The sequence below is a fragment of the Primulina tabacum genome, chromosome 7 (assembly GCF_025594145.1).
Source record: "Primulina tabacum isolate GXHZ01 chromosome 7, ASM2559414v2, whole genome shotgun sequence".
Classification (NCBI taxonomy): Eukaryota; Viridiplantae; Streptophyta; class Magnoliopsida; order Lamiales; family Gesneriaceae; genus Primulina; species Primulina tabacum.
In genome coordinates this window covers 34347119-34453093 of record NC_134556.1, presented here as the reverse complement: position 1 = coordinate 34453093, position 105975 = coordinate 34347119, and the positions used below count along the sequence as shown (strand labels likewise).

The following is a 105975-nucleotide window of genomic DNA, read 5'->3' as shown; positions in this document are numbered from 1 at the left end:
TTTAGTGCTATCACATGCATGTTTACATTATATATGATTTATAACAATTTAATGTATACGTTTAATGTGTATGTATATGTGTGTGTGTGTGTATATATATATAAACCCTTCTTCTAACTAAAAATATGTTTTGAACCGTGTCAGTTACATACAATATCTTAGCAAAATGATTTGAATTGCGGAATTTATAATATTTTAGAGTATTTTGTTAGACCATAAAATAATTCTTTCATTTATCAAATTTATCATCGACTTTAATTTTGATATAGTAATTTGTCATCTCTTTCATCTCTCTTTATCTGTTCGTACACATTTATCGACTTACCTTCTCATCTGGATAAAAAATAAAAATAAAAATTAAAATTGACGAGAAAGTTTACATAAATTTTTTCATTTAAAAAACAAAGAGAAAAGTGGGTGGAATTTTGATTTTTGAAGGGAGGTGACATTTGACAAAAACAAAAAACAAAAAACCAAAAAACAAACATCCAAGGGACTCGAATGTCGCATCTTAACCGTCCAAATTATCTCGTCCAATCGACCACGTCATTCAATTTGATTCCAAACGACACGTGTACGGGCACGAATAAGCCACGATGCAACTTGGATCGTCTCTCCTTTCGATTCCCACTTATTATATATGCTTATCATTATCAAGTTAATTTTGACTTTAATCACTACCAATTATATATTCCATTAATTAATCAATTATGGGTCACTTTGTTGCCGACCCTCGGTTCTCTTTCACAACACAATTTAATGCGATTTGTAGATTTTTTAAAATATTACAACAATATGAATATCAAAAACACGAAAAATTCGTAATTTTTGTCATGCATGATTATCTCCTTAAATTGTCTCAATCAAGACGATTATATATGTTCGCCAATAAGACTTGTAAATATTCTTTCAAGGGAGTGTCTAAGATGATGAATCAGAAGTTCGATTTTTCATATAAACACTTTTTTTCAAACAAATTTATCATACATGATTTGTCTATTGTGACTTATTTTGTTAGCGTGGTCTGCAGATTATCACGACGATATGATGATTTATCTAACACACATCAGACAGATTGCGATTGTGAAAATGAAAATTTAAATATTTTGTATTGATTTCTTGGTATGGTGGCATTCAACTTTACACAGAGAGTGGGGTTTGTATGGGTATTTGTATATCTTACACTATAAATATTGGGTTTTGTCACTACGAACACGCCAAACATTTTATTGGGTATTTCAATGTGTTTCTGACTTGTCGATTTATTTATTATATGCAAACGTGGTACTGTATTTTAATTGGAAACGGTTTTCTTATTTTGGTGGGTTCAAATTTAGAATATGTGTTTACAGAAAAAGAGCAAGTCGATCTCACGAATCTTTATCTAAGAGACGGATCAATCATACCGATATTCACAATAAAAAGTAATATTCTTAGCATAAAAAGTTATATTTTTTCATGGACGACACAAATAAGATATCTGTCTCACAAAATACTATCTGTGAGACCGTCTGACATAAGTTTTTATCTTAAAAAAATAGTCATAATAGGTCACAATCGATCCTTTATTTCCATGTAATGAAAACTATTTGACCAATACAATTTGTAAGGAATGTATACTTTTTTACTTTGCTAGGAGCTATAATAATAAGTGATATTGAAAAGATTATGTTATAATATGTCTGATAGAAATAATTATCGCTCTTCAACAATTTCGTTCATCTGAATAATGTTTTTGATATCAATTGTAAATTAATATTCACCATTTTATCAAAAATTATGATATGAACGTCGTGACGACGTTTTAATCACTTTTTTAACGTGGATAATTATTGGTTATCAACAAATAATATCCTGATCTTTGTTTTTTGCACAAAATTTTTAACATAACGGATATAATCATTTTCTGTCATAAGCCGAAGAAGCTGTATGATATCGTACTCTACAAAATGAGAGTGACTCGAGTTCGAGTCTCCACCCCAAATCATTTAAAAACGAGTTATGAATCACTTTCTAGGTACATTAATGAGTAATAATGAAACTTTAAAATGTTTAGCTAATTAAAAATTTATTCAAAATGAAAATACATGAAGAAAGAACATATTTATCCCAAAAAAATGTTACTTTGACTAATAAAAGTTTATACTGATTATTTATTAAAAAATTATTCGATTATTTTCCTAAAATCCAATATTTCCAATTTAAAATTCGAAAACAACGTATTTTCTTTGTTGTACTTTATTATTGTATTAAAAACCCTATTTCATTTTACAAAAAATTCATAGGACAATATTCAATACATCTTATTTAAAACTTATTTACCACCACCTCTCAAAACAAGAGAGAAAAAAAATGCCATAGTATTTCATAGATCAATTTTTGAGACATATATTCTCTTGAATAGGTCTTTTGTGAGTTGATCTCACGAATCTTTATCTGTGAGACGGGTTAAACTTACCGATATTCACAATAAAACGTAATACTCTTAGCATAAAAAATAATATTTTTTTATGAATAACCCAAATAAGATATCCGTCTCACAATAATACGCCCAGTGAGACTATATCACACAAATTTATATATATTATTTTTTATTATAAAATATAACGAATAAAATTTTACTACCGTTGAGTATGTACGAGACCATGTCATGATATGTCATGTCATGTCGAACATGCGATCGCTAGAAGATATCAATAAAGATTATGGGCCCACACGCATCACATGGCCAAGTCGAATAATCTCGTTAAATATTAATCTTGAATCTGATTGGGCCACGTTTCCTTGTTAAGCACCATTTAATTAATATCGAAAATATGTATTATTGGGTGATATTATATTGTAATTTATATATACATAATACTTTGTTGCTATTGGACACAAGTTGCGTGAAAAATATCTAAAGGTTTATTGGATGAGATATTTATTGCTCACACTGCCCGCAATGCTGCCCCCTTCATTCTTGGCCACTGAATTTAGGTTTTAGCTGCTCGTTTAGGACAGATGCATGCTCCGGCAGGTTCTGCCCGTTTCCTTTCTGGAGAAATTGGTGGTTGGCTTTTCAAATATTTTGGTCCAATACGAATTTGTTCATCTTGTTTTTGATACCATATCCGTCCAAATTAAATATATATATATATATATATATATATAATATATTACTAAGTTTTTAAATTTAGTTATTTTTTCTTTGTTTTTCTAAAATACAGGGAGTTTTGAAAAACGTACAACTATTTTCTAATGAATTAAAAAAAGATAAACTAGGAAATTTGTATATAATTTGTTTTTCAGTGATTTTCTTAATATATTTGAAAAACAAACAAAAATATATATTTGATACGAATAAATTACTTATTATGAAACTCGGATGGAAGCCAACTTAATTCGATTATATTTGGGTGTAATTTCTATATCAAGGCAAAAATTTGTGTGACATGTTTCACAGATAAAAATTTGTGAGATCGTCTCACAAGAGGTCTACTCCTATATCAAATGTAGTAGTATTTCACGGTCTTCATACCAAAACAAATTACCGCTTCAATATCAAATAGGTTTGTCCATCTTTGGAAAAACAAATATTACAGACAAATTTTTTACGGGGAGAATATTATTCTACAAATATAATCAAAATTATTAAACAATTTGTTCAAAATACATATAATTTAAATAACTTTTAGTATTATGCAACTACAAATTATGATTTTACCTTATACATGATGTGTAAAATTATCAACTCAATCTACCTATTTTACGTAACAGGGTCGACCTAGTCAATTTCATGTGTAATTTGACATGTAGAAATGTGCCGACCCACAACCCTCCGCAATCCATTATCGGGTGGGGAGGGGCGAGTCGGCTTACCATTTTGGTCAATTGGACGAGTTCAAAAATTATCAACGTATCTTACCTATATTTTATATGGTGGTACGGGTCGGCTTGATGGATATAGTGTTAGATAAATGAATAATGAAGAGTTGTTGAATAGAAAAAGGGAGTGGAGAGTTGTCTCACATTGAGAAAATAGCCAAGTGATGTCTCCCTTATAAACTCCAAGTTTGAATAGGGGTTTGGGCCCCAAGGGGTACCAGAAGTTTTTAGAACGGGAAAAACGCTAATAGGCTGTGTCTCGGTGAAACGCGCGCGCGCTCGTCTCGTCTCGGTGCGGTGCGGTCTTTGACAAGTATTAATCTTTTTGGATCAAATTTATTTGAAGAATAAAATTTTCAGTCGCAAATTGATGTACTTGGGCAGAGGTACGCGCGCAAGGGCGCCACATCAAGGCGCACGCAGCGCTGATTCTGAAAGCATGCGCGTCCCTTGGCTATAGTGGCGTCAGTTTTTCGCCCAACCAGTGTATCCATTGACTAAAATGGTGTCTGTTCGAAGCATCCAGTCTGGAGAAACATGTCTTCTCAACACATCCAATGATCTCTTATAAATAGTCCTCACATTCATCACAATAGGGGTTGGAAAAAATTGCATGTCATCTTGCTGCATTCTTTGCTTCTTTTAATACTTGAGAGCTCTTGCATATTTGTGTTTGCTGATTCGAGATTTGAAGTGCTGCAAACTCTCGACGTGAAGTCGTTGTATCTTGGGGACGATTGCCTGCGACGTATAGTACTATATACGGGCAATCTCGTCTTGCGGAGAAAGGATCCTCCTTGCCTCGACTTGATCTTTTTGTTGCTGCAGTTGGTTCGATATTCAAGTTGCTGCTTTTGTTCGTGAATCAAGACATCCAACATATCCAGGATAATATCCACATATAACATATAGATCATTTTTACACCTCTACATGTATCAAGAATAAAGCTTGCGAGAATATTAAGCATCTTCGTACAGGAACTTGAACCAAGTTTTATCCATGTGTATAAATGTTTCTAATAACTAAAAACTGAAAAACAAAATTAATCTTTTGACTTAGCCAAAATAAGATATAGCAAGCAAGAGCGAAAGCTTAAATAAACACTAGCGATTTTTGGTACTTGATACGTAAATGTATATTAAATTTAACATCAAGTGATATTTTATTTTTTATATATAGTATAATGTGTTGGTGTAGTTTTATCTTTGTCTAACTTTTGTTAGGTCATCTCCAACCACAAAATCTATTTTGGTGCAAATTTTACATTAAAATAGTGTGATTTCTGCATCAAATACAACGTCCATCTCCAATACATTTAATTCAAATCTTATACCAAAATGAATATTCTCGAAATATTCTTTTTATTTTTACATATATTAATTATTATATTTTATTTAATATATTTTTAATTATGAATAATGTTTATATTATATTATTAATAAATTTAAATAATATTTATAGTTTTTAAAATAACTATTTGTAATTAAAAAAATAAAAAATAAAAAAAGCAAATGTATAATAAAAAACAAAAGAAAAAATAAAAAAATGAAAACCTTTTCACCAAATTTGTCGCAGAGGAAGGAGGCAAAATAGCACAGCCTCCATTAAAAGATAAAATACTGCACCAAAATGATAATATTGGAGATGCCCTTATGCCTTCTCTCGTAATAATAAAATATAAATAACATATTATTATATTTCTTGAAATTTTAAATATTTAAAAATAATATGGTATATCACTAATTAGATGCAGTGGTGGAGCTGCACATATATAGATAAATACTCTGGCTTGCCCAAATTTTTTTTTTTAAAAAAAATTTATATGTAAATTTTGTATAATTTTGGATTAACATGATATTAGCTCGAGTATATCAATTTAAAATATTAAAAAATTTTAGAGTTTTAAATTCTAGTCCGGGCAGACCCATATTTCTGACTCTGCCACTAATTAGATGCAATAAATATTTAAGAAAATTAGAAAATAATCCAAATATCAACGATGGTCATCAATACAAGAGGTATTTTAGGAATAACACAAAAAATACATCTAGAATCAAAGGTAATTACTCTAGTGTACTTATATATATATATATACTAGTAACTCTGTACACACGATGCATGTGTGTACAATCTTTTTTATCATTATCGATGGACTAAAGTGAAATTTGACAAATTATGAAAAGACTAAATTGATATTTGAATTGTTGAAATAAAAAAAAATAAAAATAAAAGTGTGTTGAAATTGAAAAAAAATAAAAAAAACAAAAGTTTAATATTAGTATCATATAAGGGTAAAATTGGAATATTGTATGTTGAAATTGCAAAAAACAAAAAACAAAAATGTAATATTAGTATCATATAAGGGTAAAATTGGAAGAAAAAGTTGGTGTCCTCTCTAAGTAGTTATTATCATGTCCTCACACTTAATAATATTGTGTGTGTGTGTGTGTCTATATATATATAATGTGAGAACCCGTAGTAGCCGCTATTATCATGTGCGTACTTGGTAAACATTCGAGCTAACTCAATATCCTGCAAATCACGTTAGTAAGTAAAATACATCGGGAAAGTCATGCGCAATATACTCGTCCGGTAAAATATTGTCATGAAAAATCGAACTACTAACTATGGTCAAACTTTCACATATTCCACCGACTGGGACATCACTTTGAAAGCATATGGTGTATGATGATACCCCCGTAAGAGCCCGGGTCATGGATAACCCGGAATATCAAAAGGATTCCCAAATCCGAGTGAGTATGCATGATGGATTCTTCTGAAGCCGGGCAGGTGTAAGCTCGGGCTCTACTCCCCGAGCAACCAGACGCCCGAGCTCTTATGTAAGCCCCTGGGAGGCATTCTACCCGGGCTACCTCGATATCAGTACCGCACTCGAGTGATCCATAAGATAAGATCTTTTATCGAGAAACGTACCTGACAGAATCCTATTGATGTGATATCATGGAAAAGTAGGGTGGCGTGACAGGAAGTCAACATCAAAGGCTATGAGTGGTAGGTGTACGCGCAAATCGAGGTAATCCTTGATTTTCCTTCCTATAAATAGCAGGTATGTAATTCATTCGAGGGACTTTTGGCTTCCTCTTCTTCTCTAGTTCTGGAGAATGATTCATTCATTCACACCAATCTCACAGCCATCACTTGGCTACATTGGTTTTATTGCTTGAGTACACTGCTGACTTAAGCATCGGAGTGGCCACGCCGGACACCCCTCCGGCGCCTATTCACGTGGTTACCTTTTTGAGTGCAGGAAATCCTCTCCGCCCGGAAAATAAGCTTCTGGTTCAGATATCTACATTGCTCTTGTTTCCTTCATCATTTTGATAGCAGATTCGGTGGAGCACCCGACCCTGCTCACTCATTTAACCAGGATCGCATCATTGGCGCCGTCTGTGGGAAATTGAGCTCAAGACGTAGATATGGTTTCCATTCAAAAATAAGCCCAACTCTGCTTGGAAAACATACAAGTCCGACCCGCTCGGCACTCATATCTTATATGTGGATTTCATATGGGCTCAAAGCTCAGCAGCTATCCCGGATTGGCATGAAGAGCATTTGCTATGCACTCTGTAGTATACAGCTATATTAGTCACCTAATTTAGCTCAACCAGAGAAGTTTCACTCTACCGAAAATGAATTCGGATTCAATATATCCAGGTTAGTGATTTAATTTTTAATAAAACTCATACAGCAGGTAAAACAAATTATCTTAAGCCCGGGAGGTATGAGGCCCCGGCACATTATATTAAGCCCGGGAGGTATGAGGCCCCGGCACATTATCTTAAGCCCGGAAGGTACGAGGCCGCGGCACATTATCTTAAGTCCGGGAGACACGAAGCCCCGCACATTATCTTAAGTCCGGGAGACACGATGCCCCGGCACATTATCTTAAGTCCGGGAGACACGAGGCCCCGGCACATTATCTTAAGTCCGGGAGACACGAGGCCCCGGCACATTATCTAAGCCCAGGGTTCTCAAACCTGGCTCGGGGCTCCGCACCTCGACCATTCTCAAGTCCCGGGACATGCTCCCCGGCCCAAGGCTCCGCACCTTGGTTATTTATAAGTCCAGGTTTCTCAAACCTGGCTCGGGACTCCGCACCTCGACCACTCCCAAGTCCCGGGACATGCTCCCCGGCCCAAGGCTCCGCACCTTGGTTATTTATAAGCCCAGGGTTCTCAAACCTGGCTCGGGGCTCCGCACCTCGACCATTCCCAAGTCCCGGGATATGCTCCCCGGCCCAAGGCTCCGCACCTTGGTTATTCATAAGCCCATGGTTCTCAAATCTGGCTCGGGGCTCCGCACCTCGACCATTCCCAAGTCCCGGGACGCCCAAGGCTCCGCACCTTGGTTATTCATAAGCCCAGGGTTCTCAAACCTGGCTCGGAGCTCCGCACCTCGACCATTCCCAAGTCCCGGGACATGCTCCCCGGCCCAAGGCTCCGCACCTTGGTTATTTATAAGCCCAGGGTTCTCAAACTTGGCTCGGGGCTCCGCACCTCGACCATTCCGAAGTCCGGGAGATATGAGGCCCCGACAATCTATTTTAGAGCCCGAGAGTCATGAGACCCTGACATATTTTGCAAAGACCGGCAGGCACGAGGCCCTAGCATCTTATCTCAAGTCCATAAGACACGAGACTCCGGCATTTCATCCCATTTCTGGGAGACATGAAGCCCCCGATGCTTTTATAGAACAAGATTGATTATCTCTTTGGGAATCCAAGCATGACTGATCGGGACAGCGAGTATGAATCTAGCCCGACTATTTAAGGGATGGGTGATGATACCCCCGTAAGAGCCCGGGTCATCGATAACTCAGAATACCAAAAGGATTCCCAAATCCGAGTGAGTCTGCATGATGGATTCTTCTGAAGCCGGGCAGGTGCAAGCCCGGGCTCTACTCCCCGAGCAACCAGACGCCCGGGCTCTTATGTAAGCCCCTGGGAGGCATTCTACCCGGGCTACCTCGATATCAGTACCACACTCGAGTGATTCAGAAGATAAGATCTTGTCTCGAGAAGCGTACCTGACATAATCCTATTGATGTGATATGATGGAAAAGTAGGGTGGCGTGACAGGAAGTCAACATCAAAGGCTATGAGTGGTAGGTGTACGCGCAAATCGAGGTAATCCTTGATTTTCCTTTCCTATAAATAGCAGGTATGTAATTCATTCGAGGGACTTTTGGCTTCCTCTTCTTCTCTAGTTCTGGAGAATGATTCATTCATTCACACCAATCTCACAGCCATCACTTGGCTACATTGGTTTTATTGCTTGAGTACCCTGCTGACTTAAGCATCGGAGTGGCCACGCCGGACACCCCTCCGGCGCCCATTCACGTGGTTACCTTCTTGAGTGCAGGAAATCCTCTCCGTCCGGGAAAGAAGCTTCTGGTTCAGATATCTACATTGCTCTTGTTTCCTTCATCATTTTGATAGCAGATCCGGTGGAACACCCGACCCTGCTCACTCATTTAACCAGGATCGCATCAGTGTACTTATTTAAAAATATATTTTTTATATAATGCCTACGATAGGCGTGTAAATTAGATGTTATACAACATACTCATACACGATAAAACTGGAAATTGATGATATGTCAATTGAAAATTAAAAGTTCTATTTTATCCCTTTTGGTTTTAGGTTTTAGGTCAATTGACTGGGTTATACATGTAATTTTAGTTCTTTAACCTGACTCAACTCATGAAAAATATTTATTTTTAGCTTAAAATATTATTTTTTTACTGTAAGTTTAAACTAAATCAGTTCGTGTCACATATATATATTATTGATATTCTCACACGAAACCTACTCAAAGTTGATATTTTCTTTTTCTTCTATTTCATTCTTAAGTGGAAGGAAATTTGTAATATGTGAATAATATACGGGTCATTCAGTAAATGGAGTTGGTATAATCTTTCAATTTACGACATAAAAAAAATACATGTATTTCATAAAACAAGAGTGCAAAGACAAGCAGGTGCAAACTGAAAATTGATCGGGGAAAGAATCGAAGAATTAGTAGAGTGACAATATAAATATTTTATTATGACCAAAATGGTTAGTTTTATGGTATTTTCCAGTTATAAATATTGTGACAGCCATATTTATTTTTTTGGAAAGCTTATAGTTGACAAAAAATAAAATTGCAAATCAATTGAATAAACTTAGAATGAAATAGGCACTTGATGCAAACATGACTTTTTGCCTGTCGGTTCATTGTAATTACTACTTAGCTTTCAATGCATACATAAATAATATTAATTTTTCTATAATTTTTTTGATGATATGTAATGCGTTTTAATTTGAATAAAATAAAAGAATCTAAATATATAAATATCTATTATACGTTAAATATTAAATAATTTGTATTATTTGGTTGATGGATTGAAATTAAAGATAAAATAAGGGTCTAAATAGAGAAAATTACGGATAATTAATATGACAGACTTCACCACAGCAACAAATTATTTAATATAGCGAGTTTTACTTAAATATAATATATAAATTTATTAGGGACCACACTGCTACGTGTATTGTAATGTTACGTTACGTGTGTGTAATCTAATACGTTACATGAATGAATATAAGAATATTTTATGGAGATAAATTTATACAAGGATTGGACAATCGATTGATTATATAGCAAATTAGTCATCTAATATTGTGATTAGTAAGATGGTTAATTTTTTTATTTTTATTTTTCCAATGGGATGTCTAATTTGAATTAATTATAGTCGTTGTTATGATCAGTAGCTTATAAATAGTTTAAAAGATATAATTGTTAGTTAATACACAACTATATTTTTCTATATTCATGGCAGTGAGAAGTGCACCTATTTGAATGCTAATAGATCAGGATGTTAGGCTCATGAGTTTGGGGAGGTGTGTGTCTATTTGTTGGTGCTTTATCATATCCTTTAGAGATCAGTCTTGCCTTGTTCCTACTGTCGGTCGTGTCCCCAGCAGAGACAATATTACCCGTTGAGATGTGACGTCACTCTTTTTCGATCTAACTAGCCAACCAGATCAAGCGGCGCAATATCAACAACTTGATGTAATGATAACTTCTCAATAGGCTAATCATCACATTATTACTCTAACTCGTACACGTTTAACTCAACACTCTTAATAAAGATATTTTAAGATAAAAATCCTACGTCCAATCTTGACCAATAGATTCACATCATGAATCTTGAGCAATTAAATTCACATGGACATGTGTGTGCATAAATTTTTATTTTTAACTTATATGAGATTGTCTCATGACTCAATTTTTCCAGAAGATTCTTCTATCTGACTCAAACCATGAAAAAATATTATTTTTTATGTCAAAAATATTATTTTTAATTTAAGATATGAACTAGGTCGACCCGTCAAACAAATATAATTCGTTATATTGTCTCATTGCTGAAAAATTTTAAAAATTTGAGTTGCATCGTTACCACCAAATTTGCTTTTTGGTAAATCGACAAACATTCAAGTTTACAATTGGTATAAAATTCAAGGTCAATAGTTCGATTCTCATGATTGCAAGAAGTTTAATTATTGAGAAGAAGATTGTCGAGGTGCAATAATTTATCTATACATAAACCGACCGAAACCTAACGGTTGAATTGTTATATGATTTAAAATATCTAAGTTGTACTGTTATATCTAGTTATAACTTTTATTGTTATTCCTAGTTCTGACTTTTGATAGACGATAATCGTAATATCGAAAAAAAACAAAATTTTAATTGACAAAATGTTATCATAATTCATAAAGGTACACACAATGTTCTAAAAAGCGTAAAAATATGTAATTAAGTATGAAGTGTTGAGAAAAAGCTTTTCTAAGACCAAAAGCGTGGAAAAAACGATCAACACTTTGGTCGATCATATTAAGTGATAAAAAGCAGGAAAAAACACAATTTTTTTGGGATAAGATTTTAAATTATGTTTTTTTAATATAAATTTTAAATTTATTAATAATAAATATTTAATAATATAAAATTTTAAGCAAAAGAAATCCTATAAGAATCGAAGTAAAATTGTAATGAATTCTTCATTTATTTGTAAATAAAAGACTAAACCTGACCCAACAACGATCGACAAAAACTTGTGATTTTGAAACTAATGTTTTTTGTATAACTTAAACATTTATGCATTTATTCTTAAAATTTATATGTTTACGTTTTATTTAATCTATTAATTGACGTGATATAATCAAAATCATAATAAAACTACAAATATTTTTTCACGCAATCACGTACTAAACCTGCTTAATTTTGTAAAACTTGACGCTTAATCGCGACGTTTCACAACACTTCGCAGTTTTTAGATCTTTGGGTTCACATAAACATTAATCATCAAGTATTTTATATCTCGAGAAGTAAATAGCTTTTAAATATTTATTTGTACATATTGATTAATAAATATGTTTTAAAAAATGATTTATCAAAAATAAAAATATTTGACCAAACGTCGTCGTTTTTCAAACACTCTCCGATCATTGTATCATTTCAAGAATCATCTATCTATCAATTATTAATCAAAATGATTTGAAATCTATTTTTAAAATAATATTTCAACACAAAAACTTCTATGAGATTATAACATTGATCAATTCGTGAGACTGTTCTTCTATCTGACCTGCCTATTGAAAAAATATTGTTTTTACTATACGTATGAATCAAATCATCATGTTTAATAAAATAGATTGTGTATATTCAAATATATTCTAATTGAATTTATTTTTTTACAAATTAAATATGAATAAAACAAATCAAATCAACAAAATAAAATTTGCAGAATAAAATAAAAAGAAAAAGAAAAAAAAGAGAAAAGATAGTTTTTCATGGAATGATGGGCATGGGTCGACATGATGATGGGGTAAAAGGATGCATGCACATCATGAGATGGGTATGCCACATGGCCTCGTTAGGCAAGAGGAAAATATCATCTCCACGTATGCATTTGAGAGAGCACAGCTAAAGATCTCCTCTCTCTCTCTCACCATCCTCTCTCTCTCTATTCTCTCTCCACCTAGCCACCCAAAAAATCTTCATTCTTCCGAATCCAATCTCCTTTTTTGATATTTGTTGTTGCTATTACTCTAATAATTGCTTGATTAACACGGTTAATCTCTCCGTTGAAGCTGATACAAGGTACTGATTTTTTTCTTTGTCGATAATTTGGAAGATTATGGAATTTTTCTACTTAGTAGCCTGAAAAAAGTCTGAATTTAGATTTTTCGTAATTTTCTTCTCAAGGAATTGATGTATATATGTTGATGTTATTTTTGGTCCGATTGTGTTTTTATTTTACTTAACTTTAAATCTGGAATATACTGGAAGAAGAGTTTATTTGAGATGCTTTATTTGTGCCGTTTTTGGTAGGCTGAACATGATTTTTTTTTAAAAGATTGAATAGATGTACTTTTGGGAGTGGTAGATTTAATATCGTGACTTCTTGTTGTCATTACATGTGTGATATGTGGAGCTATCAAAGTTAGTGTTTTTATTGATTCATCGAATACTGGGATATGATCTAATAAAGTTGTTGAATATATCCACAAGTTAGTTCAGTGTTTCTGTTTTAGAGTAAGACTGTGATCTTTTCTGTTATATTTGCAGGGCTGTTGCGATATCTTGGATAATTTCATCTGGAAGTCTACAGGCGATAAATTAGTGTCTGATGTTGTAGTGTTGTGTTTGGATATGTGGACATGCTTGATTATTGTCTTCGGATACTGGATGTTGTAATGCGTCCATCTGTTTGGATATAAAGGCTTATGGCAACTTCAAATGAGAGGTGGATCGACAGCCTGCAGTTTTCCTCCTTGTTTTGGCCTCCACCACAAGATGCAGAACAACGAAAGGTGTGATTTCCCTGTGGATGATATCCTGTGATTGTTGTGTCCAAATATAGGCATTATTCTCCATAACTTACTGTCTCCTTAAGATAGCAGGTGACATTTATAGTTCTACTGGATATATGCGACATAATTGATTTCTTAATTTTCCATTTATTCTCACTTCTCTGTTCTATGTTCTTGGGCTTTAAATAATGCATGCTAGCCTATTGCCAATCTCGAAATCACTAAACTCCATTTGTACTTATTGCAGGCCCAAACTACTGCATATGTTGAGTACTTTGGCCAGTTCACATCAGAACAATTTCCTGATGAAATAGAAGAGGTATTTTCTTTCCCCTATTACTGCGAGTAAGATTTTTTCCAATGGATCAATTGTGCAAGGAATGTTGTTTCTGCGGCACTTAGAACGTTTGCCTTGATGTTTAGTGAACTGTCAAAAATGCATATATCGATACACATATTTCTAACTTGTAACATATGCTGGTTTTGCAGCTTATCCGTAGCCAATATCCATCCAAGGAGAATAGACTCTTTGACGATGTTTTGGGTACTTTCTGTTTCTAGTAGTACAATTGATTGTGACTGTGATTATCCCAATGTATACTTCTTCCAGGCTAGATTGTGCTGCATGATAACTTCTGTGTTTGTTTTCCAGCCACATTCGTTCTTCATCATCCAGAGCATGGTCACGCTGTTATTCTTCCTATTATTTCATGTGTTCTTGATAATACTCTGGAATACGACAGGACTGGTCCCCCATTTGCCTCTTTCATTTCCCTGTTGCATCCCAACAGCGAGGTATTCAGACTCTATCTCTATTTAAAGCTTGTTTTGATTTTCTTCATGTATATCGTACTCGGGGCTAATCTTTTTGGAGCATGTTTCTCCTCTTTTATGTTGTCAGTTCAACACTTCAATCGCATTTGATTTGTCTAAAAGACACTTGACTGAATTGATTGAATCTTTAATTGTAGAACGATTATTCCGAGCAGTGGGCTCTTGCATGTGGGGAGATATTAAGAATTTTGACTCACTACAACAGACCCATTTTGAAGATTGATCGTCAGGAAAATGAAGCTGATAGAAGTAGCAGTGGAAACGATGCTTCAGCTAGTAATAGAGAACATTCTTTGCCTCCCATACATTCGGAGAGAAAACCACTGCGACCATTATCTCCCTGGATAACAGATATATTGCTTGCAGCCCCCCTAGGCATTAGAAGTGATTATTTTCGCTGGTAAGTGGGTGAAAACTTTATACTATCATGAATTGATGTTAGATTATAGCATCCGGAATGTATGTACACACAAAGTTGCTGACATAGTGACGCATATTCATGTTCACATATTAGGATGTTAACTTCCATTTTATGTTTTGAACCACAAGGTTTATGGATTTTAAATTTATTCACTTTGCCCCCAGCAGGCTTTGCCTCGATATGCGACTAGTTATTGCAGCCAATAGCATAATTTTTAAGTCAATGCAATTACCAACACTTCACAATAAACATACCACTTGCATCTTCCGATCTCTGATGCGGGGTTCTTGTATCGACCATGGCTTATCGATAAATATCTAGGTCACAGGTCAGTCACAACTACATAAAATCCCCAGTCACAACTACATAAAATCCCCAGTCACAACTACATAAAATCCCTAATACTCCTTTATCCAAGAGACATATAAGGTTAAATAAGGATTGAGGCTCGACGTGTAAAATGCTACCTTGTATCGATATAAATAAAAGGTGCGTGTTAACAAAACATATTTTGAATTTATGCTCTGATTAGTTACATAAAGTGCAATCAATGAGTTCACATAAGAACATAATGTCATGCGTTCACGCAAAGACATAATGTTATGTAGGTGTATAACATCAAATACAAGTGTTGTATGTTACACAATTGTAACATACATTATTGTATCAAATGACCTACTAGAATGATTGGTATGGTGCAAGGGATCACTCTAAACGACCAACATCAATCAACTACCCAACAACATTCACAAGCTCAAGCTTAAGGAGAGGTCATTTATCAAAGCAGCGCGAGATTTGTTCGCTTTTCAAAACTTCAAAAGTGATGTCAACTTAACTATTCATCATATCTAGTCATACTGCAGCAAACAAACCTCAGTTGTGCTTGCTGAAACTCAAGAAACAACAAACAACTAAAAATCGTAAAGAACCAAACCGTAACTCAATCGAAAACACTTTTTTCTTATGTAAATCTTCAATAAAGTGGTTTTTAAAAAGTTGCACAACTATAACCAAGTGCTTATGAAGCCATAAATAAGTTAACTTCCATATGGAAGTCAACGAATCAAGCAAAAAACTTATGCCACTACCGAGATTTTGCATTGAGGAGCACAAATTTGTATATAGATCGGTGGTATGAGAAGTTTCAAAGCTTACATCTTAGAAACATAATGTCAGGAGTCTATGTAACACATCTTACCAAAATGTAGCTTTTTGAAAAGTTTCTGAACAACATATATAGACATCTATCAAAATGTAGATTTTTGAAAAGTTTCTGAAAAACATCTATAGACACTACCACAGACCCCATTGTCTCTCTGTGGTTGGGTCCGTGCCAGAAGCTCACCAGCCTTTTCCTGAATGCGCACCACCCCGTGCATGGGTCCATGTGCTACAAGACATATACAACTCTCAAATGCTGCCTCAGAGCCATAGCAATTTTGTGTCATAGTCTGTGCGGACTCCCCCTAGGTTTACTGCCTAGCACACGGACATGCACATCTCCATGTGTACTCTAACAATGCGATATGCTAACAACAGAATGGGTCTGTGGGCGGGTCGTGGCCCCAATCATGGCCAAAACAAAGGTATACTGGATACTGATATCTGGGGTCACACAGACGGTCAATGCTTGGCTCTGTGGCACTCCAAAAAATTACTTCTAAAGTTATGAAGTAAGTTATTAAATTAAGAGTTTCAAACATGATTTCAAATAGGGAATTTTGCGATAATGCAAGACACATTATATGTATCCAAGAAGGTCTTTCTGCCTCGTGAGGATTAACAGAAATTGCCAAAAAATACAAACCACTACTAATATAACTTAAGTTCATTTTCGTTGTCAATGGTTTGTTTATATAATTTGCCAATGCCATAGAGTGTTTAGTACAGCAGCACAATGTTTAGTAGCTGTGCCACATCCAGTTCTTGTATACAAATTTGAAGTTAAAACAGTTGGCATCTAAGCCACCTCTTCTTTTCCTAATGACATGTGTGCAGGTGTGGAGGAGTCATGGGAAAATATGCAGCTGGAGAATTGAAACCACCTTCTACAGGTCAGTCAACTTATCTATTCAGCATTATACATCTTACTTATGTGACACACATGTTATGCTCCAGAAAGCATACACAATAAAAATATTTTTGGCATCAAGATTATTCTGTGTACCCATGAGCTTAATGTGCATATGATTTAGTGTCATTGGAATTGAACTATAATCTTATTGGTGGTTTTATTTATGTTTTGAAATTAGAGTATTGTGTTCCCAATTTTTGATAATTTTAACTCCATTGAATATTGGCTATTATATCCATTATATAAGAAAGTGATCCAATCTAAAATATTCAATGTTGTTGATTATTATTATTATTTGTTATTATTTTTATTATTATTGTTATTGTTGTTGTTATTATTATTATTATTATTATTATTATCTTATTAATTAAGTTTATCTAACTTACATTTCAAATCGAAGACATTTATTTTCTTACAGTAGTTAAATGCGACCGCAGTAACGCCTCAAGAATTAATTAGGATCGGATGTCTAAACTGGTTTTAGCACATTCAACATCAATCGTTGGAGGTATCCATGAGAACGTGGGAAGTGATGTAGAAAGTATACTAAAGAAAAGGATAGGGGGACCAAAAACTACTTTTGGTATGAAATTAGCTAAAATGACTTGCGATATTTGAGAATTAAATTTTCTCATTCCACAAACTGTAATTTTGAAGAAAAATCTATATATCTGAATCAGCTATTTTTGAACAACACTTGATTGATGACACGGGCCTCTGGGCGAAATGGGTGGAAACTAAGGAATTTGGGTGAGTGTAACTTTTCATGTGTGGATGTAAAAATATATATATTTATATTTTATTAGGTTAAGATGCCTATTCCTATAATGAAATAAAAAATATATATTTTCCGAGTTCTCCCCTTACATTGAAGTAAAGAATGTTGTGTTTCAAATTTGGACAAATACTATGAATTCAGTCTCAACATATAATATTTTATCAAAACATGTGCCTTAGCAAAGATATGCTAACATCTGTTCCCTCGATTAACTAACTTGTATAACTATTCAATGAACTTTTTCACCAATGATTGCCACCGCTTAACAACAGTGGACTAAATAGGTTAAAAACTACTTAGTCACACTCCTTTCCACTTGATCGCTGATATTGCAGACTAAATATGTTTAAAAAATACTTACACACTACTTTTTTCCACTTGATTGCAAAAAAAAACCTCCTCCACAATGATTCGGTGCTTCATGTTTTTAGAATTTGTTTGCTTCCCATGGTTTGGCTCATTCTATTGCATAAAAATGAGTGATGAAAGGGGCGCCATACAAATACAAAATGATATCAAGATACAAGAGGTGCAATTGTTCTTATTGAGCAACCTGAGTTTGTCGTTTCAAGGTACAAGGGGCACCACACTAATACGAAATGATAATCCAACTAAATAAACCAAAATGTTACAAAACCATGATATATTCTCCATCAAAATATAATTACTCTAGTGGAAGTACGAGATCATATGTGATAATTATGAATAAAACTTGTTGATCTGAGTTGTTTAAATATTAATCACAAACTCCAACGAAGATTTGAGGATAGGTTTATTATCGTAACTAGTCTTTGTGTGTTGATTTCATGACAGTTGTCATTTCAGCAGGTCCTAATTGTATGAAAATCTTTTGATTTCAACGCTGATTAGAATATTAGTGATGGGACGTTGCAACCAAATCTTAGAACTTTTCCCTTAATCTGGAATCTTATATTTTCACTGCTAGAGTTTCCATGAAACAAAGTTATGTGATGTTAATTTTATTTGGTGAGCTTTCTTTCCTCTAAAATCTTTGAGTTTCTATCACAACTTAGAATAATTTTTAGCTTTGCAACGAGGACGACTATCATTTAATTATCATATCTCAGCTTCTCGTGGATCTGGAAAGCATCCTCAACTTATGCCATCAACTCCAAGATGGGCTGTTGCTAATGGTGCTGGAGTTATACTCAGTGTATGCGACGAGGAAGTAGCTCGTTACGAGACTGCTACTCTGACGGCAGCAGCTGTTCCTGCACTCTTACTTCCTCCTCCAACAACACCTATGGATGAGCATCTTGTGGCTGGTCTACCTGCTCTTGAGCCCTATGCACGCCTATTTCATCGGTAGTTTTTTACATGGTTTTACCTAAGCTATAAAATGTTCAATCATTTTGTTGATTTTTTTTCATCTGGCTTAGATATTATGCAATCGCTACTCCAAGTGCCACACAGAGGCTGCTTCTTGGTCTGCTTGAAGCTCCGCCATCCTGGGCTCCAGATGCACTTGATGCTGCTGTACAATTAGTGGAGCTTCTTCGTGCAGCGGAAGATTATGCCTCAGGCATGAGGGTAAGCTATACTCACATGCAAATGATGAAAAATATTATGGTAAAAGAAACAGAATAAATCCTGAAGAAAGAAACACCTTTTAAGTTACCGGTCTCCACAGAGCTTGATGCCCTCATGCATATCATAATACTCTTAAAGTTTCTTTTTTTTCCATTTTGCTGCTGCTACTCTCATTTTCAGTAACTCTTTGTGGAAATTTACTATTTTCTGCCTGACTTTTTCAAAAAAATGGACCTTTATGAATTTATGAAGTCTCCTCATATATTTGGTCGACACAGTTATCTATTTTTAGTGTCAATATTTCAATTATCAATTATACTGCCTTACCTATAGGTATCACAAATGACTTATCATTTAGTAATAGTTTCGTCATATTTAGATTGATATCAAATGTTTAAAAGGTGATCAAGTCTCGTTTAGCTTCAGCTGATGCATTGATTTTCCTGGGGATGCTAGCAAGGCTTGGCATGCGTTTCATGGAAGAAATTTTCTATAATGTGTAAAATCTATTGGACAATTCTGATTTAATTTATCCAAGTCATGACTTCAGTGTCCTTGTTTACATTTAGTGGCAAGACCAGAAAAGCAATGTTTTTCATTGAGTTCACTTTTTTTAATGTGTGGGGTCATTAATACATCTATTTTTTTAATGTGTAAGGTCAAATTAATACATCTATTTTGCCACAGTATCTCAACATCAATCATGTGTAACAATAAGTTTCAACTGTTCATTATACAGTTGTAATAGAGTCTTCACTTTCCTTGGAATCATTTGAATTAAATTTACCTGTCTCTTATGTGGATGCCTGTCATCAAGGACGAGGAAAAGAAATATATCAGCTCTCTTGCTTTGTAATTTTTATTTCTTGCTAATTGATTGGTGAGGTTGCCGAGGGATATTGGCTGTTTGGGATGTGGTGAAAAATGTGAAGATTTGAGTTAATAAACGGTAGACGGTCCTTTCTTGAAACTATTCCATGCACTCCTCACCCGACATTTGAGGACTGGATGTGATTTTGTTTGTCAGGGTGATATTTAATTAATGGACCTTTATAATATTTGTTATTGTGATGTTAAGGAGTCAAATAGAGCATTTTCACTCTCTTGTATTAAAAATAATTACCCCTTAATCCCTTTCCCCTTTATTTTTAAACTATTTATCATGGATATTGTTATTCATATTCTTATCATTTTAGTTTTAAACTTGTAGGTTGATGCAATATGATATCTTGTGATAACGTTAGCAACTGCATTGCATTGACCTTCCTTGCTGTTGTGAATTTATCTGTGCAATCCGTTTTAGTCTTTAGTTGTCTTTGCAGATTTCCTACAGAGACCTGTTCTCATGGTTATTGGTCACTTGTATTTTGAATTCCTGACAATGCTTTACCTCAAATATACTCAAAACACAAGGCTACAAAACATTATACTAATGCAAAACATATTTAGTCAATTAGTTATATTTCTATCTTTTATGTGATGCCTGTATCGAATTCCCTTAGGAAATCCTGATTGCTTGTGTTTATTGATGAAGCTTCCTAGAAACTGGATGCAATTGCATTTCTTGCGTGCAATAGGGATTGCAATGTCTATGAGAGCCGGGATTTCTGCAGATGCTGCAGCTGCTTTGCTTTTTCGTATACTTTCCCAACCGGCTTTACTCTTTCCTCCCTTGAGTCAAGTTGATGGGAAAGAAAAACACAAATCTTTAGGTTGTAACATTTCATCAGATCGAAAGCAGGTATTTCATCTGCACTAGCCTCTGAATACTCTTCTTACTATGACTCATTCCTTTTAACTAGCATCTGCAACTTATTTTCAGCAAAGGGAAGTGCCTGCAGCAGAAGCTACTGTAGAAGCTACCGCCCAAGGGATTGCATCCATGCTTTGCGCACATGGTCCAGAGGTCGAATGGAGAATATGCACAATATGGGAAGCTGCTTATGGTTTGATTCCTTTGAGTTCCTCTGTGGTCGATCTTCCTGAAATCGTTGTTGCAACACCTTTGCAGCCCCCTGTATTATCATGGAACTTATACATTCCTCTTCTTAAAGTCCTCGAGTATCTTCCTCGTGGAAGTCCATCTGAAACCTGTCTGATGAAGATATTTGTTGCTACTGTCGAAGCAATTCTTCAGAGGACATTTCCACCTGAGCACTCCAGAGAACAGATGAGAATAAATCAATATGTTTTTGGATCTGCATCCAAAAACCTTGCTGTGGCTGAGCTCCGGACGATGGTCCACTCACTATTCTTAGATTCATGTGCATCAGTAGAACTTTCCTCTCGCCTTCTTTTTGTTGTGTTAACAGTCTGTGTCAGTCATGAAGCACAGTCCAATGGTAGCAAGCAACCTAAAGGTTCGAATTCTTTTCCTGGAAAAGCAAGTGAAGAGTTACGAGGAGCCAATAGAAACCAGAGAGAATCGGGCAGTAAACAGGGAAAGAAACAAGGGCCTGTTGCAACATTTGATTCTTATGTTATTGCCGCCATTTGTGCGTTATCCTGCGAACTTCAGCTCTTCACTTTCATCTCAAAAGGAGGTAATCACTTGGATTACCTAAATAATGGTAGTGTACATAAGCCTGCAAAAGTGAATGACCCTTCTAATGAGTTACGGAATGGTACCGACTCAGCGGTCTATCATACTTGCCGAATATTAGCAATCCTAGAGGCACTATTTTCTTTGAAGCCTTCTGCTATTGGAGCATCGTGGAGTTACAGTTCAATTGAAATAGTCGCTGCTGCTATGGTCGCAGCACATGTTTCTGATGTGTTCAGACGATCAAAGGCTTGCATGAGAGCTCTTTCCATCTTGATGAGATGCAAGTGGGACAATGAAATTTACACCAGGGCTTCTTCACTTTTCAATCTAATTGATATTCATGGCAAAGCTGTTGCATCCATTGTAGATAAAGCAGAGCCATTGGAAGCACACCTACTCCATGTGCCATTGTCAAAGGAAATGCCTTCATGTTTACCTGGAAATGGTTCTAATACATGTGCCCGTTGTTTTCCCTCAGAATCAGTTCATCCATGTACATTGCCTTGTGAAAATTGTTCGAAGACTTCTCTCAATTGTGTGGAAAATGATTCCATTGAGGCGGAAAAATGTATTATTGGGAAAGGAATGGCAACTTTCCCCACAGATGCTTCAGATTTGGCCAACTTTTTGACAATGGACAGGCATATAGGATTTAACTGCAACGCACAAGTTCTTCTTAGGTCTGTCCTCACAGAAAAACAAGAATTATGTTTTTCTGTTGTTTCATTGCTCTTGCACAAATTGATTGTATCTCCAGAAACCCAACCCAGTGCTGTAAGCACATCTGCGCAGCAAGGATGGAGACAGGTAATATGATAGATTCATTCTTTCACATGTCTTTATGATCTTTTATGCTTTGCAGCATACTAGAGGTTAGAATCATGGCCATCGTGCATATGAGTTGTTCTATAGAGCCGGCGATCATAAATGTGCAGGAACATCCCAAAACGTGTCTACTACAGTCATAATTAAATTGTTTACTAAAAAATTGTGAATATTCTGTAGTGACATCTTTTGGATCATTAAATAGTGTGGAAATAGGTTTGATTGAATTTTGTTGTCCGTACAACTAGTTTTTTTCTAAAAATCCATTGCTCAACTTGATGATCAGTGCAAGAACAGATGAGTGTGGACGGACCTTGTTTTTGTTAGACTTATATGTAGTTCTGTTAAACTTTGAATTAATTGGTTTAAATTTTGCATGCCTCATACTCTCAAGTAGGGGGAGGATTGATTTTGGTCCATGAGGAAGTTTTAGATATTTTTCTCATTACAACTCAGCTAAATGATTTTCCAGTCTTACCCTGTGATTAGATACCATCATGTACGTCGTTAAATGTGTGGTGGTTTGTAAAAAGTTTCCCGTGTTGCCTTGAAGCTGCTAAAACCCTCCTTTTAGTTTATAGTTAAAGCTTTCCTATGAAAAAAATGAATGAGCTGAAATTCCTTATTGTTATTAAATTCGTAGCTAAAATCTTATTATGAAAAAATCAGCAAGATAAACCTCCTGTGTGAATTTGCAGCTAAAACTGTCCTGCCAACAGACTTTTTTTTTGACCGTAAATCGGTCATATCATTGAGGTAAAAAAATATGTGTACAAATACATTGGGAATGCCAATGAGATCTAGAAGAGCATTAAATCCTTTGTACATATCATTTTTACCGTTAAACCAACCATTCATCAGCACTATAGTCATCCACGAACCATGAGCCAGGATCTCATCACGGACCGATAAGATCTTCTTAACAAGATTAGAGTAAGTCTTACGTACCCATATGCCCCATATATTTCTCTCCCGAAGAAAAACTTGATTTATCAATTTGATCCACAAGGAATCTTTCTTTTTGTGAATGTTCCACAATGTTTTGGGAAGTAGAGCATTATTCCACGACCTCATATCCCGTACTCCCATTCCAATATTATCTTTTGATATACAAAATAACTTAGGAATCGGTGGATGGTTACTTGTCCGCAAGAATTTCCTACATAACGAGTAAATTTTATCGATGATACCAAAAGGGATGGGGAGAATCTGAAGCCAAAAACATTCTATCCCTTGAATGGCAGCCCTTATGAGCTCAAGTTTGCCTGTGTAAGACAGCTTTTCTTGGCCATGCTCTATTTCAGAAACTTTTGTGTAAAGGAAGAAAAATCATAATTATTTTAACTTGACATCTTATTTTTCTATCCTCTTAATTTTAGTGAACACGTGATGTCTGCTCATATAATTTATATGCATGTAATTTTCTTGAATATTTTCCCGAATTTGACATTCTTTGGTAACCACATGCTTTGGAAGGCTCTAATCTTTAACAGGTAAACGACCTTATGTTTCCATACAATTATGCAGGTTGTTGATGCGCTTTGCAATGTTGTATTAGCATCCCCTGCTAAAGCTACAGCGGCTGTTGTTCTTCAGGTCAAGATTTTGTTATTCTTTAATTTTACTTTGTAAAATCTTGTACCCTTTGTGAACTTCTATATTTAATTACAAGTTACTTTCCGGTCAAAGACTTTATTAAGCTGTTATGTGAGTCTGAACCACAATTTAATTTCAGGTATTTTGTCCGAAATGTTGTATTTGGTTGGTGTATTAACTTTCATGTATGTGCTTTTTTGTCAGGCGGAGCGAGAATTGAAGCCTTGGATTACAAAAGATGATGACCTTGGCCAAAAGATGTGGAGAATTAATCAGAGAATTGTGAAAGTGATTGTTGAGCTAATGAGAAACCATGAGGCCCCAGAATCATTAGTAATTCTGGCTAGCGCATCAGACGTCCTTCTTCGTGCGACAGATGGTATGCTTGTTGATGGAGAAGCATGCACTTTACCACAGCTGGAGGTAACATTTTCTGATCTTATTAGAGATTTTTAATTTTTCTGTTTTGCTTTTATTGAGGAATCCTTGTTTTTTTAATAAGTATTAACTTGCTTGAACCTCAAAATATGCAAAAGCTGTTGGAAGTTACAGCCCGAGCAGTTCAACCTGTGCTTGAATGGGGAGAATCAGGATCTTCGGTGGTTGATGGCCTCACGAACCTGTTGAAGGTATGAAAATTCTCCAACATCATTGATGTTATTTGTATACAGATGTTTCTGGTAAAGGAATTCCTCTACATATTATTCGCTATAATATTGAATGTAGTTTAAAGACGACCATGCTCAATTTTTTTTAATTTTTTATTTATGACTTTTTTTTAATACTAAAAACACATGTCCATTGAACAATGCTGATTTCATTTTTCCAAGATCGAAATCTGCCTAGGCCCATTCAGCAATCTCTCCTAATACACGCCCGCATGCGTACATACATATTAGAAATTTAATCGCTCATTGTGCTTGAATGCTATTAGTCACCACCCGTAGAATGCCTACTTGGATTGCATCTGATTCTTGAAAATTACATCATATCAACTATTGGTTTTGAAATGCAGTGTCGCCTGCCTGCTACAGTTCGCTGTGTTTCTCATCCTAGTGCTCACGTTCGGGCTCTTAGCACATCAGTTCTTCGTGCTATTCTAAATGCTGGTTCTAGTATTAAACAAATGGATATTAATGGCATCCACAAGGACCATTGTCATCAATACTTAAACACAGGTGACACCAGTTGGCTATCTGATATTGAGAAATGTTTGACGTGGGAAGCACATAGCCGAATCGCAAGTGGCTTGCCTATTCATTTTGTCGATGCTGCTGCCAAAGAACTGGGATGTAATATCACATTCTGAACTCTCCAAACTTATGGTGGCTTTTTCATACACTTTCTGTTCTGTCCCATTCTATTCTATTAGGCCACTTGAGATATGAATACAAAAGGCTACAGAATGCTTCAAAGATGTAGAGGGGGTTCGTAACGTCTCTGGAATCCGAACTCTTCGTTTTGATAACCCTTTGGACCAAATGATGGATGTAAAAAGGTATTGAACTTTGCTAGTCTTTAATTAACAGTAACTCCGCTCCTAACGGATGCTAGTATTCCCCAACTGCACTTTGTGTGATCATTCTAAATGTTAACATGATTTCGATTTGCTTTTTGTATGGTCCTGGACTGCCTAAAACGGAGCAATGTAAATTTTTCAACATTGCATTTGGTTATTTATGGCCATCTGTTCACAATATGTGTTTTGAAAACCATGTCGTGTAATAAATGATCGACTCTTACGGAAATGTCAATCGTTGAAGACGTTCACTTGTTTCTTTAATCAATAAATATAATAAATTGAAAAGCGAATGCAAATAGAACGAGTATATCCAAGAAATGCGAGTATATCAATAATAAATAATATGAACAATCCCACTTTTGATTCGGCAAAGCTAGGGGTGAAGCCATATGTTTTGCGTGGGCCTCTTACCAATCCAACGGCAATGACTACATAAAATCGTGGTGTAGTGATGTTAGTTGGAAAAAATATTGCAGGCAAAGATGGAAACATCACGGAACCAACTTACATCATACAACAACAGAGTTTTCACTCAAGTCCTGATACAACAGAGAGATTAAATAAAACCAATATTTCTCCATACTCGGTGAGATTTTTGGATGAATGCTAAAATTTACTACCTTGTAAAAGATTAAAAGATTGCCCAAATCTTTAGCCTTTCGCCTGAGAACAAACTTGTGTGTCTTCCCTGTTGAAGTTTTAGGCATATCTTGAAAAATTACAGTCTTTGGAGCCATATAACGCGGTAAACGGTCCCGACAGAACTTGATAATGTCACCCGCCGTCGCCTCGTAGCCATCCTTAAGTTTCACAAAGGCACAAGTTGTCCCTCCCCAATATAATGATCATCAGGTATCCCCACAATAGCGGCCTCAAAAACCGATGGATGACTGAAAATAACTGATTCCACTTCCATCGTCCTTATATTCTCTCCTCCGGAGATTATAATATCCTTCGATCGATCCTTAAGCTCGAAATAGCCATCAGGATGCTTCACTCCAAGATCCCCACTCCTAAACCAACCTCCTTTAAAAGCTTCACGAGTCAATCTTTCCGTCTTTCAAGTAACCGTTCATCACTGTGTTCCCTCTAAACATGACCTCTCCCATTGTTTTTCCATCAAGTGGCACACTCATCATTGTATCAGGATTCTTGACATCAAACTCTTCCCTTCCAAGATGCTGCAGCCCTTGTCGAGACTTGATTTTTGCTCGTGTGGGGCCTGGGGGTAACGAGTCCCACTCCGGTTTCCAGGCGCAGATTGTTGCAGGACCATAAGTTTCTGTCAAACCATACGAATGGCGTATTTTGAACTCCAATTCTTCCATCTTAAAGAGTACATGAGGAGGGGATGGCACACCGCCAGTCTTCACAGTCACCTTATCTCGCTCGTTTTCCAGTGAATTCACGATCATGTTCAGCACAATCGGTGCACCTCGCATGTGTGACACATGGTGTGCTGCTATGCTGTCAAATGTTTCCTTTGCAGTGACACTTCGGAGGCAAATAATTGTACCACCTTGAGCCGCCACGGCCCACGTACGTTACCATCCATTCCAGTGAAACATCGGGACGGTCCAAAGATAAATTGGCATATATTTTATCTCATTAAGTAAAGCAGCAGCTAAAGAATTGAGATATGCCCCTCGATGACTATAAACAACGCCTTTTGGATTCGATTTCGTGCCTGAATTGTAGTTCAAAGAGATGGGGTCACACTCTTCATTAGGCCTCACTATTTCAAAATCAAATCTGTTAGCAAGAAAGACTTGTATTCTAACGTTTCAGGCATATGAATCTTGTCATTTGTATGAGAAACTGAGTCGTAGGATTCCTGAATCAAGATTAAACAAGGCGGTTTGATACCTTTCTTTGACAATATTTCTAACGCACCTCGGCATTACAAAGATTGTGTCGCGTGTTAAGTGTACAGAGGACTGCTCCCGGCATTGGAACAACAAAATGTAGCTCACATATTTTTGTTCGTTGTTGATTGAGGTTTTTAGTAATTTGTTTTCGTTAGATCTCATGTGGTTAGTTGTTGGTCCCAGAAAGCTATGAATGAAGGAAGATCTTGATCCAATTATACTTGCAACATGGCCAGTGGAGATGGAGAGATGGGTGGTGAGAGCAGAAGCAAGCCTCGCGCATCTGCCACGAGTTTGCTTCCATTTGAACCTCAAATCTCCATAAACAACAGATAATCTATCTCTGTAGATTGCTGCAAATCTTTCCAAGAAACTTATGGGACTCAGTCGAACATAGTTTGCTGAACATTTCACCATTCCCTTTTCCATCTGATGTTAAAATTATGCTGTTCTTGGATCTTAAAAAAACCTTGTTCAGTTTCGAGATCCGGACTTCTAAAGATTTGGGCTCGAGCTAGACTTGAATATAGTCAAAAAAAGATAATCCACGAACGGTGAACCAAAAGGGTTCGGTCGATGCTACCTAAGGGGGCATTGCCCCCTTCCAGTTATTTTTTGCCACGTGTCAATTGATTTTTTTTTATTTAACAAAAAAACTCAACCACAGTTCACTTTTTCAAAATTTTGCTTCTCTCTCTCAGCCGCGGCCGTGGTTTTTTCATTTCTGAAACAAGCTTCTCTCATTTAATCAAGCAAGCTCTCTCTCCACAAAAAACCTCTCTTTTCCCGTTCCTCTTTTTCAGCACGGAAACAAGCTCCTCTCATTGAATCAGGCAAGATGAGGTTTTTCCTTGCCACTGTACATTTGTTTTTATATAATGGAGATATTCGTGTTTGTTTCAAGAAATTTGGGATTTGTTTCTTGTTATTTTTGTGAAATTGAAGATAACGGCTCGAAAATTTTCATTTCTCCGAAATTGTATGTTAAAGATATAAGGTAAACCGAGAAACTCACAGAAAATGTGGAAACCAACTCTCAAGTCTAAACTCTTTGTGTGTGTGTATGCGGTATGAGAGTGTGTATCTGTGTGTGTGTATGTGCGGTATGAGAGTGTATATCTGTAACAAGGATGTCAAGTCTAGACTCTTTGTGTGTATGTGCGGTATGAGAGTCTAGACTCTTTTATTTCATTCCAGTAGATCAAGTTGATTTGCCTTGTGTAATAGTAAATACTTAAATTCATCTTTTTTTTTTTAATTGATTCAGTTGGTTTCCTGCTTGAAAATGGAAGATAACAATCGACTGTCACTTGAAGAGGTGGAAGGATACAACAATCAAGAAGTTAGAAATGTTGAGGTACCAAATGAAAACTCTTTTGTCCATGTTTTGGAGAGTAAATTGGAAGTGGGGCAGGTTGTGAACAGCTTTGAAGATGCTTATTTATTGTATTGTCAATATGTGCATGCCAAGGGATTTAGTGTGAGGAAGGGTGATCAACGATATTTTTCTCATACCAATGAACTTCAATCAAAAGAATTTCATTGTTCATGTGAAGGTTTAAAAGACGAGAAATGTTCTAGTAAAAGGATTCCAGTTTATCAAAAGCCGGTCATTAGAACACAATGTAAAGTCAAATTGAAGATTACAAGGGAAAAATGGTGTGAATGGCGGGTGAGTAGATTTTTTGAAGAGCATAACCATGAGATGTTTGCACCTGATCAAACTCACTTGCTAAGATCGGCACGCAATATATCACATGCAAAAAAGTCTACTCTAGAAGTTATGGTAAATGCTGGAATATCCGTCTCTAATGCTGTTTCTTTTATGAAAAATGAAGCATGTGGGCCACAAAATTTAGGTTTTATTAGAAAGGACGCATATGACCATATGAATCGGTTGAAAAAACATACCAAAGTTGAGAATGGAGATGCCACTGCACTTATTGAATATTTTATAAATAAGGCTAATAAGGAGAATTATTTTTACTGGAATGTTCAATTGGATGATGATGATAGAGTGATGAACTTTTTCTTTAGGGACTATAGATGCGAGGTTGATTATGAATATTTTGGTGATGTCCTGTCGATTGATATAATATATAAAACAAATAAGTATAATTTAATACGTGCTCCATTTGTTGGTATAAATCACCATATGCAGAATGTATTGTTTGGCTTGGCCTTTATGTCACATGAAAATCAAAGTTCTTTTGAATGGTTGTTTGCAACATTTCTTGATTCTATGAATGGACGGCAACCACAAACTATCTTTTCAGACCAATGTCAAGCCATGATGAATGTCACAGACATAATTTTTCTACTTTCACATCATCGTTTATGTCAATGACACATAAATCAAAGTGCTCCTTCACATTTTGGGAGTTTAAATGGTGATTCTGCTTTTAAAAGATTGTGGTATAAATGCATGAATCATTGTGATTCTGAAGATGAATTTGAGAGCACATGGAAATATATGATTGTATGATTTGGATGGTCATAAATGGTTAAATGATATGTACAAGCTTAAGAAGAAATGGTCTACTGCTTTTATGAATGGAAGGTTTAGTGCGGGACTTTTGGCTACTTCAAGAAGTGAAGTCACGAATATGGCTTTAAAAAAGGCAGGTAACAAAATAAGTTGTTTGTATGACTTTGTGCTGAATTGTGCAAAGATTCAAAATAACTGGCGGGAAAGGGAGAAGACTGAAGATACTCGTTGTCGCCATGGTAATCCTGCACAGATTTTGAAAAATCGCCAAAGGGTTTTTTTTTACTGCAACAAAAAAATAGAGAGTCACTACATACATTTCAGATCTTATATAATGAATATCTTATAAATAAATCTTCACAGTAAGTATTGGGCAGAATGTTGAATCCTTCATTGCATCAAGGACCTGATGGCTGCAGCGAAAAATAATACAGTAGATAAAATTAAAAAGGAAAAATGTCAATAATTAAGCAAATAAATGGATTGATAATAACCTACAAATTGAAACAGTGAGACTTAAGGAAGTGTGAGCAATCAAAAGATTTATTTCCATACAATTAAACATTGATTGGCGTGTACATGACGACCAGTAATAAGGTAAACATTTCGATTAATATTTCCATACAATTAAACATTTGAGAGAAAACATTTCCAGTAATAATTATTCGCTGAATGTCGATTAATATTTTTCGAGCCAATAATAATTATTCACCATCAAAGCATGCTTACACAAAATAATTATGGAATTTCGAGCCAATATTAAACATTTCCATACTTTCGGTTTACCTTATATCTTTAACATACAATTTCGGAGAAATGAAATTTTCGAGCCATTATCTTCAATTTCACATAAATAACAAGAAACAAATCCCAAATTTCTTGAAACAAACACAAATATCTCCATTATATAAAAAAAATATACAATGACAAAGAAAAGCCTCATCTTGCCTGATTCAATGAGAGGAGCTTGTTTCTGTGCTGTAAAAGAGGAACTGTGGACTCCGAGGTTTTTGAAAGAGGTTTTGAGAGAGAATACTGGAAGAGAGAGGTTTTGAAATTTCAGAAATGAAAGGCTGAGGTTGAGGCTGAGAGAGAAGCAAAATTTTGAAAAAGTGAACCATGGTTGAGTTTTTTTGTTAAATAAAAAAAATTAATTGACACATGGCAAAAAATAACTGGAATGGGGCAGTGCCCCCTTAGGTAGCATCGACTTGAACCGGTGAGGAGAATCTGAAACAAAAGATGAGACTCCAGTGGCGGAGGAACAAGAAGCAAAAATGAAGTCCGAGTACATAAAAAAATGTTCACTTTTAGATGCATATTTATTATAATGTGATAACTTTTATCTTTCCATCATATCTTCCGTCTTTAACATTTTAATTTCAAGAATCGACAACTTTCCATTTTAAAATAATAATAATAAGGCAAAAACTTATGTGAGACGGTCTCACGGGTCATATTTTGTGAGACGAATATCTTATTTGGGTCATCCATGAAAAAATATTACATTTTATGCTAAGAGTATTATTTTTTATTGTGAATATGAGTAGGGTTGACCCGTCTCACATATAAAAATTCGTGAGACCGTCTCACCAGAGACCTACTCTAATAATAAACTACTTCATTCTCTAGTTTTTCTAAAAATTTCAATTTTAAAATAATAATAAAAAACTACTTCATTTTCTAGTTTTTCTAAAATTACAAATGTCAAATGTGTCGTGATTAGCTAATATGTTGTACTTGGTTATATCTTAGAAGACTAAATGTTTGAAAAATAAAAATAAAAATGAAATCTTTTATCTAAGATTTTTAGATATCACTGACTCCCAATTCTCTGACAAATATATAGACTTTCTATATCAAACTATTTATTTTTATAAAATAACTTTACGTTTGATATATTTGGAGTAGGTTCCTTATGAGACGGGTCAACTCTATCGATATTCACAATAAAAAGTAATACTCTTATAGCATAAAAAAATAATACTTTTTCATGGATGACCCAAATAAAATATTTGTATCACAAAATATGACTCGTGAGACCGTCTCACACAAATTTTTGTCTATATTTGTGTCCATTTCTAAAAGTCGCTCTCAACTTTTGACAATAATTAGATGAGACTTGGCTTCTTCTCTATATTCTATTTCATTTGTCTAATATTAATTTCTAAAAATTTCCAACCAAATTGACGTTTTTATTTATTTATAATTTCTTGATAAATATTATACTAACCATAAAATTTGAGAAGTAATATTTTAGTCTTCTTTTAGAAACATTTTTGAGTAAATATTATTACTAACCTCATGTACGGTTTTGATATTTTATACATTCATTGTGAACATTTACGTGAATACTGTTGAAATGACATTGATATGAAAATCGTGCAACATATAAATAAAGCGGTTGGAGAAAAAAAATCAATTAGCAAACATATCACGAATTGATTTTCTCAAAATAAAGACGTAATTATTTCTATATTTTTTTAGTAAATAATAGAATATTACTTAAAATAAAATAATATAATATAACTGAATTAAAAGCCTTTTTAATTTGAATCTGACCGTTGGAGAGGACAGGCTCCTCTATATGAAATTCAAAGATTTTCAAATGAAATAAACCCCTTTGGCCCTATTCAGTCCCAAAATCCCTCAAGATGATGTTAAGATCCAAAGGCAAACCCCCTCTAGCCAAATCTCCCATTCGGCTCCGGCCGCGGCGTGGCGCTGCCCTTCAGCCCTCGGTTACTGATAATATCATTCGCACCCCACCAGGTATTTTTCATGATTCCATGGCGAGCTAATCTTTTTCCGTGTATTCATGTTTGTGGGATTGCTTCTTTTTTTTTCTTTTCAATAAGGTTTGAGACTCACCGTGTTTAATTTTGTAAGATTTAGCAACGCAGCCGCAGTATAATGAAAATGGGCTTCAACTTAAATGAATGTGTTTAATGTTTATTTTTGTTTTGATTTTTGTGGCTTCCTGGTCAAAATTTGTTGTTTCTTGAGATCATTGGAGCAAAACAGGTTCTTTGAAGAAATTGCATTTACTAAAAAAAATCGATACTTTCTTGATTTTGATTGTCAGAGACTTTTTTCATGATTATACGAAAATTGAAAATTGTTATCTCACATTTCCTCTTAATTTGAGTGTACAGGTTCATTGAACAAATCCAAGTTACCAAATCGCTCTTGGGACGCGGAGCAATCCGAGCTTCGGCCCGAATACCACACAATATCTTGCGAATTAAGTACGTTGGCCAAGATGGTTCAACAAGAACTGAAAACCATTGACAATATTACAACCGAATGCAGTGCTTTTGGCGCGAAAACCAGCCCGTTGTTTGAGAGGGGAAGATTTTATGAAGTATACTCTGCCAGAAGAAACGAGAGACTAAAGAGAAAGAAATGTGAAATGGAGGAGTATACTTGTGACAAGAAGAAGCCTTCTTATGATCTTGGTGTTCGAGTTGAATCAGAAAAGACAAGGGCGTCGGCCAACAAGTTCGACAGCCGGAGAAAGGCCTTGGCAATGGCGGCACACACCACGCCGCTGGTGGAGCGTAGGGAGGCGCCAACACCAAGGTATTCGTTAAGGAGTAGTACCAGAAAAGAGAACAAGAAACCTCCATTGCCTATAGCAAGCTTTGAGAAATCAGTTGGGATTACTACAAGAAAAGTTGGGGCTAGAAAGCTTTAGTACTTACACTTAAATGTGTGGCTTTTGGGATCTTCTGTTCTTACATGTTTTCGCTTATGTTTGTTTTCATTTCGTAAATTTAGATACCTTTTGAAATAGATCAAAAGATGTGAATGTGTGTGAGCTTGCAGTTTCTAGTAAGGAAGAATTTGGTTTGGAAACAAGTAATGTTAGTAGAAATTCTATTGTTGAAATTTGATGATTTTTCTTTCATGTTGGTATTGTTAATTTTTTGTTTGTTTTTATTATTGTATCTCCATTTGATGCAGCCACAAAGCATAAAGTTCTTTCCAAGTCCCTTCAAGCATAATCTCTTGGCTTCTCATTTGAAACACTAAAATGATTTCAATGCAAAGGCTAATTATCAATTCAAGTAATACAAGAGTCATGCTGCATATAATAACGAGCATAGAAGAACCAAAGTTTGGACACTCTTAGATCCGAGCTGAATATAACAAATACACAGATAAATTATGATTTCTGGCGTCTTAACTTGTTGAATAGGTCTCTTGTGAGACGGTCTCACGAATCTTTATCTGTGAGACGGGTCAACCCTACCGATATTCACAATAAAAAGTAATATTCTTAGCATAAAAAATAATATTTTTTCATGGATGACCCAAATAAGAATTCCGTCTCACAAAATACGACCCGTGAGACCGTCTCACACAATTTTTTGCCTAACTTGTTTTATAACGACTATTTCACGGTGAAAAAGATAGCAAACCATGAATCTTATGCACATTTAACTGTGTGATTAACGAATCAGAATGACAGAATTAACCAAATTGTAATCGACTCTAAAATATGTTTTAACACTCACGTCCTCCACAAAGTTAATATTACTCAAATTCATATATTGTTACATTCTATCACAACTTAAATATTTTCATTCAAACGAATTTAAAAATATAATAATACTCGAAGTATGTCTAAAATATTCACAACATACACTAACATATCATCTATAGATTAAAATTCATTTTTTAAAAAATATCTTACAATAAATTATTAAGATTTTACACTATATCATTATATATTATATTAATGACAAAAATCACTCTCATTAATTCGGAAAGCTTATTCCTTCCTTCAAACTTTTAGTCAATCAAATCCACAAGCGAACAAAAAACACCACAATCCAAACATGCCCTATTCTTTGGCCCCACAAATTCGTCTTCTTTTTTTTAAAAAAATATACAATTTTGTGCTCTAAAATCACATTCACGAAACCACAATTGCTTTTACAATAAGACATGTTTACCCTTAAGGCCATGCTTTTATAATAATCACCGCATATATTTCACTAATTAATAATGAGTAGGTCTCTTGTGAGACGGTATCACGAATCTTTATCTATGAGACCACGGGCGGAGGTACATGTATCCTTGCCTGGGCTTTAGCCCGGGTAGCTCAATTTTTTTTTAAAAAAATTATATGTAAATTTTGTATAATTTTAGATTAACAAGATATTAGCTCGGGTAGATCAATTTAAAATATTAAAATATTCTAGAGTTTAAAATTCTAGCCAGAGCAGAGCCAGATTCCTGGCTCCGCCACTGTATGAGACGGTTCAACTTTATCGATATTTACAATAAAAAGTAATACACTTAGCATAAAAAAGTATTATTTTTTCATAAATGATCCAAATAAGATATCTGTCTCACAAAATACGACCCGTGAAACCGTATCACACAAGTTTTTGCCATTAATAATTGTCATTTATATATAACTTTAGAAGTTTTCTACTTAACATACTAAAAATCGGGGTAATTAAAATTATAACCTTAAATATATTACTTTCAAAATCAGGCGCTTGTAATTTTTAGAATTTTTTTTTTGCTCTCAAAAATATTTTCAGGTTTAATTGTTTTAATTAATACATGCTTTAGTTTTTAAAAAAATAATACAAGCTAAAATTAAAGGTAAGGGCAATCAAGTAAATTGACATCGGTTTCGCTATGGTCCTACCCTACTCATTTATTTCGTTCGACGAAAAAACTGATTTGAAAGGGCAAAATAAATAAATAATATCGTCACATTTTGATTCAATCCATATTGAAATATTTTCACAAAACAACAATTTATCATTATATTAGGTATGTTTGATTAAATATTTATAAAAATAAAAAAACAAACATTACATATAGATCGAGTTTTTCATATTTTTGAGAATTTGGGTCGAGTTTTTCACATTTGAGTCGAATTTTTTTATATTTGATCAAGTTTTCACATTTGAGTCGAATTTTTTTATATTTGATCAAGTTTTCACATTTGGGTGTTGGATTAGAGTTTATTGGTTGAGTATGGGAAAAGTTTTTATTTTGATTAATTTAGATTTTTATTCTTATGATCAAAACAACAAAATTAGAGTGGCTTGTAACGTGGAATGTTCCTGTTCGTCCTATCTTTTCCCCTCTTTCCTTCACTTCGTAACCGAGCTCGAATTCCAGGTGAAAAACGAAAATGTACAGTTCGTGCAATCTTCTCTCTGCGCCTGCTCCATGGTTCTCAAGTGATGGTTCATCAGCGGTGATCGATCATTATTTTTATTATTCTTTCAATTTCTTGTCATCATTTAATCGAATTTTTGTTTGCAATTGACTTTATTTGGTCGTTTCGGAGATTATTTTTTCTTCTGAAATTTTCCAAAGTAATTCTTCGAGACTATAAGTTTGAGTGGGACCGAAGTTAAGAAGATGGAAAATTTTGTTGAGGTAGTTTTTTTTGTGAATTTGTTTTGAATGAAAGAAAAAAACAATTTCGATTAAAATGAGCACTTATAATAAACATTGGTATGATTGATAAAGCCCAAGAGTCGAGTGTGAATAGTATTTAATGAATATGATACAAGAACCGATGAAAAACAAAACTTATTTTTTCACTCAATTATTTTAGCAAGTTGTAATTTTAGATTTTTAGCTCATTATGAGTATTTAAGCGAATTGAAAACATGCTAAACAGACAAACTGATGGTTAGTTAATACAAGGTAATTGTTTTGATTGATTTGCAGACTGTAGATATTCAAAAACAAACTTTTAGTCCAGATTTAATCTGATGGATCTAGTTATTTTATTTTTTGTATTTCCATTTCACATTTTCACTGGATGTGACTTCATGATTATGCTAACAATTTTCATGAGCTTAATAAAATTTACAAAAATCATGATAGTAGTGGTAAAATAGATGTACACTGAATTATTTGGAGACTTCGTTATGTATGAATGAAGCAAGCATATCAAGTTTGAAAAGTTTATGTGATATATGGTTTAAAGGGCTAATCGAGTATCTTTCATATGCTGGCTACCTGTTTTGAACTTTTTGATTGGCCTATCCACTTTTCTAATTTAGCGAGAAAAGCTTCAGTTCTGTGTATCTTACAATTGGATATCTAGTTCAGCTCGAAAAAGTATATAGTCCCAAAAAAAGGTCCAGCAAGAAAGCGTAGTATGTTTACGACATGAGATTCTGGGACAAAAAATTTGCTTTGTGTTTTCACTTACTTGCTGACTCACTCAAGTTAAACTGTTATATTTACAATGTGTATTTACTTTTATTTTTTAGATTTTATTAGGCTTATATATGCAATTTAACTAAACAAGAAAAAAGAACATGAGTTTGTTCTTCTGTTTTACTGGAGAAGCCTTCAATTATTATTTTATTTCATTAGTTATGAATATTACGGTGAACTTCTTGTACAATACCTTTGACAGGCGTCAGTTATTGGCAGCCCAAGCTCGTCACAACAACCAAAAGGAGACAACCTTAGACCTCAAAACTATGTAGCAAACTGCAGAATCTTAACCCCAAAAAGTATTATTGCTCGTGGAAAAGTATGTTATGGTGTATATTCTTATTTTCTAGTGCTGGAATTTAATGTAACAAAACCATTATTGATACTGGCTTTCCCACAAAAATTTATGGTGATGTACGTTCATTAATCTGATGAAGTGTGTACGTTTCCCCAATGATTTCCACAATAACTAATTCCCTTAAGTCATATTGTCTTTTGCTCTTTTTTTATTCGTTAATTTTCGGTTTTCAGCAACAAGAGTGGAGCCTGGTGTTGAGCATCTTTTAGAACATGGATTTAATAAAAAAGATACACTTAGGTTATGATTGTACGATCGGTATAATATTTCGATTTGAGATAGCTCATCCATTTTCATCTTCAGTAGTTGTAGATCTATATGTCTATATATTAACAATAAAGTAGTTTTGAATTATTTTTACCAGGTGTCCAGTGCATCTGTCTCGGCAGTTTTGACCAGTGACAGTTATGAAACGGCAAATATGGGGGACGCTGCTAAAAACTTTGGCCTCTTTAGTTTGGATACAGGCTTGGAACTTTATAAAGATCATTTTCGGTATAGAATGAAAAGATATGTTGATCAGAAAAGGCTAATTGAGAAACATGAGGGAAGCCTTGATGAATTTTCAGTAGGTAAATATGGAATAAGAGAAAGCTGTTTTAGCCTTTGTGTGGGAATATTTGAATGTAAAGTTCAAAACTGCTTTATGAGTTTCTTGTCTCCATTAATTTCACGCCATCATATTTTTTTATCAAACAAAAAATCTCATATACCAGATCCTTCGGCTGAGGATAACGTTAATTTCAATACTTGAATTCAGGTTATTTAAAATTTGGATTCAACTGGGAAGAAGGTTGCATTGTGTACTGTGAATGGGCACCTGCTGCACAGTGAGTCTCTTCAGCTCTTGGATGTAAAAGTTTCTGTTTAATTTCGTATTACTTTGTTTTTCTTTCAATTTTACCTCAGGAATGCTATTTCTTGATTTGTTTGATTTATTCTTCACATCTGTTGTTTGCCTCACAATTAACTCGTTTATAACTCAGGGAAGCAGAAGTTATAGGTGACTTTAATGGGTGGAATGGTTCTGGACACAAAATGGAAAAGAATCCATATGGTGTATGGACTATCAGAATTCCTGATGTTGGTGGGAATCCAGCCATTCCACATAATTCAAGAGTCAAGTTCAGATTTAAGCATGGGAATGGAGTCTGGGTTGAGCGCATCCCTGCTTGGATAAAATATGCCACTCAGGACCCTACAAGATTCGCTGCACCTTATGATGGGGTGTACTGGAACCCACCACCTTCAGAAAGGTATTCCAACTTTTTTTTAATATAATATAAAGGTTAGAAAATGGAAGTGTACAACAGTCGATATTTTTTATGAGCTCTTGTATGTCCTTTCATACACTAATGTTTTTCCGTAAGAAAAGTTATGCATAAGTTGGAAACATTCAGCATAGAAGAAGGGTGGCATTTAACATGGTTTAACATCGATAAAAATCATGGATATCCTTGCAGATATGAGTTTAATCACTCTCGTCCACCTAAACCCAAGGCATCACGAATATACGAAGCACACGTTGGAATGAGTAGTTCAGAACCACGTGTAAACACATATCGGGAGTTTGCAGATTTTGTTTTACCTCGCATTCAAGCAAACAATTATAATACGGTGCAGTTGATGGCTGTAATGGAACATTCCTATTATGCATCATTTGGATATCATGTAACAAACTTTTTTGCTGCGAGCAGTAGATCTGGGACCCCAGAGGACCTGAAGTATTTGATTGATAAAGCACACAGCTTAGGTCTACAGGTGCTGATGGATGTTGTTCACAGCCATGCAAGTAACAATGTCACGGATGGCCTTAATGGTTTCGATGTTGGTCAAAGCTCTCAAGATTCCTACTTTCACACTGGAGATCGAGGATACCATAAATTGTGGGACAGTAGACTATTCAACTATGCAAATTGGGAAGTTCTTCGTTTCCTTTTGTCCAATTTGAGGTGGTGGCTTGATGAGTTCAAGTTTGATGGTTTTCGGTTTGATGGAGTAACCTCAATGTTGTATCATCATCATGGAATAAACATGGCATTCACTGGGAACTATAATGAGTACTTTAGTGAGACCACAGATGTTGATGCTGTAGTATATTTGATGTTGGCCAATGATCTGATACACGGTGTCTTACCCAATGCAACTGTGATTGCTGAAGATGTTTCTGGGATGCCTGGACTTGGTCGGCCAGTTTCTGAGGGAGGTATTGGTTTTGATTACCGCCTAGCAATGGCCATTCCTGATAAATGGATTGAGTACTTGAAGAATAAGAAGGATGAAGAATGGTCAATGGCTGAAATAAGATGGAGTTTAACGAATAGAAGATACACTGAGAAGTGCATAGCGTATGCTGAGAGCCATGATCAGGTTTATACAACTTACTTTTCTGGGGTTGGGCCTGTGGACTTTTGACTTGTGATCCATTTTATGAACTATGATATAAGGTTGAGCATATTTTCATATCCATTTAATGGATCTTATCACTTGTAGGTTGATTTGTTCTCTTGTTTTTACATGTTTATTGATTATTTTTTTAACTTCATTTAATATGTCTGCTGTAAGTTGTGGAGTGCACAAGTTTTGGCCTTTCTAAATTGGGGTGGGATTACTGAACTGTATCGTCCGCAATTTTCATCTGTCTCAAGAGATCCAGTGATTACCTTTTTGTTTTTTGCTTTTGTGCCATGATTATTAGGCTATTGTGGGAGATAAAACTATTGCATTTTTCCTGATGGACAAAGAAATGTATTCTGGTATGTCCTGTTTGGCGGAGGCCTCTCCAGTAATTGAGCGAGGCATTGCACTTCACAAGGTCTTTCTTCCCATTTGAATCCACTCATTGCATCTGACAGTTTGTGCCAGGCCTTTGCGGCTGATGTAGTGATGTTGATCAACATCGTTGACTGTTTTTTATTTGCAGATGATTCATTTTATAACAATGGCATTAGGAGGAGAGGGCTACCTTAATTTCATGGGCAATGAGGTAAGTTTGTAGCTTCTGCTGCCTGGAATTGCTTGGTTGCATGCAGATAAGATAGCTGTTAGTAGCAGTAGGTCGCATCTTTGCTAGATTTTCTTAATGTTTGATGGACTTTAGCTACATGTCATTGGTAAAATGGCTTAAAGGTAACTATTAAAGAAGTAGCTCATTAAGATACAGAAAAACCACATCTGTCACGTCTTTGCTGACCTCAAAACATTAAAATGACTTGAAGCTAATTTTAAAAGAAGCAGGTCATTGACATCCAAATATATTTTTTAGTTCGACAACTTTGCAGGCACCTTTTCCAATTTTATAACAAAACTAAATGATTAATCACTTGTAGTTTGGCCACCCAGACTGGATTGATTTTCCAAGAGAAGGCAATGGTTGGAGTTATGATAAGTGCAGACGTCAATGGGACCTCGTCGATACAGATCATCTTAGATTCAAGGTTCATGTTTTAAATATGTTTGCCAGGGATATGTGGTTACTATAGTTTGATTTCTGGGAACATCTGTATCTTATAACTATTGTCTATCATCCACACTTCAAAAGTTTACTACATATACAACATTTTATCTGTTCTCTATGTATTAAGTTTAGTCTAACCCAGAGCTTGATATAGTTGACATTATTGATCCCTGCACCAAAACAAAAGATTTGTTCCATCCTAACTGTGACACAAATGTGTTTATCTATTCCTAACATTTTTTGCGCTTGTGATGTGAAATGCAGTTTATGAATGCTTTCGATAGAGCCATGAATTTGCTAGATGAAAAATTTACGTTCCTTTCATCGGGAAAACAGATCTTGAGCGATGTAAATGAGGATAAAAAGGTAAAAAGAATGGCCAGCACCTTTCAAAGCTTTATAGGATTCTATTGATTTCACTTGATCATTTATTACAGGTCATTGTTTTTGAACGGGGAGAGCTGGTCTTTGTGTTCAACTTCCACCCAGAAAATACTTACGAGGGGTATATGTAGACTTTTTAGAAGCTATTGATCTTCCTTATTTATTATGATCTTTTACACAATTTGAAAGTGAATGTTGATCACAAAATTTTAAGTTGATTCTAGTTTTTTCATGAAACTTCCAATTCCATTGATGTGCAGGTACAAAGTTGGTTGTGACTTTCCAGGAAAATATAGAGTAGCCTTGGACAGTGATGCTTGGGAGTTCGGTGGATCTGGAAGGGTAAGGAACTGGTTGTTTACACAAAAGGTGCAAAATCTGGTTTTTCCTGGAGTAGGTTATGTTTATTAGGTTGTAATTTCCGGTGCTATGACAGAGCTCATCAACTGAGGGAACATTTGATGGAACACACTCAACACTTTATGCAGCACATGCTTCACATAACATGCTATAATTTCTTTCCATTGTCTTGACGTCAGCATATTTTATTATGACAGATAGGCCACGATGTAGACCACTTCACCATGCCTGAAGGCATACCTGGTGTTCCTGAAACAAATTTTAATAACCGTCCCAATTCCTTCAAAGTGCTTTCTCCTCCTCGTACATGTGTGGTATGTATGCTTCATATTACTGCCTCTTGGACCTACTTTTCGCTAAGAATTTTAATGATCAGATTTAAGTTAGTTTATGAGTCTTGGAGAACTTATTATTTTAAGTTGTACTTGAATGACCAACTTGTTCGGGTATTGTTGCATTGCATTTACTCCACCACTTGGTCTCTTTGATATTTAAACTACGCCGCCTAGAATGCCCTCCATGTGGTAGATATTAGTTTTGCTATTATTCAGTGTGAAGGCAAAATAATTATCCATATTCAGTTTTGTGTCAAGTTTTATCAGTTCATAAAAAAATTGCTTTATTTCTCCAACAGTTTAGACTTTAGAGCCTCAATTAGAGTCAATATTTAGTAGTGTGGACTGAGACCCTGTAGGTTCGTATCTAACATAGACATATCGACATTTGTATTGATAAATTAACTTCTTTATGAAGGCTTACTGTAGAGTCGAAGAGTGCTCAAGTGAAAATGATACCTCAACAAGTTTTGTTAAGGCAGCAGATATAGGCGAGACATTGCACAGTAATATTAGTTCTGCAAAGGATGAAGTGAAGCAGAGTCGAGAAGTACCGGATGCAAGAACTTTGGACGATGAATGATCATTTTTTGGTTGAATACTTGGTGTTATTTTTGGTTGATTTGTGTAAATATATAGCTGGTTGGAAACTATATATGTACGACTTTCTTTTCTAAAACATCAGTGAGAAAGCTTTCAATGTGTTTCTTATATTTCAATAAAGCCAACAGTTTCTTTCATTGATGGTTTGGAGTGACACTAAATACTTTTCATCTTCCTTCTAGAATTTTAATAGACATGCTTTTTAGTGTATGGTATTACTGATATTTTTATTAGAACTTGAATAAGATCACAAGATCGAGTCGCAAACATAGCGCCTCAGCGAGACTTTCGACTCGGTTCGTTTCTGCTGGTATTAACTTTATAAATAAATAATTAGGTTAATCAGAAACAATTTAGAACACATCAAAAAATTGAGGAATGAAAGTTTAAAAGAGTATCAGAAAGAGCATTGATATTCTTCAAAAACAGGAGAGAATTTATATGGGATACAAATGAAGAGAAATCAAACAGAACTCTCTTGAACCAAACCAGATGCAACTTATGTTGCAGCCCTTACTGCATTCCGAAGCTTACTAAGGCTCTGCTGCATCTATAAGAAAAACAGCAGGTTTACTCTTTGCAGCGTAGCCATATTTCGAAGTGCTGTACTTCTTGTGTACACCAGTAAGTTTACCAGTTCCGGCATTCTTATGAAAAGTCGCCATAAGGTTTGCACATTCCCTACAAAACACATCCACCAACCAAATGAGTGTTAGAGATAGAACTTTACTCGGAAAAAATGTAGCGTGTTGCAGTTTGTACTTACAGAAGCTGGTTTTCCGGGTAGCTTGTATGTTTTTCGAGTGTCTTGCTCCATTGACTAAAACCGTTGAGAGCACATTGAGCAGTGTAGATAGCAGCAGCAGCTAATAAAGATGGTGGGAACTTCAGCATCTCACTCTCAACGAGGCAGAGTTCGATTGTGAAGAAGGATAGTAACTCCAACTAGTTCAAGTTCGAAAAAAGAAACGTTAGAAGTCGCTGACCATGAAATTATTTGAGTTGTGGACTTCGAAATTCCAAACTTAAGTTAGAATCAACCAACCGTTTTGTCGGATTTAGCAGCTTTTAAAAAGCGTCTCATGAAAACATACGGTGTTGGCACAGAGAGATTAAATTTTAAGGTATTGACCATCAGTTTCTCCTGTAGCCAATTAAAATGCAAACTACTTTTCATGAGCAACTTCAAATGAAAAGATTCATCGCTCTTTTAAACCAAAATCCTGGTTCTGTTTTTGTAGAGGTAGTATTATACCATATCGAGAACTTCTTTTCTGCAGTAAGCTCTGTCAGATATCAGTATAAGATCCTCCACAACAGGAACAGAAACTTCTTCGTATTTGCAAGCAAGGAGCATGGCAGTCACTCCAACAAGCTGCAGCTTCTTTCTCACAACCGACTGTAATGCTAAAAATCTATCGATGAGATTGACAGTTAGGTACAGCGTCTCCTCCATCAGTTCAAACTTGTAATGCACCTATTTGTAAAAGGTAAAATGTTGATAATACTAGTGTTTTCTTCTTATTTTTGAACAAGGACACAAAACTTGGAGCATATAAGAATTCAGTTTATTACCTCAATCAGCCAGTCAATAAGAATGCCTCTCATTCTTTCATTAATATCAGATTGGTTTTCCATGTAGTTTGATGGGACACAGCTTAAGCTCTGTAATCAAAATCACAGGATCGAAAGAACAAGACAAACGATAGAAGAAAGGGATATACATTAGTTGACCACACAAGTAAAATAGACTACCAGGTCCACCATCAATGCAAGAAACAATGGCCTGATGTATGCCATAGATTATAGCATAGAAACGAACAATACCTTTTCATAACAGGAGAGAACTTAAGATTTATCACACATTTTCTTGTTGATTTAACTTGTTTGATATTAGAAGATAGTAGTGATTTTCAAACAATCGGAGCCGGAAAGGAGCTCAGGTCTGAGCTGCCGCTTCTATTTCTTAAAAGTTTGCTATGGTCCAATACAATTTTTAAATTATAAATATAATCTCGCCCATTAAGATTTTTTGAATCTCAGTTTTGCTACCCTGGAACACTTCTAGCTCTCCACCAACAATCCAATAGAGATAATTTCACCACAATTTCTTGTCGAGCTCACTTAATTGATATTAAAAATATCACTAATTTCAAACAAATGGAGAGATATTTCACCTCTGTCTTCTTGTAATAAGCATATATATCATCAATATACTCAGCAACGGCAAGTGGATTCTTCTTATCACAACTGTCTATGTCAACCATCGTCTCCTCTTCATCAATGTCTTCCATTTCAATTTCCGCATCCTAAATTCAATTTAGAACATGAGAATAATCGAATTTACCGATAGCAAGTACCAAAATAAAAAGATATCATTACCATCTCATATATTTCTTCCAGCATCGCTTCTGTGTGCTGCACATACATTGGCACATCATCATCATCCACGGGTGTTTGGTCCACTTCATCAATAATAGTGTAGTCCTTTGATTGATTGATACTCACAACTGGTTGAATTGTTGGCCTGATTTCCTAAAATAAACCACAGTTCAATCAACAGGGGAACAGCTAAAATCTAACTTAATGGGACTCGATTCAATTCTTGTTGATTATATGAAATCATACCTCAGCTGATGGATGATCATATTTTCCAGCCAATTGTGCAGCAAACATTCTGAACAAGAACCAAGAATATGAATTAGAAAACTATTTCCTATAGCTAATTATTAGCATAATAATGTTTTTGATGATTAAATTTTCACTATTCAAGCTCTCTCCTTTTCTTAAAACCGAGAAAGACTCATACTCTGACCAAAAGAAAAAGTACAAGAGGAGATATCACGAACCTAGTGACGGGACGATGCAATGGAATGACAGGATTCTTATTTTCAGCAACATTTTTCCTAACAACATAAAGAATTGAAGATTAGATCAACAATGGAATTCAAATAAATATCTATTAAAAAAACATAAATAAACTTATCAAAATTAAGTTTTGTGAAAACCATACTCTGTCAAAACGCCTCTTTTGTGTACAGTACAAGGATAAGTAGGATCTCTTATGATATTCTTATTGATTGCACTCAACGCCCTCCTATTTGGCCCAACTCCTAGTCATCATAAAAAGGTTATTTTGATCAATTAACCCTATATGATTAAGGTTTAATGGAAAACAAGATCAAAGACTCCAATGCCTTCTCAAGTGAATAAAAAAGAGAATAAACAAGAATTAAGTAAGGGTTTTAAGTTTCTGAATTTGAGCTATGCTTTTTGAATATTCGAACTACCTTGAATGTTTGAGGGCCTGATTATACCCGGAAAATTCTCATCCGATCCACCCATCTTGATTTCTCTTTTAAATACAGTTTCTGCAGATTTATAAATTCAATCATGAACCCATCAAAGAAATCAAAAACCCATTGAAATTTCATCTGAAAAAATTGGAAAATTGGATCAGTAACAATCACCCAAGATTCAAGAACAGATTTAAAAAGAACCCAGATCATAAAATCAAAATTATGTCTTATCAATAATTTTTCTTGAACCTTCAAAGTAAGAAATTCCCAAAGAATTAGTCACAAATCCAGTTAAAGAACTCCTCCGGGAATCTCAAAGATTCAGCGAGAGACTATGAAGAAAAACCCATCTAATCAATCGGAAATCGGTATTAAAAAGTCCCTCGATTCAAATTCTGTGCGTGAACTCTTTTTTATCTTTTAATCCTTTGAATCAAAAGAGGAGATTTGGGGAGAACGTAAACAGCGGATATATGTCCGCACATACATATTTGAAACCAACGGCTAGTAAGTCATGGCCGTTGGATCAATGCTCACGTGGCTCCGCGATTGGGCCAACGGTCATTTTGTTCTCTTTCAAATATTTTTCCCATTAATTTAATTTTTTCCCCTTAAAAAAGTCTTCTTGTGCCAAGTGCCATTTTCTCTTGCTAACAAATGATTTATTACCAATTAAACCATGTACTTATTTATTTTAAACAATAATAATTTATTCTTCCATAATTACTCAAATATAAATATATAATAAGAATAATAATATTTAAAATTAGAGTATGTCTTTTTTAAGACGGTCTCACGAATATTTATCTGTGAGACGGATCAACCCTACCAATATTCACAATAAAAAGTAATATTTTTTCATGGATAATCCAAATAAGAGATCCGTATCACAAAATACGACCCATGAGACCATCTCACACAAGTTTTTGCTTTAAAATTAAATATTATTTGTGATTTATGATATCACAGAAAAACCAAAAACTTTGAATGCTTGATGTCATTCATCTCGGGGCATTTTTAGGGCCACAAATTTGCCATTTTAAAATCCCATAAAGATTATAAAAAAAAAAAGAAAGAAAATAGTTTCTTTCTGATTATAATCGTGAATTTCAATAATTTTTTCTCTCGTTTATATCCTATATTTTGTAATTTTTATGCATGCTACTACCTCGTTACATCAACATCGAGTTATACGCATAAGTTGAATTATTCGAAATTTAGAATACATTTGAAATCGAAATGAGATACTTGGGTGATCAAATTTCCCTTTCACTTGAGTTTTGATACACAAGATTCATTTAACCTTTTATATTGTCCCAACTAATATGCTAAACATCAAAAAAAAAAAAAAAAACAGGAAATTGATTAGGGACACAAGTGAATCTACTAGGAAAAAGTTTCTCTGTCAAAGGCAAATGATATTTGATTTTGAAATGATAGCATGGAGCGAGGATGCTGCTGCCTTTACCTTATTTTCTTTCTTTTGGAGCTTAAAAGTCATATGTTGATGTTCGACATGAAATATATTCGAAATCTCGATCCGTTTTAATAAAATAATATAGTGATTTGGAATTTTTTGATAAAACAGATACAGTCGTCCATTTTCGAACGAAAAAATTATATTTTTTTTTATATTTTTTAATATAAAATTATTAAATACTATTAATTATATTTATATATATATAATTAAAATTTAGTATTTTGTAGAAAAAAATTGACACATAATACTATTGATGAGTATCACGTTTTAGTTAATTAAGTATTAATTTCGGGATAATTACATCAAAAAATTGATCAAAAGAAATGTAAATAACCTAATTGCTAATATTTAGCTCTAAAAAGTGGTTCATTTGCATTTCAAGTTCATCTCAATTTGTAAGTATCATTCATTTTTTTCGTTCAAAGAAAATGAATTTTAGCTCCAAAAAGCTCAACACTTTTCATTATATTTGGAGGTGATCACTGACTTGAACGTCAGAATAACCCGCAATGCTTATAACATTTGTTCGTGAAGCAGGTAAAAACTCCAAGGAGTTTACTTACTGGATCTTGGATCTATTAGCTAGACATTTGTAGCACGAGACCATTCAAGTATTTGATCTCTTGATTTGGTGGACTAACTCAGTCCAATCTTTTCAGGTAATCAATTTTCACTGACATCAACTATTTTTTAATATAATATCTAAAATTAGGGGTTAAACTCATCTTAGTCACATCTTCATTTCTATCTTTCAAAATTATTATAATCCCTACAATTTTTCCATAATATCTCGATAAAAAACTCCAAAATTAAAATATGTAGTTTTTCATAAACACACTGTCATTTTTTTCTCCATCTCTCTCATCAAGCAATGCACTGGTTATACACATTTTTCTTATGCTAATTACACTTCGAAACAAATTGCATAGTATTTCAGATTTTGTTATTGATAAGGCCAAATATTGAAAAGATTTTAGGGATTTGATTTAATAATATTTGTCATTATCTAAACTTTTTATCCTAATTATATGCTTAATTTAATTAATAATTGTAGATTTGAATAAAAAGTGAAAAGTGTTTAAATTGAGAGAGAATATTAATTTACTAGATTTCAAAGAGAACAAAATATCAGAAGAAAGGAAATTAAATACTCTTATATTCTATTCCTTGATGATATTGAAATCTTGGAAAAATCTATGTAAATCTTTATAAATATCTTATTTACACTTTCTTTACTGGACATGGGCTTAAAAAGGAAAGGAAGGAGGAGGCTCATTAAGAAGAATAAAAGGGCAGAAGCGTACAAAAGAAGGGAGGGCTGCCATAACAGAAGCACAGAAGGAGACGAAATAGCAGAACAGCGCGGAAGAAAGAAAAGAAGGGAGGAAGAAGGAAGGCAAAACCAGCGAGGAATTCCTCACACACGCTACAAATCACAGAGAATCTCTTTCCATTCCTTCTTAATCATGTTTTCTCTATTGACTTTAAACAGAGACTTACACTTTTATTTTAAGTTTATGGAGTAGATTTTTATAGACTAAGGCCATGATAGGGTCGAGACATATTATTTTTGATGTTTTGAGTTTAATTCAATTATATTATTTATTTTATTCATTGATTGATGTCGTTTATCACCTGTTCTTTTAATCTGACCAATTAAATAGAATATTTGTTGGTTAATCTAAAACCGGAAGGCGATAGATTAATATTTGCTTCACACATCAATCAACACATGGTTAAATTGACTAGAAATAGTATTCGATTTCAGTGTGCGACTTTAGGTTGAAAAACTGGAATTTCACAGCGATCTAATGCGGTTAAATCTAATTAAATTCAGTTAGGAATAATTGGACTGTTAGATTTAATTAGGTTTATTAATTCGAGAAATCGTTTAATAAATAATTTTGAGAATTTCGTCGTGAATTAAATAATTAATTTATTGAATATGAATTTGACACGTAGATTATAAATTGTCTCGGTACCGTTGTGCGCCTTAGTCGTTTTTAAATAATTTGAATTTTCGTCTAAATTAATAGTTTGGATTAGTTTTGCTTTAGTTAATTTATTTAAATCGTGTTATTTAGTTTTAATTAATTTATCTCCCATCATTTGAATTTTATTAGCCTGAATTAGGAAAAATAATTCATATTCTAGTAATTAAACATCGATCTCTGTGGGTACGATACCTGGACTCATCTCCAAATACTATTACTTGACATAGTCCGCTTGCTAGATTTATTCCCAACCGAAATCGTCGGTCAAGTTTTTGGCGCCGTTGCCGGGGATTGAATTGTTTAATATTAGGATTTATTATTTTCTTGAGATCAGGTTTTTATTTAATTTTGTTGATTCTACGCATATTCGTACGTTTAAAGTTTGTTTATTTATTTTCAGGGATTATCTTACTGTGCATGAGCCGTGTTAGAGGAGAGACAGAATTAGAGCCGTTTGATCCAGAGATTGAGAATACTTTTCGACGGAGACGTAGAGCACAAAGGGAGAAATCCTCAGACTTTGACGTGGAAGAACAATTAAAACAAGAGGAGAAAGTTGAAACAGCAGGGATGGAAGTAATAGACAACGAGGAAGATGATCGCACTGTCTATGATCTTACTAGACAGACTACTGGAGGTTATGGTTCTAGTATCACTCGCCCTACTGTGGAAGCAAATAATTTTGAGTTGAAGCCATCCATCATTCAAATGATACAATATCAAGTGAGATTTGGAGGATCGCAGACCGAGGATCCTAATGCACATCTGGAGGGATTTCTATCTATCTGTGACACAATCAAGTTCAATGGAGTGAGCACGGATGCCATAAGATTGAGACTATTCCCCTTCTCTTTGCATGGTGAAGCAGCAGAATGGCTTAGAGATCTACCAGCTGGTTCTATTACTACATGGAATGGTTTGGTGGAAATGTTCATGAATCAATATTTTCCACCCACCAAGCTAGCACAACTGCGTATGGATATATCATCTTTTCGCCAGAAGGATGGGGAGACATTACATACAGCTTGGGGAAGATTTAGAAAGATGTTGAGGAGGTGTCCTCAACATGGTTTCTCTTCATCTGAACAAGTTCAGATTTTCTATAACGGAGTAGATCCTTCTGTGCGTTCCATGCTAGATGCGGCAGCCAATGGTAGCTTATACAGGAAGACTCCACGAGTTGCACTTGAAATAATTTCAAATATGGCTGAAAATAGTGCGGGTTGGACAGATATTAAACGAGAAAAGAAGGCTGGAGTTCTTGAAATGGATGTGTTGAATGCACTTACTGCTAAGATTGATGGGTTGGCCCATCAATTCTCTCAGCTGAAATCAAATCAAGCAAATCAGGTCCAAGGAATAGTCATCGAGGAACGACCCATTTTTGATGAAGAAGCAGTGAATTTTGTGGGGAATCAATGGAGACAACAATCAAATCCATACAGTTCCACATACAATCCAGGATGGAAGCATCACCCTAATTTGTCTTGGAAGAATACGGAGAATTCCCTTAATCCAACACATATTCCTCCACTGCCAATTCCTCAACAAGTGAGACAACAAGGATTATTGGTATCCTGCAGCACCTCCAGGATTCAAGCAAGAAGATCAACGACCAATTTATGAGGATTTTATGATAAAACATATTGTGGGAATGGAGACGAGACTGCAGAATCATGATGCTATCTTACGAAGGTTGGATGCTCAAATGGGTCAAATAGCCAATCAATTAGCAAATCGACCCCTTGGAACACTACCAAGTGATACTGAGAAAAAAATCCGAAAGGAGTGAATGCAGTGAGTACAATGATCAAGGCCGAGGAAGAGGAACCAAAGAGGCAGAATTCTACAGATATGGAGGCAAAGAATGATGGAGGAATGAAACCAAAAATGGAAGATGCTAAGGAACAGAACACTCAGACTACACGGAAGACAGGTAAGAAAGGTAAGGAGTTTGATTCTAATGATAATATTAATATTAATACACTTCCTTTTCCTCAAAGAGCAAGGCAACTACAATTGGATCAACAATTTTCGAAATTTCTTGAAGTTTTTAAGAAATTGCACATAAATATTTCTTTTGTAGAGGCTTTGGCTCAAATGCCTTCTTATGCTAAATTCTTGAAAGATATTTTGACTAAAAAGAGGAAACTTGTTGATTTTGAAACTGTTAAGCTTTCTGAGGAATGTTAAGCTATTTTGCAAAATAAATTACCTCCAAAGCTTAAGGATCCAGGTAGTTTCTCCATTCCTTGCACTATAAGTAATTCTAATTTCAACAAAGCATTGTGTGATCTTGGTGCTAGCATAAATCTTATGCCTTATTCATGCTTTGAGAAATTGGAGATTGGAGAAGTTAAACCAACCACTATTTCCCTTCAACTTGCTGATAGGTCTATTAAATATCCTAGAGGGGTTATAGAGGATGTTTTGGTTTAAGCTGATAAATTTATATTTCCAGTTGATTTTGTTGTGCTAGACATGGAGGAGGATCGTGAGATCCCCCTTATATTAGGCAGTCCTTTCTTAGCTACTGGAAGAGCTCTCATAGATGTGCAAAAAGGTGAGTTAGTTTTGAGGTTGAATGATGAGAAGGTAACTTTTAATGTCTTTCGTAGTATGAAATATCCTGGATCTTCTGATTGTTATAGAATAGATGCTATTGATGATATTGTTGAGTGTAGTGTGCAGGATACTTTGATTGAAGACCCACTGGAAAAGCTTTTGGTGAACCCAAAGTCCACGGAATCAGACAGAGAAGAGGTGGAGGAATGTATGAACTATTTGGAGGGATCAAAGCCTTTGCCAAGATCGTTGAATTCGAAGATTGGGGAGCTGGGGCATATTCCAAAATCACTTAAATCTTCCATAGAAGAAGCCCCATTCCTCGAACTCAAACCACTTCCTCCTCATTTAAAATATTTATTTTTGAAGGAAGAACATAAACTGCCAGTAATTGTTTCTTCTTCCTTGACAGGTGATGAGGAAGATAAGCTCTTGAGAGTGCTGAAGGATCACATATATGCCATTGGATGGAGCATAGTTGACATCAAGGGAATAAATCCATCCATGTGCATGCACAAAATTTTAATGGAGAAGGAGCACTCTCCCACCACTCAACCACAAAGGAGATTGAATCCAGCTATGCAAGAGGTCGTCAAAAAGGAGGTAATCAAACTCCTTGATGCAGGTATGATCTTTCCTATATCCGATAGCAAGTGGGTAAGTCCTGTGCATGTTGTTCCTAAGAAAGGGGGAATCACTGTTGTTGAAAATGAAAATAACGAATTAATCCCCAATAGAACTGTGACTGTGTGGCATGTTTGTATTGATTATCGCAAATTGAATGATGCCACAAGAAAAGATCACTTCCCCTTACCTTTTGTTGATCAAATGTTAGAGCGTTTGGCAAGTCATGCTTTCTATTGTTTTTTAGATGGTTATTCTGGATATATGCAAATCCCCATAGACCCCGAAGATCAACATAAGACAACTTTTACTTGTCCATACGGTACATTTGCTTATAAAAGAATGCCATTTGGTTTGTGTAATGCTCCTGCTACTTTTCAACGTTGTATGATGTCGATTTTTCATAATATGGTTGAAAAGTATATTGAGGTCTTCATGGATGACTTTTCTGTTTTTGGTTCTTCTTTCGACTCGTACTTGGTTAATTTGTCAAAAGTGCTAAAGAGATGTGAAGAAACAAATCTTGTACTTAACTGGGAGAAATGTCACTTCATGGTAAGGGAAGGAATTGTCCTTGGTCACAAAATTTCTGAAAAAGGTATTGAAGTGAATAGAGCTAAGGTAGAGATAATAGAAAAGCTTCCTCCTCCTACTAATGTCAAAGGAATTCGTAGCTTTATTGGGCATGCAGGTTTTTATAGGCGATTTATCAAGGATTTCTCGAATATTACTAAGCCTTTAACTAATTTGCTAATGAAAGATGTTCCTTTTGTTTTTTCTGAGGATTGTTTACAAGCTTTTCAGGTATTAAAGCAAAAGTTGACCACCACGCCGATCATTGTCGCACCAATTGGAATCTACCTTTTGAACTCATGTGTGACGCAAGTGATATTGCTTTAGGGGCTGTTTTGGGGCAAAAGAGAAATAAATGCTTGCATGTAATCTACTATGCAAGCATGACACTTTCAGGAGCTCAATTAAACTATGCTACTACAGAAAAAGAGTTGCTGGCTGTTGTGTTTGCTTTAGACAAGTTTCGGCCATACCTTGTAGGGAGTAAAGTGATAGTCCACACGGATCATTCAGCTTTAAAATATCTCTTAAACAAGAAGGATGCCAAGCCAAGATTGATAAGATGGATCCTTCTACTGCAAGAATTTGACATAGAGATCGTGGATCGAAAGGGGACTGAAAACCAAGTTGTTGATCATCTATCGAGATTGGAGAAGCCCGAGGAAGGTAAGTATGTAATTAGAGATAAATTCCCTGACGAGAAACTTTATGTCATCTCTAATTTACCATGGTATGCTGATTTTGTCAATTATTTATCATGCAAATTTATTCCTTCTCATCTAACATATCAGCAGAAAAAGAAGTTCTTTTCAGATTTAAAATATTATCTTTGGGAAGATCCTCTTTTGTTTAGAATTTGTGCAGATGACATTATTCGTAGGTATATTCCAGCGGAAGAGGTAAGTTCTATACTTGCTCATTCTCATAGTGGTCCAACTGGAGGACATTTTGGGGCAAGTAAAACGGCCACAAAAATCCTTCAAGCTGGATTCTACTGGCCCACACTGTTCAAGGATGCACACACTTATGTTTTGAATTGCAATGAATGCCAACGTGTTGATAATATTTCAAGGAGACACGAAATGCCATTGAATAATATTTTAGTATGTGAATTGTTTGATGTGTGGGGAATTGATTTCATGGGGCCATTTCCAGATTCCTTAGGAAATAAATATATTTTGGTGGCTGTGGATTACGTATCCAAGTGGGTGGAAGCAAGTGCTTGTAGAACCAATGACTCTAAGGTTGTGATCCAATTTTTAAAGAAAATATTTTTGCAAGATTTGGCACACCTAGAGCCATTATTAGCGATGGGGGAAACACTTTTGTAATCGTTATTTTGAGTCTTTGTTAACTAAGTATGGGGTCACGCACAAGGTGGCAACACCTTATCATCCTCAAACTAGTGGTCAAGTAGAAGTGTTAAATAGGGAGATTAAGAAAATTCTTGAGAAGACCGTTGGATCTTCGAGGAAGGAATGAGCTAGTAAATTGGATGATGCGTTGTGGGCATATAGAACAGCATTCAAAACCCCTATAGGAACTTTCCATTTTCGTTTGGTCTATGGAAAAGCTTGTCACCTTCCTGTTGAACTAGAGCATAGGGCATTATGGGCTACTAAATTTTTGAACTTTGATGTGCAAGCTACAGGTTATCATCGTCTTCTACAACTCAATGAGCTGGAGGAATTTAGTCTTGATGCATATGAGAATGCAAAAATCTACAAGGAAAAGACAAAGAAGTGGCATGATGCAAGGATTGTGCACAGGGAATTTGAGTCTGGACAAAAAGTTCTTCTTTATAACTCTCGTTTGAAACTCATGCAAGGTAAACTTCGCTCCAAATGGTCCTGGGCCTTTTACTGTCACTGAAGTTTTTCCCTTTGGTGTTGTAGAAATCCTGTGGAGATTCTGGAAATCCCTTTAAGGTGAATGGACATCGACTGAAAATTTTTCATGAAGGAATTGTGGAGCAAGAGGAGCCGAGTACTCCTTTGCACGATCCAACCTAATCTATAAAGGGAGTTGTCTAGCTATAGACAAGAAATTTAGCGCTTGCTGGGAGGCAACCCAGTGATTTATTTTATTTCGTTTCATTTTATTTTTTATTTTTTTACTTTTTCATTCTATTAGGTTAATCCTCTGTGATTTTGGTGTGTGTAGGGAATATTGAAATGAAGTAAGATGACTTAGACTCTGGAAAAGCTAAACTGTTGAAATAAGAGATTACCAGCACTGAGGAATTCTACCATCCCCATGTTGTACTCCATGGATATTAAAACACATTGCCAGGGAAGTGTTCTCTTACTATTCTACATCCAAACTCTTTATCCTTTTTGAATGGCATGACACTGAGGACAGTGTAAATCTAAAGTGTGGGGGGAGATTTGATTTGTGTTTGTTTCACGTCACCACACTTAGCATGTGCTTCAATGTGTAATCCTCGAGCATGATTTTTTTTTTTTTTGGTTATTCTTTGAGAAACCGCACTAGTGATTACATGACACACTAATTGACTTTCTAGATTTTTGAACACTCAAGAAATTACATCACACGTAGAATTGATTGAGATGAGCTGTAGTTGTAGCCGAAGGATTTGAGCACAAACTAGTTTTGTATCATGTTTTGAGACATCATCTATGTACTTTGAGTCATACTTATATGAATTAATTGTGAATTAGCAAGAGGCGAGCTCATGAAAAAAAAAATGAAAAAAAAAAGAGAAAGAAAAGAAACAATCTAGAACTTGTCTGATTATCTTTCGAGGCGAAAATACGGATGAGAATAACTTAGGGATGATTTAGGCGATCCTTGGACCGTTTGAGCCTTTCGAGCCTACATAATCCATCATTCAAATCCCTAGTATCCCCTTTTGAGCCTAATAAATCGAATGGAGTGTGTCAAAGACATACAATTAGCCATCATTTGTATTCCTTCAAAAGCCCACATCAACTACCCAATTTAGCTCATACACTATTCCTCTACCTTAATTTTGAGAGAAATAAACCCCTTTAGTGCTTTAAAATTTTCAATAACTCTTGTGTGCTGATTGATAAGAAAAATTGGAGGAGTTTGAAAAAAAAAATCATGAAGAATGAGAAAGGAGTTGATGAAAAGATATATATAATTATAAAAAAAGGAGGATTGAACGTTGTATGATGTGGTGATTGAAAAAACCTAAAAGAGAATGTTGTTGAAGATCGAAAAAAATATGGGGGAATATGAATGAAAGTACAAGGAATATGAAAAAGTTAGGTGGATGAATGTTGAAATTCCATAAGGGAAGGAAGATAAGAGATGAAAGAGTGCGCTATATGATTAAATTGTTTATTTTATCTCATTTTGAATATCCCTACCTTTATTGTAGCCGTGAGCCGTGGCCTAACGTTATAAGCTTAAAAAGACCTATTGACCGGGTCATATTCTTCCAACATTTAGTGGAGAAAGATATGAAAGATAAGCTTATGGAGAGTTTCTTTATATGAAAAAAAAATCAGAAAATATGAGTACTCCTTGAACTAAAAAACCTTTGAGGGATATGAGTTTTGACTTCCACACTACACACGTCTCGTTATCTTGATCTTTTCTAGTGAATGCTTGAGTTTTAAAGTTGCAACGAAAGTGAATTTTACGATTTTCAAAGTGTGATCTTTTGATTGAGTGTGACGGAATTTGGTATGTTGAAAAGTGTTGATTGTGTCATTTTGTGTGGTGAATCATTGAATATTCCTTCATAATATTTGTATTCTTTTGATTTGCTCGAGGACGAACAAAGGCTAAAGTGTGAGGGGATTGATAAGGCCAAATCTTGAAAAGATTTTAAGGATTTGATTTAATAATATTTGCCCTTATCTAGACTTTTTATCCTAATTATGTGCTTAATTTAATTAATAATTGTAGATTTGAATAAAAAGTGAAAAGTGTTTAAATTGAGAGAGAATATTAATTTACTAGATTTCAAAGAGAACAAAATATCAGAAGAAAGGAAATTAAATACTCTTATATTCTATTCCTTGATGATATTGAAATCTTGGAAAAATCTATGTAAATCTTTATAAATATCTTATTTACACTTTCTTTACTGGACATGGGCTTAAAAAGGAAAGGAAGGAGGAGGCCCATTAAGAAGAATAAAATGGCAGAAGCGTACAAAAGAAGGGAGGGCTGCCATAACAGAAGCACAGAAGGAGACGAAATAGCAGAACAGCGCGGAAGAAAGAAAAGAAGGGAGGAAGAAGGAAGGCAAAACCAGCGAGGAATTCCTCACACACGCTACAAATCACAGAGAATCTCTTTCCATTCCTTCTTAATCATGTTTTCTCCTATTGACTTTAAACAGAGACTTACACTTTTATTTTAAGTTTATGGAGTAGATTTTTATAGACTAAGGCCATGATAGGGTCGAGACATATTATTTTTGATGTTTTGAGTTTAATTCAATTATATTATTTATTTTATTCATTGATTGATGTCGTTTATCATCTGTTCTTTTAATCTGGCCAATTAAATAGAATATTTGTTGGTTAATCTAAAACCGGAAGGCGATAGATTAATATTTGCTTCACACATCAATCAACACATGGTTAAATTGACTAGAAATAGTATTCGATTTCAGTGTGCGACTTTAGGTTGAAAAACTGGAATTTCACAGCGATCTAATGCGGTTAAATCTAATTAAATTCAGTTAGGAATAATTGGACTGTTAGATTTAATTAGGTTTATTAATTCGAGGAATCGTTTAATAAATAATTTTGAGAATTCCGTCGTGAATTAAATAATTAATTTATTGAATATGAATTTGACACGTAGATTATAAATTGTCTCGGTACCGTTGTGCGCCTTAGTCGTTTTTAAATAATTTGAATTTTCGTCTAAATTAATAGTTTGGATTAGTTGTGCTTTAGTTAATTTATTTAAATCGTGTTATTTAGCTTTAATTAATTTATCTCCATCATTTGAATTTTATTAGTCTGAATTAGGAAAAATAATTCATATTCTAGTAATTAAACATCGATCTCTGTGGGTACGATACCTGGACTCATCTCCAAATACTATTACTTGACATAGTCCGCTTGCTAGATTTATTCCCAACCGAAATCGTCGGTCAGTTATCAAACATAATTTTGAATTTACTACAGATTTCTACTTGCAATTTTTTAATTGAAGAGAGCTAAAAATCCAACCAAAAGAGCTAAAAGTCTCTGTGTCGATGTATACGTCAAGCAATCAATTTTTTTTAAAAAAATATTTTTCCTACAATATGGGTTGGGGAATTGTTGTCATTAAGGTTTATTCTATAGTCTCTCTCCCGACCAATAGATGATGAGTAGGTCTTGTGAGACAATCTCACGAATATTTATCTATGAGACGGGTCAACCATACCGATATTCACAATAAAATGTAATACTTTTAGCATAAAAGTAATATTTTCATAAATAACCCAAATAAGAGATTCGTCGCACAAAATACGACTCGTGAGACCGTCTCACACAAGTTTTTACCATATATGATTATGTCACATCAACCAAAAGACTAATAAGAATCAATTTTGAGTTATTTTATCTTAGGTTTATTTCGACAAGTCCTAAAAAAAATTCAGATAAAATTTTAAAATAAATAGACATTTGAGTCATGACGATAAATGTACAATCATCACGTATAATTTTCACGAAGCAAGAATCCTCAAAATATTATTAGCAATCTAACTAAAACTAAACAAGATAAAAAGCTTGAAAGATGAAAGGTCGGATAACAAGCAAACATGACAGCTTCAACCAAAAAAAAATCCCAATTCATTAATGTATATATGTGTGAAAATTAAGTTGTTCATATATATGTTACTAGCGAGAGTATTGAATAATATAATAGAGAAATCAGATATCATAAATATGTATTTTAAGTGGGCGATGATATTGCTCGTATTCATAATATCTTCAAGCAAATGTACAATCCCGACATCGTCCCAACCATCCTATCCTATGGGGGACTTTGCAAACTTCTATCACCAGCCAAGGCTATCAACTTGTTGATTCTTAGTTTGATCGGTATTTTTTATACGCAAAATTTTATAGGTATGTTTCATTATTAGCTCGACATATTATAAGTTAAATAAAAAATTAAATATATATTTCATTTTATTTTGTGAAATAGATTTTTTTCCGTTACAATTGTCGTGTTTGGCAAAATATATGCACTGTATTATCTTTTAAACATTTTACGTTATGTTATGAAAACAAGACAACAACCGGATAACTCCGGTGAGAATTATATTCTCAGTATAAACCATGTATGTGTGCATGACAACATGTGAGACATAATAAGGGTCAAGAAGAGAACGAGGCTGGACTAGATAGCGTGGAGATCCGGGCTCAGAAATGGACTAGCATTCAGTACTTGATCCATAGTAATTGAAATCTAGTTTAATAGGAATGTATTAAGTACTAGACTTGTACTTTAACTTTAATATGTAAATTAGATTGATTTACATTACGTTTTCGATGTGTATTAAAAAAAAAATTTTATCTCCCACATTACTTAATTGTTTTTAAAAAAATCAAAGAATGAAAAAGGGGAAAAAGATTTATAGAAGATAATGCAAAATAAATAATAAATAAATTAAAAAAATGAAGTCAACACGTGTTAAATATACGCGAGCGCTCTTTTTGAATACCTTCGTTCTCTCTCGCGCCGTCTCATTCCCTCTTTCTGGATCTGTTGTGACACTCCATTTCCCGCTGATACCGTGAGTTACGCTGCGTTCGTTCAATTTTCTTACGTTGCTTCCCGCTTTCGGCTTGGGTACTCCAGGGGATTGTTCTGTTTGATGTTGTGTATTCCCCGGGGTTTTTATGGATGTCTTCGGTTCAATTATGAAGGAATGAATTAGGGTTTTTGTGGGTTTTATTTATTTTGATGTCCTGCTTTTGAGTAATTTAGTTTTGAGTCGCTAAATAAGGTTTAGGCATCCGAATTGGTCTGTTCAGTGCTTGCTTGCGTGGGTTTTCTGCTCAAATTTCTTCACTTCGAGTGGAATTTCTATGTAATTGACTTTGTTCCGAATCTGAATGTTTAGTTGATTATGCTTTGTATATACTGGAATTTAATACGCAGGTGTGTTGACTCGGGACACTTTAGGTAGAATATATTCATTTTTTGTTTAATTATTAAATTTGTCCGCTAGCAATCCCCAAATTTATCAATTTTTTTGTTTGTAAGTGCGAATGATGGTCAGCATATTTTAGTTGTTTTTTTCTTTCAAAATAATGGTATCTTTATTTTAAGCGGTAGGGGTATTCAAGAATTTGGCCAATTGTTTAAAGGAAGTTGTTAAATATCTGAAATCGGTGAAATCTAAATGCTCTTATCCTGCATTCCTTTCCGCACATTTGCAAGTTGCAACTCAGACTCTTATATTGTTTTGCTCACTTATCTTTATTTTTTCTGGTTATTATTTATGATTGGATGGTTGGGTAATCTTGAATTATGTAGTTATTTACTCATGCTGTTTATATGAGAGGTTTGAAGAAATAGAATCCAACTCCTTTTACCTGTCTCCAGTTTTCACGGTTCTTGTGGATTGTCCTTGTGCATTGATTTTTATAGGGCTTAATTTTTTTGGCATCAGAAATGATCAATATGGAACTCAATGTCAGTGGAGTGGGTATTGATGGAACTTTTACTGCTCACGATAAGCAACTTCCTAGTACACTAAAAAAAACTGCTCTGAGAGATGTGCAGAATGAAAACGCAGGATCGATGCCAAAGCAGCAAGATAATTTGCTTACTGGTACTGGAAAACCAAATCGTGATGCAGTTAAGGTTAGCGGGAATAAGCGGCTGACACCCGAGTGCCCTTCAAGTTCTCAGGGTCTTCCATCCTTGACCTACAACGGTATGAATGAGAATGTCATGAATGCACGTAGGAGATTTGAATTAGAACTTGGGAGGGGAAGACTACAGAAAAATGTTGAAATATATTCAGACAGTTCACAATTAAGGAACACTGTCCAACAATCACAGGAAGTACCTCAAAAGCCTGCTCAGACGAAGTATAATAGTCCAAAACACATGCCTGTGGCTACATCAAATATTATGACCCCTATCACTGCCTTTTCGACAAGTGTTCCATCAGTTCCAAATAAGCAGAATAATAGCACTCAAGCTGCTAAGGTCTCGCCAGATCTTCCTTGTACAATTGACATTAAGAGAACTAATGGTCAACTAAGAACCGAACGCTTCATTCACCTGCAGAAGTTTCTAAAACAATGTGATGACACCGACCAAAGAGAGTACATGCAAAGTGAGTTATCCTGTTCGATGAGTTTGTTTGGTGCTACTCACTTCCTTGTGTTCTTTATTGACTATAACGGTCTGTTTGTATGTGATTTCGGTCAGTGCTCATGCATTTATCTCCCGCTGAGCTTAGCAAGCATGCTGTCGAGTTGGAGAAGAGAGCAATCCAGTTAACCATGGAGGAAGGTATATACTTTTTGTACAATTGTTTGCTTCATTCTTATTTGCAATTTCTATATCTTTGTTTGGCATCAAAGTATGTTAAAATATCTTAAAGCTTTGCATTGACTTATGAGCATGCATTGGAGACTCAGTTGGAGAATGATTACTTTTCTGGATGGAATTTTTGCGTTTTTTATAATATTCAGACCGTAGTATTTCATAAAAGTAGTAAAAGGGACTCATTTTAAAGATGTGTAGGATTAATTTCCCGAGAAATCAGGCAAAAGCCTTTGATTGCTAGAAATTAAGGAAAATGCACAATATTATGCAATGGTGGCACCGGATTTCAGTGTAATTTTGGAGTTCTAGAAAGCTCTTTTTTTTAACTTTAATTTAAGTATATCTTTCATATGCATTATCGTTAGCAAAATGTGGAACTATTGGTACATGTTGGAGAGCATGTATCCTTCGGCTATATTCCTATGTATGGTGTGCTGAATTCTGAAACCATATAACTGGCATTTCGATGTGGTTGTGAAACTAAAACGATTACTGTTAACTGTATCACATCTACAAAGAAGTAGGAGTCTTCAACTTAAAATGACTGATGTACTGGTGAGAAAGCATTCCTTGTTGGGACATAATAACTTCAGCAAATGACAGCATTGAGTAACCTGCATCGCTGTATTGTTTTCTGTGAAAAGTGCCATATTTAATATGATGTGTGTGTGGGTTTTGATGCCATGATGGCAACTTAGGGTAGACTCTCGGCGGATGCTGAAGGATTCATTTTCATCTAGCATTAAATATAGCGTGACATGGCAGGAGGAGTATGTATTTGAGTTGAAGAATGCACGTTAAATATTGTTTTGTTTCATGCCTTTGCATCTGTGTTTAACCATGGACCCATTAATTTAGTAATCCATGGTTACCTTGGTAATCATATTTAACACCCCAACAAAAATGGGTCGATAACTTCCTTAATGACTATCGTGGAGTTTTGGGCTTGAGTCAATTGAAATTGTCGAGATTTGCTGGTTGGATATGGCTTGTTGAGGCCATTCCATTTGGTTGGAAGAAAGTCTTGTCTTATACTATTCCTTCTCATGACAGTAGCATCAAGTATGACATATGTTCATTCAACTTTCTAAAATTTTGTTTGTATCTAGGCGGTGACTTTGTTTGGCTTCCATTTAAGAAACTAATTCTCTATTTCTTAAAGTAAAACCAAATTATTATATTGTCTTATGTCATTGTTTGAAAATATATTTTCATCAATTTTCATTCATTCAAACACAACAATTAATTTAAATACAGTTCTCGTCTGTTCCCAAAAATATCCAATTAAATTATATTTTTACCCGATGTACATTATTTTAAAATTTTAAGATACCTGACTCCTAGTTATTCGCATAAACATCAAATCAAAAATGATTAAAAATTCGTCGTACACGAAATACTACATAAGTTGATGTTAAATTGTCCCAGAAGCAAACTCATACGATCATTTTCCAACCACTCTAAAAACCTGCCCCCAGAGCTAAATCTGAATCCAAATACTACCTTTATATCACATGCGAAAACTGCATACCATTTTTTGTATACCTTCCTGTCTTTTCTCCCACCTGTTCTTTTTCATTTATCTGATCATGGAGCTTGCGTTGTGAAATACCAAGTAAGAATATCTAATGAAATGTTTTACAGTTGTCACACTTCTTTCTCTCATCAAGTAAGTCAACAGATTAAGAGCGAAGAGCTACTCGAAAATCATCTTTAAACTTCCCATGACGTGTTTCATCAGCTGACACACATGGAAAATGTAACCTTTTGTCATGACATTTAGAATGAAATGGCATGTGTAAAAACTTGTATTGTCATACAAGTTGGAACTTGGCTTGTTGCTTCTTTTCTGGAGAAATTTAATTTCAGCATGATATATCAATACATTTACTCTGGTTTCTTTCTTGATATAGAAATTATAGACTTCTCATAGTATAACTGAGATGTTGATAGCTATATATGTGGATATCTATGCTCATTTACCAAGTTGAGGCGGTAAAACGTTCTTTTAGTTCTGAAAGAGTCTCAACAAATATTTTGGAAACTGCTTCGTATAATTCATGTTTCCAAATTCAAATTTGAAATGCCTCTATATTCTTGTTTTTTTGGGGCAGGAAATGAAATGCAACGGATGAAGGCACTGAATATTTTGGGGAAGCCTTCTCCGACCAATAATTTGTTATCATCAACGTAGCTGTACCAGTCAGATGAAAAGAACAGGTATTTTCTTGTAAATGTATTGTTTGCTGTCAGATCGGAACATTGCTAATTCTCCTTGAAAATTTTGTTTCTTGTCTTTTCCCCCCTTTCTTTGTAGGCAAAATATTGTAGGAATTTGTTGACTTTCGAACTTATTAATTTAGTTGTATCATGTCAATGGACTCTGTTTATTTACTGTATGATTTCTGCTTGCATGATTTACAAAAGTCTTCCCTAGGTGACTTTTTAGTTGTATGGTTGCTCTGCAAGCATTGTACAATACTCGAAGAATTTGTCAATTATCTTCAGTGGTGACATTCTGTATTATAATAGGGAAGTATATAACCGGAGCTGATTGATTACTTTTATCTTGAAATGTACATATCCAGAGGAACATGGATTGTTTCTTTAACAGAATAATAACATAGAATTACTCGAACTTAGATATTTTGATCCCAAAATATATGCTTAAACAAGATAGTTGGTGTCCCAAGCCAAACATGATTTTTACTTAGCCACAAACCCGGATTGGACCCGCAGTGGTGGCGCGGGTCCCCGGTTTGGCTTGCGTTGCCGCCATCCCTATTGATGTTTAATGTTTTGGATGTTTTTTTGGAAGGAATTTATTGGATGTTATTTGGATCTAAATATGGCAATTATGAATCTCTTAGGCTCAATTTATGTAATTAAAGTTTCGCGTGGTTACTTTATATAATTGATAAAGATATAAATAAAATGTCGGGTAAAAATGTATGATTGAATCTTATAAAATTTGTTTGGAAAAAAAAGAAGATATAATTCAAATACAATTTGTGGGTAATTTGCATTCACATCTCTTGTATTTTATGTATTTAGCACATCTCTTAGTGTGTTATAATTTTTGCACTTAATAAATGATGAAAGTGTCAAATACAGAAAACATTAGGGAGGTGAATAAAAATAGATTTTTTATTAATAAAAATAGATTTTTTATAATTTTTTGGCAAGTTAGAATTGCTTCAATTGGGTTTGGGTTAGTTATATTAAATAGATCTATAAGACTAAGTTGACATTATACTTAGGTAGCGTTTGTAAACGTTTAAAAAATGTGATTATAAATTTTTATTTAACTAAGTTTTGCGAATTTGTAAAGAAAAAGTTTATAATCATTTTTATGTATTTGCAAACATTACATTAATACGAGCTCGTTGTTGGTCGTGGATCACTTGATTAATTTTGGAAGTAGAGTTGTCAAAACAGTTGACGCTCGTCGCATCCCACCCAATAAAACGAGTGGATCGGATTGACATATGACGAATCTGACTACATTACACTATATTGGTTCACGTTATAAAACTCACTGTCTTATCAAAAATCGTGGATTCATATGTTAGATTCACATTATATTAACATATATATTCTATTACATTTATTTTAACATTAACACTCATTATTTGTAAGTCTCGGTGTTCATTCATTAATCTTTATTATTATTTTACATTAAATAAATACAATTTTAAATTTATTTACACCATATAAATTATTATTATTTAATATAAATAATGATGTTGATAATTTGGTGGAATTGGAAAACATGGATAATTTTGTGGAATTTGTGAATTTTAGGAAGAAGTATTTTTTTCGACATTTTTGGATAATTCACGAAATTTCTAAAAATATCATCGGTTATTTTCATCTATTTCATAACAAAATACAATTTTAGAAATAGTTCATAAAGTTGGAATAGACTAGAAATATTGTACAAATTAGGTCGATGGCAAGTAATAGAAACATTAAATAAATACAATTTTACATTAAATAAATACAATTTGCAAGTCTAGATAGAGAGCTACATAGGAGGTGTATCAATGTCAAGTAATTGAAACATTATTATCACAGTAGTTGAGTAGGGGTGCAAGAGACAGATAGTTCGTAAAGTTGGAATAGACTAGAAATATTATACAAATTAGGTCGGATGGCCACTTTGATGGATTTGGTCATGTCGACTTGTAAGAAAATTTTGCAAGTGTGTGAAGAATAGGCTTTTAAGACATTTTTTTTTTGAACTTGTTTGTAAATAATGATGGAACATTGTGAATAAATAAAAATAATTGTTCATAGAATCTGATGTAGTTAATAAATTTTGGGAAGAATATTTCTTGTGTAAGTTGGCCAAATTGATGATAAAGTGAAGTTCGTTTAGTGTATGTCTTGAAATTTTGGGTAGCATTGTTTGAAAAATGTTGTTTAGCTGTTGGTTGGTTACAAATGTTGACTAGCAGTGTTTGCATTAATATTGAAGAAAAACACGCTTTTTTCCGTTTGTTTAGTTTTAAAAATTTTTGGTAGAGTTTCTTTTGTAAATGTGATATGCCAAAAATATAAATACCTGCAAATAAATTCCAAACAACATATACAAGAACAACATATTTTACCAACAAAATTCGGCCTTTTAGCCACTTTCCAACATTCATGAAACAAAACCATGGCACACAAGTACAACAAATCAGGAATGTACCATACTACGGTCTTAACATCAAATTGAAAATGTCAAAATAAACCATGATTGCAATAAGGGTAAGAACGAATGCTCAAGAGAGATCAAGGTGACACAACTCTTCCCATTTAGAAAGACACTCCGCCCGAGTCTGCTCAATCACCTTCATGGTATCTTCCCACTATTGATAGGCATGCCTCTGATTTTAGGTCGTTGCCCAGACATTGGATGTCAACCTTGAGTTTGTAAGAGGAAACATTCAAAACCTCACTGTCGTGCAAAAGGGTCATCATATCAACTTTATGTTGGGCAAGTTATATTTCTAACTTCTTCACTAGCTCTTCCTTGATGTCAAACTCTGTGTTCTTCTGTTGTAGAGTGGATAGGGGGATTTTTCTCTCAGAGAGCATACTATCCAATTTTTCTTTTTGTGCTTTGAAGTTTCTCGCCTAAATCAACGTCTACGAACAAGTGGAACTCGAATCCTGAAAAGCTGAGAACATTGATGGCAAAGTATTTAATACATCATGCAACAGGGATGACATAAAATCAGGGCTACTCTTCAAAATAGACACATCAGACAAGAACAGTAGCTTTTTCCATGGCCTCTAATGCATTGAGATTCATGTTCAGAAAGTGTTGCAATGAGGCTTTAGTTGTGGCTAATTCCAAACCAGAGGGAAGATGAGACGAAGAAACCATGTGGGATTGTCCCGAATCTAAAAAGCTGAAATCAAAGTCCAGATCTTCTTGACCGAAGAAACCATGGTTCGTCTCGCTGTTAAGTCCTGCAATATCAACAGAAGAACTGAGCCTTGAGTTATAACAAAAGAAAATGAATAGAATTACATTTACTTCAAGGTTGGAAGTAACTACTAAAGGACGTTCTTCCAAGTCGTCAGTATGGCTCTCTGTAGCAAACTTCATGCGTTTACATGAAGACAATGGAATAGCCGAGCGGTTATAATCATCTGATTCGTTCTCTGGATCGGCTGAAAGGGGATTACTTGGTTCAAAGAAAAAACTATCATTTTCCACGGTTATGGCGCCAGTCGACGGGCTTGGTATGGGTTTGGATATTCCAGAAAGTGGTCTAGTTGTGGACCGAGTTCATCTCATCGATAGCTCAGACGTGGATCCCTTCTTTCCTCGGTCAATTTTGTCTAGTTTAGCGGGGGCGACTTGTGGCTCTTTAACCTTTTTGTTGTTCCGGGCAACCGACAAGTCTAACGCCTTTCGAACACCTTGAGTGCCTGCAAATAGAAACATAGTACATTTTAGACAGTAATAGTAACAAATCACAACAAGACGAGTAAGGATGAATGCATGTATCCGAAATTTTTAAAGCTTCGGAGACAAGAGAAGTATATCTCGCAACCCACCAGTCAAAATAGTCGTCAGACACAGTAATATGATTTTCAATGACAAGATTCTTGAAGAATTTCGCTTGCTCAGACAACTTGATAAGAGACAGTGAGGTAAATTTTTTCTGAAAAAGTTTCATTTTCATCATATCATTGATGAGGTTAGACAGATATAAGGTGCTAGAAGGGATACTCGGGTACAAACCTAGCTGGGAAGGATACAACGTCGGATTGTAAAACTCAAAGGAGTGAGTGCTTTGGTCGCGAGGAGAGGTCCCGATCACGACGAAAAATTTAGGGTGAAGAATGGTAACACAGACAACCTCAACGATGGATGACACACCGGCCTTCCTCACAGTGGCCATATGTTCGATCCATTGGTAGGCTCAGCCCTAACTGTGAAGCAAAGTGGACGACGGGTTGGCCGATCAAAAGGTAAAGATTGCGCGAAGCAAAAAGTCTATGCAACAGTAAAGTCACTCCGGCAAGACATAAGATTTTTCCAAGACAAATGTCCATCAAGAGAGTCTGGAGGAGATGTCAGTTCGGAGAAGTAAGAAAACAGCTACGTTTGGAGAATCCACATGATACCACTAAGCTTGGACATGGGTGCGTCATTCAGAGCAACATTCAACAATCGATAAAGTGATCCTAAGAACATCACGTCGAGGCCATGGACATACCCAACACTTAAAGACCTAGCAAGAGCCAAATATTTCATGGTAGGCTTACCAGAAGAGGGACAAAAAAGATATTTACATATCAAAACCCACATAAAAAATATGCGCTCCTCACTGGTGGGGGAAGTTCATTTAAGAGCACACCAAGACCGGATAACTTAAGAATAAGATGAAGGATTTAAGTATTGTTCGGAAAGCTGAGACAAATCTTGAGTGTCGATTAGACCAGCAACTTCATTCCCAAGAAGTGGAAGACCCGTGAATTGAAGGATATCCTGCAGAGTAATAGACATGAGACCACAAGGGAATACGAAGGAACTACATGGAGGAGCCCAAAACCTGATAACTCCCTCGAGAAGATCTAGATTGAAAGTGGTGTCAACAATAGACATTTGGATGAGTTGGTAATGAATTTGTTTCCGCCAGGTATTGCCATCAAAATTTTCAAACGATCTACCCAAGTGTTCCAATTTGCATCACCCTGTGGTAAAGATTTAAACTTGGCATACTCGAAAGGTGGCGCCCTTTGCGATCTAAAAACAAAGCACTAGACTCGAGTGTAGACAGAAGGAATAGCAGGTTGATGCTCTCAGTGGATAAAAGAATTTGATTGTAAGAAAGTTCGATGGTTGGATTGAAAACCTCTACCAAGGTGAAATCTTTAGGGATATCTCCAGACCTGCAAGTACATAGAAAGTCAGGGAAAGAAAACACAGGCTGATCTATCGAAACCAGATGGATGTGAAAGCAGTACCTGTAAATCGACATTTTGTTGGCTACTGAAAGGGAATCGCCCTGATAACCAGGGGAGTTCGTGTTAATAAAAAGAGAATCACTAAGCATCCCTGCAACATTCGAACAAGCAAAACACATTGCCTCGTTGACGAGATAATCGCTGAAAATTTTGCACTTCCAGGAATATGTTCATGTAATTTTATGACGCGAGAACAAGATAGGACAAAACAGCTTCTAGAGTTCGAAAACTACTACTCACTTGTATCAAATTCATCTCAGGGGCTTAGGGATTTTAAGAGAATTAAAGAGACAAGTACCAGTGAAGCGAAGGAGATGAAAAGGCTAAATGTCAGTTACAAATTTCATTGCCAAAGACTTCTAGAGAACCCACGCCAATATGGCAACATGAAACGTGCACCCAAAACATTCGAACAAGATTTTAGATTAAACAGCTCATTGCATCATCAAATTGAGTCTAACACTTCCCACATTAGATAAAGATTTCAAGGAATTACCTGTCCCTGGAAGTCTTGCGGTTGGGAGATGGAGGGCAGAGACATAGAACCCTAGGAGAGAAACACCTACATCACGCGAAGACTGGAGTCCGCCAAGGCTCGAGCGATATCCAACGAATTGGTCGAATTAGCTCGATAGACAAAATGGGCCAAATTGGCCCATGACCCAAATTGACTGGGGGCAGCTGTTTAGTCCAAATATTAGAAGCTTACTAACAATAGAAGCCCGCATAATCTGAATAGGCTCAGTAGGCAAGCCCAAGAAAGGGTAAGTTGAAGACAACGATGAGAGGAGTTGACCCATTATTTACGATGATTGATCGTGGAGGATGACCAAACTATTCGGTAGAGTGGACCAAAAGCTGAGACGAAGAATCAGAAAAGAGACGACAAACATTCAACAAAAGTAGCTTCAAAGCTTCTTCAATTTCTCTCAATAGTTTTTATGTATATTTTTCAATTTTGAGCATTTTAGTTTCTTCAGATTTTGGCATATTCTTCCAACTTTCTTGTAAAAAATATTGTTCAAGTTCATAACAACATAATTAAATTTGATGTTGTTCATGAATTCTCTCTACAATTTTATCATATTCCCCAGTTTACATTTTTTTAGCTTTGAAGTCATGCCAAGAGAATTAGAACTAACGGTTGAATCGAGACACACAACGTTTGAAAAAGAAGTTGGATCATTCCATATTTGACATGATCACGTGCCTATCACGTCCCACAAGTTTTTGTGAGAAACACATTCATTTTAACATTAATATTCATTATTTGTAAGTCTCGTTGTCAACTCATTAATCTTTATTCTTATTTTACATTAAATAAATATAATTTTAAATTTATTTATACAATTTAAATTATTATTATTTAATATAAATAATGATTTGGATAATTTGGTGGAATTAGAAAATATAGATAATTTGATGGAATTTGTGAAGAAGTATTTTCTTCGGCATTTTTGGATAATTCACGAAATTTTTAAAAATTTCTCGTTTATTTTCATCAATTTCGGAACAAAATAAGATTTTAGAAATAAAATTGAGATGGTGAAAACAGTGGAGAGAATATTTTTAAAATGATTTACGATATAGAATAATGTGTTTTGATATTTGGAATAATTTGTGAAACGTGTGAATATTTATAGATGAATATTTGATTTTTTTAAATTAAAATAGCCATTCAAACAATTTTTAAATTTTTGTTTTAAAAATCATTCGTTAAAATTTTATATTTTTAAAAATAAATATTAAATACTTGAATTATTTTTTTTAAAATAATTAAAATTAAATATATAAAATATCTTGTGGCGTGGGTGGTAGGCCAAGCGAAACGTTTGAAATAATGGAACGCTAGACAAATGCAACCAAGTGGGTGGCCACCCGCACATCACCTGACACATACAGATAAACTTCCAAAACTTGGATAAGGAACCCACACTCCATTATAACCTCATTTACTATTATTTATTAGTAATAATAATATATAATAATTTGTCGTATTTTTCGAAAAAGTTAAAAAATACTATTGGAATAATAAATTTATGAAACAAATTTCTTATTTATATTTATTTAATTCAATAAATCGTTGCAAACTTTTCAAAATCTCACCGTCTAAAACATATAGACTCGTTATATTTCACAAACGAAAAATGAGAAGTCAATTTTCCCCTATTTAACACCTAATTAAATTTATTTTTAATATTATTAAAAGAGGAATTTTTTTCATGAATCCATTACAAAATATTTTTGGTAAGTATTCTTTTATTTGTCTTGGAGAATCTCAGGATAGAAATGATGAATTAAATGGCTATGAGAAAATAGTCGAGCAAAAGTTCGACTCTTTCTTTAAAACGATATTGTTCCGCCCATGTGCTCATGATTATTGGCAATTCATTTATCAAGATACGACGATTACAACTTCAAAATAGTAGCACTACAAAATTTAAAGTTACACAATCTTGAAATGTTTATAATGCTATCAAGACGGTATGAAAATTTTCTACTTTCGAATTCTAAACGTTAAACTTAAAAATCCAATTCCAAGAGTTTAAATCTTGCAAAACATAGATTGGAGCGCAAATGTTTAAAAACTCAAAACTAGAAGACATATTTCGAATTTAATTTCAAAATTCGAATTTAAACATATAAGTTTTAAAAATTCAAACTCAAAATTTTATATTTTGAAAAATTGAACTTTAAGCTGTAATGCTTAAAAATTCACATATATAGAGTTAAACTTAGAGAGAAAAAAGAAGAATGAGAAATTTGTATATTAAATGAATGAGATCTTATTTATACAAAATTAAAAAAGTTGAATCTAAGAGATATTATCTTCATGAGATGATGTCCTATTTTACTAATAAAATGACACATTGAATGGATCAAATGATGACAAATCAATCAAATCATGACACTTATTGGATAATTTGGTCAAGTCAATTGAATTGTCTCTTCAACCATCAATCACACGGCAATTTCAATTTTTTAATATATTGTAATATATATATTAAAACTTTTTTAGTAAGATATAATCGAATTTACTTGGCAATTAATGGTCGTGATTCCTTGAACTATTCGTTGTTTTATGTAAACCTTGACAATTATATTCACACAATAACATTTCTAATATTTCCCTAGGTTCTCACTGTTGTGTCCATTTCGGCCATGGACACCGCTTGGTTTCATGATTGTTTTCCATCTTTTAAGCGACCACACTTCGCACTTACATCCGTGGTCTCCTAGGAGAGTATCTCACTATACTCTACATACGTATTAGTATATCTTATGAATCATTAAAGGTAAAACCAAGCCACATACCCTTAAGTGGGCAACACCTCTTATCATATGAATAAGTAGGAGATTTCTCCAAAGTGTTTCTACCAATCTCGTAATTTAGTTGTCCCTTTTGAACCTAGATAATGAGATTTCCAGTTAACTAGGTTGGGTATCCACTACAAGATTTAATTTTGGGGTTTTAATCCCATTTCTCTTGATAGACAATTCATATGATTTTTCGGTACACCTTTTGTAAGTGGATATGCGAGATTATCCTTTGATTTTACATAATCGATGGAGATAATGGCATTAGAGATCAATTGTCGTATGGTATTATGTCTATCATACGATGAATTATTATTGAGGACACTGGCTTATCCAACAAGGGATTTCTTCTAAGAAATTTCGAAGCGACTCGAATTCTTCTCCAGTTTTGTCGAATGCTATTAATTTCGATTCCATTGTGGATCGAGCAATGTAAGTTTGCTTAGAAAACTTCCATGATATAGCCCCACCACCAATAGTGAACACATAACCACTTGTGGATTTTAAATCATTTGTGTCGGATATCCAATTTACGTCATTATAACCTTATAGGACAACATGATATCTTGTATATTGTAATCCATAATTTAAGGTATATTAAATATTTAAGTACCTTTATTAATGCCTTACAATGATCATTACCAGGATTATTTGTAAATCTGCCGAGTTTGTTGACAGCATAAACAATATCTGGAAGAGTGCAGTTCATGAAATACATCAGACTACCTATGATCTTCAAATACTCTAATTGAGATATGGGTTCACCTTTATTTTTGGAAAGATGCAAACTTGGATCTATAGGTGTTTTGATCAAGGACATATCATTCGCATTATATTTTTTCAATATTTTCTCAACATAGTGAGATTACGATAAAACACGCCCTTCTGATGTTTTGGTGACTTTTATTTCCAAAATGACATCTACTTCTCTCATATCTTTCATATCAAAGTTTTTTGTCAACATCTTCTTAGTAGTATTGATGATATTAATATTGATTCCCACAATTAACATATCATCAACATACAAGTATACTATCACATATGCTTCAGGGGTGCATTTGATGTAAATATATTTTATCACACTCGTTAATTTTGAATTCATTCGACAACATAGTTTTGTCAAATTTTTCATGTCAATGTTTTGGCGCTTGTTTAATTTCATATAGTGACTTAATGATTCTACACACTTTTTCTCTTGTCCTGCAACCATATACCCTTTGGATTGTTCCATATATATTTCTTCCTCAAGTTTCCCATTGAGGAGTACCGTTTTCACATCCATTTGATGTATTTCTAAATTTATGTAATACCTATCAATACTCGAATTGATGTTATTCTCATCATTGGCAAGTACGTATAAAATTAATCAAGACCTTCCATTTGTATATATCCTTTTGCAACTAATTTAACCTTATATTTTTCAATAGATCCATCGGTCTTTTATTTCCTTTTAAAAATCCACTTGCATCATAACGGTTTATTTCTCGGATGGAGGTCAACCAATTCCCATGTTTGATTTTGAAAAATAGATTATATTTCATTATTCATTGCCTACTTCCAAAAGGGGACTTCAAGATTTGATAGGGCTTCACTAACTGTTTTGGTTCATTTTCCAACATATAAGCTAGAAAATCAATGTCAAATGTCTTTGTTGTATTAGCCCTCTTACTACGTCGTTATTCTTGTTGTTCTTATTGAACTCTACCGCTCGTAGTATCATAAGTATTTTTTCGAGAACTTATTTTTTTACAAGGAAATGTTGTTTCAAAGAAGACATCGTTCCTTGATTCAATAATTGTTCCTTCGCGCACATCACTTGTTTCATATTTAAGTACCAAAAATCGATATGCACTGTTATTTTTGGCATATCTAATAAATATATTATCTATTGTTTTATGCCTAATTTTTACTTGTTTTGGTTTTGGCACTTCAAACTTTGCCAAACACCCCCACACTTTTAAATATTTGTAGGAAGGTTTATGATCTTTCCATAATTCGTAAGGAGTTTCATCCTTAATTTTGTGTAATATTTATTAAGAATGTAGCTAGCTGAAAGGATTGATTCCCCCACAAGTTTTGGGGTAATCCTAAACTCAATGACATCGTCTTCATCAATTTTTTAAGTGTGTGATTTTTTCTTTCAGCAATTCCATTTGATTGTGGTGAATATGGCATAGTAGTTTGATGAATAATGTCACATTCGCAACAATATTCGTCAAATGGTGCTTCATATTCTCCATCTCTATCACTACACATAATTTTTATTCGTTGAGTCAATTGGTTTTCAATTTCATTCTTATACTGTTAAAACACTTCTAGAGCCTCGTCTTTGCTACACATCAAATAGATATAAAAATACCTTGTACTATCATCAATGAAAGTAATGAAATATTTTTTTCCTCTTCTAGTTTGTACAAACTTCAAATAACAGAAATCAATGTGATTTAACGCTAGAGGAGTTGTATTTCTTTCCACGGATGGAAATGAGGCATTTGTAAATTTTTCCTCTACACAAATCTCACGTTTGTGTTTTGTTTATGTCAATTGAAGGCAATAAATTTAAATTTATTAGTTTACGTAGTGAATTATAACTAATATGACCCAAACAATCATGCCATAAATCACATTACTCAACCAAGTAAATAAAATCGGTACTTTTATTGCTTTCAATGTTACGAAGAACATTCATCACATTCAGTTTGAATAAGTTTTTTCTAGATAGACTTCTCCTACAAACATATCATTCTTAGATAATACAAATTTTCTAGAATGAAACACTAGTCTAAATCTAGCCTTGACAAGTGCTGATCTCGACACAAGATTCTTTCGAATGTTCGAACATGTTGCACATCAATACGAGTTAATTCCTTGTCTGATGTCATCTTGAGCACCACTTTTCTAGGTCCCACGATTTTTGACGTAGTAGAGTTACCCATGAAGAGCTGTCGTCCACTAATCGGGGTATAGTTACAGAACATTTCTTTCTCGGCGCAAACGTGCCTTGTTGTTCCGTGTCGATGAATCATTCTTTTTGATTGTCCACTAGATTGGATTCAAATACAACAGCGGAAAACATGAGATCTGTCATGTCATTTGACAATTTCTCATCTTTGGTTATGTTCACTTGGTCCTTGACTTCTTTTGATTACCTTTTTTTCTTAGCAATCTCGTGTCAAATGTTAGGCTTGCCACAATTATAACGATTTCTTTTAAACTTTTTTGATTATCCTCTCTTTGGACCATTTCCTTGGTGATTTTTCTTCTTGCTAGTGTTTTGTTCAACCAAATTTGCTCTCGTCTCAAAATTGCTATTTCCACCCTTAATTTCGGATGCCATATTGTCTTCCTCAATTCTTAGGCACACAATCAAGTCTTCAAGATTAATCTATTTGTGTTTGAGATAATTCTTAAAATCTTTCCACATAAGAGACAACTTTTCAATCATGGTCGTCACTTAAAATGATCACTAAGAGTCATTCCATCAGAATGAATTTCTTGCAGAATTACTTGTAACTCTTGCACTTGGGCCATAATCGATTTGGAATCAATAACTTGAAATTAATTTCTTCAAACCGGCATCCTCAGATATATAATTTTTGTCAAGTGACTCCCATAATTCTTTTGATATTTCACTTGACAATACATGTTGCCTAGTCCATTCAAGATATAGTTTTTGTATAGGAAGTCGCTATGATTCCATGCATAATAGTTGCCCTCTTTTGAGTATCTTGTTCTCCTTCATCAACAGTAGACAGATCTTCTTTGAGATCATGGAACTTTTCAGGTTTTCTCCACGATGGACAGTTGGAGTCGTTGTACTTGTTGAGGCCATTTTGGTTTGAATATCAGTTTAAGATTGTTGGTAGGTTTTCTTTTATATGTCTTGGAAATCTCAGGATACAAATGGTGAACCAAATGACTATGAGAAAATAGTCGAGATAAAAGTTTGATTCTTTTTCCTTAAAACGATATTGTCCCGTCCCGGTGCTCATGGTTATTGACAATTCGTTTCCCAAGATACAATGACTACGACTTCAAAGTAGTAGCACTAAAATTTTAAAGTCACACGAACTTGAAATGTTTATAACGCTATTAAGATGGTATGCAAACTTTCTAATTTCGAATTCTAAGTGTTAAACCTAAAAATCCAATTTCAAGAGTTTAAATCTTGCAAAACTTGGATTTAAGCGCAAATGCTTAAAAAACTCAAAACTAGAAGACAATTCTTGAATTTAATTTCAAAGTTCGAATTTAAGCTTATAAGCTTAGAAAATCAAAACTCAAGATTTTATATCTTGAAAATTTGAACCTTAAGCGTTAATACTTAAAAATTCGCATTTAAAATTAAACTTAGATAGAAAGAACAAGAAGATAAATTGATGTGTTGAATACAAACGAGTGAGATTTTATTTATAGAAGATGAAAACATTATATATCTTTATAAAGTGATGCATCATTTCCTAGTAAAATCACACATTGATTATAGATCAAATCATGACAGCTCTTCAATAATTCAGCCTAGTCAATTGAATTCTCTCTCCAACCACCAAAAACACGGCACTTTCCAAGTTATTTTGAATTGATAAAATAAATCAAACGAGTACAGAATTATTAAGAGATTATTAATATATATATATATATATATATATATATATATCGAACGAGTTACGTAACGAACAGAATTATTTCTCGGAATATTTTATCAATTCAAAACGAGTACAAAACACATTTTTCTAACAAATATTTAAATATTATATATATGTGTGTGTGCATGCACATTACTCGTCAATATCTGCCGTAAAATAAAATTGTGTATTTACATTTAATATATTTTATTAATTAAAATCTAAATAAATTTTGCAATTTCACATACTAAGATTTCTCACCTTACAAAATAAACAGCGACGGTTTAATCAAAATCTTTCGTTAATTGAACGTTTGTTTTCAGTGACACGTCTGATAAGTACAAATCTAATTCATTGAACAGTAATTAACCTTCTCGAAGATGAAGTGGCAGTCAATTTCAATGTTCTTAGCTAGAATAATGTCTTTTGATATTTAAAATATAATATAATTTATGAAATGCGTCCACATTTATAGATGAATATTTGATTTTTTTAATTAAAATAACCATTCAAACAATTTTTTAATTTTTTTGTTTCAAAAATCAACCATCAAAATTTTATATTTTTAAAAATAAATAGTAAAAACTTGAATTATTTAAATAAAAAATATATAAAAAATATAACGTGGGATGGGCCAAGTGAATGTGGAAATAATTGAACGCTCGATAAAAGCAACCAAGTGGGTGAGCACCCACACTTGACCGACGGGGTCACGGGATAAACTCCAAAACTTGGATAAGGAATCCCACACTCCCTTATTTATTATTTATTATTATTTTTATTATTGATAATAAATAGATAATAATTTATTGTATTTTTAAAAAAAGAAAATACTATGGTTTCATAAAGAATATAAAAATAAAAATTCACTGCATATGTATTTATATTTCAAAATCTCACCGTCTAAAACAACATACTCATTATTTTTCACAAACGTTAAGTATCATTTAAAATAAGTTAGATTATTCTATAGAAATTTTTTTTAAAGACCCAACCATACAAAAACATGAATCCATTTTTTTTAAATTTGAAATTTACAATAAAAATTCATAAATCATCAATCATACGTAATCCAATGTCTAAACTTTTAAAAACGATACATAAATCTCACTTCAAAATAATCCTCAAAATCTTAATTAGAGATTTGATTATCATAATTTTGCGAAAAACGTAACGTCTTCGGGAGTGTATTGTCATGCTCAATCCACTCAAGCGTCCGAACCTCCCTCAACATCATCCTCACCTGCGACCATTCAAACATGGTCAGTCTAACGACTCAACATGTTTAAACCCTACGTAACGAGTAATACATATACATGCACATGCATCCTTAAAAGAATACTTTTAATAAAATAAGCCGGCATAAAAACTCGTAAACATATAAACATTTTTGTAAATCATTTCGGCACATAATATCATAAAACATTTCCTCATCATAAATCATTTTAGTGAAATTTGATCCTTAAGGTGACTATCCTTTATAATTTATCATATGTTCGATTGATCAATCTATAAACCATAGTAGTGGCCTAAACTAAAGTAAGTTCGCCGCCTTTTCTTAAGATGGATCCCCACATATCTTTTGTGTCACAGTCAATTCACATCCTTTAAAATATTTTTTTCCTTTAAATTTTAACATATCATATCCTCCAAAATCATAAAATAAGCATTTTCGAGAAAATCGCTCAATTGTAATATTTATTGTAAATATATAGTAAATTCACTATAATCATTTTAAAAATCGTTTAACATGTATTATGAACTCTCAGGACACTGCTAGGACATTCGAACTATCCGGGACGTAAAATGATCATTTTACCCCTGGACCCAAAACTTCTCGTTTTGACTTTTTCCTACGTTTCTTGACTCGAGCCTATCACGAACCATCATAAAATCTTATTTTTTACTTTTAATAATTTTTCTTAGACGTAAATTTTCGCCCTTCGATTTATTCGACTTAATCGCTAAACCGTAATTCTATTTCGTGATCCGATTTAAGTCAAAACTTAATAACTTTTTCCCAAACTCGAACCCCGACTTACTAGATCCTAGTCTACCCTCGTGAGCCACGGTCCAACCCACACAAGACGAGCCTTGACCTTCTGAACTCTCAGCCCTCATCCACGACAATTGGCCCTCCCACTAGCCATCGAGCCACGACTATCGTTTTACCCTTGTCTCCAACCATGCTAGGACTCTTTAGGACCATGACTCACCCAATACAAGGCCTTGATCACAGCTGGACAGCTCGCACGCGGCCACCCCTCGCGTATGCCAAAACGGACAACACATGCGATACACCCTAACCAAGATTCGGTGCTTTCCCCTCTTGTTCCAGCCCTTTTCTAACCTACATGAGACTCCCTTTACCTTTAGGGCTTCTAAACATCATATTCATTTCCTTTAATAGCAGCGAGTCCCTAGAAATCATAACGCGACTCAAACATGCATTAAAAACTTCAAAACTTTAAAATAAATTACTCAAAACGTTAATAAAACTTGATCATCATGTTTATTCGTTCAAGAGATCATAAACATGCATAATGTGGTTTGAATGATGCAAAAAGAAAGCTTTAGTACGTGCCTTTGGGTTTAAAACACTCGAAATACGAATATCGAAGCAGTGGAACGTCGATGATGAACGAAGACGATTTTTACCCTTTTTCCTCGACAAATACCCACCGAAAACCCACATTGGAATGCAAGAAAATCGGGTGATTGTTGCTGTAAGGAAGAACGAGGAAGAAAATCGATGAACGAAAGAGAAATTTTTTTTCGAAAATTCCCCTTGCAAGTCCCACGTTCGGCCGCTGTACACCTTGTACATGAATTTGTGTGTGTGTTTAAGGTTATGACTCTTTTATTTTTTTTAAATAAATAATAAAAAACTTTTTAATCAATTAATCAACCCTAGTTTTTAATTAATAAATTAGGCTAATTAAGATTAATAAAATTACTATGGCTTAATTAAAATATTTAAAAATACTTATTTCCAAAAATCTCATATAAATTACATAAAATTTCCAACTAATTCATTTAAATTTTACATTAAAAAATGCAAAAAGTCTTAAATTATTTAAAATAAATATTTCTTAACTAAAAATAAAAATTTATCTTTTCAATCTTTAACACCTTATTCGCCTTCGGTCCTCCATCCCCGGCCAACCACTGATATTTGTCTGAAAATCTTGAAATTATGAAATCAAGCAAAATTACACATTTAGTCAATCAAAATATATCATGCATTCCTCCAAAATAATTAAATTAATTTAGTCATTTAATAATTTTTATCCATGCAGTTCACGTACCCGGATTTTTAGACGTCACATATCATATCTATCATATGCTCCTCACGGAGGTGGGGAAAAAAAATATTTTTACAACTCACATATATTGTCATCACGTAATAATGGATGAAATTATAATGTCCAAAAAATACGACAAAGATGAGACGAAGAAAAATTTCGGCAAAATCTAAAATTCATCGAGTACACCAAAAAATCAAATGTAAATGAGACAAATCACAAAATTATATAAACAAATTTATGAAAAATATAATAATAATACGAATAATTGTGACCATCCATTTGGAACGTAACAAATTTACTCAAAATAATAATAATTATTATAATAAAAAAAAACTTTTTGAATTATATATATATATATATATATATATATTTCAAAAAATGAGTAATAATATTTACGTTGATTGTGGATAATATTATTTATTTATATTTATAGCTATAAATACATAATCCCATGATTGCCCGTTCCATACACACTCTCTCGTCTCTTCAGACCACGTTCCCCGTGAAACACCGACACACGCCTCATCTCTGTCCTTGATCTCTATCAGCTACCATGGATCCGTACAAGGTACTGCTTTTCGAAAATTCATTTTTTGATTTCGTTTCGATTTTCCTAATGTTGAGTTTTGATCTTCGACATTTATGGAGATTATCGGATTGATAGAGTTTTCTGCTAATGATTTTTGACTAATGATGTGATTGTAATGCAAACCTTTGTTTGGAATGGATTGTGGGTGGAGTTGGGTTGAGATGATCTTTTGTTTACTGCACGAGATGTGGTGGCGTTGTTAGTGAGTTTTTTTTTTTTTTTTTTCGGTTTCTTAATCGTTGATGTGTTGATTGTCCAGTTCCGTCCGTCCAGTACTTTCAACACACCTTTCATGACCACGAATTCTGGACTCCCGGTGTGGGATAATAACAACTCCTTGACTGTCGGAGCTCGAGGTATTTCTTTGTTTTCGCTCAAGTAGCCTTTTGGGTTCGTCCTTGTTTGTGTTAGTTTTGTTTTTGTTTCGATACTAAATCTTAGTTTTGAAAGGGGCCTTGTTCTTTTCACCTAATTTTGAGACAAGTTCTTCCAGAAATGTGAATTTATATTATAATTCGCAAGATCTGCTGTCTGTTTGTTTTGCTTGGAATTATGGAGCTATCTGATTGTATAGTTTAAATTGTCGAGCTTGGTTGCATGGTGCAATTTTATATACGTAGAGTAGAGATCGTAAGTACCCGTGTACATATATAGCAGAGGTGAAACCTGAGATTTTTGTTGTCTTAATGCGAACCCAACTTGTCAGGCCCGATCCTCCTCGAAGATTACCATGTGGTGGAGAAATTGGCTAATTTTGATCGTGAGAGGATCCCAGAACGTGTTGTCCATGCTCGAGGTGCCAGTGCCAAGGGCTTTTTTGAGGTCACTCATGATATTACTCACCTTACATGTGCTGATTTCCTCCGGGCTCCAGGAGTTCAGACACCTGTTATTGTTCGATTTTCCACTGTCATCCATGAACGAGGAAGCCCTGAAACCATCAGGGATCCCAGAGGCTTTGCGACGAAATTTTACACCAGAGAGGTAAAATCAGGATTTTTCATTTTATCGAGGAAATCTGGTCATTAGATCTTACCCGAGCTCAAAACTCTATTTTAAAATAGTGTATAATTTTTGCACCAAATACAATAATAATCTCCAACTCATCTAATTCAAATTTTATTCGGAAAAAGAATATTCTCGAAATAAACCCAAAATTCTATTTTAAAGCAGCTCTAGTTTGAAAGTAGTAAAATTTTTGCATCAAATATTATACTCATCTCCAACCCATCTAGTTCAAATCTTACGCTAAAAAAGAATATTCTCGAAATATTCTTTTTTATTTGATTTATTTAAATTATAAAATTATTTAAAAATCTATTTATAAATCATGAAATTATTTAAAAATCAAAATTTTAAAAATCTCTTATGTTTAATTATTTAAAAATCAATTGTTTAATATTCTCTGATTTTTAATTATAAAATTATTTAAAAATATATTTATTAATTTATTTAATTAAATTAAATATTTTAATTTTTATGATTAAATATCTAATTATCAAAATAATATAATAAATATTATACTATTATTTAAATATATCTAATTATTAAAATAAAATTATTATAATAAATAAAAAAATTAAAAAAAATAAAGAGGAGCCTATCATATAATTTTTTTATATGTTTTAATGTGATGGGTTTTAACCATCAATTTAAATGCATATCTACCATACTTGAACCCTTATGACTTTGAATTGGCTTCATAAGCCCAAGAACTTATGACTAGAAGCCATGGATAATTGATTTTTGTCATTTTCTTTTCATTGGTGCAGGGGAACTTTGATTTGGTGGGAAACAACTTCCCTGTCTTTTTTATTCGTGAAGGAATGAAATTCCCAGACGTGATTCATGCATTCAAACCCAATCCAAAGTCGCACATTCAGGAGAACTGGAGAATCCTGGACTTCCTCTCCCACCATCCGGAGAGTTTGAGTACGTTCTCCTTCTTCTATGATGATGTGGGCGTTCCACAAGATTACAGGCACATGGAAGGCTTTGGTGTTAACACTTACACTCTGATCAACAAGGCCGGAAAAGTACATTATGTGAAATTTCATTGGAAGCCTACTTGTGGAGTGAAGTGTCTATTGGAGGAAGATGCTATTAAGGTTGGAGGAGCTAACCACAGCCACGCCACCCAGGATCTCTATGACTCAATTGCAGCTGGCAACTATCCAGAGTGGAAATTTTTTATCCAGATCATGGATCCTGATCATGAAGACAGATTCGACTTTGATCCACTCGATATGACCAAGACTTGGCCTGAGGACATCCTACCCTTGCAGCCTGTTGGGCGACTGGTGTTGAACAAGAACATTGATAATTTCTTTGCAGAGAATGAACAGCTTGCGTTTAACCCTGCTTTTGTTGTCCCTGGAATTTACTATTCTGATGACAAGCTACTTCAATTGAGGACATTTGCTTATGGCGATACTCAGAGGCACCGTCTTGGGCCAAACTATATGCAGCTTCCAGTTAATGCCCCTAAATGTGCCCATCACAACAATCACCACGACGGTTTCATGAACTTCATGCACCGGGATGAGGAGGTATGATGGTTTAGTGTTTGGTCAGTCTAAAAATCGGAATTTTTACTGTTGAATTCATTTTCTGCTTCATCATAATCCTCTTTTATTATGAGGCTTCTTGAGACTCATTCCTACTCCTTTATTCGCATGCCCTCTATGAAGAACAGGGGGTTTCAATTACCTTTTTTAACATTCCAAACTCTGGTCAACTTGTTTTAAGTGGCACAGCGCCTTTGACATGTTCCTCAATCACTTTGTTCAGATGTATGATCGGATATTCTCGCTTGTTTCAGGTAAACTATTTCCCATCAAGGTACGATCCTACTCGTCATGCTGAAAGGTTCCCCATTCCTTCGGCGGTGCTGTCAGGGAAGCGGGAGAGGGTATATCTTCTCAGTTTGGTTGAATCAGTATCATTATAGTGAAGAATGAGTAACCAAATACATCTCACATTGTCTGCTCTTAACCCATTAATGCAGGTTCGCATTCCCAAGGAAAACGACTTTAAGCAACCTGGGGAGAGATACCGCTCCTTTGACCCAGACAGGTACTCAGTATCCTCTTTGCGTAAGGTGTAGTCTGAGTACGTGAAAATTTAGTACATGTTAATCAGTAATCACGTCTTTCTATCCAGGCAAGAAAGATTTATCCGCCGATGGGTTGATGCGCTATCTGATCCCCGTCTCACTCATGAGATACGCAGTATTTGGGTTTCATACTGGTCTCAGGTATGTAAATATGTTTCATGTGCATTATTAGTGTTTACGTTAGTGATTACAACTGAGATTCGGTCTAGTAATCTTGCTATTCATTACTCGGTTCGGCTCTGCCTTGAATTGTTGGGCACTTGCCTGATTTGATATGCTGCCACAGGCCGACAAGTCTCTCGGTCAGAAACTTGCTTCCCGTCTTAACGTGAGGCCAACGATGTAGAGTTATGCATGGAAGGGATGATTTTGATGCAATAAGTGGATGGAAGTATGTCGATGATCTCGGTTATGTATTATATGTAATGAAGCAAACCTCTCTGTTGTGTGATGATCTCTGTAATATATTGTATGTGATGAAGCAAACCTCTCTGCTGTGTGTCATATAACATCACAATATCTGATGTTTCAATAAATTGGGATTCTATTCTACGTGTGAGATTTGTATTCTGTCTTGTTAAATGTTCATTGTGCTTCACTCCCCTGCCCTATGCTGCCTTCCATGTGCTGTATTTGCACGGGAAATGATGTGTTTATACATCTTCTCGAGGTTCACCATACCTAAATGGTTCTTATTCCTAGGAGATACATCTGTCGATAGGATAATATTCTGTCTGCAAAATTTTCCCTTAGAAATTGATGTATCTCACTTTGCATATGGTCAGTGGGTGCGGGCAGAAATAGTTCTCAATTTTTGTGTAATCTTTTCAAGAAGAAAATTTAACTTTCTTTTATACATTTTTTTTTATCTCGAGTAGGTCTCTTGTGAGATAGTCTCACGAATTTTTATCTGTGAGACGGGTCAACATTACCGATATTCACAATAAAAAGTAATATTTTTCCATGGATGATCCAAATAAGAGATCTGTCTTACAAAATATGACCATTTGCATTTTATCTCATGCAGTGCAATACGTTGTTTTATAAATTTCCTTAAAAAAATTCGACGAAATTTGTAAATTACAGATAAAATAGCTAATATTTTTCTAAATCAATATTAAATTACCGAGTTTTTTTCCCTTATCTTTTTAATGAAAAATCATCAAGATCAATGTAACGAGAATCTTGATTTAGGATATTTCCCCTATAAAATGTTTCGTTATCCCCGAGATATCATTTCTCTTTCAATGTCTAGATCGTGTTTGGGCTCCAAGCTATAAATTAATTTCCTTGTATACACAACCAATTAATTCATCGTCGACATTCAATTCCCAGACACACACATATATATAAAGATTTTACTCAAGAAATTTTTTTTGGGCGACGTTCACATATGAAATGTCACATCTGTCGTCTCTTCACATTCGAGAAATGTGTTTCATTAAATATTCCGACGATATTCACGTGAACATCTTAACTAGAGACGTATAGTATCTCGAAATTATACATATGTATGGACAGAATATGTAGTGTTTAGAGTAGGTTTTCAGAATAAAGAATAATGTTACATGATTATGGCATGTTTAGTAGGAGAGATTCGGTTCGGAGTCCATTATTAACTTTAAGTTATCTTTCGTTGATTCTTTCCCATAAATTGCTAAGGACCACATTATCGACATATTGTACAACATTTTGTGTTATCTACATAAAAATTTATCTTGTCGGCAAAATTTTATTTAAATTAAACATAAAATATATAAAAAAATATCATATTATTTTAATTTTTAGGATAAAAATAAAAACTATCAACCACCCAACAAAAAAATTAACATACTGAAAATACATTTGAATGTTAAAGATAATTGAATTCAACAGGATTAAAAATTACAAGATAATCTAAAAAAAAAGAAATAAAAATGTTTTTATAATATTATTTTTCATATTAAAAAAGTCAATCTAATATACTATCTTGTTTCGATCACTTGCAGCTTTATTAAAATCCGCAAGTGTTATCAAACACAAATAAATATCATTTGAATTTTACGCTTAGAAATAAAAATGTTTTTATAATATTATTTTTCATATTAAAAGAAGTCAATATGATATACTATCGTATTTCGAACACTTGCAACTTTATTAAAATCTGCAAGTGTTGCCAAAGACAAATAAATATCATTTGAATTTTATGTACGCACATAATTATTCTTCATACAAAACTAATTAAATATAATGAGAAATGCCATTAAAAAAATTGTTTGACAATTAGTATATGAGCTAATCAATCGAACCAGAGTTTAATAAACTTAATTGCAAGTCTATCTCCCAACTCAAGATTATTATATATACGAGTATCCTTCAGATTCAATTTCATTTTTAAATTAACTATTCAATTCAATCACAATCATTGATTTATAGCAGATTATTTTTTTCTAGAAAAAATTAATGGTAAATTATGTTGGGTGCAATAATTGTCCTTGCTTGGTAGAGCGATCGAACCGTGGTGCTTGAGCTGCTGTGCGGTTTAAAAGATTTGAGTTGCACCATTACTATTAGTTATAGCTTTTGGTAAAACGACAAGCGCTCGGTCTTACAAATTATATTCGGCCAATATTTTGACCTAAAAATGGCATTACAAGTAAGCAATTTGGCCCAAAAAAAAAAAAAAAGATGCCCAAGTACACACTTATATATTCATTATTATGAAAATGATAATTGATTAGCTAATCCACTCGAGTCCTTCTCAATTATATTTACTAAAGATTTGTGCAATATTTGATACCATAGAATTGTCATTGTGAATAGATTCGTCCATTCATATCACATTTTATGTAATCGCAGTCGATTTTCGACCCCTTTATATTAAAAAAATGGAATAATGATAGTCGTTGGACCTATCCTCGGGATATATTGAAGTCACCCAATGTTTACACCAAATTAATGTTGTCGATTATATTTCATAACAAAAAAACTAATTGGTCCACTACAGAAACGAGGCTTCATAAGTTCAGGCACTTGAGAATGGAACAAAAAACGGGACGACGCGATTTATATGTTAGAATGAATATATTAAATTTGATATTACTTTGGTCGAGATAAATCTAGGACATATTTATCAAGATTTGGATATACATTATATATGATTTTCTCACTTTAGCTTGGTTCTTTATCAATCGACACAACAAAGGACAGTGGATTACAACACCATGCGCACAAGAAAGTTATACATTATTATTTGTCTATATTTTTTTATACATTATTATCATTAACATATATTATTATAATTATTATATTATATTACATTATATTAATACTATTTCTTCAAGTTGATGTGATGATATCATCATTAACATGTATTAAAAAAAGCATCCAAAATATTTTAATGAAATGGGAAGAAGCAAATTCATTAAAGTACAAAGCCCACCAATATTAATTTTAATTTAATTAACAACTTGCATTATAAGAAATTTTGCTTTCCTTGGTTTACTCCTCCTTTCTTGTTTATTTTATGTTTGATCCCTCCAACCCATATCGATAATTACAAACGATATCAATTAGGGTGATGAGAAATCGAGTCGAGTTTAAGTAATTTGTCTCGAATCATTGTTTGAGTACCTAGACTAATCAAATGGATAATTTTGTTTTTTTTTATCAGTAAAATAAATTTTATGTGCGTTGTTATATCGAAGAACTTGATCTTTTGAAGTTAAAATCTTCGAAAAATCTTTATGAGGTTGGAAATGACCCTCAGAGCATCCACATTCGTTGGGTGTTTAAACACCCACCAACTCATCAAAAAGCATGGGGTCCACTGCCACATAATCATTATAACAACTTATCTCTTTTAACCACATTCCTTTTAACATTCAAACTCATTATTTATGGGTCACACTGCCACATACTTATTATAACAATATATCTCTTTTACCCACATTCTTTTAAACATTCAAATTCATTAATTAAATATTTAAAATAAAAATAAAATATATACAATGGTATACAAATAAAAATTAAAAAAAATTGCAAATTTATTTTTTTGTAAAAAAACCTGAAAGTCAAAATTTAAAAACAAAATTTGAATGAATTTTTTTTTTAAAAAAAACCGAAATTCAAAATTTGAAAACAAAATTAAAATAATTCAAATCAGCGACGATTTTTAAAAATCTGTGGCTATTAGCGACAGATTTTCACAAACCGTCGCTAATTATCCAATATTTTTTTAAAAAAAAACTAACACAGGGGCGTTCATATGCGTTCATACATATGAACGCCCCACACCCTCTCTCATGTGAGTGGGCGTTATAAAATATAAAAAATTACAGATTTTATTATTCAATACTGCATGATCAGACCAAAACCAAACAACCCATTTAAAATTTAAAGGAAGAACTGAAGTTTGATTAAAAAAAAAATAAATAAATAAAATAAAAATCCAATGACTTAGTCCTCTATTTCCGTCTCATACATTAATTTCTTCTAGTTTACCGTAGCTGGATTCCTTCGGGGGGTTTGTGGTGGGGCCCTTGAATGTTACAAGAATCTTGATCAAATTTATATTTATATTACAAATTGAATAATATTTTCCACTGAAGCAATAATATTTATCATTTTATGGAGTATTACGTGCTTGTGCCGATTGATCCAAAGCATCAGCTGAGAACTGCTGTGTACAGGTAATATTATATATATGTATGTATGTATACAGCTGCGTGAGGGAGGGAGAGAGAGACACGGGGGGGACTTGGTTTGCGATGTTTCTTCGTGCTTTGGTTTCTTTCGTGGTTCAAAAATAAAGTTGGGAAATTTTTTTGTAAGTACATACAAGAACCAATTTTCAGAGTTGAGACCCTACCAGCTTACATGTGTTGCTGAGATTCCTGCATCACGGGCGGCCACCAAAAGTTTTCTTGAGTGTACGAAATTTAATATATTTATTTCAATTATCGGGAGGTTTGATTTGGAAACCGAAACCAAAACCGAAACCAAAACCACTGTTGGAATATCCTTTGAATCTTGGCACACAGTGAGTTGCTCTTCAAATTCTTTCTGTCTGATGTTTCCTTTTTTTGGTGTTTTTCTTGCCATTTTTGTGAGTTTTGTCTTCTGGGATTGGCTATAAATCTTTTGAAGTCTTGTTTGTGAAGTTCTCTCTCTATTTTTTTGAAACCCTTTTGTTTGTTTGTTTTATTAATGGTGGGAACAAGAATCTTGGTGAATGGAGTTATGTCTTTTGACACTTGTAAAGAATCTTCTGAAAGTTAGTTTGTTGTACTTGTGTTTCTCACATCCTATGTTCTATGTCTGAGCACACCTTTAGAGGGTCATTCGATTGATTTGATTGTTATCTAATTGTATTCATTTATTTTTTTTGGTCATTTGTTTTCTGGACTTACTTATGGTGGAGGCTAATTTTGTTGAACATGGGATGTGATATGCAGTTGTGATTGTGTGGGAAGATTGGGCAATGGAAGAAAATGTACTTCCCATTAATTCGGTATTTGGTGCTGCTCCATCTGATTTTTTCATGGATCTGGATTACATGGACCAATTATTGTCAGAAGGATGTTGGTTAGAAACACATGGATCCGAACTCATGAATTTTGATGCTTCAACTCCCATTTCACCCTTTGAACCTTCGTTTCTATGGTCGAATCTAGAAGCGAATACTGTCGAATATGGCGGGGTCTCTTCGAAAGAAGAGAGACAGAGATCATCTTTCTCCGATAATGTATCCATATGTCAAGCTCAAGATGCCCTTGGTTCTCTCTGTCAGCCCGAAAACTATGCGGTTGAAGGTTCTGAATCAAGAAAAAGATTGTGGATTGTACCTAGACCTTTGACATCCGTAACGGACCGATTGATTCAGGCTCTTGGATATATAAAAGATTTCTCAAAGGATAAAGATGCGCTGATTCAAGTTTGGGTTCCTGTAAACAGAGATGGAGATGGCAAGCGTGTGCTGACTACAAACGATAGACTTGTTTCCGTTGACCTCAACTCCCCAAGTCTTGCTCGATACCGGGAGATTTCGAGGGGTTACCAATTTTCCACCGAGGAAGATTCGAAAGAAGCTGGATTGCCTGGTAGGGTGTTCCGGAATAAGATCCCTGAGTGGACTCCTGATGTTCGGTTCTTTACAAGGGACGAATATCCTAGAGTTGCTGATGCAAAGAAATATGATATTTGTGGTACTCTTGCAGTTCCTGTTATGGAACAAGGTAGTCGAACTTGTTTGGGTGTTATCGAAGTTGTTTTGACTACACGGAAGCACAAATATGGAGTGGAGCTAGAAAGTGTCTGCAAAGCTCTTGAGGTTTGATTTTATGCCTTTTCTGTATTCTCTTGGTACATCATCCAAGCATTATTATACTATGTTCCATGAATCCATCTTCTATAGCTACTGAAAACTGCATATCCGAGACATTTCACAATCGATAACTTAACTTCATGTCGCTTTTGTATGAAATTAGTGTTGAGAATCTTGCTGTTAGTCAAAGTTATCCTTAGATGCATATTCAACTTACAACAAAGAATTCTTTATTTATTTGATTGTTTGACAAGGAAATAATTTGCTTGTGTATAGGCTGTTGATCTCAGGACTTCTGAAGTTCCTACGGCTCAGAATCATAAGGTAGATGGTTACATAATATATATTTGTTAACGATCAGGGGCGATTCCCGAAATTTAGAGTTAACATTTTGAAATTTGAAAATCTTTTGTCTAAGGGAAGACAGTTGTCGAGTTCGACCCCTATTGATATGCCCCTGATATTTGTGGTTCTTTTTTGCAGACAAGTGATCTATCTTACCAAACTGCACTACCGGAAATTTTAGAAGTTCTGCAATCTGCCTGCCAAACACATGGATTACCTTTGGCTCAGACATGGATCCCGTGCATCTTGCAAGGTAAAGGAGGATGTCGTCATTCTGATGATAACCTAGAAAACTGTGTCTCCACTGTAGATTCTGCATGTTACATAGGCGATTCCCGTATTCAGGGGTTTCATGAAGCTTGCTCCGAGCACCACTTGTTGAAAGATCAAGGCATCGTTGGTAAAGCGTTCAGAACTAATCAGCCTTGTTTCTTGCCTGATATTACCTCGTTTAGTAAGACTGAGTACCCTCTTTCTCACCACGCAAGAATGTTCGAACTACAAGCCGCCGTTGCTATACGGCTTAGAAGTATTTGCACAGGTTCTGCTGACTTTGTATTGGAGTTCTTTTTGCCTATAGATTGCAAGGATTTAGAAGAACAGAAGAAAATGCTCACATCTTTGTCTCATATAATACGAAATGTTTGCCGGACTTTACGAGTTGTCACAGACAAAGAGTTGCAAGAAAATCTTACTTCGCCAGATGAAAGATCGATAATGTCTCCAGCAATGAGATTCAGCCAGGGACCTGGTTCTGATTCAAGAGAAGGTGTCACATTTGTAACAAAACCATCTACTTCTGACGATGGTAGTTCATTCTATACAAAGAGAAGCGGAGAGAAAAGACGTGCTAAAGCTGATAAAACTATTACCTTGCAAGTTCTTCGGCAACATTTTGCTGGTAGCCTGAAAGATGCTGCGAGGAATCTTGGTGGTGAGCATAAATTTTTCCTCACTTACAGTGATGAATAGTTTTTCCTTACTGTTTTTTATGTCAAAGATGATGATATTTGTAAATGAGAATTGTTATTTGCACCACACTTGTTATTGTTTGCACTCCACTTTATTAATAAGTTCTGCACAAAAAGTGGAGTATATGCAACACAAAGTGGAGTGCCAAGAACAATTCTTTTTGTAAATGAGTGTCTAATGTTGTGGTCTTTCCTTTTTACCTAATACAGTGTGCCCCACAACTTTGAAGAGGATATGCAGGCAGCATGGAATACAGCGTTGGCCTTCTCGAAAAATCAAGAAAGTTGGCCACTCCCTACAAAAGATCCAACGTGTGATCGATTCTGTCCAGGGTGCATCTGGAGTTTTGCAGATTGAATCTTTCTACTCAAACTTTCCTGAACTGGCATCCCCAAATGCATCGAAAAATACCCATTTTTCAAATTTCAAATTTACCGATCATGTGCAGCCTGTGAGAGTACATCCTGAAAGTTTCCTTTCAAGCCCTCCAGCTGCTGCCTCTCTGTCACCTTCTACTTCTTGCAGTCAAAGTTCTGGCTCAAGTGGATCTTGTTACAGTGGAACGCCGCCGACATCATTTTCTTTGAGCATTCAGCCAAACGAAGAATCGGTCTTTGAGGATGAATACACCGATGACATGTTCAAGAGGGCCAGAAGTGATGCAAATTTACATCTATCAAGTGATGAACCCAAGCTCCTTCAAAGATCCCAAAGCCAGACATCTTTTTACGTGACTGTTAAACCAGAAGATAGCCCCCCCACAACACAAGTAGGCGGCAGCATTAAAGCTCTAGAAAGAGTTGGTCCACGGGTAAAAGTTAGTTTTGGGGAGGAAAAGATCAGATTCCGGATCCAAAGTTCTTGGGATTACGAAGATCTATACCAAGAAATTTGCAGAAGATTTGGTGTGGGTGACACCCAAGGATACCATCTCAAGTATTTGGACGACGATGCTGAATGGGTATTGCTAACATGCGACGATGATTTGGTGGAATGTGTGGATGTTTGTTATTCGTCTCAAAGCAACACCATTAAGCTCCAACTTGTTGGCGATTCCCAAACACATTTTGGTTCGTCATTTGGAAGCAGAGATCATTCTTGATGATCAGCCGATATGAAACCAGCAAGTACCTTAAACTTTGGCATTCTTGCTATATGGATGAGCTTTTGAAAATGGTTTGTCTTGTGAGTTTGTTGCTCGAGAATATGTTGACGCCTTCACTCGCACTGAACAACGTATGTTGTTCAATAATAAGGCTTTCGGGAGCAGACAGCAGAGCGAAATAGTGTCTTGTAATGTGAAAAGGTTTCAATCTTTTCTAAATGGGAAACATATGAAATCCAAGAATGCGGAAGTCCCGAAGCTTGGTGAAACTGCATACTGAACATTGTATAATACAGTTAACAGCCAGGATATTACACTCCACACAGCACTTCTCTTGCTATATTTCATCAGTAAATAGCATTTCTCAATCTATGTTGAGAGCGTCGCCATTGTAAAGTTTGGTTTCTTTCAAGAAATCTTACTACCACCATGTTGTGGTTTATGTAAAAGGGACAGAACTTTGTGGTGAGTTTGGTATACTTTCAATTTGGATGAAATGGATTTTATCATCTCTCTCAGAGTGTGGAGTCTTTAGGTCTTGTACATGCTTATAAATAAATATCTTTATTTTTCAACAAGAATGATTTTTTTTAATCATGTATAAGTAATTTAATTTGAATAAAAGAAAAAAAATTGTTAATATAGAAATAAGAAGTATGTTAAACATTAAATAATATGTATTATTTGATTTATCGATTGAAAAATTAGATAAAAAAAGAGCGGGTTAACTAGAGAAAATTATGGAGAATAAAAGTAATTGGCTTCACTAATATATCACTTAAGGGTTTAACTTTAATATAATATATATAATGAGTTTTGATAATATGAAGATGCACTTATGTGAGCATCGGTGTTTCCATAATTGGACCGGTTATCAAATCAATTTACCTTAAAAATGATTCAACATATCCGACCGTTTAATGGACGATTGGATCGGAAAATCGTTATATTATATAAAATAATAATATAATATAGTAAATAATATATTTAAAATTCTAAATATCTTAAATGTGTATATATAAATAATTTAAAAAATTATTTATCCAAGTTTAAAATCTAAAAATGTGCATATAATCAAATATAATTATGTTTATTTTTTTAAAAATAAATAAATCAAAATAAAATCTAATATTACTAAAAGATATTTTTAATAAAGTTGAAAATCAAAGTAATCATATATATATATATATATATAACCAAGAAAGAAATTTAAATATAAAATTATTTTACAAAAAAAAAAAAATATGAATGCGTACTTTTGTGAGCATTAATGTTTTTATAATTGGAGGGATGATCAAATCGATTTACCTTAAAAGTTGATTCAACATTTCCGATCGGATAACCAACTATTTGACTGGAAAATCGTTATATTATATAAAATAATAATATAATATAGTAAATAATATATTTAAAATTTAAATATCTTAAATGTTTATATATAAATAATAATAAAAATATTTATCCAAGTTTAAGATCTAGACAATTGCATATAATCAAATACAATTATATTTATTTTTTAAAAAATAAATAAATCAAAATAAAATTTAATATTACTAAAACAATAATTTAATAGAGTTCAAAATTAAAGTAATATTTATATATATATAACCAAGAAAAATTAAAACTATAAAGGATTTTTTTTTAAAAAAAAATTGAAATGTGAGAATCAGTCACATCAGTTCTTGACTGGTTCTAGCTGGTTTGATCGATCAAATGGTTTTTAGACAAAAATTTGTGTGAGACGGTTTCATGGGTCGTATTTTATGAGACAGATATCTTATTTGGGTCATCCATGAAAAAATATTATTTTTTATGCTAAGATTATTACTTTTTATTGTAAATATCGGTAGGATTGACCCGTTTCACAGATAAAAATTCGTGAGATCGTAGACTTATTTTGGTTTTTAAGCACTTTCCGGACGATATAGATTTGGATTTGCATTTACATTTGGATTTTAATATTTCATATTATTCAATAAAAGAAATATTCTCAATTTAATCTCACTTTAAAAACATGATAATTTTTGGAAATATAAAATATGTAATTGTTATATTATATGATATATTAAACATTTATGTTAATAAACTTTTAAATGAGAGAATATTACTTATATTTTAATTTTTATTTAGCTCTTTTTTTTTTAGATCTTTTACCATAATTCTAAAAAATATTTTTTTCCTTTTCTTTTTGAAAAATTATACTTCTTCCTTGAGTTGTACATTATAATATGTTTATAATTTTGTTGAAAATTGAATAAAGACCGCAGACATTGTTTTGGATTTGATGTCGTATATATCGGCGTTTGAATTGTATAGTGTGTGTGTGTGTACGTTCTACAGCTCTTACTATTGATATTGTTATTATTTTTACATTGTGTTTTGCATTTCCTCCTACGGGGTTAAAGTCGAAGAATTTCAATTATATATTTTTTTGTTTTCTTTCTTAAACTTCACCTATAAACACTCGTTCATTCTTTATTTCAAAATCACACAAAAACACAAAATCATCTCATTTACGATAAGTGTAGAAGTGAGATAAATGATTTGGTGAACGCCATAATTTTGATTGCTCTTTGCATCTTTGTTTGTTAAGATTGGAATTTGAACCTAACTCAACTCCAAAAGCTAGCTCAAGGAGAGAAGAGTTATGTCCAAGTTCCAATCTTAACATGGTATCAGAGCTCAGGGTTTCACCGTTATGTGTTGGACTGCCATAGTTGGGTCACTCATTCTGCCTATAATTGGGTCATTTGTAAACTTCATGCTCCAGATGTTCATTTTTTGGCGTGAGAGGGTGTGTTAGTTGTCCCACATCGGTTGGATAAAATACATGGGAGTTGTATATATGGTTTTGGATATTAATCCTCCACCTTTGAGCTAGACATTGTTGCATCCTGCATGTGCTTTGTTGGTTTAGAGTTTTATTTTAAGTTGGAATGGTTCTTTTCTGTAAAATATATTTTGGTAACACGAATGAAACCAAATTTACTGATCTTTTTCTCTAGTTTACCCAAGCGAGATCCCATTATTTGAGTCTGCATCTGAATGGACATTTATTGTAATCAAAAAATAGATTTTGCAAATCCCTTGTTATCTTTCATTTGATCATTCCAGGTAAAGCTCTTAGCATTGATAGTTTTAGCTGTTTAACACGATTCTGTCGTTATATTTTTCCATTTAAAAACTGATTAACCACTGATATGCAATGATTTTTTATCACAAAACCGCAGTAAGAATTTAAGATAATAAAGGGATGAACTGAAGTGAAATATAAAATATGAGATGGAATATTACTGAAAATGAATGTTCTAAACCCGTAGTTGCCTCTGTACAATTTTCTCTGCACTATCCCAAGCACTCGGCTAGACCTCACACACAAAATATGAGAATGATATAAAGCTAATTCTATATATTTCCGTCCCTAGATGAGCCTGTCTTGGTTATTTCCCCATTTTTGTATTTCAGGTCAGACGGGAGACGGTGAGAGGCGATGCAAGGAGACGTACAGGGCAGAGAGTTACGTTTTAGGGGCTTAGAGAATCAACCCAATCATACTTGTACACACAAGAGAAATGGAGATTAAAAAAAAGAAACTAAAATAAAGAAAAAAAAACAAATGATTGTTGAGAATGGTCGTTTTCAGACAATTTTAATTAAGTACACATAAGCCGTGGCAGAATTCTTATCTCTAAAATCAATAATGCGGTCAAATCAGAAATACAAGTACATCATAATCTAACTCGACCTCATTCTCATCTTACTGTAGTATACAATATTTCACAGAAATCTCTGATATCAATCTTTCTTTCCCAACAAGTAAGGGAATCAATACTACAGTACAATCAGACTCAACAGATACAACATATCTCAAGGCAACTCAGTCAAAGATAATCGTAGGGAATGCATTAGTATATATCAATACCTATGCAATATAATCATAAAAAAAACAGTACCTGCCACTATATCATCAGGTGTGTCCTATGTCTGTTCCTCGGTCTTCTGCTTTCTAAAATCTTCGGGAACTTCTCTGAGGACAAACTCTAGCAAGGTGTCCCGGCTGTCTACAAATATGGCAACTACCAGTCACTCTCTGGCATTGCTCTGTGGAATGTCTCCCTCCGCAAGTTCTGCAATATACTCCATTACAACTCGGGCTGGAACCACTGGAGCTAGACGAACCACTCAGTCCGCTCCCTAACTTCTTGAATGGCTTCTTTCGAGCTTTCAGCAAATCTTGCTTTCCACTCGTACTGCCGCGAACAAATCGGAGAAGGGATTGCTGTACCTGGGGTTGCATCGCACACACCCTTTTTAGTTGTCTAATCAGACTCGCCTCCGCTCTCTTCGCTCTACTCAAGGCATCAACAAAATGGTAAGGTCGCTGCATATTCATCAATGCAACTATCTCCGAGTTCAATCCTCTGATGAACTGATCCGCTACAGCTTCATCATTCCCAATTACATGAGTAGCAAAACGTAGTAGAGTAGAGAATTTAGCAACATATCCTTCAATATTCACTTGAACTTGTCTCAAATTCTCAAACTCTGCTTTCTTGTCCTCCCGGTACGAAACTGAGAAAAATTTTCGATAAAATTCAGTTCTGAATATTTCCCACGAAATCACTGTACCTCTCTGTTCTAGCATTCTTTTACTTGTAATCCAACAACTTCTGGCAGTCTCTCGTAACTGGTGGAATATCAGTTTAATTCTATGCTCATATGAATAATCAAGTAAATCAAACAGTATTTCTATGCCATCAAACCAGTTCTCACAATCTTCAGACATCTCGACACCACTCAGAATCGGCGGCTGAAATAACTGAAATTCTTCCAACTGTATTTCCATCTAAGTTTCTGATACATCTATCTGATCAGTCGAAGTACTACCCCTTTCTGGAATTCTCCGTGGAGGTATATCAGCTTATCAAAACATTAGTACTCAAATACTACAAATCTGTTCCAATCTTTCTCTGATCATCTTACTGCTGATCAAGAATCAAATCTAATTTATACTCAATAATACATATTACCAATTCAAATCAGATTATTAGATAACATGTATTTTAAAGCAGTAAAGCATAATGTCATGCTAGCACACACAATGTAAGTCAACATTAAAATAAATCTGATGCTAGCAATCACATGCAAGGAAAGAAAACTCACTCTACCCCGCTCATTCTCTTCTATCTCAGTCTAAAGGATCTATCGCTCTGATACCACCTGTTGTGGGGACCCGGACGCTAATCATTTTCTTAATCATCTTTGGGATTTAATTATCAATTAAGATAAACAGGGTCTAAAAATTTTTCTTTTTTAAAATGTAAGTGCGGGACGTAATAGAATTTAACTAATATACATCTCAGTATAAAAGTACAATAATGTACAACAATTATTCAAACTAGTCTAAGGTTCAACTACTAAATTTCAAGTATTAAACCAAGTCTACAATAAGTCTGGAATCACCACTCTAACTCATCTTCTCTCATCATCTTCTTGACCCCGATCCTGTCTCACCTGTTGTCATGCACACATACAAAACAAGACAACAGCCGGATACTCCGGTGAGAATAAATCCCAGTATAAAACATGTATACATGCATATACACAATATAAATCATAAAGCATATTATCATGCATAAAATTCATAACAATAGGTTTCATAGTCTAGGAATCCAAATCAAAATAAGCATGCAGTAACAATGGATTCCATAATCTCTGAAATCAAAATAAAATAAGCATGCAACTCAATTCAATTCATATCTTGACTCGACTCGACTCTAACTCTAGGGATCCCGGTGTGAATAAGACGTCACTGTCTGTCACCTACCCTCCCAATAGGGGTAACTGTACGTATTATTCCTAGACTTCGGTCATGTCTGTATCGAATGTCTACAATCGGATTGAATCTGATCCGAAGCGTCGATACCACCGAACGTCTAGTTTAGCAAGTCTGCCAATGACTCTCCTATTTCAATGCTTGAATATAAATCTATAAACAAGACATAATCATAATCAAATATAAATAATAAATCTAGTATGTGATTTAGGGAAACTCCAACCAAGTCTGATTCGAGTCGTATCTCCCGAATTCACATGAATTATACCTTTCGTCGCACAATCTCTGTCGATGTCAAAGTCGCCAATACAAAGCTGAAATGACATCATCAATGTACATTCTATCAAGCTCTAGTACACCTCAATACACATAGGAATCAATATTTCATTTCAATGCATTTCGACGGCATAACGGCGGATTCTCGATATACCGATCAACTCAAACAATAAGAATTTCAACATATATCAACAAACCATAATCCTAAATTTATAACCAACATAATATACTCGTTAGCATCTCAGAATCTGCAGAAATCGGAATATGTATATGCTAGAAATTGAGAACAATCATATACGATATCATTCCTTCAATCCGTTTACGTTTCTACGATGTACAAAATCTCAAGAACATATATCTCTACTCAAATCATCATTCCTCCAACATATAGATTTCAAAACATGCTGGAAATGAACAATACTTACATCCCTTTGTAGCACTTGATGAGAGGAGCAATAATCTATGTTTGGATTGAAGTTGGGATGGTTAAATCTTGCACAAGCTAGCTTTGTAGATGAAAGAGCCTTCCCTTTTCTCTCACTCTCTCCCTCGATTCTTGACTGATGGAACTGCTGAAAATGAAGACTCATCACAATTCTATATATATATATGCCATGTGTCATCATAAGAAACAAAGGTGGATTTCTCGCATTCAGCACCGCGGGTGCGCCCCATCTAGACCGCGGGTGCGCTTAAGCTTCGGCACCACTGTTCATTTTCCAACATTCGACGACCGCGGGTGCGGTGTCTTGTGGACCGCGGGTGCGGTCTTGGTTTGCACCAAATTCCCCAACCTACTGGCCATCAACCGCGGGTGCACTGCTTCTTGGACCGCGGGTGCGGTGACTCTACTGTAAAAATGCTCATCTTTCTGTCCGTCAACCGCGGGTGCGGTCCTTTCCTTACCGCGGGTGCGGTCTATATCTCATGCAATACTTCATAGTCTCATTTAGTGCCTCTCATTACATGTCATGCATACTCATTTCTTCCGAATATCACATCAATGAAGAGTAATAAATCTCAAGCCTTACATAATGTGTATCTGGGTCACTACTCATTTGTGTCGGTTGTTTTGTGGGAAAAAGTGGCGAAAAGATGAAAATTGGTGAACTTAATATTTAAGAAAACTCGAGTGTTGGAACAGAAAACCTCGGTACGCAGGATGAATCTGCAAGCATGCGGAGAATGGAAGTCGAGCTAGGGCGGTTACTTTCGACCGCCCCAGTGCGACTCGATATGGAGAGATTTGTTGGGTGATTTTGTTTCCTACTTTGATGAATTTTTGGATGCATTGTTGAGGAGTAGCCCTAGAATTCGAGAATCGTTAATCAGATTGACAAGAAGTAGCGGCAAGCAAGGTTTCAAAGAAAAAGGAGGGAGAGCAACAGAATTCGACCGAAGAACAATAACGTGACATTATATACTAATCATGGATTTACATCTTACATAGACATATGAAGTTTGATACACGTTGATAGTCATATTCCAATAAGTCGAAAGCTAGAGGATTTCACGGTCCGTTAATGCAATTGCAATTGTTAAATAACACAAGGACACTTGGTTATTGTATTTTGTTAATTAGATTAATATAACCCTACAAAGTATATTGATATGTTAGAAAATCCCGTCAAAAACATCATTTAAGAATTGAAATTCAATCATTAAAAAAAATTAAAGAGTAATTAAACCGATATCTTAACAATTGTTTATTTATTATTTAGTTTATATTATGTTTGTTCCATGTTATTTCATTATTAATTTAGATGACTAAAAGATTGTGTTTCAGAGAAATTTGTTTAATCAATCTTTGTGAGACATTATATTATAACTTAGACTCGCGTACTAGTGATTCATTCGAGCGTAAACTTTGATATTATTTTTAACAGGAATTTTAAGTGCAAGAAAAGCTCCATCAACTGGACGGCAAACAAGGAGCGGAATCGCCTGCAGCATGTTGTTGAGAAATTACCCCGAAGCGATGCCGACCACGAAGATAATATAGTACCCAAATTACGGAATAAAATAATCAATCAACAAGAACACAACGATTTACGTGGTTCACCCAAAATAGGCTACGTCCACGGAGCACTGCAATTTTTATAACCAGAAGAAATATTACAACAAGTGTATACACCAATACACTAAATATCTCACACTTCCAAACCCCCGAGTATACCGAGAAAATAATTTCTCTAACTCACACAAGAGAATTCCCGCACTCAAGAAAAAAATACACTCTTTTTTCTATTCACTCTCTTTTTTTATCAAAGCTGAAAAGCTTTTGATTTTGGGATACAATAACTGAAGGAGTTGAGCTCTATTTATAACCAGAATTCTTAAGCCAAAACAGAAAATCTCCCGATGTGGGATTTCATCTTCTGATTTTTAAATTCCGCGTGGGCCCCACCTCATTAAAAACTCACCTAACAATTCTCCCACTTGAAGACTTGATTTCAACCATGTCTTCACACCATCATTGCAGCAGCTCATATATCTCCATTTATACTTGCAGTCCGACTGAAGTTGAACACAACTTCAGTTTGTCAATGGTTACTGTCTTTGTGAGCATATCGGCTGGATTCTTACTTCCAGGAATCTTATCCAGCATCAAGATTCCATCTTCCAGCACCGATCTGATGAAATAGTACCTAACCTGTATATGCTTTGTCCTAGCATGATAAACACGATTTTTTGCTAAGTGAATAGCACTCTGACTGTCACAGTGTAACGTGCTATCTTCAAGCTTCTGACCCAATTCTTCCAGAAAGGATCTCAACCATATCATCTCCTTGCTAGCTTCTGTAACTGCAACATACTCAGCCTCAGTAGTCGAAAGTGCAACAATCTTTTGCAGCTTAGACACCCAGCTTACAACTGTACCACCTAATGTGAACACATATCCAGTAGTACTTTTCCTGCCATCCAGGTCACCACCCATATCGGCATCGACAAAACCCTGTAAGCCCAATTTTGACCTCCTGAAGCATAAAGAACAACTAGCAGTACCTTTCAAATACCTGAGAATCCACTTAACTGCTTCCCAGTGTTGCTTTCCTGGATTACTCATAAACCTGCTCACGACTCCCACTGCATGTGCTATGTCTGGTCTTGTACACACCATTGCATACCTGAGGCTTCCGACAGCAGAAGCATAAGGAACTTTATTCATATAAGCCTGCTCCTGCTCCGTCGATGGTGATTGTGCTTTGGTTAGTTTGAAATGACTAGCCAAAGGAGTACTCACATGTTTAGCATCATCCATGTTAAATCTGCTAACCACCTTTTTCACGTACTCTTCTTGAGACAACTTCAAGAATCCATTCACCCGGTGTCTTAAGATCCTCATTCCAAGGATTTGCTTTGCAGCACCCAAATCCTTCATGGCAAATTCCTTTGATAAATCTTTTTTCAGTTTATCAATTTCTTCCAGACAAGCTCCAGCTATCAGCATATCATTTACATATAGAAGTAGTATGATATAAGAACCGTCAAACTTTTTCACATAACAGCAGTGATCAGCTTGACACCTTAGGAAACCATTTTCACTCATGAATCCATCAAACTTCTTGTACCACTGTCTTGGAGCTTGTTTGAGACCGTACAAGCTCTTCTGAAGTCTGCACACCATTATCTCTTTTCCCCGTACTTCAAAGCCCTGTGGCTGCTTCATATAAATTTCTTCATCTAGGTCACCGTGAAGAAACGCAGTCTTTACATCCAACTGCTCTAAATGTAAGTCTTCCTTCGCCACTAGTCCAAGTACTGTCCTGATAGTGGTTAATTTAACCACCGGAGAGAAAATTTCGGTGTAATCAATTCCTTCCCGTTGTTGGAAGCCTTTTACAACAAGTCTTGCCTTGTATCGCTTGCTACCATCATGCTCTTCTTTTAACCGGTACACCCACTTGTTATGTAACGCCTTTTTGCCTTGCGGAAGTTCTGTCAACTCCCACGTCTGATTGGATGACAGTGAATCCATCTCATCTTCCATTGCCAACTCCCACTTGGTTGAATCATCATTTTGCATTGCCTCTTCATAGGTCTCTGGTTCACCTTTGTCTGTCAGCAAAATATAGTGAAGTGCAGGGGAGTACCTCTCAGGTGGTCTAATGGTTCTCAAAGATCTCCTGAGTTCAATCACCGGAGTTTGTGGGTCATCATCTTGTGCAGTTTTTTCTTCATCTTCCTGGTTACTGGTTTTCGATTCATTCACAGGAATATATGTCAATGGCACTTCATCAGTCTTCTTGACTTCAGGACATTCATCTCCAGCTCCAATGTCTGACTTGTCCTTGTACAGAAGTTTCTCATTAAATATTACATTCCTGCTCCGAATGATCTTCCGATTTTGGTCATCCCAGAAACGATAACCAAACTCATTATCTCCATAACCAATAAAGAAGCACTTCTTTGATTTTGGATCAAGTTTTGTTCTGCTTACTGAATCGATATGAACATAGGATAGACATCCAAACACTTTCAAGAAAGAAAGATTTATTTCTTTGCCGCTCCATACCTCTTCGGGTATTCTGCAGTCAAGCGGTATCGAAGGTCCTCTGTTGATCAGATATGCTGCAGTGTTAACAGCATCAGCCCAGAATGATTTTGGCAATCCAGAATGCAATCTCATGCTCCTTGCGCGTTCATTCAAGGTCCTGTTCATCCTTTCAGCTACACCATTCTGTTGAGGTGTACCAGGAATGGTTTTCTCCATCTTGATCCCGTTCTGTGCACAATATTTCTTGAACTCATCATCTTCATATTCTCCACCATTATCAGATCATAAGCACTTCACCTTCAAGTTGGTCTCATTTTCCACCATGGCTTTCCACCTTTTAAAGGTCTCGTAAACATCAGATTTATTTTTCAGAAAATAAACCCAAACTTTTCTACTTGAATCGTCAATGAATGTGACATAGTATCTCGAGCCTCCAAGGGATGTCACAGGAGATGGTCCCCATACATCAGTATGAACCAGCTCCAACTTTGCTGCTTTCGGTTCTCTACCACCTTTTGAAAAGCTCACCTTCTTCTGCTTTCCAAAGATACAGCTTTCACATAGTTGGTGTTCAACAGTCTTTAATTCTGGTAGCTTTCCTTTTGACACCAACATCTTCATTCCCTTCTCACTCATATGTCCAAGTCTATAATGCCATAGACTTGAATTGGCTCCAGCATCCACAGCTGCTAGTGTGTCTCTGCAACTGGAAGTCATATACAGTGTTCCAGTTTTCTTTCCTCGAGCAACGATCATGGCTCCTTTGTTCACTTTCCAGGAACCATCACCGAAGGTCACATTATGGCTTTCATCATCGAGCTGTCCCACCGAGATCAGATTGCGTGTCAATTTTGGTACATGTCTGACTTTGTTGATTTTCCAGACAGACCCATTTGACATCTTCATTCGTACATCACCTATACCAACAATTTCCAAAGGTTTTCCATCAGCCAGGAAAACTTTTCCGTAATCGCCAGCGATGTAATTATCAAATACATCGCGATCACCAGTGGTATGAAACGAAGCTCCCGAGTCCATAACCCAAGAATCAACAGGGCTTTCCATGGATAATAGCAGAGCATCATGTACTTCCTCAGTGACAGCATTGGCATTATTTTTCGTTGATCTGCAGTTCTTTTTCAGGTGACCAGTCTCACCACAGCTCCAGCACTTCATATTCTTTTCAAGGATGTTTTTGTCTTTTCCATTTCTTGATTTGGATCTACCGCGCCATCGGTTTGAACTCCTTTCACCATTCCTGCCTCTTCCCGTGTTATCAAGATTTAGAGCAGATCTCGATGATGTTGCTTCACCCGAGTCTTTCCTGCGAACTTCTTCAGCAAGGATTTGATCTCTAACATCATTGAGTTGTAGTTTTCCTTTTCCAACAGAGTTGCTAACCGCTGCCCGCATCGGTTCCCAAATGTCTGGTAAAGACGCCAGAAGAATAAGTGCCCGAATTTCATCATCAAATTTGATGTCCACCGATGTCAGCTGAGAGACAATCGTGTTGAATTCATTTATGTGCTTTGCCACCGAAGCACCTTCTCCCATCTTCAAGTTGAATAACTTCTTCATGAGATGTACTTTATTGTTTGCTGATGGCTTCTCGTACATGTCTGACAGAATGGTCATCATTTCCTCCGTGGTTTTGGCCTCCGCCACGTTATGCGCCACGTTCTTCGTTAGGGTCAGTCGTATCACACCTAACACCTGTCGGTCAAGGAGCTCCCAATCATCATCCTCCATCTTTTCTGGTTTCTTTCCTGATAGAGGTTGATGCAGCTTCTTACTGTACAGATAATCTCTTATCCGTAACCGCCAGAACGAAAAATCTGTTCCGTCGAACTTGTTGATTCCCGGTCCCGATCCATCATCTCCGACCATCACTTCTCTAGCCTTAGCAAAAAATCTAAAAAAAAATTTCTGATGTGGAAGATCAGACAATGCTGCAACCACAGAGCATACTCAGAATTTTTAAGAATTTTTACAACAAGGCTCTGATACCAGTTGTTGGGAAATTACCCCGAAGCGATGCCGACCACGAAAATAATATAGTACCCAAATTACGGAATAAAATAATCAATCAACAAGAACACAACGATTTACTTGGTTCACCCAAAATAGGCTACGTCCACGGAGCACTGCAATTTTTATAACCAGAAGAAATATTACAACAAGTGTATACACCAATACACTAAAT

The 105975-nt window shown here is 34.7% G+C and overlaps 7 protein-coding genes and 1 pseudogene across 13 annotated transcripts; 6 read left to right on the top strand and 2 right to left on the bottom strand.

Moving 5' to 3' along the window:
* The first annotated feature begins 12862 nt into the window (after window positions 1-12862).
* Window positions 12863-26071, top strand: LOC142551410 (protein GIGANTEA-like). Its single transcript, XM_075660641.1, has 15 exons — window positions 12863-13035; window positions 13504-13748; window positions 13996-14067; window positions 14238-14292; window positions 14401-14543; window positions 14720-14982; window positions 17002-17057; window positions 18944-19181; window positions 19256-19406; window positions 20941-21147; window positions 21229-22758; window positions 24304-24372; window positions 24577-24795; window positions 24909-25001; window positions 25388-26071. The coding sequence occupies exons 2-15, from the start codon at window positions 13662-13664 to the stop codon at window positions 25679-25681; spliced, it is 3477 nt and encodes a 1158-aa protein (XP_075516756.1). The 5' UTR covers window positions 12863-13035; window positions 13504-13661; the 3' UTR covers window positions 25682-26071.
* A 179-nt stretch (window positions 26072-26250) lies between these two features.
* LOC142551413 (butanoate--CoA ligase AAE1-like) lies at window positions 26251-28315 on the bottom strand (annotated as a pseudogene).
* A 4463-nt stretch (window positions 28316-32778) lies between these two features.
* LOC142550892 (uncharacterized) lies at window positions 32779-34160 on the top strand. The gene is made up of 2 exons (XM_075659937.1): window positions 32779-33022; window positions 33406-34160. The coding sequence occupies exons 1-2, from the start codon at window positions 32905-32907 to the stop codon at window positions 33945-33947; spliced, it is 660 nt and encodes a 219-aa protein (XP_075516052.1). The 5' UTR covers window positions 32779-32904; the 3' UTR covers window positions 33948-34160.
* Window positions 34161-36297: 2137 nt separating this feature from the next.
* Window positions 36298-43096, top strand: LOC142551403 (1,4-alpha-glucan-branching enzyme-like). Of its 4 annotated transcripts, XM_075660629.1 has the most exons (15): window positions 36298-36479; window positions 37662-37781; window positions 38185-38392; window positions 38581-38650; window positions 38807-39076; window positions 39284-40190; window positions 40519-40635; window positions 40744-40806; window positions 41150-41257; window positions 41542-41643; window positions 41715-41782; window positions 41922-42003; window positions 42219-42335; window positions 42775-42828; window positions 42883-43096. In XM_075660629.1, the coding sequence occupies exons 1-15, from the start codon at window positions 36414-36416 to the stop codon at window positions 42937-42939; spliced, it is 2409 nt and encodes an 802-aa protein (XP_075516744.1). In that variant the 5' UTR covers window positions 36298-36413; the 3' UTR covers window positions 42940-43096. The 4 variants fall into 4 exon arrangements, with proteins under 4 accessions (XP_075516744.1, XP_075516742.1, XP_075516745.1 ...); XM_075660627.1 differs by having other exon boundaries at window positions 42775-43096; XM_075660628.1 differs by lacking the exon at window positions 36298-36479 and adding an exon at window positions 36536-36664 and having other exon boundaries at window positions 42775-43096.
* Window positions 43097-43229: 133 nt separating this feature from the next.
* Window positions 43230-46703, bottom strand: LOC142551405 (cyclin-B2-3-like). The gene is made up of 12 exons (XM_075660631.1): window positions 46508-46703; window positions 46250-46330; window positions 45973-46072; window positions 45809-45865; window positions 45588-45636; window positions 45342-45494; window positions 45137-45268; window positions 44535-44624; window positions 44215-44436; window positions 44005-44103; window positions 43726-43904; window positions 43230-43640 (listed from the first exon to the last, which is right to left on the bottom strand). Exons 2-12 carry the CDS (start codon window positions 46302-46304, stop codon window positions 43493-43495), a joined length of 1284 nt encoding a protein of 427 aa, XP_075516746.1. The 5' UTR covers window positions 46305-46330; window positions 46508-46703; the 3' UTR covers window positions 43230-43492.
* A 13440-nt stretch (window positions 46704-60143) lies between these two features.
* On the top strand, window positions 60144-64537 carry LOC142551402 (uncharacterized). The gene is made up of 4 exons (XM_075660626.1): window positions 60144-60236; window positions 61097-61793; window positions 61889-61972; window positions 64123-64537. The coding sequence occupies exons 2-4, from the start codon at window positions 61121-61123 to the stop codon at window positions 64200-64202; spliced, it is 837 nt and encodes a 278-aa protein (XP_075516741.1). The 5' UTR covers window positions 60144-60236; window positions 61097-61120; the 3' UTR covers window positions 64203-64537.
* A 16606-nt stretch (window positions 64538-81143) lies between these two features.
* Window positions 81144-84988, top strand: LOC142551401 (catalase isozyme 3-like). Its single transcript, XM_075660625.1, has 8 exons — window positions 81144-81300; window positions 81581-81677; window positions 82028-82305; window positions 83094-83870; window positions 84143-84232; window positions 84329-84396; window positions 84484-84577; window positions 84723-84988. The coding sequence occupies exons 1-8, from the start codon at window positions 81286-81288 to the stop codon at window positions 84780-84782; spliced, it is 1479 nt and encodes a 492-aa protein (XP_075516740.1). The 5' UTR covers window positions 81144-81285; the 3' UTR covers window positions 84783-84988.
* A 4011-nt stretch (window positions 84989-88999) lies between these two features.
* On the top strand, window positions 89000-93680 carry LOC142551400 (protein NLP5-like). 4 transcript variants are annotated; one of them, XM_075660623.1, is made up of 5 exons: window positions 89000-89106; window positions 89872-90746; window positions 91017-91064; window positions 91224-92019; window positions 92267-93680. In XM_075660623.1, exons 2-5 carry the CDS (start codon window positions 89898-89900, stop codon window positions 93157-93159), a joined length of 2586 nt encoding a protein of 861 aa, XP_075516738.1. In that variant the 5' UTR covers window positions 89000-89106; window positions 89872-89897; the 3' UTR covers window positions 93160-93680. The 4 variants fall into 4 exon arrangements, with proteins under 4 accessions (XP_075516738.1, XP_075516737.1, XP_075516739.1 ...); XM_075660622.1 differs by lacking the exon at window positions 89000-89106 and adding an exon at window positions 89157-89456; XM_075660624.1 differs by lacking the exon at window positions 89000-89106 and adding an exon at window positions 89159-89346.
* The last annotated feature ends 12295 nt before the right edge of the window (window positions 93681-105975 follow it).

Bases quoted from the DNA above. Each gene is read 5' to 3' on its own strand.
- LOC142551410 (XM_075660641.1), top strand. From the start codon at position 13,662: ATGGCAACTTCAAATGAGAGGTGGATCGACAGCCTGCAGTTTTCCTCC. The intron at 19,182-19,255 runs GTAGTTTTTTAC...CATCTGGCTTAG, and splicing joins TATGCACGCCTATTTCATCG to ATATTATGCAATCGCTACTC. The intron at 24,373-24,576 runs GTCAAGATTTTG...CTTTTTTGTCAG, and splicing joins CAGCGGCTGTTGTTCTTCAG to GCGGAGCGAGAATTGAAGCC.
- LOC142551401 (XM_075660625.1), top strand. The intron at 84,233-84,328 runs GTATATCTTCTC...CCATTAATGCAG, and splicing joins TGTCAGGGAAGCGGGAGAGG to GTTCGCATTCCCAAGGAAAA. The intron at 84,578-84,722 runs GTATGTAAATAT...ATGCTGCCACAG, and splicing joins GGGTTTCATACTGGTCTCAG to GCCGACAAGTCTCTCGGTCA.
- LOC142551403 (XM_075660627.1), top strand. From the start codon at position 36,414: ATGTACAGTTCGTGCAATCTTCTCTCTGCGCCTGCTCCATGGTTCTCA. The intron at 36,480-37,661 runs GTGATCGATCAT...TACCTTTGACAG, and splicing joins CAAGTGATGGTTCATCAGCG to GCGTCAGTTATTGGCAGCCC. The intron at 40,636-40,743 runs GTCTTTCTTCCC...TTTTATTTGCAG, and splicing joins GAGGCATTGCACTTCACAAG to ATGATTCATTTTATAACAAT.
- LOC142551405 (XM_075660631.1), bottom strand. From the start codon at position 46,304: ATGGGTGGATCGGATGAGAATTTTCCGGGTATAATCAGGCCCTCAAAC. The intron at 46,073-46,249 runs GTAGTTCGAATA...TATGATGACTAG, and splicing joins CAGGCCCTCAAACATTCAAG to GAGTTGGGCCAAATAGGAGG. The intron at 44,437-44,534 runs GTAATAAACTGA...TTTTACAAATAG, and splicing joins TTATTGACTGGCTGATTGAG to GTGCATTACAAGTTTGAACT.
- LOC142550892 (XM_075659937.1), top strand. From the start codon at position 32,905: ATGATGTTAAGATCCAAAGGCAAACCCCCTCTAGCCAAATCTCCCATT. The intron at 33,023-33,405 runs GTATTTTTCATG...TTGAGTGTACAG, and splicing joins TATCATTCGCACCCCACCAG to GTTCATTGAACAAATCCAAG.
- LOC142551402 (XM_075660626.1), top strand. From the start codon at position 61,121: ATGATCAATATGGAACTCAATGTCAGTGGAGTGGGTATTGATGGAACT. The intron at 61,794-61,888 runs GTGAGTTATCCT...GATTTCGGTCAG, and splicing joins CCAAAGAGAGTACATGCAAA to TGCTCATGCATTTATCTCCC. The intron at 61,973-64,122 runs GTATATACTTTT...TTTTTGGGGCAG, and splicing joins CCAGTTAACCATGGAGGAAG to GAAATGAAATGCAACGGATG.
- LOC142551400 (XM_075660620.1), top strand. From the start codon at position 89,624: ATGGTGGGAACAAGAATCTTGGTGAATGGAGTTATGTCTTTTGACACT. The intron at 89,691-89,871 runs GTTAGTTTGTTG...TGTGATATGCAG, and splicing joins TTGTAAAGAATCTTCTGAAA to TTGTGATTGTGTGGGAAGAT. The intron at 90,747-91,016 runs GTTTGATTTTAT...GCTTGTGTATAG, and splicing joins GTGTCTGCAAAGCTCTTGAG to GCTGTTGATCTCAGGACTTC.